This window comes from Archocentrus centrarchus, chromosome 5 (genome assembly GCF_007364275.1).
Source record: "Archocentrus centrarchus isolate MPI-CPG fArcCen1 chromosome 5, fArcCen1, whole genome shotgun sequence".
Lineage (NCBI taxonomy): Eukaryota > Metazoa > Chordata > Actinopteri > Cichliformes > Cichlidae > Archocentrus > Archocentrus centrarchus.
In genome coordinates this window covers 33,775,181-33,919,359 of record NC_044350.1, presented here as the reverse complement: position 1 = coordinate 33,919,359, position 144,179 = coordinate 33,775,181, and the positions used below count along the sequence as shown (strand labels likewise).

The 144,179-nt window shown below is 41.4% G+C and overlaps 6 protein-coding genes and 1 long non-coding RNA gene across 8 annotated transcripts; 6 read left to right on the top strand and 1 right to left on the bottom strand.

The window, feature by feature from the left end:
• The first annotated feature begins 11,864 nt into the window (after nucleotides 1-11,864).
• On the top strand, nucleotides 11,865-31,370 carry LOC115780846 (uncharacterized). Its single transcript, XR_004019996.1, has 3 exons — nucleotides 11,865-11,911; nucleotides 29,524-29,721; nucleotides 31,235-31,370. It is a non-coding gene; the product is annotated as an uncharacterized LOC115780846 (long non-coding RNA).
• A 7,187-nt stretch (nucleotides 31,371-38,557) lies between these two features.
• LOC115780844 (H-2 class II histocompatibility antigen, A-Q alpha chain-like) lies at nucleotides 38,558-43,640 on the top strand. Its single transcript, XM_030730262.1, has 4 exons — nucleotides 38,558-38,708; nucleotides 40,269-40,526; nucleotides 42,238-42,519; nucleotides 43,253-43,640. The coding sequence occupies exons 1-4, from the start codon at nucleotides 38,648-38,650 to the stop codon at nucleotides 43,372-43,374; spliced, it is 723 nt and encodes a 240-aa protein (XP_030586122.1). The 5' UTR covers nucleotides 38,558-38,647; the 3' UTR covers nucleotides 43,375-43,640.
• Nucleotides 43,641-44,209: 569 nt separating this feature from the next.
• Nucleotides 44,210-53,996, top strand: ccndbp1 (cyclin D-type binding-protein 1). Its single transcript, XM_030728987.1, has 11 exons — nucleotides 44,210-44,367; nucleotides 46,126-46,185; nucleotides 46,999-47,078; nucleotides 47,542-47,623; nucleotides 48,746-48,842; nucleotides 49,344-49,417; nucleotides 49,762-49,838; nucleotides 51,205-51,464; nucleotides 51,776-51,836; nucleotides 53,268-53,314; nucleotides 53,550-53,996. The coding sequence occupies exons 1-11, from the start codon at nucleotides 44,286-44,288 to the stop codon at nucleotides 53,656-53,658; spliced, it is 1,029 nt and encodes a 342-aa protein (XP_030584847.1). The 5' UTR covers nucleotides 44,210-44,285; the 3' UTR covers nucleotides 53,659-53,996.
• Nucleotides 53,997-59,378: 5,382 nt separating this feature from the next.
• On the top strand, nucleotides 59,379-85,203 carry tgm8 (transglutaminase 8). Of its 2 annotated transcripts, none has more exons than XM_030728986.1 (15): nucleotides 59,379-59,517; nucleotides 62,994-63,164; nucleotides 64,335-64,589; nucleotides 64,700-64,818; nucleotides 65,386-65,514; nucleotides 65,791-65,968; nucleotides 66,877-67,012; nucleotides 77,944-77,999; nucleotides 78,330-78,445; nucleotides 78,611-78,737; nucleotides 79,357-79,541; nucleotides 79,941-80,115; nucleotides 80,203-80,366; nucleotides 82,756-82,889; nucleotides 84,209-85,203. In XM_030728986.1, exons 1-15 carry the CDS (start codon nucleotides 59,493-59,495, stop codon nucleotides 84,354-84,356), a joined length of 2,118 nt encoding a protein of 705 aa, XP_030584846.1. In that variant the 5' UTR covers nucleotides 59,379-59,492; the 3' UTR covers nucleotides 84,357-85,203. The 2 variants fall into 2 exon arrangements, with proteins under 2 accessions (XP_030584846.1, XP_030584845.1); XM_030728985.1 differs by having other exon boundaries at nucleotides 77,944-78,053.
• Nucleotides 70,897-74,268, top strand: LOC115780043 (uncharacterized). Its single transcript, XM_030728983.1, has 2 exons — nucleotides 70,897-72,941; nucleotides 73,068-74,268. Exons 1-2 carry the CDS (start codon nucleotides 71,044-71,046, stop codon nucleotides 73,948-73,950), a joined length of 2,781 nt encoding a protein of 926 aa, XP_030584843.1. The 5' UTR covers nucleotides 70,897-71,043; the 3' UTR covers nucleotides 73,951-74,268.
• Nucleotides 85,204-86,624: 1,421 nt separating the features above from the next.
• tomm34 (translocase of outer mitochondrial membrane 34) lies at nucleotides 86,625-97,353 on the top strand. The gene is made up of 8 exons (XM_030730251.1): nucleotides 86,625-86,837; nucleotides 88,183-88,332; nucleotides 89,892-89,991; nucleotides 90,289-90,441; nucleotides 90,883-91,055; nucleotides 91,377-91,524; nucleotides 92,753-92,879; nucleotides 94,815-97,353. Exons 2-8 carry the CDS (start codon nucleotides 88,203-88,205, stop codon nucleotides 94,914-94,916), a joined length of 933 nt encoding a protein of 310 aa, XP_030586111.1. The 5' UTR covers nucleotides 86,625-86,837; nucleotides 88,183-88,202; the 3' UTR covers nucleotides 94,917-97,353.
• Nucleotides 97,354-103,041: 5,688 nt separating this feature from the next.
• On the bottom strand, nucleotides 103,042-126,735 carry ywhaba (tyrosine 3-monooxygenase/tryptophan 5-monooxygenase activation protein, beta polypeptide a). The gene is made up of 7 exons (XM_030730247.1): nucleotides 126,581-126,735; nucleotides 118,102-118,262; nucleotides 115,516-115,656; nucleotides 109,672-109,795; nucleotides 109,433-109,596; nucleotides 108,044-108,139; nucleotides 103,042-105,746 (listed from the first exon to the last, which is right to left on the bottom strand). The coding sequence occupies exons 2-7, from the start codon at nucleotides 118,252-118,254 to the stop codon at nucleotides 105,690-105,692; spliced, it is 735 nt and encodes a 244-aa protein (XP_030586107.1). The 5' UTR covers nucleotides 118,255-118,262; nucleotides 126,581-126,735; the 3' UTR covers nucleotides 103,042-105,689.
• Between the last annotated feature and the right edge of the window lie 17,444 nt (nucleotides 126,736-144,179).

Below are 144,179 nucleotides of genomic sequence, written 5' to 3'. Positions count from 1 at the left end.
GTGCAGACAAAATCCCATCAGGAATATAATTGATTTTACTGCATGTGTGTCCAGATATAAATATAAATTTATAAAATTTTCATCATCCCAAAAGTCCAGTAAGAACTGACTCAAAATGTTGAACATTAGTGTTGCAGTGGATCGACAGAGCCAGACAGCATTACGTCACCCCCATGACTGACAGGCCCCGGGGACCAATGGGGCTAGACTGTAACAGCATGTCTCATCTGAGTCAACTGAGTCTAATTACGCCTGCTGAAGTTTATAGCCGCATGTTAAAGTGGTTTTATTGCCCAGCTGGACTCCCCAAAGCCCTAATCGTGTAGACAGAAAAAACTTAATCACCCAAAATACATTGCTCAGTATGTACAGAGGGGGGAAAATGGAAGAAAAGCTGCAAGGAAAATATAGATTAAAGCCTGTTACAGTCTGCTGTGAGTGAGATGACTGAACAGGAGACAGTTTGTTTCAAAGGCTCTAAAACAGCTGCTACAAATGTTGGAAATATGGAACTATTTAAGTTTTCTACCTCTTAAGCTGTGACACTGAACATTTATTTTCTAGATGACATCATAACCAAAGGGTCAGATAAAGGGTCATTTGAGCCAAATGAGAGAAAGTAGCTTAATTTTTCAGTATTTTGTAATTAGAGAAGAACTATTGTAATAATAATTTAAAGCTTTAAAAAAAAAGGAAATATACCTCACCAGATATATAAAATTTCAATATCTCAAACACCACAAAGGAATTTTGACAAAATAAAACTAAGAGTGCATTTTTTTATTATTTTTTAATGTGTGTACACTTTGATTTTAATGTGCTGACTTTGATTTGGGACTGTATTAAATTAGTCAGTCTCACTGTGCTTTGTGCCATCCTGACACTGAAAAACAACTTTTAGCTAAACTTGAGATGAGATAATAAACTAAAACCAGGTCAGCCTATCCATCTAATTAAATCAAATGTGATAGGATTACAGAGCGTCACCGTCCAGCCAATAAACAAGACGTGCTGTGGTAACAAGTGTGTAGGGCCTCTGCTGCCCCCTGCTGAAGACCAGCGGCAGGGCCGCGCAGAGGCTGGGCTAAATCATCACGGATGAGGTGAAAGAGTAAAGCACTTTCACTCATTCCCCCATTGAACATTACTCATAAAATATTACAGATTCATAGATTTATACTGTTATTCTGCTATAACAATATTCTACACAAAGACAATAAGATTTAAAGAAGGCTAATTGAATTTAAACCATAACATAGGACATCTTGCTACTGTTTTCAAGGTATTATTCCTATTCTAAAATCACACAGATATCTGTGTATCTTATAGGCTGTAACCTGAATATGTTTTTCATTGTGTGACCTGTAGTGGACTCAGAATTAAGTGCCTCTAAGTGTTCTGTGCATTAATTAATTACTTTTTTTTTTTTTTTTTGGCGTCTCTTTTACCACATAAATCACAGGTTCTTTTTTGCAGGATGTTTTTCCAAGAGTTTCAAACAAGACAACACAACATCCAGTACACAACACCAACAAGCCAGGTGGTAATGTGTGAAAGCACAAATAGAGTCACAAATCATTTGTCAGCATCAAGAAAGACAAAAAGGCATAAAGACATGGAAGCTTATTAAATTTAGCTGAGTCGAGAAGAGCTTCGAGCTCCTAACTTCCCTCTGCAAACTATAGCAGCAGGAAGTAACATAAATAATAAAGCTTTATTTCCCCTCTCTGTTATCATAATGGGAATTGTAAGTAAATTTGTGTCTTGGTGTCTAAAACTGGGACTGGAAAATGAACTTGAAATGAAAGATGTGAAAGAAATCTGTTGCAGTGGCTTATAAATAAAAATTTACCAGTGACATGCTGGTTGTTTACTGGAAGTCTCCAAGTCCAATAGGAAGCTCCAGAGTTTGTGTGCTTTCTGCGTGACACAGGCAGCAGTCTGAGACACTGATAATCGAGCTGGTGGTGAGTCAATTTACCGTCTGAGGGGGCTGAGTCACCAAAACGGACAACAGGTGTGGTCATTTTCATGTCTCTGTTTCTCTCTTTATTGTAGCCCTTCTTTGAAGACTGAAGTCAGTGAATCGTTTGGTTGAGGATCTGCTCTTTTCCTGCTCGCCTGACTCTCTCTAACGAGTGAGTGTATTTTTTTATCAGTGGTGCTCAGACAGAAAATTGCACTGTATTAAAGGCAGGGGCTGCACTGGTGGGGGCATGTTGTTCCACTAACTGGTGAGACGATGAAACACAATCCAGGAAGGTTAGCTCGAGTAATAGATCCTTAGGGTTGGCTTATCTGTTGAAAAAACACTGCACACTGCAACACTGTTTTTTTTCTTGTTATGTAAGTTTACAAGTTTTTACAGCAGCATGTATTTAATCTACCTTACTTACTATGAGATACGCAGTAGAACTGAGATTTTCTTGATTAAAGGAGAGTTGCCATTAGCGCATTGTTGACTGGTATGAACATCTTAGGTTGGGCTGTCAGGATGGACAAAAGGAATGAAAATTATAAGGCTTTGGGATTATCATAAACAAGTTCACATGTAAGTATGTGCTGCAATTTCAGCCCATTCTCATTCCTGGGGTGTCAATTAATTCTGCTTTGTCAAAGCTCATGGTCTTAGGTGAACATGTACTTCAAGAAGGGGCAGGAACATAAGGTGACGTATAAGAGTTTAGAAAGGTGCACCCAGGTGGACTACATCTTAAGCAGAAGGTGCAATCTGACAGAGACAGGAGACTGCAAGGTGGGAGCAGGGGAGAATGTAGCTAGGCAGCATTGGCTGGTAGTCTGTAGGATGACTTGGAAATCAAGAGGAGGGAGTAAGCGAAGATAGAGAGAAGAATTAAATAGTGGAAGTTGAAGAAAGAAGAATGTTGCACAGAGTTCAGGGAGGAGTTGAGACAGGCTCCGGATGGTATGGAAGAGTTACCAGATGTAGTGCTGAGGGAAACTGCCAAGAAGGTACAGTATTTGGTGTATCCTCTGGACAGAGGAAAGAAGATGAGGAGACTTGGTGGTGGAATGAGGAAGTACAGGAAAGTATTCAAAGGAAGAGGCTAGCAAAGAAAAAGTGGTATAGTCAGGGAGATGAAGAACATAGTAGCATAGCAGCTGATCAGCGAGCAGCAGTATGGGTTCATAGAGCTCTACAGATGTGGCATTTGCTTTGACAGTGTTGATGGAGAAGTACAGAGAAGGTCAGAAAGAGTTTCTTTGTGGATCTAGAGAAAGCGTACGAGTGCTCAGGGAGGAACTGTGGTACTGCATGAGGAAGTCAGGAGTCACAGAGAAGTAAGTGAAGGTGGTGCAGAACATGTATGAGGACAGCGAGACAGTGATGAGGCGCGCAGCTGAAGTGACAGATGGGTTCGTGTTGGGGGTGGGATTACATCACAGATCTGCTCTGAGCCCCTTCCTGTTTGCACTGGTAATGGACAGGCTAACAGATAAGGTTAGACGGGAGTCTCGGTGGACTATGAGGTTCGCAAACAAAATTGTGATCTGCAGGGGAGAGTATGGAGCAGGTGGAAGGAACCTGGAGAGGTGAATGTATACCCGGGAGAGAAGAGGAATGAAAGCCAGTTGAAGCAAGACAGAATACAAGTGTGTGAATGAGAGGAAGACATGTGTAACAGTGATATGCAAAGAGGAGAAGTAGTGAAAGTAGACAAGTTTAAAAACCTGGGGTCAACCATCCAACAAAAGGGAAACTGAAAGGGAAGGTTTACAAGATGGTAGTGAGACCTTCTATGATGTATGGTTTGGAGACTGTGCCACTAATGAAAAAGCAGTAGGCAGAACTGGAGATGACAGAGTTGAAGATCTTAAGATTTTCTCTGAACCTTTTTAATCATCCATCCATCCATCCATTCATCCATCCATCCATTTATCCTCTTCAGGGTCGCGGGGGGCTGGAGGCTCTCCCAGCTGTCATTGGGTGAGAGGCGGATACACCCTGTACAGATCACCAGCCTGTCGCAGGGCTAACACAGAGAATTTTCAATAGAGTTGAGGTTGGGGCTTTGGGAAGGTGATTCCAGAAGTTTAATGTTTAGCCTGATTTAGCCCTTCCCAAACTAGTTTTGATATGTGTTTGGGATCATTGTCCCACTGGAACACCCACTTGTGTCCAAGCTTCAACTGTCTAGCTGTTTATTTGAGATGAAGTTGAAGAGTTTGGCAGTAGTTCTTCTTCATTATTCCACCTGCTTTGTGCAATGTATCAGTACCACTAACAGCAAAACAGCCCCAGAGCATGATGCTACCAACACTGTGCTTGACAGTTGGTACAGTGTTCTTAGGTTTACAACCTCACCTTTGCTCCTTCCAAACATACCTTCCAAAAAGCTCAGTCTTTGTCTCGTACGACCATAAACCTTTTCTCTAGAAGGCATTTGGTTTGTCCATGTGGGGAGCTACACATTTCATTTGAGCTTGAAGATGTCAATTTTGAAGCAGAGACTAATTGGTCTATTGGTCAGCACCAGGGTTATTATAGTTAACGAAAACGAACGAAATAACGAAAACTGAAATTGAAAAAACATTGTCGTTAACTGAAATAAATAAAAACTAAAATTAAAAGGAAGAAACGACAACTAACTAAAACTGAATTGTGAGTTTACAAAACTAACTAAAACTAACTGAAATTATAGATATTGTTATTTTTTTTTAAAAAGTCTTGTGGATTGATATGAAATCATTTTTTTCCTCTCTCCGAGTTTAAGCTCGGAACGCCGTCGGGCAAATGGGTGCGCATGTGCGTGCGTGCGCACACCGCGCTGCTCCTCAGAGAGTCCCATGTGGTGTTTTTTTTTTTTTTACTATGATAGCACAGATAGCAGCGAGTGTCTTGTTGTGGATGATGTTGTGGATGATGTACGGAACACTTCTTAGTCAGGAAAAAAACACCAACATCAAAGTAGACCTGAGAAGCGCACACAAGGCAGCTACGGAAACCGCTCTCATCCTACAAGGCAACCCGGCCTGCACCTCCAGAGAAACGTGACTACTCGTCGGGTCAACGCAGCCACAACTTTGTGTTTAGTCCTTGTGCGTTTCCGGCTACTTTATCAGTCAGATAATAACAATCAGGACTAATAATCAAAGCATCAATATAAGGACTCACAAATGTCAGCAAATTCCTGGAGGGAGCTGCTGAAACTATGGGAATGGACGTGAAGGAATGAAGAAAGTGAAAAAACAGGGACAAATATGTTTGCACCCTAAAAACTGAGCACAAAGAGCGAGGACCAAAAAAACCCCAGCACACAACCACAAGGTAATTAACACACGCAATCCAGCTATACATGCATAAATGCGGACATGAGGTCGGACACTTCCGTAGGCTACAGAGGCCGCAAAGACCCTGCAAGTCTAATCAGTGAGCATCTAACCAAGCTAGCTCCAAAACAGAAGCAGCATCAGGTGGAGAGAACATCAGGATGCAGCTGGATTTGAGCTTTGACTCCTTCAAGGAGTTTGTTTTTGTCAAACACCACATGTAGCTGTTGTTAATCTGCTGCACTGAGGCTGAACTTTATTGGGAGTTTATTGTAGAATTTATCGAGTTTTGGAGTTCATATTGTTCTTTGTTTCTCCCTGTTGATGTTCATGTGTGTCCTTAATATTACACACATTTAGCATGTAGTTCTGCTGTCTGTGAACAGTTGGTTGCTGAATTTATTTCTTTAAAGGGTACCTGATTAAGTATGAAAATACTAAAACTAATACTGAAACTAACTAAAACTAAGCATAAAACCAAAAATAAAAACTAATAAAAACGAGCAAAACCACTCTGAAAACTAATTAAAACTAACTGAATTAGAGAAAAAAAAGTAAAAACTAACTAAAACTAAACTATAATGTAAAATCCAAAACTATTATAACCCTGGTCAGCACCTTCTCAGTCCTTTGCAATGTAAAATTCTCTTTATTGTAGACAGTGACGCTTATGTACCAGCAACTTCCAGTTTCAGTTTGGGTCTTCTTCCAGACCTCGGCAAAGTGGTGACACAGCTGAATAACTTTTACTTGAGTACAGTTATTTGAACTGATGACCTTGGAATTTGCAATTGTTTAGAAATGTCTCCAAGACACCTTCCCAATGTAAATCTACAATTCTCCTTCTTAGGTCTTCACTGAGTTCCTTGGACTTTCCCATTGTTCTGAGTATTGGTCTTCTTTATGCTGGCAAAGAGAAACTCCCACTTGTACTTAATCATGAGAAGTTAGTGATTGGCCTTAGCCTTGTCAAGTTAAGAGACACTGTAGTGCTTTCAACACCACTTATTAAAATATTTAAGTGAGTGCATGTATGTATTTCACCCTGTAAGTATAATTTTGACCATGTGTGGATTAGAGAAAATCCAAAATAAATTCAAACTTGTGTATCCAATTCTTCTTTTTAAGGTGATTAAAGGTGGATTCTGTACAATCATTCCACCCTGGAAAACGAACAGTTCAAACAAAGCTTCAAAAGCCCCAAATTACCTCGACATTCATTCCCATTATGAGTGTATGTAAACTTCTGACCACAATTGTATCCTCTCATTGCTTCCATTTCATCACTGAATCCCTTTTGGCAAACCCGTCTACATTTCTTTCATCCTGACTGTTATGAAGGCATGTCCAGGCAGCTATCATCACCCAGTTGAAATTATCATGTGCAGAAGGGTGGCTGCTCCGAACCATTCCCAAAGTACTGGGAATGGTTCGGAGAGGTTTTTGCATGACCAGTGTTGTTCAGTGCCATACCTCCACCTGGACTCCAGTTTCTAAAGGGAAGGGGTCTAACTGAGAGACATTGAATAGGAAACCAAAGCTAGCATTACTTTAATGGGTTATTTTATTTATTGTTTATGTATGACATATTAACAATACTTACACTGTATATATTATATTTATACTGTCAATATAAGCTCCAGAGACTGTCAATTACTTTTTTAAACAGATATATGCACCTACTTTGTCTAAATAACTTTAGTTTAGTAGACTGTATTTCTCCCTGGGTAGTTCTGCTGCACTTCTCCTTTTTTTCAGTTGGCGTAATTTATACTTTCCCTAACTGTATATTCACTGTAATTAATCCACCAAGAGTCATTTGATATACAGCTATGAAAAAAAAAAAAACTGATAACTACTTCAATTTTAAAGCACTGAATCAACTATAGACAAAAATTAACCTCCAGGTTCTATTTGAACACTTTCCTAATTGATATAAGTTCATTAACTCATTTGTATTACATTTCTTTCAAAACATTCTTCTTGCAAATTAGTCTAGAAAATGAAAATGTAAATGTGGCACAGTTGTTGAATAGCTGGTTGCTTGAAAAACCTGGAGTTTCTTGGCGTTTCTGAAAGTGTGAAGACCACCTTTTATTCACAGCAAAAAGTTTGGCACATAAACAGGGATATAGCTGATAACATTACAAAGAACTGCATTCCATGTAAGTGAGCCATTTTCAGGGTCCTGGTATTGTGTAGTCAAGGCTCACTGTCTGGGTTTTTTGGGGAAATATGATCCAGCTCAGCCATTGTTAATGATATTTTTCACCTGTGCTCTTTCTCCAGTGACAAGTCAAAAATTCTGCTGTTAAATGCCTTTTTAAATACACTAATGGGAATTATTGTGAAATATAAATTTGTTTAGTCACCTGGAATTTCTTTACATCCAGAACTGCTATGCTGTTGCCTGCTGCAGACGCAGTTGTGAGGGCTCTATAATGTACAAGTATCCCATTAAGTCATGACAAAGTGAACCTCAGGAATAAAACCTGGATTCAGCCTTTTTGTGCTTCTGGTGCCTGTTTGCAGTACTTGTTGTGTTTCTAGTGTTTTCTGCATGTTCCTTGTTTCCTGACTCTGTCTTCATGTCTTAGTGTAATTTATCTTTTGGTTACATACTGTTGCACTATGAAGATTACTTTCCTCATGTGTCTTAGTTTTACTTCCTTTCTGTCCTGCCCGACTCTCATTTTGTTTCAGCTGCGTTGTGTTCACCTGTTACTTCCTGTGTCTTGTTGTATAATAAACCCTCTGTCTATATGTAGTCCTTTCTTTGTCGTGTTGTCTGTCATACTTTGGATGTTCCTTCATTTGCTTTGTGCCTTCATTCTCTGTTTTGTTTTAGCTTTTGGCCAAAGAAGGTTCATTTTTGTTAGTCTGTGTCATGCACTTGAGTGTATTATTTCAAAACTTGTTCTTTTTTTGCTTGTCTGATATTACACTTCCAAAAATACTGGAACAGTGAGGCCGTGTCATGGTTGTGGGCCGGTGGCCCAGTGTGTTTATTTCCTTTTGTATAGTTTTGTTTTGTTTTACTGTTCGGGTTGTTTCCTGGTTCTTCTTACAGTTTAGTTTCTCAGTTTGTTGTTTGGGTGTTCTGTCTGTTTTATGTTATTCAGGTTTCCCTTCGTTTATTTTCCTGTGTCTATTTTGTTCCCGTGTCTTGTCCCTTCTGTGTTTAGTTTCCCTTCTCATTGTTTCCTTGTGTGATGCTTAGATTCCCTATGTCAGGTTTTCTTGTGTTAGGTCTGCGTGTGTGTTATGATTGGTCACTTCCTGTTTTATTTTGATAGTCTCGTGTTCCTTGTGTTTTGTGTTTAGTTTTGCTTCCCCTCGTCTCATCTGTGTAATTGTGGTCAGCTGTCATCCCACCTGTTGCCACTCTCCTCATTAGCCCTTGTGTATTTATTGTCTGCTTTTGTCTTTGTCGGGTCCAAGTCATTGTTAACGTTTAGGTTGACGTTCCTGCTGTGTGTTTCGAGTTTTTGAGTTTCAAGTATTTCGTTTTCTTGTAGCTGGCCCCAGACCAGCCTTGTCTAAGTTTGAACAATAAAAGTTAAGTACCAATACAGCTCTCGCCTTGCGTCCTGCATTGAGGTCCTCCCTGCCTTGCCTACCGCAGCAACCGTTACAAGGCCAACCCCTTTAATTTTGCTGTAGACTGAAAACATTTGGGTTTGACATAAAAAAAAATCTATATGAGACAAAAAGGTTATAATCTCAGCTTTTATTTCCAGGTATTTACATCTGTATCTGATGCACAGTTCAGAAGGTAGCACCTTTTGTCTGAGGCCAATCCAAAGGGGCTGGCCTCGTTTTCAATACTTCTGGAGTACAGCGAGTACAGAAGTTATGAAGGTTGCACAACATCATCAAGCTGAACACAGAAGTAACATGAGCTTTTTGCGATTGCATTTATACTTTGAAAGTCATAAAGGCTGAATTGTCAAAGGTACAGACATCCTTCATTTAACTAGTAGCACGGATGCTAATCAGTATTTAAACTTTTACTGTTGAAATACTGATTCTACTTCTTTAATCAAGCAAAAGTGAAAAAGGACAGACTCTGAAATATACAAAAAGTAGCTCTTCTATGAGCTAAGATTGTTCAAGGTTGAACCTCCACCTGCCATATTAATATAATAAATAAAATTATTAATACAAAGGAAAAGATATTTTATTTCAACTTAAATACTAATTCTAATGAATTCACACGGCTGGGGAATCTGATATACAGAACTCAAGCAGAGAAAAACAAAAGGATTTCAAAAATAGCTCTATTTGCTATTTCTTACATTGTAGATGGGTGACTTTGCCCCCATACCAAAATAGGAAAATGAGTGTAGTGTAGTGTATTTTGCAGTGGTGCAGTGTGGAGACTTAGGAAAAAGCTCTACTTGATTTTGTGTACAGGCTGTGATCAGCTGAGCTGTGTTGCTCTTTGTGGGTTTGCACAGCTGAATTCAGATGTTATATAAGCAGATGTTACATGAGCCATTGTGCCTGATTTCTGACCCCTAAACAGAATAAAGCTGGTATATAGGTAGAATGCACAGAGTGAATCTATCAGCATCATTAATTTAAATGTCTGTTTCCCTTGATGTAAACTCACACTGACCATGAACACCACAGCTGCTCTGCATCAGTGCAGCATAGTGCTTTTATCATAGACCAAACCACAGTTAGCACACTTAGCTTTAAATTTCCAGTCTATCGAATGTCACTGAGCACTCCTTACCTTTAAAAAAATAATCTCTCATCTTTCTCTCTTGTCCTGACTTTCTTACATCTTTCTCTATCTCTGAGTAACATTGTCTCACAGTCTTTTCTCTCCCTGGGGAATGCAGCAGGTGTACCTTTAGCTAACAGACACACTGTGTGACAAATTGCAAGGAAACAATTTGTTTTCTGATATTTGTTGAACTGAAAGAAATATTGCATTTGAAATGACCTGCCACTTAAAAAACGTTACTGCCCTTACGCCCCCTCCTCTGAACCGTAAGTAACCATAAGTGGATGGATACTGTTTCTTTAGGTCTGTGGTTCTACTATCTAATCAAATTTTTATTTGTAAAATGGCTTACCTGTCTGTCCTTAACTCTTTATTTCTCCCTCCCCACACACAGACCTACAAACGTACATACCCTGTGGAGGAAAAAAAAGTTGCGTAGCGATAAACCTGGACCTCAGCAAATGCACAGTTACATTGATTCAATGCATTATTGAAGAAAAAAAAAAAACAAGCTAAAAAAGTAGTGTGTAATTTGTGGACCGCTGTTGTGTCATGACAGCGTATACAGAGGGTTTTTCACCCACTGCAAATGTGCTCCGTGCAGTCAGTCCTCCAAAATTCTGATGCTGTTTGTTGTTGAGTGCTGATTGGTTGACAAGTGGGTCAGAACAGGGAAGGGAGTGACAGCAGTGTGTACCGGGAAAGGGAGAACCTTGATAAAAAAAAAAAATACAGCATGAAAAGCACAGACTGTGACTGCAGTGAGCAGTTTTCATTGTTTTTAACACTTGGTTTCACTTCACCTCTTTGCATGTTATAACTTCACTTTTCTCCACGACTGGCTAAACAGCCAACAACAGCACGAAAGTAAGAATAGCCCCCAAACTGGTCGTGCCACATACTTTGTACACTGTCTCCATCAGCAAGTCCTTTCTGCAGGTAAACGGGCTGCCAGTCCTGAGAGTCCATTTCTCCCTCTATGAGTAAAATCCACATGAATGTACACATGTAGGTTTAATTAATGGAAATCGACATCCAGCATAATTGTTGGAAACATATCAGTATTATACAGCCCCTTAAAAAGGTACATAAAGTGTGCTTGGCCAAATAGTTATTTTATTCTTAGATTTTAAGGTTTCAGTGTGTCCTTCCTATAACACATTCTGAGCAGCAGCACAATGTTGCAGCGGTCTCACAGTAAGAAGGTTCTACGCTGCCTTTGTTCTCAGCAGACATTAGATCGAGGTTTGAGTGGTCAGCAGGCCAAGAAACGTGCTATATAAATGCCATTTCCAAAGGTATGAATAAATAATTAGAAATTAATGGATCCCTTCTGTACCAGTTTTAAGAGATGAGTTAAGACTTGCCTCCATTAGGTACCAACCACAAGGGTACAAATAAATACCCCCTCTCAAAAGTACAAGCTGTTGTACCTCTACAGATATAATAGATACTCATCTTTCTCCCGTTGTTGCTTTCTTTTTTTAGGCTCCCTACATCTTTTCTTCACCTCAATCACCTCAAATCCCTCACTTTGTCATTTTCTGTCCACTTATCCTCCTGCCTCTTTGCTTCTTTGTAAATTCAATGTATCACTGGCAAACATGACAAACACAGAACATCCGAGACAAAGATAAACATTTTTACATCCCTCTTTCCCTGCATCTGCTTACGTCTCTCAGCCCAGGTGTACAGAAGTCTCAGTCTTATGCCTGTGTTTGAGGTAATAGCCGTCAGAGTCTTAGGCAGTGGCCAATCCCGTTGCAGGTGGGATTAAACAGGGATTAACTGTGTTTCTCTGTGAAAGCAGACAGACAGACTAGTACTAATCTGACTTTAGCCCTGTACTGAAAAGCAGCAGCTTGAGCAGTCCCACTCTTCCATGTAAGTGTGTGTGTGTGGTTATGGGTGTGTGTGTTCTTGGGCTTCTACCTTTATGGGAATCAAATATCCTCTGAAGAACAGAAACGCAAGGGAATAAAACTGTTGACGTCTACAAGGGGTTAGTTTCGGATTAGGGTTTAAGGTTAAAACCACAGTAGGAACTGGAACTCAGGTCAGCCTCGACAGTCACGGCTAAGGCGTGTTGCGGTGATATCGTTTACTCAAATAAAACTACCAAATACTTTGTTTCAAGTACAATGAAAAATTGCACTTATGTTCAGATTACATATTGCCAGGAGAAAGACTATTAAAGTGGAAATAGCAAAATCATAGCTGGCTGAGGTGGCGTAAACTTTATTGTCACCATGCTTTTAATAATGCTTGGTTGTTATTAACTTTACTTATTATACATTTGAGATCTTTAAAGCAGCTGTCAGATAAAAGTAAAAAAATACAGTAATTCCCTCTTACGTATACCTGTATAAGGCATCATGAACTTAATGAACTTCAAAAATGTATACTAAGTAAAATACTTCAGTAAATATACTTGCTATGTAAGCGCATGATATAAAATGAATGTTGAATTGATTGGCACATCTACTTCCTGATTATCTTGTTATATACAGCAGGATAATAAGAAACTGTAGAAATCAACATTCAAATGTCTGAAATAAACTCTCCTAGTGTATCACTGATAAGACCTCCCACTGTAATGATTGCTGCCTCTCAAATGCTAGGAGGGAATAGGCGGTAAACTGCATTTATGTAGTTCTTTTTCATGTTAACAGACAAAGTGCTGCACATGCCGACATAGTCCATGGGTCTTGGACCCGGAGGTTTGAGTTTTGGGGTTTGAGAGGTAATTTATGTGCATGGTTTTCTGTAGTGTTTCTATTTTCTAGCGCTTCAGAGTTTCTTTTCCTCTAACCTTTGGTTCTTTGTTTGACTATAGTTCCCTTTGGTGTTCAGTCTGTCCTGGTCTCATTTCTGTTTTCATCCTTAGCGTCTTCGGTGTGACATCTTGTCTCCGTGTTGGGTTACTGTTATATCTTTGTGTCGAGTTTGGATCTTTGTCTGTGCTTCAGTGTTCTTACTTCCTGTCTTATTTTGATAGTGTCTCGTCTCTTGTGCACAGTGTCTAGTTTTGCTTCCCTTGTCTTGTTTTCCCCAGTTAGTTTCAGCTGTGTTCCCTGCTGTTTCCCATCTCCCTGATTACGTGGTGCGTGGATATATTGTCTGATTCTCCCTCTGTTTGTTGTCTTGTCCTCCCTCTTGCTGTACGCCTCCCTGTTCCGTGGATTTCCCGGTAGTCTTAGTTCTCAGTTTGTTTTGCTCCTGTCCTGCATTGTGGAAGTTTTGCCTTACGTGTGAGTTGCCAGCAGTAAAGTTTTAAGTTCATTCCTTGTTTTCCAAGTCCTGCATTTGGGTTCTACTCTGCCCACTGCACAGCTGAACTATGACAATCCACAAACCAACAATATCAGTTTGGGGTTTAATTTTTTTTTTTTTTTACTTAAGCACAGTTTGACATGTAGTACAGGAGTTGATGCCTAAGTCACAAACACTCAATCCTACTGTAATACTGCACAATTACAAAGATGATCAACCAAGCGTGGCACACAGGTACCCCTGAAGGTTCTCATCTATATCAGATTTTATGATGTCATCATATTGCCTAGCAACTGCCTAGCAACATGTACCGCCTACGCATCTAAATATTAGCAACACTTGCCAGTGGCTGCAGCCTCCCTCTGCGGGGCAAGGTGCCGCTACACTGCAAAAACTGCTGAGGAATAGCTTGAGAACAAAAGCCAAAGGCATAAACCAGCCTATAGACTTTTAGGCTGATCAAGCATCCACAGGAAGGGTAGGAATGAGACCTATTTTTGGAAGATCTAACCTGCAACCCACAAGACCCAAATGTTCCTGTGGATTGCACTTTCTCCTGTCAGACACCGGAGGACATCCTCAATTTGGAAACAAGGGGGGAAACTTTAAAGGAGCTTCATTGCTGAGCTTTTACTAGGGTTTAATATTTTTCCCAAAAATGACATGAATCAAATCCTGGGAAAAGACGAGCCATTTCCCGGGAAAAACTTTTTTTTTTTTTTTTTTTTATTTTAATTAGGCCTTCTGTAGCCTGTGTTGGGCTTAACCTATTTTGATATTGTAGAGGTAGCTTTCCAGCTATGTCCTGTTATGCCCAGTAGGGGGCAACTTTGGCTTCGGCATTCGAGTGCTCGAGCTATGCGGTGTTGGTCCTCAACACTCCCTTAACAAATATAATTTGAATATTCCTGCATTGTACATGGAATTATACCAAACTATTTTACAATTGCTGGTGCAAAACAATACGGTCGTGGCGACATCTGTTGCACTATATCTCCACAATGCACACGTTCCACCAGTGGAACGCTGTAATAGTCATTGAAAAGTTAATTACCGTACTACACTATAATATGACATAACACAGGGCCTTGAGTAATGCACTACGACTTGGTCATTGCCATTCTGGCAACAGCAAATTTATAATGCCGTGTCTAAGAGTTAAAGTAGGTATGTTGTGAATCATCTTTTGAAAAGCTGGCCAATCCTTATAGCCTAAAAAATATACATTTTACTCAACTCCATTTTAAAAGCGAAGTATGTTAAAGTAATCTATTTCATGATACTTTCTTCACACATTGGGCCCGTATCCTAATTCATGATTGTTAGTAAGCGGCTGCAAACGAGGAAAAGAAACACTCGAAGTTAAACAGATATTTCTTTATTTTTCAGGGCAGGCATATTTTATAGGCTATATAATGCAATATAACAATATATAATAATATAAAATTATATAATACAAATACCTTAGGCTAAACACATTGCCTACGATTTCAACAAATTAAAGAGGAAAAAAGTACAACTGTGTAATACCTCTATTAAAACGCTTGAGATGAAGGCTGAAGCCTTAAAGACGTATATGCATGTATACTCACCGGCCAGGTTAAACTGCTCATTAATGCAAATATCTAATCAGGAAGGCATATGGCAGTAACTCAGTGTATTTAAGCATGTAAACATGGTCAGGACGTCCTGACCATGAAAATATCCAGTGAACAGCAGTTATTTTTGGGTATGCAAGATATTTCAGAAAAGCACCTTTGTACCCACAACACATTGGACATTAAAGTGCATGAGCTACAGCAGCATTTGATCACAGCAGATGCTGCTCCTGCAATTTGCACACACTCACCAAAATGCTGGAATGCTGGGAAAACATGGGACACTTTGGGCTCCTTAGTACCCACTGAGCATTGTTTAAATACTACAGCCTAACAGAGTATTGTTGTTGACCACGTCCGTCCTTTTATGACCACAGTGTACCCATCTTCTGATGGCTCCTTCCAGCAGGATAGCACACCCATGTCACAGAGCTCAAATAATCTCAAACTGGTTTCTTAAACATGACAGTAAGTTCACTATATTCAAATGGTCTCCACACTCACCAGATCTCAAACTATTAGAGCACCTTTTGATGTGGTGGAACAGCTTATTCACATCATGGAATCTCCATCATGCAGCAACTGTGTGATATTATCATGTCAATATGGACAGAAATCTCTGAGGAATGTTTCCAGTACCTTTTATAAACTATGCCATGAAGAATTAAGGCATTTCTGAAGGCAAATGGGGGCTCCAACCTGGTACTAGCAAGGTGTACTTAATAATGTGAGTATAAGTGCTGCTTTATAAGGCTGTGTTACTGTCACAGTTTGTGTGAGCAGTGACCAGAGATGGCAAAAGTGCAGACATTGTGTACTTAAGAAGAAGTCCAGATACGCTGGTAAAAGTTAAAGTATTGATTCTTTACTCGAGTAAAAGTGTAAAAGTACAGGCTCTCAAATGTACTCAAAATAAGAAAGTAAAAGTAGCTCTTTGGAGGATATTTCCACCAGCTATTTTTGTTAACTGAAAGCTAACTGAACCTCATGCTATGCAAATGTAATGATAAAACAATATTATCACATGAGAATGCATATTTTATTTCAATCCAAACTCTAATTCTAATGACTGCACTCAGCTTGAAGACTGTTATGTAGAACATGAGCAGCAAAAAAAGAATTTTAAAAAAGCTATTTTTGCTGTTGTCTGCAATGTAGGGGTTGACACTGCCTCAGATTAGTATAATCAGGGGTTACAGTGGGAAACAGCAGGTGGGGGGACCCAAAGATCGGCTGCAGTTCCTTGGCATGGGGAAATGAATCACAGCACACAATAATTTCTGCTGTGAGCTCCAGTAGATTTTTTTTGTGTGCAGCTGTGATCAGCTGCTCCTGCTCTGAGGTTTACTGCTCTTTGTGGATTTACACAACTGAATTCAATAAGATGTAACCCAGTATTTCACAAGCTTTTTGTGGCTGATTTCCATCCCCTACACTGACAGAATACTGTTTATACTGTCTTTATACTGACAGTATACAGTTGGTATAAAGGTGGAGTTCAGTGAATGAATCTCAGCATCATCAGCTTAGGTTCAAACTCATCTCTGCTACACTTGATGTAACCATGAACACCACAGCTGCTGTGCACCAGTCCAACACAGCACTTACTGCAAACTAACCTGTTTATCCTGCACTAAACTGCAGTATTTTCATGCAATCCTTGAATAACACAAAGTTAGGATACCTCAGTTTGTTTTGACAGCATGTTTCACAATATGAATAAAAACACTACATCATATACAGATCCAAGATCTGATTTTAAAATGTAAGCTTTAAATTTCCGGTTTATCAGATGTCACTGAGCAGTCCTTACCTTTAACTGTAACCTCTCTTCTTCCTCTCCTGTCCTAGTTCTCCATCTCTGAGTGAACTTCTCTCTCTTTTCTCTCCCTGGAAATACAGCAGCTGTGCTTTTAGCTAAGAGAAACACTGTGTGACAAACTGCTGACCCTTTGTGTGTTTGCTGATATTTGTTGCGCATTTAGAAAAGTTGCATTTGAAATTACCTGCAACACGTTACTGCCTTTACTTTTGCTCCTCTTCTGTAGCGCTAGCTAAGATGCTGAAGATGCTGATGCTGATGTCTGTAAGTTGCGAGCACAACTTACAGACATCAGCACTTGATCCGGCCCACTGTAACCCCTGAGTACAGCACTGTGAATGATACATAAATTATATGGTTTTGCCTCTTTAATCTCTTCACATGCGATAAACCTCGGGGATGGATACACCAGTATGATTGTCCCTTATGTGTCATTCTTCCTCCATTTAAACTCAGATCGGTTTGATGTTTGAAGGCGCAGTGACCGGAAATAAAAACTTTGTTTTCGTTACTTTAGTTAAACCTAAAGTAACGAGTCTGTTTTGAAAATGTAAGGAGTAGAAAGTACAGATATTTGTGTAAAAATGTAGGGAGTAAAAGTAAAAAGTAGTCAGAAAAATAAATACTTAAGTAGAGTAGAGGAGCATCAACCATAACCTTGACTTTAGGTTGCTCAGTGAATTAACAAGAAGAATAATTTACTCTTAATGGTGCTGCACTCCCAAATTTCTCCCAAAGCCTTTGCTGAGCTGTGTTCTGTATGGAAATATGCCAAAAGAAGCCATTGATGTATGGCATAAATATTCAAAGAAACAGATTGAAGATCATTTTCTACACAGATACTTTTTAACAATAATCATTTTTTTGTATATCCAATCTGCTCTTCCTGAAGCTCAGCGCTTAGAAGTTGATGCAAACTTCAGACAATGAATGTTTTATTGTTTCTATCTTACTTGATTTAAACAGCATTGTTGTACTATTCCTAAAAATCAGTAAATTAAAGTAATTTTTTCTGTTATGGAGCACTGGTGTAACAAATTAGACCACCACTTTAGCGCTTACCTCCAACCTCCTGCCAGAAATCCGAATCCATGAGAGCAACTCTGACTCTGCAGTAGTGCACCGCCCCCTGCTCCCCCACTCCTGTTTGATGCTGAAACTGTGACTGGCCAACCACAGCTGAACCACAGTGAGTAAGATGGCAGGCAAAGCCCAGATTTTAGCCAAAATGGAGTTTTATTAATTACTTGTTCTTTTTGTACAGTTAAGATCACAGCCTCCATCTCCACATCCCTACACTCATATTTTGACTTGTTCATCTGCTAAATTAGGGACAAGGTTAAAGATTAATTTGATCGGTAGTATCATTGCATCATTTACTTTTTTATTAATGCATTTAATTGCCATTATATTTTGATTTTTCTTTGACCACAATAATCATGTGTTCAAAATCTATTACTTTGACAGCTGTATTATACATAACAGCAAACCATGTGCGCACAGTTTTCCTGTGAGCACAGTGAGGATTTATCAGCCTTGTAGGTAAATACTCCCTTCTGTTTTTTAAAGGGTGCAGAATGGTAAAATTTCAATCATAACTGATAGATATGAAAAGGACAGAGCCATATAAATAAAACCAATATTGAAATAAACTGGAATAATCTCTTTCTTATGCTGTGTGAAAAAGAAAAAAACATTTGATAAAAGCTTGACATTTGACTAAAATCTGTGCTCCAGGATATTATAAACAGATTCCCGTCTGGCTGCACGCACACACACACACACACACACACACACACACACACACACACACACACTCACACTCACACACACACTGTCACCTCTCTTCTCACTGCTGCAGCTGTGTGAGGTAATGTCTGTCTGTGTCTCTGTGCAACACCCTGCAAGAATAACAAATCCACCTCTCTCCCTCTCTCATCCTTTTTCTATCTCATTATCTCACCCTCTGTCTGTCTTTCTCTCTGCCCCCCACCTTTACTTCCCTCTCTCTCTTCCCTCTGTCTACACTCGTCTTTTCCTTGCTCGTTCGCCCACCCCCTGCTCCCCCACTTCTGTTTGAGGCTAGATGCAGTAGACTATTAAAAATGTCCTCTGTCGAGAAAAGATTGTGTTGTAAACAAAGAGAGAAAGGGAGGATGAGGGAACCGGGCGTGAGGTGGGAAGGGTGGAGAGAAATCCCATGGAAAAGAAGCGAGATGATAAAATAAACAAATGCAACATAAAATCACACATAAACTTAACAATTTTATATCACCATATTCTGTATTTTTTTCAGCCTCTGAAGCCTCAAATATGTCTCTCTATGCTGTATTCAAGGAAACATATGTATGCATTGTTCAGAGACATTTTGCATGACTGTGTTTTGAAGACCAGACAGAGACAACCTCGAGATTACGGATCCGAGTGCACATCGGGGTAAATGTGGGTCACGTCAGACTAAAGAGCCCAACTCGAGTAACAAAAAGTGGTTTTCTATTATTATTCTCAGCGGGACACATCAACAGAAATATAATCAGTCAGCAAACCCTTTTTAAATGCAGTGCAAATTTTGAAACAAGGCTGAAGAAAATCTCAAACTGCAGACAAATTAAACTGAGTCATAAGGCTTTATTTTCCACATATATGAAGAGCCACGATTGTAACAGGACCAGGACACGTGACCTTAACTTGTTATTTTTGCAAATCAGAAAATGGCACATGATCTTAAAGTGGCTCTAATCAATATTTTTATACTAATAATGTTTAAAATGTGTTTTTACACTGTCCACAGTATAAAAACAAGGTGACAAAGAATACTGTCTCTAGTAACGTTGTATCTACTTGTATACAGAGAATTATTACCAGGTTCTTCAGCTTAAGTTGGCTTTATATTTGAGCTCTCCAGTTAGTAACCAACTAATGAATGCAGTGGAGAATTTAGTGGATAACTTTTCACAGGGATCAGTAGAAACAAAAACTAAAAGGGAGCCAATATTGTCCACTTGCATGCATCAAGTGGACAATAGCTAGACTTCAAAATGCTCTGCAATTGCTGGACTTGAACTTTGAAGATTTAATATTTGTGCATTTGTACCTTCTCCAATTAAGAATGCCGAGGGCCAATTTGACCAGCAAAACTTTAAATCAAACACTGTTTGAACTGAGATTGACTAAGAGACCACACCAAACTAAATATTTCCCTCTTTGTGTTTTCATTTTGTGAGTGGTTGCTGGGGGTAGCTCCCTGTCACCAAGTAAAATCTGTAGCAAAGAGGATGCTGCACCCTGGACAGGTCACCAGCCTGTTGCAGAGCTAACACTGAGAGACAGACAACCCTTCACACTCACATTCATACCTGTGGGCAAATTAGAATCTCCAATTAACCTAACCCCACTAACTGCATGTCTTTGGACTGTGGGAGGAAACCCACTCAAACTCCAAACAGAAAGTCTCCAGCCAAGGTGGAATCAAACCCAGGACCTTCTTGTTGACATTTTGCTTGCTGTGAGGCAACAGTGCTAACCACTGCACCACTGTGCTGCCCTCGAATGAAAAACTTGTACACTATAGTACCCACTATTCACTCACTCATCCAAATTGAATCCAGGTGTTCCAGTCACTTCCACAGGTGTATAAACCAGCACCTGGGCATGCAGACTGCTTCTACAAAAATCAGTGAAAGAATGGGTCGCTCTCAGGAGCTCAGTGAATCCCAGCGTGGTACCGTGATAGGATGATACCTGTGCAACAAGTCCAGTCACTGCTAAATATTCCACAGTCAGCTGTTAGTGGGATTATAACAAAGTGGAAGTGACTGGGAACGACAGCAGCTCAGCCATGAAGTGGTAGGTCCCATAAAATCACAGAGTGGGGTCAACTTTCTGCAGAGTCAGTCACTACAGACCTCCAACCTTCATGTGACCTTCAGATCAGCTCAGGAACAGTGTGTAGAGAGCTTCATGGATGGGTTTCCATGGCAGCTGCATCCAAGCCTTCCATCACCAAGAACAATGCAAAGTGTTGATGCAGTGGTGTAAAGCACGCCGCCACTGGACTCTAGAGCAGTGGAGACGTGTTCTCTGGAGGGATGAATCACACTTCTCCATCTGCCAATCTGAGGGAAGAGTCTGGGTTTGGTGGTTGCCAGGGGAACGGTACCCGTCTGACTGCATTGTGCCAAGTGTAAAGTTTGGTGGAGGGGGGGTTATGGTGTGGGGGTGTTTTTCAGGAGTTGGGCTCGGCCCCTTAGTTCCAGTCAAAGGAACTCTGAATGCTTCAGCATACCAAGACATTTGGATCAATTTGATGTTCCCAACTCTGTGGGAACAGTTTGGGGATGGCCCCTTCCTGTTCCAACATGACTGCACACCAGAGCACAAAGCAGCTCCATAAAGACATGGATGAGCCAGTTTGGTGTGGAACAACTTGACTGGCCTGCACAGAGTCCTGACCTCAGCCTGATAGAACACCTTTGGGATGGATTAGAGCAGAGACTGTGAGCCAGGCCTTCTCTCCAACATCAGCGTCTGACCTCACAGATCTGCTTCTGGAAGAATGGTCAGAACTGCCACTCACATCTGACCTGACAGCTTCCCCACTTGTTTCCCCACCTTCTGCATCAAATGAGGGCAGATAATGAAGAAAAACATGCAATTTAAATCTCGTGGTTTTGCTTTTCGACGTAGCATTTTATTGTAAATGACATTTTACCTGCATTACCTTCGAGGCCCACCAGGTGACCATTCCTGACACTGACTTAAAGAACCTGAGAACTCCCTGCCAGTGTTTCTTGTGCTCAGTCAACTATTAAAGTGAATCAGACAGATTATAAGACATCTTGTCTTTATTAATTTAATACGATAGCTTAAATAACTTAATGCATAGCTTAATCAACTTTGTTTTTCCTCTTAAAAGCTTAACATAGGAACCAGATGATGTAAAACTCTCCTCCAACTGTCAGCAGTAAACTGCTTAATGTTCAATGTGGATGCAAACTAATATTAAAAAACACCCTGTGATTAAATGAGGACAAACTTCAGACATGTTGTGTATTATTATTTTTATTATGAATCTGGAAAACACTTCTTGGTCTTTATTGACAAAAATATTAAAGCTGTTTTAAACAGCTTTGTAGGGTGTTGGTTAGCCCTGTGAGCCGGGAAAGGCTCCAGCTCCACCGCGACACTAGCTGGATAAGCATTCAGAAAATTAACAGATGCATGTTTATTGTAGGACGACACACAAAAGGATATGTGTGTGTGTCTGTATTTGGATTTTAAAATTAAACATTTTAATCTGTGAAGTCACCATTTTGTGGTGGTGTCTCCGGTGAATGGCAGAAATACAAAGGCAGCAGGAGGAAGGCCAGCACACACACATGCACACACATCATGAATGCCTTATTTTAATCCTAAAATTTTAAACCAGGGCAGACTGAGACACTGAAACACACAATTACAGACACACTGCATAAGAAGATTTCACATGAACAATCTTTGGACATATCACACAAGCACAAACAACACACAAAGAGCATGGTGGGTTTGGTTTCTAATTCAGTGCGTGTGTGTTGAGATGTGTGTGGCAGATTTAATGATGTTATTGTATAATCAGACTAATCTGGTTACTGTGTGACAGATTTGATGCCTCTCAATTTCCTGTCTGTCTATCTTCCTACTTGTCCCTATAAGGAAAAAAAAACTTCCTCTTCAATTGCCTGTCTGTCATACTGCCTGACATATATACAACTTACATTATAATGCAATTGCTGCCTGATTGCTGTTAATTATACCAAAAAGAAAGCCTAATATGTTAAACCTAAACCAATTATAAATCACACAGTTGTACTACATGCATATATGACTATTTTATGTGTGAATATATACAGTGTTAAGTGTATAGACTGTGTCTATAAAAAGCAAAAGTCATACCTGATACCCTTTAAGATCCCAGACCTGTTCTCAACCTTGTGCATAGAGCAGATATCATCTTTGGTAATGAACTATGGTAACATTGGTGATAAGAGTTGGGTTCTAGCTATGACCAAACAGCAGTGCTCATAGTCTGCAAGCTTGGAGACGGTGCATCAGGCCATGAATGTGATCAAAGCATTGGTGGGGTTTTTTTTTTTGCCATTTCCCTCAGTGTCAGTTTAAGTTTAATATCCTGAGGTAAACTCTTGAGTGTGCCATTCATAAATTGTTTTTAAAAGATGGCTGTAACCACCCTAATGTCCTCCTTTGGTTTTGGACTCAATCTTACTGTTTTTGCTGACAGGGTAGGCAGCTGGGATAGGCTTCGGCTCACCTGTGACCCTGAATTGGATAAGCGGAAGAAAACGGATGGATGGATGGATGGATGGATCAGGGCTTTCAAATTGTTGTGGAGTAGCAGGGGGGGTATGCCAAAGTAGCAGGTGAGACCGAAGCCATGACGGCAGCAGACGATATGAATAGTCACATGCCAGTCGTGAACCAATCAAATGGCTCAGATTGAAAGAACGTAAATATTGCCACGTGCGTCCACATGGCGCTGGAAATGGAGATGCAGACGGCACAAAGAATTTTTTTTTAGGAAAATTAAAAAGTAGATGGCACAGAGTGGTGGAGTAGGCGGAAAATGCGCCTGCCGCCGGCATAATTTGATAGCCCTGATGGATGGATGGATGGATGGATGGATGGATGGAGGAGTAGACAGCTGTTGTCAGCTAAGGCTAGCTTCAGTAAACTACTTCCATAAACTGTACCGGTGCTTCAAAAAGATACCTGCTAATTACTACTAAGAATTAGTGCTTGATTTTCAGTCACCAAACTGAAGCTCAGAGTTATTGGACAGGCTGTAGGACACAGCAAGCCATAATTCAATTAAAAATGGCCCAAAGGCACTACCACCACAGGCATAGATAAGAAGTCCAGTTTAGCTCCCAGTCTTGGCACACCTGCCACTCAAAGCAGCCACACCCCTACCTCTAAGCCTTACCAGTATCTAAAAGCTAGTTATTAAAAAAGAAATGCACCATACAGTTGTTATGTTTATTTTTATGTTTGATATCATTATGCGCCTCCATTTTTTTTGGCACACAAAAAAATTTCACTCACCATCAGCTCGACTTACTGATTTGTCTGCTTGCAATTTCTTCCTCTTCTACCAAATTGAACTTCAAGTTGAAAGGTCGTCCCTTTTGACACAAGATCCAGCATATGAATTTAAAGAGTAGGACATTTTTAGGGGCTTATCCAACCATAGCAGGAGCGCTGTGGACATTCCACAAAGAGATTACCATGGCCACTGTTAAACTGGGTATGGTGTTTGCATTTTAATAGGTGCAGTCTCTGAATGTTCTGATTGCCTTCATGTACGCCTGTCTGGGAGGATCCAGCTCCATAAAATTTTAAGTCCTTTAACCTTTGCCAGGCAGGTACCTGAGACTGCTCTTTCTTTGTTTGCTTCAGATTTTCTGTGGGATGCAGCTGTTTCTCTGGACAGTCGTGCTTGTCCATTCTTGTCCGTCCCCATCTATTAATATCTGTATACATTGATCAAGCATAACATTATGACCACTGACTGGTGAGGTGAATAACACTAATTATCTCTTCATCATGGCACTGGTTAGTGGGCGGGATATATTAGGGAGCAAGTGAACATTTTGTCCTCAACGTTAGAAGCAGGAAAAATGGGAAATCGTGAGGATTTGAGTGAGTTTGACAAGGGCCAAAGTGTCATGGCTAGATGACGGGTCAGAGCATCTTCAGAACATCACAACACAATATTAGGCAGGTGGTCATAATGTTATGCTTGATCTGTGTATATTTAAAGGTTTCACAACTCAGCTTTGCTTGATTTTTTTTTTTCAAGTGGTCACTCACAATACTGCAACCAAATGTCTCTATTTCCTCAGTTCTCCCACACACATTTTCCTATGGAGCAGTAAGTCCTCCAGCTACAAACAACCCATCCATCCATGCGTCCATCCATGCGTCCATCCATCCGTCCATCCATCCATCCGTCCATCCATCCATCTGGGGCCAGGTCGCGGGGTCAGCAGCCTAAGCAGAGAAACCCAAACCTCCCTCTCCTGAGCCACCTACTCTAGCTTATCTAGGGGAACACTGAGTCATATAATCTTTCCTTGGTCTGCTCCAGGGCCTCCTCCTGGTTGGACATGCCCAGAACACTTCACCCAAGGGGCATCCAGGTGGCATCCTAATCAGATGCCTGAACCACCTCAACTGGCTCCTTTCAATGTGGCTCCCCTCTGAGCCCTTCCTGAATGGCTGTATTTCTAACCCTGACCAAGCTCTCACTGCAGTTGTACAGGGACTGAATGGCCCATAATAACGGGCCAGACACCCCATCCTCCCACCCCAGCAATGTGGTCGAATGCCTTCTCCAGGTCCACAAAGCACATGTAGACTAGATGGCCAAATTCCCAGGTACACTTGAATATCCTTAAGAGGATAAAGAGCTGGTCCAGGATTCCGTGAACAGGACGAAAACCTCATTGTTCCTCTTGAATCCGAGGTTCGACTAACAGACGAACTCACCTTTCCAGCACACTGTCATGGACCTTCCCAGGGAGGCTAAGGAGCGTGATCCCTTGATAATTGGAGCATACCCTTCGGTCTCCCTTGTTAAAGATAGGGACCGCCACCCCAGTCTGACAATCCAGTGGCACCGCCTCAGATCGCCACACGATGTTGCAGAGACATGTCAACCAAGACAGCCCTACAACATCCAGAGACTTCAGGAACTCAGGGCAAACCTCATCCACCCCAGGGGCCACCAAGGAGTTGTTTAACTACCTCAGTGACCTCACCCTCAGACTCTACTTCCACTACAGAAGGAGTCTCAGTGAGATTAAGGAGGTCCTTGAAGTATTCTTTCCACCGCCTGACTATATCCTCATTTGAAGTCTGCAGCACCCCACCCGCACTATACACCATGTGGGTAGAGCACCGCTTTATCCTACTGAGTCAGCCTCAGCAATGGTGATGCAGAACATGGTCCATTCAGACTCGATGACCTCAGCCTCCCTCAGGATGTTGTTGAACTTCTCTAAGATGGCCAGGTACTCTGAACTGTCATTTGGTCAGGACCAACATACAGGCAGCAAGCTGAAGGCATACAAGGATATCCACCCCAGCCTGCTGTCTCTCACCAAGGGCAACTCCAGACAGAAACAGAGTCCAGCCCCTCTCCAGGAGACTGATTCCAGAGCCCAGGCCATGTGTTGAGGTTAGCCTAACTATATCAGTGTCTCTCAACCTCGCGCACTAGCTCAGGCTCCTTCCCCACTAGAGAGGTGATGTTCCATGTCCCAATAGCCAGTCTCAATAACAGGGGATCTGTCCGCCAGGGCCTCTGCCCTCGGCTGCCGCCCGACATACACTGCACCAAACCACCATGGTGCCTACTGTGGGTGGTGGGCCTACAGGAGGGCAGGCCCATGTGTCCTCTTCGGGCTGGGCCCCACAAGCTAAGGCACGCCAACCAGGGACTCTCCCTTGAGTTCCCTCCCCAGGCCTGGCTCCAGGGCGGGGGCCTGGTAACCCTATCCGGGGCAGAGTAAACTGTTCTCTTTGTGTCCCTCAGCACTGCAGATGACCCCCCCTCCCTGAGCCTGGGTCTGCTGGAGGTTTCTTCCTGTTAAAAGGGAGTTTTTCCTTCCCACTGTCACCAAGTGCTGCTCATAGGGGATCGTTTTGACTGTTGGGTTTTCTCTGTATTATTGTAGGGTCTTTACCCACAATACAAAGCACCTTGAGGCGACTGTTTGTTGTGATTTGGCGCTATATAAATACAATTGAATTGAACTGAACTGTGTGTCTGCCATAAGGGTCATTGGAATCACTCTTCGTCTGGCCGTCACCTGGGACCAATTTGCCTTGGCAATCCTACCAGGGGGCAAAAGCCCCCAGACAACATAGCCCTTGGGATTACTGAGACACAAACACCATCCATCACAATTAGGTGATGATTCATGAAGGGGGCTACAAACAACATTGTTTTTAATTCTTTCTGTAATAAGTTTTTACTTCATGCCAGTTTCATATTTGTAAAACCTCCCCAGTTCCCCAGTTTTATATTTGTAACGTCACCCCAATGTAAAGTCTGTCAGCAGGGGATTATTTTAACCGCACTGCGACAAAAGTTAAGCTTGGTTCAACTTTTCAGCTTTTTTTAACAGCTTTTTTTTTTTTTTTTCCTTCTGTATTGGGGTCCCCACTGCAACAGAGAGGCCTAATTGAAATGATGGCTATATTTTTTTCACACAAGGCCATAAACCCCCAAAGAAATGTTTGCTTCATCCTGTCCATCCAAGGCTGATAGACTGTGATGCAGACTGTCTCACTGCCCGGCTGCCTGTCTCACTCATATTTATCTTTTCCTCATTGCAGTTATGTGTATAGTCAAAATTAAAATGGACTCTCATACGCACACATAAGCGTAGGAAGATTTCTTTAGAAGTCAATATTGTTTTAGCAGATATAGAATATTCTTTCATCCTAAACAGCAAAGAAAAAAGTCCAATTTTAAGGGCTGAAACTGCAGCGCTGGATAAGCCTATTACAGTGTGTGTGTGTGTGTGTGTGTGTGTGTGTGTGTGTGTGTGTGTGTCTGGGAGGTTTTTGGACTCGTTGATTACTCATCGCAAAGCTAAGACACGCACACACACACACACATACGCACAGAATGAGTAAAGCCTGTGTGACTGATAGGGTTTTCTAACACAGCAGATCAGACTGTGTCTCTGTTCTGGCTCAGTGGTGTTTAGTCTGTATGTGTGTGTGTGTGTGTGTGTTATATGTTCCCTTTAGTCTTTATTTGGCTCATTCATTTAATCTTTCTTTCTTTCTTTCTTTGGTTTCCACCCTCTCCTCCTCTCTCCTCTAAACCATCCTTTTGGTTTATTCTTTAAACCTTTCTCCTATTGCATTTGTTCTTTACTGTTTCTCTTCCCTTCTTATTTCCTCTCCTGTTCATACTTCCTTCCAGCTTTTTCTTACCTCCAGTCCCTTGTCTATTGCCTTTCCTCCTACTTTTCCTCTCCTTTACACTTCTCTCTTTCTGTCTGGCACTCTGCCTCTCTTCCTTCTCATCTTCCTCCCTCTCTCTCTCCCATTTAATGCTCCATCTATCCCCTCCTCCCTCCCTCTCCCTCATTATTCGGTATAATCGGTTGTCTAGACAGTGACTCCCCACACAGATCACACCTGAGAGAGGGAAATGGAGAGAGAGCAATGGGGGGAGCGGCAGAAAAAAGAGAGAGATGAAAAAAGGAAATGAGACAGAAGAGAAGAAAAAAACTGGTGATAAAACGATTTGCCTTTTTTCGTCTGCTGAACTCGAAGGAAAGCTGTCTGACACATGCGGCGGACTGACTGAAGGAGAGAGAAGGAACAGAGACAGATGAAATAAAGTGGGAGGGAGGATAGAAAAGCGGCAATAAAAAGACTGAAGTGTATAACACGCACACACAGACAGACACTTGGAGAAACTGCAGATTGATAGTACGGAATACATTCATTAGCTTTGTTCCCTGCGGTCTAGACTGGTTGATTTTCTGGTGCATGTGTGTGAGCGTGTGGTCTATTTTTATGATGATCACTTTGCTAGCAATTTGGAGAGAGGTTTAAGAGGCTTCTTTTGGAGAGTCAGGACATCTGGACAACTTTTATAGCTAGATTAAAATGCATGCTGTTTATAAATATCAAACATGCTCTTAAGGGAAGCAGGGCTGCTGCTAGTTAGGCTGAAGTTATTTAATCAAGATGGCTGACAGCTGCAGATTGGACAGAAGCCAGCAGTTTTTGACGAATGCTTGAATGTGTTTGTTTGTGCTCGACTGTATTGCTATTTTTTTAAATAGATATTTTTGTCAAATGAAATGAGATGAACTTGTAACGAGTAATTGGAAAGTGTTTACTGTAGATAGGCCTGGGCAGAGGGCTGTTCTGCCATGACCAAAAGTCTTTATGTCCAACTTCACCGGCGACGTTGCTGTCATTTCCAGGTCCAAATGCTCCTAAATAAACAGCAATGGCAGAACCGGTGACTTTGTTCACTATTACATCTTTCTTTAGCGAGACACAAAAAGGGCCTTGATTCTTTTAACTCTGATAAAGTGGTCAGTGTATCCGTTCTCAGGCATCCATGAAAGCTAGCTGACATTTAAAGATGAAAAACCTGCACTGGCTGATGTATTTCTTACACTATTATTACAGCACAGTTATAATAGTGTATGTAAACGGAAATGGAAATCTAAATAACAGGGAGGTTTTGGAGAGCTAGTTATATTGGCCTAGCTGACATTATCTGCCTTCCCTGTGGCTAGCTACAGGGGTACCAGTACACACAGCAGCACTGCCAGTATGAACTGGCTTTCAATATAGGCGCATGTTGAAGGTCAGTCAGTGATTGATTGATTGATTGATTGATTGATTGATTGATATAGCGCTTAACAACAACCAACTAAGGTGACCAAAGCACTTTACAGTAAAAGTTACATCAAAAAAGTACAATAAAAGTTACATCACAGAAAAAATACACAAGAACAACAATAAAAAGGAAAATAGGAAAATGCCATTCCACTACATGGTATTAAAAGCCTGTCTAAAAAGATAAGTCTTTAGCTTAGACTTAAAGATTCTCTGGTCGGAAGTTAATCGAAGATCTAAAGGGAGGTTGTTCCAGAGTCGGGGTGCTGCCACTGAAAAGGCCCGGTCACCCCAGTGCTTTAACCTAGTTTTTGGGACATCTAATAAAAGGTAACTGGATGACCTCAGAGATCTCCCATGTACAGGAAGACTTAAAAGGTTCAGCTCCTGTGAGTGCCCGATTGGCAAAGACAAGTGCCATCATATGGCAGCGTTATTGATTTGAGTGGAGAAGAATGTGTCTCCCAGCGATGAGGAATGTGTGTGGAAGAGGGCGAAGGCATCCAAAGCAGACGAGATTGTTGCCAAGAGGGTGTCTGAGATGACACCATCAACAACACCAGGTGAGTCAATCATTTAAAGTTCTCTGTTTGTTTTAATTATTCTCAGCTTTAAGGTCAGCCTTGTGTTTTATAAAGACAAAAATATTCAGTGCACATCAAAACTTTAAAACGTGCTTTAAGTGAATGGTCTTAATAAAACAGTTAATTTTGATATAGCATTCTCCCTTGGAATGATTACTCAAAGTAGTTTTTTTTTTCAGCTGGAATCAAAACAATCAAGGATAATCAAGTGTTCATGGGAGTTTGCCCATCCAGTCTATATGTGCTTTGTGGACTTGGAGAAGGCATTCAACCCTCAGGGTATCCTGTGGGAGGTCCTGCGGGAGTATGGGGCGTCTGGCCCGTTGTTGTGGGCCATTCAGTCCGTGTACAACCACAGTGAGAGCTTGGTCCTTATTGCCGGCAATAAGTCGGACTTGTTTCCTTTGGGTGTTGGTCTTCACCAGGGCTGCCCTTTGTCACCGATTCTATTCATAATTTTGAAGGACAGAATTTCTAGGCGTAGCCAAGTGGTGGAAGGCTTCCACGTTGGTGGCCTCAGAGTCTCATCTCTGCTCTTTGTGGATGATGCGGTCCTGTTGGCTTCATCAGGGGGTGGCCTCCAGCTCACAGTGGAATGGTTCACAGCCGAGTGCGAAGCAGCTGGCATGAGAATCAGCCAGGATTTGGGATGCGTCTGCAGTGATGCGGTCGTGGTGAAGAGGGAGCTGAGTGTAAAAGCGAAGCTGTCAATTTACTAGTCAGTCTACGTTCATACCCTCACCTATGGTCAGGAGCTTTGGGTAGTGACCGAAGGAATAAGATCATGAATACAAGCGGCAGGAATGAGCTTCCTCTGAAGGGTGGCTGGCCTCTCCCTTAGGGATAGGGTGAGGAGTGCGGCCAGCTGGGAGGGGCTCAAAGTAGAGCAGCTGCTCCTCCACATCAAAAGGAGCCAGTTGAGATGTCTCGGGCATCTGACTACGATGCCTCCTGGGCACCTCTTGGGTGAGGTGTTCTGGGCATGTCCTACCAGGAGGAGGCCCTGAGGCAGACCCAGGACATGCTGGAGAGATTATATCTCTTGGATGGCCTGGGAATGCCTTGGGGTCCCTCCGGATGTGCTGGTGGAGGTGGCTGGGGAGAGGGAAGTCTGGGCTTCTCTGCTTATGCTGCTGCCCCCACGACCCGGCCCCGGATAAGCACAAGAAGATGGATGGATGGAATCAAAAGACCTGTCACTGGAATCACTGTCAAAACTTGGGCGTTTTACAGGGATCGGGTGGATTTTGAGTCAAGGAAATACTTCAGTTTTGACATTTACTTTGACTCCTTTTATAAATTATATATACATATATATATGTATGTAAACTCTTGTAAATTACAGACATCAGACTGGCTTGTCCATGATCTCCACTTAAATTTAGATGTATTTTAGATGTACTTTGTCAGCTCTATGTGGCCAAAACTGCTTGGTTCCACTAAAAGCTTCACTGACTCATTTGTATTTTTTCTCCTTTTGCTTTAAATCTAGACTCTGCCAATCAAGACATTTGATGGACTTGTAAAAAGAGTATAGGTTTGGTTCAAGCAGAGGACAGGGCTTCAGTGGCTGTCGCTGAGGAGGAGAGGAAACAGATTGAGGAAGCCACAGTTGCATTGTGCATTGTGGTAAGAAAGTGTGTTGATAAAAAACTTTTGTGCCCCATCAAACACTTCAGTGCAGCTTAAGAAAACATATGGAAATAGGCTTTATTTAAATATACTTTGTTTGACAAACCTTGCTTGTGTTTTGTCTTTTTCATGTGTTTTCTAAAGCTGCTACAAATTAAACTTTCAGGGCCACTAACAAAACAAGATAAGGTTAATCAGCTCAAAAAAAGCTGATTTTAAAAAGCTAAAAAAAAAAAAAATACTCAAGTTTTTGGTATAAGAAAAAAACCCGACAAATTGCAGCAACTGCTCTGCTAACGCAGAGGGTTTGATTTAATATGCATATCTGTTAGTTACCCAAGAAATAGTAAGTGCATGTCTGTGGGAGGAAACCCACGCAAGCACGGGGAGAACATGCAAACTCCACACAGAGAGAGGGAGAGGCCTGGGCCAAGGTGGAATCGAACCCAGGCCTTCCAGATGGTATTCTAACTGTGAGGCAGCAGTGCTAACCACTGCGCCACCGTGCTGCCCTTTTACTTTTACTTTGTGTTTCTCTATAAAAGGTCGGCATATCGCAAGAAGAAACTCACAGCCAGCAACTTTGGTTTGGTCCTGGGTGCAGTCCAGCGGTGCTCATACCCTCCTTCCTTATTCAAAACCCTGCTTGGCCACTACAACCTCACAGAAGGATCTAAAGTAAGTTGTGAGTAACAAGGGGTCTGTGCTTCTAAGAATGCATTTCAGGCTAAGTGGTATTTTCACCCCCAAAGGCCAAGCAGCTCTACACGGACGGCACTGGTACGGCTATCAAGGAGAGGGGACTGTTTTTATCTGACAGTGGTGGTTCCATCTCTGATCACTGCATCATCGAGGTGAAATGTCCACGGTCAGCCAGAGCCAAAACTCTCTTGTAGGCAGCAGAAAATAAGGACTTTTTCCTGGAAGTGGATGAAGCAAGTGGTTCTCTGGCACTAAAAAAGAATCGTAACTACTGGCATCAGATCCAAGGCAACCTACATCTCACAGTAGCTAACAGCTGTCACCTTATTATTTGGACTACACATGACTTTGTGATCTTGCCTGTCCACAGGGAGCAAACTTGGGATGTTAACATCCAAACTTAGGAAACATTTTACATTTTGCCATTTTATCAGAACTATATTTTAATATCTGCATTTGGGATGCACCAATCCAACTGTTTCCACTTCATTTTTAATATTTATACCTTTGCTTTGGATATTTGTGTCATGGAACGGCTGTGTGGCAGGCAGGATTGAGGACCCCAATGCAGGATACACCAGACAGAGGTAAAATTTAAACTCAGCTTTATTAAGCTTGAGTACAACAAAAGGCAGGACTGGACAGGACCAGTGGCATACCTCAGAAGAAAAACAAACTTGACTTGACTTGACTTGACTTGACTTGATTTGATTTGATTTGATTTGATTTGATTTCCAGAAACAGGACACACAAAGCAGGAGAACAAATGATGAGGACACAACAACAGGCAGCGAACACACAGGACTTAAATACACCAGGGGATAATGAGGGAAGTGGAAACAGCTGGGAACACAGGTGAACCAAATTACCTTGACCAGACAAGGGGAAGCAAAACTGAACACAACACACAGGGATCAGATGACTATCAAAATAAAACAGGAAGTGAGACGAGGGAACAAAGACACAGACCTGACACAGAACATCCGGAAACACAAGGAACTAGAAAATCAAAACATAACCAAAAGAAACCCAGAACAGACCAAATAAAGCAAAACAAAACACACAGGGTCAAAAGGACCCCGGACCATGACAATCTGCTGATACCAGTGTTATTTGTAAAATATAGAAAAAAACATTCAAGAATAAAAAAAAAACAACAAAAAAAACATTCAATCAGTTTTTATTGCTGATGGTGTGAAATACCTCAAAACTGTTGGCCATTTCTTCTTGCTATGTTCATCAGAACAGAACAGCTTGAATTCAGCTATTTGAGGATTGGACCTATGTCTGACCAAATGTTGCTTCAGTGCATCCAGCTAGATTCTCGCTACTCGCCATCTTCGCCTTAGCTGGCAATCTTAGCTGTCAATGACACCGGAAACAGAGGGATGACTTTGTAGTAAGAAAACACATTAAAGTCCATACTAGCCTATGTGGGACTTTACCACTAAAAAGCCAGATTGGCTTTTACTAATGAGTGCTAATTGCTCAATGCTAGCAGCATTAGCTAACTAACGTAAGAACCCACTTGCTAATCTTAAATGTTTCTTCATTAAGAAGATTTTAACATACCTCATCAACTGCAGCCATTTCCTCTTCTCTTTCTCATCACAAGGAAATCAGTAAAATGACAGCTGAGTGTGTTTTTTTAATTTAGATTGGTTAAAATGAGGGACACAGGATTGGTATATTGAAGAGCATTTGGACCCAGAAACAACCGAATTTGCAGTCACAGGGATCGCCTCCTGGTGGCCAGTAAAAACAATGCAGGTTTTAGGAACTCCTGTGTTTTCTTCACTTTTTCAGATCTGGAAGCTAGGTCCATCTTTTATAGCCTACTGTGTATGAAGAAAGCACATACCTTATGTTTTTGGTCTCAGCCATGTCTAAACAAGTGTCCTGCAGTATTGGCCTTTTTTTAGATGCAAATTGGTCAGTAGCCTAGATACATAACAAATATAGTTTCTTCTGTGATGTCTGTGTCACTGCACATCATGTTTGCACTTTTCCAAATGTTTACAGATGCATGTAAAAATGATGCTGTGCTAAGTCTGTGTACATTCTGAGTGTTCCAGGTCATAGTAGTCTCAAGAGCTCGAAAAAAAAGGCGACTGGATGTTTCTGCTCTTATCCGAGAGGCTTCTTCAGTTCTAAAACCGTCGCTGTCCACTGTGAACGACCATCATTGAACAGAGGTGGTGGCTTACGACACCAGCTGTCGGCCACCTATAATGCAGTCTTGTGATCCCTTCCCAGGCGTCTCAACCCCCACTCACACCTTACTTCAGATGACCTCAATAGGTCACGATAGAATGGGGCAAGGTCTCACAGTGGTTTCATCCGAAACCCCTGATGGTAATGACTCACACCTTTTTTCACACCTTGGCTCATGTGATGATGCACATGATTAATAGTGGGTCAACGACAGCTCTCCACCTTTTGGTTTTAGAGCTGAAGAAGCTTCTTGGAAAAGAGGCGAAACATCTTCAAAAACTTAGAATAGTCCAGTTGCCTTTTTTTCGAGGATGATGATGTGCTAATGATACGTATTAAGATGTGATTACATTTAATTTTTTCGTATCCAGCAGTCCACACCAACCTCCTACGTATAAATGTGATTTCTTGCCTAACTGAACAAGAACATAGATACTACTTCCTTAGTTGTGCTGCAGCTAGCAGTTGATTAGCTTAATATAAAAACTGGAAAAAAAAGGTTGAAGCAGTTAGTAGCAGTGACTCTGCAAAATTCAAATGATCTACTATCATTTTCAAAGTGCATTAATTAATTCGTTCCATCTTGATTCTTTAATACTTGCATAAATCCATCCATCCATCCATTCTGTTCCGCTGCATAAAATGAAATGTAAAACAATAACCGGAATTTTGCAAGATTTGTAAGTAAAATAGATCGCTAAACTGTGAAATAAAAACATGTAAAACATTTCTAAACTCAACCGTCTGCTGACAGGCTAAATGCATAAAGTTACCACTGCTTTTCTCTGGGTGCATTATGTACAAGTACTAGTTAAGAAACAGTTTAAGATTCAAGATTCAAAGAGCTTTATTGTCATTCTTCTCATGTGAAACATGACGGGAACGAAACTTTTCTGAGATCTCTCCAGTGCAAGTTGCCTTTTTTTTCTTCTCTTTTTTGTATTAAAAGATATTTACAAATAAATAGAATAATTTGAGAAATAGAATATATAGATAACTAACAACAGAGAAAAGTGATCAGGTACCTGAGCAGTTCCCACTGATATTGCACATCATATTGTCATGTATTGCACAGTCAGTGGTTTATTTTACAGAATATTATCAGTGGCTTTGAAGAAGCAGAGTTCTACTGCATGAATGTTATTGTCAGTGAGAGTTTGTTAGTCTGACAGCTTCAGGATAGAAGCTGTTTCACAGCCTGGATGACCTCACTCTGATGCTGCATGATCTACGACCTGAGGGGGGTGGGGAGGGTGGGAGGGATCCCCGATTATGCTGCTGCATCTGCTGACATAGATGTCCTCTACAGTTGTGAAGGTGCTGCCGGTGATCTTCTGTGCAGACTTGTCCATCCTCTGTAGAGCCTTCCTGTCAGAAGCAGAGCAGTTTCCATACCACACAGTGATGCGTGTTGTCATGATGCTCTCAACCATGCACCAGTAGGAAGTGAGGATTTAGTGAGGATTTAGGTCCCCAGGCCAGTCTTCTTTAGCTTCCTCAGGAAGTAGAGTCTTTGGTGAGCTTTCTTGATAAGACAGCCAGAGTTCATGTTCCAGGTGAGGGTGTAGCTGGAGACACCCTCGACTGCTGCTCCTCCGATGCACAGCGGGGCAGGATGGCAGATGATGTTCCTCCTGAAATCCACGATCATCTCCTTGGTCTTGGCCACGTTGATGCAAAGGTTGTTGTGCTTGCACCAGGTCTCCAAGTGTTCCACCTCCAATCTGTACGCTGTCCCGTTGTTATCTGACCACTGCTGTGTCATCTGCAAACTTAATGATGCGGGTGCTTGGGAATGTGGATGACCAGTTATAAGTAAGCAGCGTGTACAGCAGAGGGCTGAGGACACATCCTGAGGACATTTCAAAAATTAATAAAAATATATGTAATCAAATAAGTCAAATATACAGTCTGTAATTAATAAACAGTCATGATGCTGTGTCAGAGATACCATCTACTGAAGTTTTCATGTTAACAGCTAGTGCTAACCCACGCTTTTGTGTAATACCACTTTATTCCTCAAGATGGCCTCAGGAGTCAGTGCAGCGTTAAGTCTTTCCTGATTCCAACAAGACAAGAAGAAGATGAATCAGAATCGGACTCAAGTTTATTACCAAGCTTGTACACAAGGTGAAAAAAAAACAGTGGTGCAGAAATAGAATATATGGTATTTATAGCATATATATGCATCTCCATATAAATATTAATAGAAATACACACAATAAGAATATGCTGAGGGATCATATTTTTTCATTTTTTATAGTGAAGGATCTGATTTTTTGTTATTGACAGCCAGTACACGAATGGAGCAATAAGCACATTTGAAGCTCTGTTCCTGGTTCTGTAGAAATTACAAATTTCTGGCTAAGAATCAAAAACAGCATCGGAGCCACCACGAGAGAGACGTGCACTCAAACAGTCCTGACTAGAAATCTGTGGGAGAGTTTCATGATGTTGCTGCTTGGTTTTGTAAAACAATAGCAACTCTGTGTAGGGTAAAGATTGCTATATATTACACCTTATAAGATGATCATTAATCATGTAATCACTCCGAGTGTTTTAGAAATGCCTTTTTTGACACCAAAAACAATCCAGTTATTGCAGGCTTTTGTTTTAAAGAAGTGTATCTGTGTTCTCTTTGATAATAATGTTCTTTTTCTGTTAATGGCTATCAAACAAACTGCAATAAATCCCCCCCCGCTTCAAGTTTGCAACACAATATAGCTTTTAGACACTCCTATGACAAAAATTCCCACAGCTGAACAAAACAAGCAGTGTCCATGGCTCTGCTTCCTTCCTGCAGTCACACAATAGACTCTATTGTGACACCCCTGCTGTAAAGTGATCAGATAAAGATGATTCATAAACATGTAACCTTATGTCAGCTCAGTCTGAGAGTCTATTACATGTGGGCAGGAGCTCATTTCTGATCCTGAGCACGAAGCTGCGTTCTGCCTTCATGATATCTGATATGGATGGAACTAAAAGTAAAACTGGAAACTACAACCATGGACTTTTTTTTCTGTTAACTCAACACACTCATTTAACTGATACATACCTCAGGTCAGCATCTGCATAAGTCTCTATTTTAAAAAATTCAATCCAATAGTCCAAAAAACAAACAGCACCTCCTGCTCTGAGTGATCTGCTGATGTGCTGCATAAGCATTTCTCCCAGAACCATCAATCATTTTATGCAGCCAATCACCAAAGCTAAAAAATAAAAATAAATATTTTGTGTCTTCTGTTGCAATCATTTATCCTGCAAATGTTAGAACTACTGGAAGAACTCCTGACACTTTAATCACTGAAATAAGTTTGCGTATGGAGGTTGTGTTTTTGTGACTTCACAAAACTGAGATCTGATCAGACCCACACCGCTGAGGTTTCAGTCCAGCTGGGCTGAGATTGTAAACCTGACAGTTGATGTGACTCACGTGATGAGACGTGACAGGCGACCGCACAACGACACCCTATCTGAACATTTTCATTTTGACGCTGAAAACATGAATACGTTTAAGATTTAAAGAATACGTTTATTTTAGATTAACTTGGATTTTTTTTTATTATTATTGTCACTCACTGATGTGCTAAAGGGAATGGTAACTTTTTTTGACATGTGGCGGGGGGGGGGGGCAAGAAAAGGTTTGAGAACTACTCATTTAAACAATGACTGTGCAGGGAGGAAGAGGAAGTCAGATGATATCAAAATCAGGAAACATCTGCAGTCCTCGTGATTAGCATCCAGATAAGGATGCTTTGAGTTCAGCTAGAGCACATCTGGAATACAGTAATAACATCCAGCATTGCAGTGGCTACAATAAATACGATAAACAACATCCAGCACAGCAGACTTGACTTAAATGTCCAATATTTCTTTTTATGATGGGCCTAAATTAGACAAAGTAGCACATTATTAAATTTGCACCTGATGAGACAATACACTGAAATGCCTGCTGCATTATATGTATTATTGTGTAAATATAATCATGTTTGACAACTGTCAAAGTGTTTCACAGACTAAATATTTTAACGACATAATTCATAATTTCACCATATTTTCTGTGACATAAAACAGTAATGGCTACATGGTAACAGCAACGTGTTCTTCTAACCAAACAAAGAGACCCATACTTAGAGAGAAAGGAGTTTTATAACAGTTCAAACACAATGTTGTTAAACTTTAACAGCTTTATTTTTTTAGTTTCACTTCTCATTTTACTTTTTATTCCTCTGGAGAGCTTACCCCCAGCTTCCCACTCTGCCCGGCAACAGAGATGTAATCAGATCTGGCCCGTCGCTGACACTGTGCAGTTTCTGCTTGGAGCTGCTGCTCAAATGCAAGCCTTCTAACAGGGATGGCTCTTTCTGTGATCGCACTGATACTAAGCACTGGAGCTGTTTGTGGACTCACATCAAGTAAGGCTGTAACTGTCACTTGACTTCACGTGGCTTTTTGTGAGTAACTCAGCTAGCAGAAAGTGGAAATATCCTGTAGATTAAAAAAGTCTTCATGTAGATGTTTGTAGTTTAAGTTCCAGTTATTGTTGCATAGGTGGTCTCCATTAGAAATATGTATCAGTAGGCACAGTTAGTGAACAATAATTAAAGGTAAAGTTTAAGTATAGAGCTGTGCTTCAGCAGGTGAAAATATGAGAGGAAGAAAAAAACAAGAAGTTGAATTTAAATATGTCTTTGTCAGGAAATGTCTGCTGAACACCAACAGTTTCAAGTCTCGCTGTAGTCTGTGTTCAGCCACTGCTCGTTAAATTTGATGTTTTAAAAATCAGTGAAAGCCTGGTGCTCCTGACCAGGTTACATGCTCAGCCTAAGTTACCGCAGTGTCTCTGACTCTGACTTTAACCTTGACATTAACCATTAATCTTGCCTCATAGTGCACCTCTTTGGAGCCTGTTAGCTTAAGTTAAGATATGATGAGCTGCAAACAAGGGAAAACAGCTAACCAAGGTCTGCCTGAAGGTTACAAATTAAACCTATTGGCAATACTGGAGCTCACTATTTACATAAAAATTGATAACCAGCCCATCCTCATTCCCTGGGTGTCAAATACTGAAATGTTATCAAAGCAGGTGCCATCCCATAGATACAAACACGCTGTCCATTGTTTGTATCTATGGGACGGCAGGTCTATCACTCCTAGCTACTCACATATGGACACTCAGTAAATGTGTTATTTGATTTATTGTTTTGTTAAACTCAGCAGTACCTCAGTCAGTCCCTGAGCCTAGTTCTGCTGGAAACTTCTTCCTGTTTAAAGGGAGTTTTTCCTTCCCACTGTGGCCAGGAGCTTACTCACAGGGGGTCGTTTTGACTGTTGGCTTTTATCTGTAATAATATAAAGAGCCTTGAGGTGGCTGGTTGTTGGGATTTATGCCCTATATAAATAAAACTGAAAGTAAAAAATAAGTCTAAGGGAGAGGAAACAGTGAGCAAAAATAAAGAGAGTCAAAGCACAGACCTGACTGGAGTCTCATGGCTTCCAGTATCTATGACCGGTGTGTAAAGCTCTGGCACCAAAGGACAGCGTTTGCACACTGTATGTCTGTGATGATAGCACACAGCATTAATATAATGTATAATGGCAATATTTGATTCCCAGGGATGTGAACATGTTGAAACATGTCATTTTGAGGGTTATGTGTCAGATTCCTTCTTGGGCTGGAACTCCAGCTTCCTCTCGGGTCTTCTCGAGTACCTGCAGAGCCAGATCATAGTGTGGCCGTAGTGCTGTCAGATATTTTAAAGCTAAGTCATAATTACACACGAGTGTTGGGGACTTCCCAGAATGTCAGACTATTCTTTTATAACAAATTAGGACATACAGAGGGACAGAGCCTCTGAAGCAACTGCAAAAATACCCCCCCAGGCTGTGAGGTGTAGTTAAGGTTGGAAAAATCAGCATGTTGAATGTTTGAACTGCTTCCATCATTCAAAAATTTGGCACCTTCTTCTTTTCAGCACAGTCCCACGACTTCCACTACATTTATGGATGCTATGAATCCGATGATGTGCGGGTAGACATTGTTATTGATGACGATGTGGTTGCGTATGCCGATTTCAACAAGAAAGAAGTAGTGTGGGCGATACCTCACTTGCCGCAACCTGTGAAAGACATCCAGAAAAGGGCTTATGAAATCGCCAAAGCCAGCACGGCGCACTGTCACAGCGTTCTGGGTAAAGCGAAAAAAGCAGATCCTGGTGCTCCCCCACGGCAAGGTACTGATCCTGGCACACTTCACTGCAAACAAACATTCATTTGTCTCACCCTGATCTTTGAGAGAGGGGAAGAAAGAACACTGATAATCCAACTGAAAGCAGATGTAAGCAGAAAGAATTAAGACAGCACATACTGGGTTAAAAATATATCTCTTTCCTGTGACTTACTTACACATAGCTGCTTTGAAACTAAGTGCTCCAGGCAGGTGCTAGACTGGTGCAGCCTTAATTAGACAGCTAATCATTGACCTTCTCTCTGGCTTGAAAAATATATTGAGACAGAATCACCTTTGAAATGTAATTATATGCTATTAAATTAGCTTGAAACTTGTGTTACAGTGGTGGCTTTTTTTTAAACAACTCTGAGGCTGTCTCCTTCCATAAACAGACCTCTGTAACTAGTGCTGCTGTAGCCGGTGTTTTCTTAACAATTATAGAAAGACGATTAGATGCAATATGAAAGGCGACAAACTCGCAGAGAACAGCTGCCTCATTCTGCAGGTTTGGGTTTTCTCTCAGAGTCCAGCTGGAGAATAGAGATGATGATGATGATTATGATGATGTTGAATAACAAAACTTAAAGAGGGTCAAATGGGAATAAAAAAAATTCTGCAGGTTAGCACAGGTTTAAATCATTTCTGTTAAATCCAGCCAATTATCCCTGTGAATTATAATAACGTCCTGCTGGATATTCGATTCTGCTTCTTAGCACAGATTAAATTAAACTGTCGATTGAGCATTTTAGCATTATTACTCTGTTGATTGCACAGTGTAATATCTACAGAATAATAACACCATCAGTGTCCCGATTGTTTCCATGTAAGCTTTACTTTTGCTGTGATTCTGTCTGCCGACACGCACCTTTTTATTTATATTTCATTTTTCTCTATTTTTATTCAACATAATTATAAAAAATTCTGCTCAAAACTCAACTAACCAATCAACTGTAGTCTCAAATTGTTTACAAGGTCTTTTTAGCTTAGTTTTTATTGTTACATTTATTTATATTTATGGTATTTATAGTCTCTATTAGTTTCAGCCTTTTTATTCAGTGGCAGTTTTAAGGGGTTCACAATGATACAATGACACATGTGGTTAGCACCGCTGCCTCACAGTTAGAATACCATCTGGAAGGCCTGGGTTCGACTCCACCTTGGCCCGGGCCTCTCTGTGTGGAGCTTGCATGCTCTCCCCGTGTCTGCGTGGGTTTCCTCCGGGTACTCCGGCTTCCTCCCACAGTCCAAACACATGCACTTAGTGGGGTTAGGTTAATTGGCTACTCTAAATTGTCCATAGGTGTGAATGAATGTGTTCATGTTTGTCTGTCTTTTTGTGTTGGCCCTGCGACAGGCTGGCGACCTGTACAGGTGCACCCTGCCTCTTGCCCTACGTCAGCTGGGATAGGCTCCAGCGACCCTGAACAGATTAAGTGGATGGATGGTTTGGTTTTAGTTAATTGTGATAACATTGGTGTAAACCTGTAAACTGCAGAGTGATGATAACAGAGAAGCTGCAGCACCCTTAGCAGTGCCTCTGGCTGCCACTGGCATTATTGATGGTAATAGTCTCTGTAAAATATTAAAATACCCTCAGGCACCAGCATATTTGGCAAATGTCTGTTAATTTGCTATTTACTCTCACTGTGGTTAAGTTCATGTTTTGGGGGCATGTTCTTGCTCTGAAGGTGTGAAATGTATTTCTTATTGACCAGGTGCTCCTGACATCTACTTCTATACCCGGTATGAGGCGGAGGTCAGTGTGGTCAACACTCTCTTTTGTGTGGCCAATCACTTCTACCCGCCCACCGTCAACTTCACATGGACCAAGAATGGCGTGGAGGTCACAGAGGGGATATCAAACCTACGTTATCGCCACAACAGAGACGGGACCTTCCACAGGATTTCTACACTAATTTTCTCGCCACAGCCTGGAGACTATTATTCCTGCAAGGTGGAGCATCAAGCTGCACAAGTGCCTGTCAGCAAGAGCTGGGGTAGGATACTGTTGTAGTGTCAAAGATATAAATAAGGAGGATTGAAGTAGAAGCGCAGGCAGGTGAGACAAACAGAAAGAAGCCTTTCACACTCAGCTGCACTGAGTCCAGTGTGCCTCAGTGACCAGTGTAAACAGCTTTGGTTGTTGGCGTGCACAACAACCTAAAACCAAAGCCACCATCCCAATATTTTGGGCTTTTGATTCAGCCAGAGGAGATCCAGGACAGGATTTCCTGTTCTCTGCGCTGGTCACTGTTACTGAATGTAGATCAATTTTAAAAGGCTAATGAAAAGCGAAGTCATCTCCAGGTAAAAACCAGCATTTTCTGGGCTGAGTTTCAGCAGATGGATTGTCTGTTGTTGTTTTTCATACTTTTACCTGCGTGCAAACAAAGCCTGTTCAGATGTGATTTTGGAGCTTGAACCATTAATGGAAAGCATGAAGCTTCCAATATCAAAATCTTTGCCAGCAGATTCTTTGTATTCATACAGAGATATCTGTTTATTGTGATAAATGTTTTGCTCACATCAGCCACCATAATCCTCCCTTTGCAGATTCTATAAAAAAAAAAATCACCTGGCTTCCCCTGATTACCTTAAATAGCAGCAGTCGTAGAATTAGCACAGACACAAGGAGGCCTTTTCTCTTGGATGTAAACAGGTTCCATTTTCATATTCTGGCTGAAACAACATACATTTGTATTTATTTATTTATTCTTGTTTAATCTGCAGAGCTGAAGGTAAAGGAGAGGAGCGGTGTGAGTCCTGCTGCCGTGTTCTTCGGTGTGAGTATGGTTTTGTGCCTGATGGGATTCGGGACCGGAGTCTTCTTTTTCACCAAGCAGTCAAATTAATGTCTTCAAATTTACTAAGTGAAGCTCAATCATCTTCTTTTTAATTTTTATTTTATTATTCTTATTGTTTCTTTTATTTATTTTCTTATGTGGCAGTCTTTTAAATCTACCTGCAAAATCCCTTATTTTATACTTAAATATAACTTCTCCATCTATCCACCCACCTGTCCATCCATCCATCCATCCATCCATCCATCTTCTTCCACTTATCTGGGGTCGGGTCGAGGGCAGCAGCCTAAGCCCAGACCTCCCTCTCCCCAGCCCCCTTCTCCAGCTCCTCCGGGGGGACCCCAAGGGGTTCCCAGGCCAGCCAAGAGATATAGTCTCTCCAACGTATCCTGGGTCTGCCCCGGGGCCTCCTCCTGGTAGGACATGCCCGGAACACCTCACCCAAGAGGCACCCAGGAGGCATCGTAGTCAGACGCCCTATCCACCTCAACTGGCTCCTTTTGATGTAGCTCATGATCTCCATGAATGTATTAATAATGAATGTATTTACAGTTTGTTTTTCACACGACTGATGTGGTATTAATTAATATTTTTTAATTTTTAATAAATCATTGGGCCTGGGGTTGTTATGTGATGTGCCTTTATAACACACAGGCCTACACACAGATGTGGACGTGTTTGCATTTCCTGCTGAGGATTTACACCAAAATAAAGCAAAATCTTACGAACTAAAGTTTTGCTGTTTGTTTGTTTGTTTGTTTGTTTTAAAGCAGGTGTTAGTACTTATTCAATAATTATTGAATTCTAGCTCGCTTGCGCCCTCTGCTGCGCTTTCGACTTAATTGCAGCCTAGTTAACAGGAAGCAGCGCCGTTGTTTCATTTATATTTGCCCCCATGTCAACATCCTTTCCTTCTGTAGTTCCACAACACGCAAGTGACGCTGTCAACAAACTTTAGCGACATGAGTGCCGATAGCTGTGGTGGAAATGTGGCTTTACGAAATCTGGTCAACTCAATCCAGTGTATCAGAGACCGAGTCAGAGGTAAATATGACACGTTATCAGTCTGATTTTAACCGCGTAACCAACCACTTTATGTTAAGCTAGCTAAATGCGCTAACGTATGTGCTAGCATTAATTAGCATGAACTTTTTCTTTATATTGAGTTTTTCGGTGAACAAGTTTAACATTTTTAAGGACTGCTGTTTGTTAGCAGACAAACGCGGGAGTTAAGTCCGTTTAGTTTACAGAAATAAACACTATTTTGGAGTTTATTGCGTGATCATGCTTGTTATTTCTGCTCTAGCGCCTTTATCGAGGTATTCACGAACAGTTTTTTGTAGAAAACGGACTCTGTGACTTTAGTTTGTGGGGCTTTTCTGTTTGTTATCCCTCAACTGAAGGGATAACAAACACTGAGGGGGTCTGATGTCCGGCTGAGGGGGACATCAGACCCCCTCAGTGTTACTCAGTTACTCGGCAATTTGTTTCATGAGTCAGTTTTCTGAACAAAAACTACTGACAGCGTGTTTGGGCAGGAAATAAAATATAAAAGTTTGCTTTTACAAAAGGGTGTACAGCTGGAAGATGAAGAAGATTAAAATAGACAATATCAACCACTTTTAATACTAAAAATGAAGGTTTGCTAAGATTACTGCAGTCTATAAAATACAAACATAAATGAAGAACAACCATAGTCTGTATTTACTGCCAAAAATCCCAAATACGTACTTTATTTTCATCATCCAAACATTCAGACATTCAGGAGACAGACACCCTCTCTATTTTTAAGATTAGGCTTAAAACTTTCCTTTATGATAAAGCTTATAGTTAGGGCTGGATCAGGTGACCCTGAACCCTCCCTTATATATGCTCCAATAGGCCAAGGCTGCTGGGGGTTCCCATGATGCACTGGTTCTTTTCATTCACCTCTTTTTACTCTGTTTATACACCACTCTGCATTTAATCATTAGTTATTATTAATCTCTGGCTCTCTTCCACAGTGTAACTCAGACTCATTTCCTTTAATAGATGAGGTAAAGGAAATGAGTCTGATCAAGCTACGGAGATGTTTTCAAATGCTGTTTTTTGACCATAGATCCATTTGACAATGATTTAAAACAACTAAAAGAAGCAAATTCTCATATTTCAGTAGTTAGAATGAAACAAGTTAAACAATTTATATTATTTAAGTAACTTTAGTCATTAGTCTTTGTTTTTACTGAAAATAATTGTCTACACTTTGGCAACAATGAAGGTAATTTAATTACCTGGGGTCAGTCATCCAAAGAGAGGTGAAGGAGAGAGTGCAGGCAGGGTGGAGCGGGTGGAGATGAGTGTCAGGGGTGATTTAGAGTGAAAGAAAAGGTAGTGAGGCCTGCCGTGGGGTACGGTTTGGAGACAGGAGGCCGAGCTGGAGGTGGCAGAGTTGAAGATGTTAAGATTTTCACTGGGAGTGAGCAGGATTGACAGGATTAGAAATGAGTCCATCAGAGGGACGGCTCAGGCTGAGCAGTTTAGAGACAAAGTCAGAGGAGAGACAGCGGATATATTGGAGAAAGGATGTTGAAGATGGAGCTGCTGGGCAGGAGGAGAAGAGGAAGACCACAGAAGGTTCATGGATGTAGTGAAGGAGGGCGTGCAGAGGGTTGGTGTGACAGAGGAGGGTGCTGGCTGTAGGGTGAGATGGAGGACGATGATCTGCTGTGTCGACAGCAGCTGAAAGAAGAATAATTCTCTGCACTGTGCCTTAAGAACTAGAACTATGCCATATTTCTATAAATTGATTTTTGCTCCTCACAGATGGAGAATCAAATGAGTCCGATGGAGCATTCAACCTCTCCAACTTCTGGGACACTTTGAGTTGAGTGTCATTTTTCTCCTCTTGCTACAGATTCAGCTCCTGAATGATTTAGGATATCATATCACATTTGACCTCTGACCTCTCCTTCAAGATGAATAGATTGATCTGAAGGTCAAAGTGATAATAATGTTTCTTATGGCCATTGTTTGTTTTGACAACATATAGGTATATTGGGAGTGATATAAGGGGATTCTAAGTATCATTTTACACCGGACCTCTGACCTCTTCTTCAAGGTCAAGTAAGGTCAAACTTTCATAAAATGTCCTTTATCTTTAAAACTCTTTAAAATTCTGCTGCCTTTGTTTGTACTGGCAACATTTAGGAAATGATACTGGTATGTGGGAATTCTAAGTATCACATTATAGCTTGCATCCAAATATCATGCCACATTTGACCTCTGACCTCACTTTTACATTTCACATCTGCCTTTCCTTCAAGTTGACCCCAAAATGTGTTTTATCTTCAATGAAAGTGTCAAGAGAAAGAGGCTGAGCTGCCTGCTTAGTTTAGTATAATATTATATAATAAGCTCAAGATGTTCATGTCATTATTTACAAATCAGGATCCATGACCTGCTCCGACACTATGTTTGTGTCATCACTCTACAAACTTAAAGTCTGTTTAAAAAGATCAAAGAAAACAAAACATTAATATACAAAATGCAACACTGTTCCCTTAAGAGGAAATGCTGAGCTGCCTCATGGAGATTCACAGTGTTGGAGTGCTTCTTGTTTCACATATTTGATAATAGTTTATATTCTTTAAAAAAGTGTCTTGTTGTTATATAATGCAACTGTCCCCTTGTCCTCAGACCAGGCAGTGAAGGCCGTGTCCCAGGAAGCCACTAAACTCAGCCTGGCCTTCTCCAAAGCTCCTCTGCCATCACAGCAGGTCAGACTGAGCTCAGCTTCCTCACTGAGTTTGATTATAGTGCAGACATAATAAATAATGATGGTGATGATGATGTGAGCTGAGCTCTTACCACTGCACTTAACAAATATTTTGTGTTTTATTTTATTTAGTTTTCTATAATTCAACCTTTTGAAGCTATTTTATTATTTTTGTGTTGAGCTTAATTTTTGCTCGCTGTAACAAAGACAGTTACAAACTGGATAAATAAAGTTTATGTTTATATAATAAAGTTTAATGAGCATATTTCAAACGGTAAAATCAAGGGGCAATTAAAGGTGCTATTTGTTTCCAGATAGCAGCATAATAAGATGGTGACTCTAGCATATCTGGATGTCCTGTTCACACTAGAGTCAGAAATTATTGTCATTTTTCTCAAGCTCTTGAATTTCTGCACAAAGCTTCTGTTAAAGACCAACACATGTTTTTCCTCCACACTCTGCAGGATGGAGAGAAGCTGGCAGAGTCCATCATGAAGAGCATCCTCACTCTGTCTACAGTGTATTACTGGCTGCCTAAGAGCCAAGGTAACAACCTGTGAGCAGCAGTGTGTTCAGACCAGCGGGGCAAACACACTACACTGCATTCTGTGTTTTGGGCCATTACACAGTCCCCAAATATAGGCACGCACCATTCGGATATCGGTCGGGGGCGGGTATCGGTGACAGTCTGTGGGCCAGTCTGTTCAGTTCAGTCCTGTATTGTTCTGTGTTTACTGCAGTACTGTAGCACCGACACAAGCCTTGACTCACCCCTCAGTTTTTTGGGAAATGGGTGCGGCGATTTATTGAAAGATGTGTGGAAATACAGCATTTAAGGCCAAAACAGAGTTTGTGTACTTCCAACAAAACTGAAAGTCAGTATTTGGTGTGACCACCTTTATTCTTCAGCACAGCCTGAACGCTTTCTTATAATGTGTCTAAGCAGTCTGCAGGAACAGTTCAGGAGAACATCCAGAGCTCTTCTTTGGATGTTTCTGCCTTTTATGCTGTTCTCTGTCAGGATGATCCTGCACTGCTTCACTAATGTTGAGGTCCGGCTCTGGAGAGGCCGATCCATGACTCCACTGGATCGCAACAGCAGTGTGGAGCAGCCTAATGACTCTCATACCAAGCTAAAATAAACGCAGATATATTTAATAACATGAATATGTATTTTGTTTTTCTTTTTAAACTTGGTCCTGTTTTCAGTGCTTATTTTATTACTGCTGCTATCAGTAGATACCTGAAACTGAGGGATCTGAATCATAGTGGAAAACACTGGATCAGTGCATCCTGCTTACAGCTGCTCCATCATCTGAAGTACAACCAAAAACTGGAATTAAGTAATGCTAACACAGTTTCTGAACTTATAAGAGACCTACCTTTTTGCATACTGTTCTTCAAGCCCTCTTCATTGTGTGTAATCACATTTGGTCTGAACACCATAAAATCCTTTTCTGTATCTGGGAGTCGTCCGGTCTAATTCCACACAGTCAAGTGATTTAATAGTTAAGAACCAATAAATAAAAACTACGTACACCAACAATCACAACTCTCTCTCAGTGCTGCCAACATTTATGGTGTCTGCTGTTGTGAACTGATTCGAAGTAAACAGGCCAGCTTCAGGTTGTCACAGTGTTTCGAGCTTCTGTCCTCTCCGTGTCTCAGGGCTGACTCTGCGCCGGCAGGTCAGAGACGCCACCGTCGAGGTTCTGGAGGGAGTCGTACAATTGGTGGAGGTCATAATGAGCTCACCTGCGGAGAGGTACACGCACCACAGTCTCACAAACCCAGGGTTTTACATGACATCAGAGCTGGGCAGATTTTAATTTGGGCTTTAATTGATTATGAGGTAAAAACAAGGTGAATGAATGGATCAGTTTTCCCTTTGACATGAAACAGGATCTCTCCTGGCTGCGATTACATGCATAAACACGAGTGGGTTACATTTAGTAGTGTCACTATGGCGTCTGTATAACCTTATTTTTCAGAAATCGATCATGTTTCTGTCATTTCTGACCATTTGATGAACAACAAAGTCTGGTATACTGAATCCTTTATAACTTCTACAGGTGGCACCAAAACTACACTTTGCAGGGAAAACCCACAAACCAAAAATAGATTATATATGTACACTTTGTTGCTCAAGCAGCTCCAGCAGTAAACATTTATGAAAGCTTCAGATTTAGGAGATGCTGTTTGTGGTTTCAGCGAAACAAAGACAGTAAGTTGTGTTTCTTTATGTTCCTCTTTCTGTTTCCTCCAGTCTGAGCCAGGAACAGCTAATGTCAACAGGAGGGGTGTGGTCTGCCTGCGACCATTTCTCTCAGTTGTCAAAAGGTCAGTTGACCTGACGAGGTCAAAACCAAAAGAAGGCACTTTAGGGTAGTGAAATTCATACTGGTATGAGAAGCAGCTGGAGGAGTGTTGCTGTCAGCCTGCAGGTGGGGATGCTGCTCCAGTCTAACCACAGGCAGGTGTGTCACTATCATAACCTGCTTCATCAAAACCAGTCGAATTGTCCACATTGAGGATGTAGCTTTATCCACAGATTTTGATATCTCAGTGTCAGAGGAGTGTTTTACCTGGAACAGGAAATAAAAAATAAGGGTACGGGTCTGTTGGTGTTAATTTCCCTCAAAGTTTAACGAGGCTTTAATAACAAGTGTATTGATGCTCTACAGATAATAAGGCAGCAGTGGTCAGGGTTCTGACCTCCCAGACTGGAGTTGTGAAAGACGCCAAAGAGGAAATTGAACAGGTATATACACACATACACGCACAGGTGTACACACACACATACACGCACAGGTGTACACACACACATACACGCACAGGTGTACACACACACATACACACCAGTGTTAATTTTGACAGCAAATTTTGATTTAGTTTTAGTCATAATTTAGTCATCTGAATAGTTTTAGTCAAGAATTATGGTAAGAATATAGTCGACTAAATCTACAGTGGATTTAGTCGACTAAAATATAAAGAGTGAAAAATGTAAATGCTTTTTCTTCAGTTCCCTTGAATTAGTCATTATACACACTTACACAAAATTAAACATTTATTAAAAGTTATGGAATATTATTAATAATATTAACATTAGTGTTTCACCTGCTTCCCACACACCTGATCATTAACACCACCTCACTGAGATAATCCGAGCGTTTTACAGCAGGACGCTCTGACAGGTACAGGGCAGTGTTCAGGACTAAGATTATAAAGGCTAATCCACCGCGGTGTGGAGATTTTCTCTAAACACAAACTGGGAAAAACACTTTACCCTGCATGACATTAAAATGCTGACCTTTGCATGGAGATCTGGGTGACTGGTTTGCAGATGTCTTTAAGATTTGTGGTGTTTTTACCCGAGATAGTCGCCCCACATGGTTTACACATCATTTTGTTTGTCACAGTATTAAAGGACAAATGTGTCCATACATCGACTCTTCTCTTTCTCCCTGCTGACGTTGTTTACATAAGTTAATTCTACCGGAAGTAACGACCAATCACAGGCTAGTTTGTCCTTCCCGGGTTTAGAGCAAATTTGTGCATCTGTGCGTTTGATTGGATGTTTTCCTAACTTGTCCCGCCCTGTCACAAAATTAAATCAGTTCTGATTGGATGTCGTCCCTGCCAAGCATTTTCATCTTGTTTTCATTCGTTGACGAAAGTGTCAATTAATTTTGTTATCGTTTTTATCCTTTTAGGTAGTTTTAATTTTAGTTAACATCACGAAAAAAAGGCTCGTCGACGAAAACTATGACGAAAATATTTCGTCAACGAAATTAACACTGATACACACACATACACACACAGGTGTACACACATGTACACTGTGAATTTCATATTGGCTGCAGTCTTTATAACCAGGGTGTTATTTCAAAAAGGCAGACGGATCAATAGTTCTGTTTTAGAAGCTTAATTTTATTATTTTTTAGAAAAATGAAGCCAATGCAGAAATGCTGAAAAGTGCACTCGAAGCCGGCTGATGAAAGGGAGTCAGTCCCCACGGGCTCCAACGTTACAGCTGAAATAATAAACATGCTTTCAGCCCGGCACGGTTTTGGTCTACTTTTACTTTTCATAACAATAATAATGGCAAAAATATCAAATCCTATCAGGCGTTATCTGAGGCTCAGGACCCCTTTGACGACATCCTCGATGATGATCAGGAGGGAGACGAACCCCGAGGCAACCAGGACACATACTGGTCAGAGAAGGATAGGCGGGTGATCGGTGCGTGCCAGGGCCTGATGAAAGCGTCGCTGGCTTGTTTGAGAAAGCTTTCATCGGCTGTCAGAGCCAACGGTGACTTCAGCACACCTCAGAACGTGTCCCAGCTCGACGACTTGGCTGACATCAGCAAGGAAATCAGCCCCGGGTAGACACACACACACACACACACACACACACACACACACACACACACACACACACACACACACACACACACACACACACACACACACGGGGGTCAAGACTTCTGCACTAGTAGAAGTAAAAGCTACTAATTTTGCAGCAGTTAGAACCTGAATGTTTGCACTTCTTAATCTAATGCAGATGTTCTAAAATGGTTTTCAGTCATTATGCTACAAGAATAAAAATATGATTGGGATCATAAATAGTTAAAATATTTTTCTGTAGCAAGGTTTAAATGAGTCCCACAGACTAATCTGTGTCTTTTCTCCTCAGCGTTGATGATCTGGCCCTCTGCCTCTACCCACCCATGGACTACAGTGGGGTTGAAACCCATGTAAGACACACACTTTCACACAATGGGATTATGAACAGCTCTGATCAAAACTTCACAAAGACAATCATCTGAAAAAATTTTGACCTTTTTTAAAAGCTGCAAATGTTTGTATGTTAGCGATAAGAGAGTTTAAGACGAGAGGCGGCTTACTCAAAGCCTGATTACTATCGGGCCTGTGTTGTTGTCACATGTGCATAGAAAGGCTTTTAAATTTAGTTGATCATTGTTCACAGGAGGCTGCAGCTATTTGATCAGGGCAGCTTATCAATAATGTAAAGAACTACAGAGTGCCAGTGATCTGCATGCACATTAGAATACAATAAAAAAGTCCAAGTCCAGCCAAGAGCAGTGTATCATTTAGTTAAACATGGCAGTTTGGTGCACGTGAAAACTAAAATATTCAATTCAGTTTTATTTATAATGCAGAAAATTATGGGGTCAAAAAAATGACTCACTCCTGTAGAGTAAGAAATAAAGCCAGTCACATGCAACTGACACCAACCTGATGGAGTGTGATGACATCAGGGGGCGTTTATTGCAGCGTAATATCAGCAAATTTGGGGTAGGCGAGGTATGTCGTCGCTGGCTTGCCTCTCCCTCCTGCTGACATCATTCATTTTGTGAAAGAAAGTTTGATAAGTTCAACACATGAAGTCTGTCGTGTCACTTAGTCATGGAAAGTTGCCCAATCTGACACAGTGATTCTCAGACCAGATGAAAAATTGTAATCTGAACTCCAGGTGCCCTAAAAAAAAAGCATTTGTGCTTCAGTTCCCACTCTTTTTCCAATACACACAACACAGCTCAGGCTGGGCCTTTACTAAACAATTCAAATGCATTGAAATTACACTTTTAAAGAGACCTGTTGTCCTCATTTCATTTTTTTTTTTGACTCTGCTAGTGTAAACTTGATGATTCACAGTTTAAAACAATCCTTATTTATTATATTATGGACGTTGGTGCAACTTCGTCTGTCAAAAGCAAGGCAGTTTATTTAATTTCTCCTTTTATCCCAACTTTCTTCTGATTGGCCACACTTTGCAAACAGAAGGTTTAGACAGTGGGACTTCTGTGCTTTGGGACATAACTGTGTGCCTGAGGTGAGCTTAGTAAGAATATCCAATCTCTGACATCATACAGATCCAATATTAGCAAAAAAAGATGTATGAAAGAGAGTTTTTAGAGGAGTTTGAAACGTGAGCGATAAATGCTCCTGAGGGGAAAACACCTTCCAGTTTAACAGTTTTTATGCCCACTACAGAGAACATACGGTCTCAGGGGGATAAAAGTGTGTGTGTCTGTGTGTGTCTGTGTCTGTGTCTGTGTGTCCATCCAACACTGTAGCGTTGTATATGCTGTATATGACTAAAAGTAAGGATGTAAAGACTCTGAGACCGGACTCTAACCTGATGAACCTGTTTTTCTTCACAGGTGTGTAAATTAGCAGCACTTTTAAAGAAAGTTCTGGAAATCATCAGGTAAGATTTTGTCGCTGCAGTGAAGTTATTGGGTTATCATCAGAAGGTTTAAAAAGAAAGGAAAGTAAGAAACATATTTTCTTTCTGCTGGAACCACTTGTGGAGGATGGGAAGCCAGTTTCCCTCAGCTGTTGGGTGTGTGTTTGAGAAACAGGTGGCTCGAGTATCTGAAATTCTGATCTTATCTGGTCTTATTGTGTATTGACTCTGTTTATCTTTGTCGCGACCCCTCCAGGTCCTGTCACGTGTGTGGAGAGTCAGAGCTGACCTGGGTTCAGTTCTTAGATGGAGCTGTCGATCACAACCTGCAGAAAACCAAAGACATCATTGAGCAGGACAGCTAGTGTGTGTGTGCAGTTATAGTGTTTCTGTTGTGTTTTGTGGTGCCTTTATGAGGAATGTGTGTTTATGCATTTTGGATGGATGGTGAAACAAGTACCGACACGTGTCGATCAGTGATTAAGAGGATTATTTTGCATGAGAAGGACACAAGCTGCATAACATAACATTCGTAAATTGAATCTGTACAGATGAGCAACACTTGACACACACAACCAACCTGCCTCAGAAATGGTTGTGCTAGTGTTTCAGGTTCTCAACACCAAGAAACCAGAAGGAAACATTTGTTTTTTATTTCATGTTCATTAAACAACAGCTCAGCTCAAACTTGTAAAGCAAAATACAACAAAATCAGTGGTGTGAAGAATGTAGAAGACGACCTTTGGGAAATTAGCTTGATTTACATTCACACTTCAGGTTTTTTTCCCCTCATCTTAAAGTCGCTCCTCAGCACCTCTGGTCTTATTTTGACCCCCCCCCCCCCACCCCCACCCCACCCCCCCACCCCACCCCACCCCACCCCACCCCACCACCACCACCTAACAGAATGGAGCAGGAAAGATGACTTTCATGTTAATGATGACAGAGACATAAAAAAGTTTGTACAGTCACCAACCAAGATCAAATTAAACAACTCTTCAAACCTTTGGCGACTTTTGCTGAATAATGAATTAAATGTTATTGTCATTTGCTTCTTGTGGGTTTTTTTTTTTTTTTTTTTTGCACATCATATATATTGTTGCTGAAATGATGGGATGTAATAAAGTCTGTGCAGATTCTCACTGCTCCTCGGTCACGAGGGGTCACCGCAGCGGATAGCTCCGCGTTTGGCTTTTGCAGCGTCCTCCTGATGCAACCGTCAAAGGATCAAACCTGGGATGTTTCATCTGTTAGGTGAATGTATAAACCACTACACCACAGAACCACCAGCATAAATATGAACCATAAAAATGCTTTTCCCTCTCATCCCAGGAAAAACAGGTATGATTCACTGTCCAAAGTTAATTCTTAGTAAACAGCAAATGAAATGTGCTGATATTAAAGTTTTAAAAGGGACAGATTTGGGGCATTTCAGACTCTAATTATTGGACAGAACTGGCATAGCTTTAAAATTAATTCTTTTAAATCTTATGCTGGACTTTTGTGTAGCTCCTCAGGTCTCCCTCAGTCTTCATCTGAATGCAGAGTTTTTGGATCACGGATTATTTACATATGTTGACTTCATAATTTAGAAGAAGAAGAAGAAGAATGCCTTTTATTGTCATTATACAGGATGTACAATGAGATAGGAGGGCCACTCCTGTTCAGTGCCATGCAATAGAAAATCAAATTCTCTAAAATAAAAAATAAAAATATTATAGTCTAGTATAATCAAGAAATATACAGAAAATAAACAATGTATAAAATATACAAAAAATAGAATTTATAAAAATATATACATACATTGGTGCATCTGTACATTGTAAGAAAATTAAATAAGTGCATACATATAAAAATGAAGATGAATATTGCACTTGGTGAATGAATATTGCGCTAGTGAATGAATACTGGATATTACACAATATAGGAATGTTAGATATTGTTCAGTATGAGTAATCTAATATTGCACAGAGATGTGGGTGTTGCACAGTTACGGTGGGTGAGTGTGAGAGTTCAGGGTGGTGATTGCTCTGGCGAAGAAACTGTTCTTGAGTCTGTTTTTTCTGGCTTTGATGCACCTGTAGCGCCTGCCAGAGGGCAGCAGGTCAAACAGGTAAAAGCCAGGGTGTGAGCTGTCCTTGATGATGTTCCTGGCTCTGCTGATGCAGCGGGAGGTGTAGATGTCCATCAGGGAGGGGAGAGGGCAGCCAACGATTCTTTGTGCTGTCTTGACTACCCTCTGAAGCCTGACCCTGTCTGCCTCAGTGCAGCTGCCGTACCATACTGTGATACAGTACGTCAGCAGGCTCTCAATGGATGAGTGGTAGAAGGTCAGCAGCAGGTTTGAGTCCAAGTTGTTCTTCCTGAGGACCCTCAGGAAGTGAAGTCGCTGCTGAGCCTTCTTGATAACAGCTGTGATGTTATCTGACCAAGAGAGATCAGCAGAGATGAGGACACCAAGAAACCTGAAGGTGTGGACCCTCTCCACACGCTCGCCGTTGATGTAGAGGGGAGCTGGGTCAGTCCTGTGCTTCCTGAAGTCGATGATGATCTCTTTGGTTTTCATGGTGTTCAGTACCAGGTTGTTCTCTGAACACCAGGCTGTCAACTTCAGGACCTCCTCTCTGTAAGCTGCCTCATCTCCCTTCGAGATGAGTCCGACCACTGTGGTGTCGTCAGCAAATTTGACGATGAGGTTGTTATTGTGGGCCGGACTGCAGTCATGGGTGTAGAGGCAGTACAGGAGGGGGCTCAGCACACAGCCCTGTGGGGAGCCAGTGCTCAGTGTGCGGGTGGAGGAGAGATGGGGGCCAAGTCTCACAGTCTGGGGCCGGTTGGTTAAGAAGTCCTTGATCCAGGAACATGTGAGAGGGGGGAGGCCCAGGGTGTGCAGTTTGGTGGTGAGAATGTCCGGGATGGTTGTGTTGAACGCTGAGCTGTAATCCACAAAGAGCATGCGACCGTAGCTCTGCTGCTGCTCCAAGTGGCTCAACACAGAGTAGAGAGCTACAGCGATGGCATCCTCTGTGGATCTGATTGCATGATATGCAAACTGATGGGTGTCGAAAGTGGGGGGCAGATGGTCTTTGATGTGCTGGAGAACCAGCCTCTCAAAGCACTTCATGATTACCGGTGTGAGGGCCACAGGGCGGTAATCATTTAGGCTGGTGACAGATGACCTTTTGGGCACGGGGATGATTGTGGCTGTTTTTAGGCAGGGGGGGATGACTGCTTGGGCCAGGGAGAGGTTGAAAATCCTGGTGAGAATCAGGGTGAGCTGGTGGGCACACGCTCTGATCACCTTGCCAGGTACTCCGTCTGGTCCGGTAGCCTTCCTGGGGTTCACTGCCAGGAGCACGCGCCGTACCTCATGCTCCTGGACAGTGAGTGGGGTGCAGCCTGGTGGGGGGGGGGGGGGGGGGCAGGACTGGAGCAGATGGGTGGTCCTGAGGCATCTCAAAGCGAGCAAAGAAACAGTTAAGTTCCTCTGCTAGTGACACACTCAGGTCTCCTGCAGTCACATCACAGCCTCTGAAGTTTGTGATGTTCTGAATGCCCTGCCACACCTCCCGTGTGTTATTGCTGGACAGATGTGTGGCCAACTTTATTATGAGCATCCATCATTATAAAACAATCTGCAACCCACAGCAGGACTTAAATATTCACTAAATTTTCTAGGCTCAAAGAAAAAGTCTGATGAAGTTAACTAGCATCTTTTAAGATGTTTAAAGCACTTTATATGATAATGTAATAATTGCAGTGACAGAAAGACAAAGATAAATGTTTTACAGTGAGACGGGTAACTTAACAGATTAAAGGAGAAAGTGATGGATTAAATGGCTGAGCTGTCTCAGGGTTGGTCTGATTCTCTGGGCAGTGGCACATGAACCCATCCCAACTGTCAGCCCATACACAGTTTCAGCAAAGATGCCTTTTTGATGACACAAACATGACAAAACATAGTGAAGAAATGACAGGACGGCCTGACATCATGCAGTATTAGGCAGTTTTAGTGTGTAGTCAGCGTTACATGATTCCAGCTAATTGCATCCTAATTGTGTAAGACTGCATTTACAGGCGAGGACGGTCTGCTGCGTGTCGAGACAGAAAACGAGGATGGTTGCCAAGATGATTTTTTTTTAATTAACTCACGCACCGATAGGTGGAGGCCATGTTTTAACCCATGTTTGTTTGTTCATGTGGGTCTCATTTTAAAATAAAAATATAAAATCGTATTTTACAGTTTTTAAAAGCCAATAAATTTCTTGTCTTTGTGATCTAGTAATTTTTAATGGCCTGTTATAACACTGGATGGTACTGGATCTATTGCAGCGTAGTATCTGAGTGTCCTTCTGGTTTCTTTAGTTTTATCTCTACTCAGTTCTGAGAAACAAAACAACTTTCAAACATTTCAAAACTCTCATTTTTGCTGTTAAAAGGAAACAGCAAGGTGTGAGCATCAGTTGGAAATCAGGCGCTCCCTTCTAGGAATTAACCATTAGTCACTTTAAAAGTGCCACAGTCTGGCTCAAGGGCCGTGACAAATAACAGGAGAGACACCAGTTAAGCCACATTTTACCAGCTTATTTATCCAAGAACAATAAGGTGAAAACGACAACGCTCCATGAGGTGTGACAGTCGGTACATTCAGTGTGTCAGCTGTTGGAAGCATGGAGGGATGTTGAGTATGATGTTAACAACAAAGATAAAACCAACCAAACAAATAACCATGGTGCTGATGAATGGAGGTAAAGACCCTCTCAGAGCTGAGACAGCCAGCTCTTAAAGACTGGCCACCAGGAACCTGCAAGACAACAGCAGGTCCTGGCCAAGGCAGGGGGGGAAAGTGTAAATGTCATGCCACCAACTGGTTTGTGATGTCCCAATTTTGAAGCCTCGCACTCAATATCATGGCCATCATCATCATCTTAATTTTCTGAAACCAGGCTTAATGAGCAATCTGCCAATTACACACCGCTAAAGCCCTAAAGCACACCCTGATTTTTTCCCCTTTTACTCTAATGAGGACCATCATTTAGAAAATGTACATCATGTTGTATTTAACAAGAGGTTGAAGGTATATCAATGGAGCCAATGGCTAATTTTTCTCTTCCTTCTACCTCTGAGTGTCAGGTATCAACTTTAATGCATTGCTTTACTTTCACTTCTCTCATAACATCTTTTTGGGTCTGTCTGCTCAGCGCCAAAATAGCAGCTGGTTAACACCATGGAGAATTTAGCAGCTCAGGACTCTGAAATTTCTATTGAGTTGTTTAAAAAAAGAAGAAGTACCTGAAAGGTAGAAGATCCTCTGTGTTATCTGCTTCATCTGTACGGGAGCTACAATGATTCTGTTTCTGTAGATTTGAAGTGACCTGGAACTGCTAAACATCTTAAAATTAATTAACACTGTAACTAGATTTTAATTAAATATTGTGCAATCATCTGAAAGACTCATAAACAGGTAGTTTTTATGGGGTTTTTTTTGGTTTGCTTTTTTTTTTTTTAGCTTAAGTCTAAGAAAATGGAGGGACAAAAAACATTTTTGACCTTTTCACTTCAAATCCACTGTGGTGTTGTATACAGGTGAAAGTACAAGAGCAGTCATGGGCCGCAAACATTACTGACCCTTAGATCTGTAAGAATATCTGGATCTGAATTAGTTTGTAATATCTTCTTCAGACCTTTATGATGATGACCCCAATTCTAAATGTGGTTCAGTTTGTGTTTATGAAGATAATAAATGAAATTTCCAGTTCTTACAATGGAAAGAATCATGGATACAAATCTAAATTGACTCCAGAAGTTAATTACTTTTAAGCCTCTGGCAAAACTTTTACTCTAAATCCACTCATACTTTTGATTAATCCTGCAGACACACTGAACCCGTTGCGTGACCTCACTCTCAGAGGTGTGATTCTGGAGCTGGCTCTAACTTGTGGATTACAGGTTGTGATTTTTAGCGCACGTGTGTGTGTGTGTGTGTGTGTGTGTGTGTGTGTGTGTGTGTGTGTGTGTGTGTGTGTGTGTGTGTGTGTGTGTGTGCAGCTTTTGAACACATTAATCTGGTTTGTGAAGCAGGGCTGGGTCTGACAGCTGCTTTAAAATCCACGCGGGCTGGAGGACCTGTCAGAGTGCTGCTGAGTGCCTGTCAGAGAGCGTCTCACTGTAGCCAAACTGCTGTGGAAGGTCTGGAAAGATGACATCAGAGCCAAAACAGTCGAGTAAGTACTCCAACTTTTAGATGTATTAACCGAAGTTCATCATATCTCGTTTGAGTCCCTTTTACCTGCCTGCATACAATGTGTGGACATGAATGAATATTTTCTTATTTACATGAGATGGTTTGTCAAAAAATAATCCTAAAATATCAGGTTTTGAAAAGAGTTGCATCCACATCAAACTAAAAATAAGATCATGTTGTGCTCTTAGCTCACATGACCGCAGTCACCTTTCCAGTTTCTAGAACTCTTAGTGGGAGCTGCTGGGAGCAGGAATGTATGCCTTACAACAACAAGAGAACAATTATTCAAATCATAGAAGATTTTTATGTGAGTTTCCATGATTTTTTTGGTGTGTGTGTGTGTGTGTGTGTGTGTGTGTGTGTGTGTGTGTGTGTGTGTGTTAATTCAGACGTGTCCTGTAACTTCAAAATTAAACTGAATTCAGGCCAGTTTTAGTTCAGAAATCCTTCTAAATTCATACCATCATAATCAGTTTGAGTCTCCTGCATAAGTCTGCATTGCATCTGAATAAGATCAGTGTTTTTGTTTATTACACTTTATTAGATTATTGTGGTTACTTTTGCCCTTTTATTGAGAAGGCATCTATAAATAACCAGTTAATGCTTCAGGATGAGTTGGCCTAAAAAGACTGATGCTAAAGAGAGGAAATAAAGGCGGAAAAGTAAAAAGGCCAGTTTGAAAAGATAAATACATCCTCATTGTGGGGTTCAGTCCTGTAGTGAAGAACAGCTCATCTGACCTTTCAGGCAAGCATAAGTAAACATAAATAAATAAAACTCATGTAGCATTTCTAGCAGTAAACATTGTCTTTTTCAGTCTTTGAGGAGAAAATCTCTTTACGGGCTGCATCTGCAAATCATCAGTGAATTTCTTACAGCAGCTCCTCTCTGACAAACTGAAATCAGTGTTTCCAAATTTGAGCCCAGCACTTTTGTGGTGACAGCTATTTGGGAACAGCGCTGGTCGTTATGGCTTTTTTAAAATTTATATTTTATCTTTAACACACGTACCCAATACCAGACAAAAAGGGTACCTGTTCTCCCTGACGCTGAAGATCGTTCTTCATCGTTTTATGTTTGGAGCTTATCTGGGGTATTTGATTCTGTTCTTATTACAAATGTAATAAACTGTTCAGTGTTAAAACAATGATGACAAATTATCTTCTTTAGATTTCATATTGGGGCGTTTGTGAGCAAATAGTTGCTTACTGGCACATCCAGCACACGCTGAGCAACAATTCTCATCTTGAATTGTGCTTTCGGTCCATCTGAAGTCATGAGTTTTCCTTATGTATGATTTTCTGATGGGTCTGTGTGTCACTGCTTCCAGCTTCAGAGGTTACAGATAACCAAAACAGTTATTAATGCAGAGTCAGAGCTGCCCCACAAGTGCATTCCCTCATTAAAACCTCTCAGATGGTTCAATGTGTATTTTAGGCAACCCTTTGCATGTGTTTAGCCAAAGAAAAAAAGGCTCATAATTTCTCTGCCTAAGTCCTGCAGATTTATATGTTAGGAAATTTTTTTTTTTTTAATTCTCACTCTACACCACAGTATGAGTATTATGAGTAATAATGACGATTAAAATGTAAACAGTTAACTACAACATGAAAGCAGGTGAGTGCATTTTTCCTTCCCTCACACCACACCCCCCAAAACCAAACTCACCCACTAAGCTCAGGTGACTTCACCTGTTCTAACAAAAGGCAGCAGATTCATTTTCCCCTCACAGGTTGAGAAACGACATCATCAGTTTTTCACGTTAAATTTTCTGTCTGCTCGTGTCCAACCTGGCCCTGTTACAAAGTTTCACACTAGTTTTACACTAGAAATTTCTATACAGAGGAAGCTGAATGGTTTAGATAGTGTCTCCAAACTTGCCTTTTTAAGAAGCCCTCTCACTGTTGTACACTGAGGTTTCCATGTGATTAATCAGCACAGTGCTTTCATGTGCATTAATCTGGAGGCATTAAACGAGAAGTTGGTGGATCTTTAATCATCTTTGTCTCTTACAGCTCTAACCAGGTTTGGCAGCATGGTGATCATATTTGTGCCGCTGAGGATTAGCAGAGCTCTCCACAGAGCTCAAGTGACACACGAGCATTGTGTAAATTTCTCATCCTGTCCTGTTGCGGCATGTCCAGTCCGCGCATATCTTTCCTCACGTTTACTTCAGATCAGTGACATTTTACACTCTTATGACTGTTTAAACTTTTGTATCCACCCTGCCCTACCCAAAGTTTCTGTTGCTCAATTTTCTAGAGAGCACAGTGACTTTTAAGAAAGCCCTTCATCTGAACTGTTTTAGCACCAAGAAGGTTTCTATGTGACAAGATTCAGGCTTGCCTTCCATAACCTGCAGGTCAAAGTCTGTCAAGGAAACCAAGTTAAAATACAACAGGTAAACAGGTTTTTTATGAAGGAAGACACCTGAAACACTTTAATTAAAAAAGTAAGACATTTATTGTATCAAAGAATCAGAAAATATACACACATGGCCATGTGGGGACTCAGAGGATGAGTGTGCTCTCTTTCTCCCTGAGCCCGTGTTCCTGTCTATCCATAACATCTTTATACTCCTGTTATCTAAACATAATCTCTGGGCGCTCCGAGTTGTCCTTCATCATTCAGTCTCGTTCCAGCTGGTTTTTCCTGACCCATATTCCTCTCAATCATGAGCACATCTTCTTCCTGATGTTCTAATTTAATCAATACAGAGAAATCTTGTCCAGATTAATGACAGATCATGGTGACATTGGTGATGTTTTAATTGTATGTTCTGTGGCCGGTCCTCAAGATAGGATGCACTGAAAGAGAGAAGTTAGTCTAGAACTTTCTGATCTGTTGCTCTCTGTCTAATGTATTATTTAATTGTTTATTATTTGGTTGATTCACTGTTTATTAATTATTTTACTGGAGTTTACCTTTAAACACTTGTGCTTTATTCATTAAAAAAATAATCCCTAACAAATATATCAGGAGATTATTGATATATCGAGGGCTTGGAGCCATAGGGGTGTAAGTGACATTTCGCCAACTTCACAGGAGAGCCAAAACAAAACAAAAAATAACCATGGTTTGCTCTTACTCTGTATACTGATTTTAGTGTTTTTAAGCATGTTTCTTTTTACAAATTGATGACACAGTGCTTAATGAACAATATTGTCTTTGTCATAAATGCACATATGCCCTTGTGACACCAACTTCTTGTGTGCATTCTGATTTAAGTCTTTTTTGTGGAATAAATCTAGTTCTATTAATATTTTACTACTGTAATTTTGACAGTAGATATAGCACATCAAGAGCTTTCATTTGATATATATATCTTTTTTAAGCTCCTATGGATACAAGAACTCAATATATGAAAAAAAACTGTAATAAACTAAAAAGCTGACTTCATTTTGAAACCCAACTTTCAGAGATTCTCGTTTCCAATTTGTTTCTTTTTTCTTGCAGTTTTTAAGAGCGTGAATCTCAACTGTGAGACCAACAACGCTGAACACCGCACCAAAAAACTCTCACAGGATCAGCTGATCGTGAGGCGAGGACAGCCGTTCACCGTGACAGCTGAACTGACGCAGCCTTTCTACCCTGACCGTGACCCGCTCACCTTCACTGCAGTAACAGGTTGGTCTGTCATTAAATAATGCTGTTATCAAAAGTAACCAATCTCAGCAAAGGACTGGAAATTAGCTTGAATACATGGTGCACTGTAAATGGTTAATGGAAACATATATAAACCCAATAAAAATATGACATAATGCCGGGTCGTGATTTTAGGGGTCCTGCATGTTCCATTTTTAGCCGAAATGAAGTGGAATCAATCCTGTATGAAACCCAATTAAAACCAAAGTGTCCAAAAAAAAATCAGTGGGATGAGCAGGTTCCAATGCAGGCTGTTTATTAGACACATCGGTTACACAAAACACAAAGAACTAGAACTAGAACTAGACCACACACACACACACACACAGATGGGCACAAGAAAGCAGAAGAGCAAAGGAAAGAGAGAAACAAAGAGACAGAGAAAGAGAAAGACAGAGCAAAAGCAGGCGCAGCATTTTAGAACCTGAAGATCCTAACTCTGCCCTCTTGCCTTTGACCCCTCTACATTTGCATAAAGTGTCACCTCCTGAAACCCGATCGCTGACCAATCACCTTTGGGCTCTACTAACCAGCTCCTCTTTTCACGTTGTTTAAAAAAGAACCCAACATCTCTGGCAGAGTGATGGATGTTCTTCCAATTAAACCTCTGCTATAAAAACAGTTTTGGACAGTTTTTTAATTAGACAGAATTTATACCCACACTAATTCATATTACACAGACACAGGTGGATCTACAGAACCAAACTTCAAGGGACACAGAGTCACAAAGCAACTTGAATTATATCATAAAGGTGATGCAATGTTAGATTCAACTCATTGTACGCACAAGGCACACAACAAAATGATCGTGCCAGATCACTCATCCAGAGACGAGCATGTGCGGTCATGCAGCCAGAGACCAGCACTACTGTTGGGCAATGTGGTTTAAGTGTCTTGCCCAAGGACACAACGCAGCGTAGGGACAGGGGCTTGAACTGGCAAGGCAAGGCAAGCACCTACCCTCTGCGCCACTGCACCAGCATTTAGTTATTTATCTTGCTATATTGTATTTTTAATCACCCACTCCTCTCTGTCATGTAGTGCAGTTCTGTTGAACATTCTCAGCCTTCGAAATCCAGCATTGTGATGTGTTTCCACTGAGTCCAATTATATTTTTTTTTTATCTGTGACCACTGTGCTTCCACTCTACAGGAGAACAACCATCCGAGGATCTGGGGACAAAGTCGTGCTTTGGTATCCCAAACAAAATCCAGCGTTCATCATCAGCAAAGGCAGTGTGGAAGGTGGATCTTGGGAAGATATCCAACCCAGCAACCGGCTCCTTGAGTTTGACCATTACCCCCCCAGCTGACACTCCAGTTGGACAGTACGACCTATTTGCAAGACTTAAGGACACGGAAACATTGCTGACAACTCTGGTCGTGCTTTTCAATCCCTGGTGTCCGGGTAGGTTTATTAGCTTTCTGTCTATCATTACTGTTCATGGGTTGTTGTTTTTCCTTAAAATCATTCCCTATGCATCTGTTGATCTGTCTGTCTCATGTATTTCTCTGTAGATGACTCAGTGTCTCTGTCTGATGAGGCAGAGAGACAGGAGTATGTGATGAATGAACAAGGTATAATCTACAATGGAAGTGGGAACTACCTCTCATCTATTCCCTGGGACTTTGGACAGGTATACACACACACACACACACACACACACACACACACACACACACACACACACACACAATGTAGTGGATCAACGATGTTCAACTTATTAAACAGAAACTAAAAATCACTGCATTAATAACAGGGTCAACAATTAGTCTTTTTATTCTAATGATTTAATTCAGCCACTGAATATGAATAATAAATAATGCTGATTGCTGCTCCGATGCACCAATAAAGCAAAATAAAAATGGTTACCACGACAGATCGTGCACAGCATGTCAAAATCCATTGTGGTAAAACAAAATACGGACAAGACAAAACAAATAAACACCTTCTTGATTGCATGCTGCTATGCTTTCAACAGAAAGCGCAACCAGCATCAGACTCTGCAGGAGCAAATAAGATGCTCATGCCTGCTAATAGCTTGCAAGAATTAAGGATGTACTCGCCCACAAACGACTCAGTGAGACTTAACGCAATTGCTTTGATTATTTTTGACTATAAGCATGAACAGAGTCGATATTCCATGAAGTATGAATAACTTACAACACTGCAGTTTAAAATCAGCTGCTTTCTTCTTGTCCAGTTTGAGCAGGATATGGTGAAGATTTGTCTGATGATGTTGGACGTCAACCCCAAACACCTGGCAAACGCAGCTAACGACGTTTCTGCTCGCTGTAACCCCATCTATGTCAGCCGTGTGGTCAGCGCCATGGTAGGATATATGCTCCATGTGTCCTGCATAGAACATGCATAGCACAACAAGCTGGTAATTTAGTGTTTTACATAAAATATTGAAAGGCAAGCCAGTAGAACAGCTCAGTATTATTCATTCCACAAATTGAGAGCTGGTTGAAGAAGGCAGCAAACGTATATGGTCCTGTTTTTAATATATATGTAACAAAACATATTGTCATTTTAAGGGGAGCCTAATCTCACTTATGTAAATCGCATTATGAGAAGGACAACTTTGCTTCCCTTTTTATTCCAGATCAACAGTGCAGATGACTGTGGTGTCCTGCAGGGACGGTGGGCAGGTCCCTTTTGGGGTGGAGTTGCACCCTCTCACTGGTCTGGCAGCTATCCCATCCTCAAGCAGTGGTACAACATTGGCTGCAACCCAGTCAAGTATGGACAGTGCTGGGTATTTGCTGGTGTGATGTGTTCAGGTACTAACTCTGCGCATCCTTAACTCAAGTGCAACTGCCTCTTTAATTCAAATAGTAAATATCTAAGTACTTAATATACCAATATATCTATTAAAAAGTGTCTAGACCAGGGCTCTTCCACTCCAAGCCTCGAGGTCCGGTGTCCTGCAGGTTTTAGATGTGTCTCTGCTTCAACACACCTGAGTCAAATATAGAAGTCATTAGCAGGACTCTGGAGAACTTGACTGCATACTGAGGAGGTAATTCAGCCATTTGATTCAGGTGTGTTGGATCAGGGACACATCTAAAACCTGCAGGACAGGTGCTCTCGAGGCCTGGAGTTGAAGAGCCCTGGTCTAGACAAACAAAATGAGTACAAGCACAGATACCACAAATAGCCTTAAATCTGAACAGGGCCCTACTCCTACATTCATTTACAGCCTACTTTGCTGGTTACGACAATTCAACTGCTTGTTAATCCAAATGTCTAATCAGCCAATCACATGGCAGCATCTCAAGGCCTCTCAAGTGCAACCCCAGCTAGTCTCAAGAGCTTAAAAAAAATGGAGAGTCCCAGGTTTTTAAAAACAAATGCAGGTTGTCCCCTTTGGAGCTGGTTGTTGACCCACTATTAATCATGTGCATTATCACATGAGTTAAGGTGTGAAAAAAGGCGTGGGTCATAACCACCAGGGCTTTTAAGGGAAACCACTGTAAGACCTTGCCCCACCTTATCACATGACCTATTGAGGTCACCTGAAGTGGGGGTTGAGGCACCTGGGAAGGGATCTCAAGGATGTATTGTAGGTGGCTGACAAGTGGTGTCATACACATAACGATGAATAAAATGTTTAACAATTAATAGGAAAACTAATGTTCCATTTGTCAAATGTCTTATCAACTTGTTCTCTCTGTGTTTGGGGTTCCAGTAATGCGTCTGCTGGGCATCCCGTGCCGCGTGGTCACCAACTACCAGTCAGCTCATGACACCAACAAGAATCTGATCATTGATGTTTATCACGCTGACTATGGAGTCAGAGAGAAAGAGTCCAAGGACAGTATCTGGTAAGACAAAAAGCTCATATGAGTCATTTTGAGAATAGACTAGAAAGCACAAACAACACACGCACTTACAGGGGAATAAATATGTGACAAATATACAAAATCTAACATTATTGCACAAATGCCAGATATTGCACAGAGGAGAGTTATGATATATTGAAGTGAAGTGTGCAGAAGTGACCAGTGAGTCAGTGAAGCTATTGTTGGGTATTACGAAGGCAAATAGAGTGAGGTACCGATCAGTGAGCTTCATCACTCTTCCCCAGTACCCTAAACTTTATTCAGCAAACAAAACTGAGTACAGTCAAATCGAGCCAAGCCGAGGGTTACTAGTGGAAATTTGACTTCCTTGCCTTCATCAGACCAAGGGAATTTGTTTGTTGCTTGTGGGGTCTCGTTTCAAGACCTCCTAAGACCTACAAGAAAAAAGTCATCTGCTACCTACAACAACTTGAAAAGGAAAAAGTCATTGACCCCCCCACTTACTACCATCTGTACCCTGGAGAAACTACTCCATGCATTCATGGACTCCCAAAGATCCACAAAGGAGTCCCACTCCGACCCATTATCAGCAGTATAAACTCGGTCACCTACAACATCTCCAAACACCTCGCCACCATCTTATCACCGCTTGTTGGCAACACACCCCACCACACTGAAAACTCCAGATTTTACCAAAAAGGTCCACAATCTTGTACTGAATCCAGATGAAACCATGGTGTCCTCTGATGTGGTTTCACTTTTCACTTGCATACCCACAACTGAGGCAGTGGAGACCGTCAGAAGACGACTACAGGATGACGACTCCTTACAGAACAGAACCAGCTTCACCCCAGATCAGATTTGTGCACTTTTAGACCTCTGCCTCACCACAACATATTTCAAATACAATGATGGATTCTTCAGACAGAAGCATGAATGTGCCATGGGCTCCCCAATGTCACCCATTGTAGCCAACCTTTACATGGAGGAAGTGGAAAGTAAAGCTCTTGGTTCTTTCAAAGGTGTGGCGCCTAGCCACTGGTACAGATATGTGAATGACACCTGGGTCAAAATCAAAACCCAAGAAGTAGAAGCCTTCACTCGTCACATTAACTCAGTGGATAAATACATATGTTTTACCAGGGAGGACACCAGAGATAACAAGTTACCATTCCTGGACTGGAAAGCGGTCCCTCTGTGGCAGAAGGTAAACAAAAGGAACACACACATATTAAGAAAGCCCTAAAAACATGTGGTTACCCCAACTGGGCTTTCATCAAATCAGCAACAATGCACAGGAATGAAGGTCAAACACAAACTACAGAGAATAAGAATGACAAGAGTCAAGTCAAGTTTATTTACAAAGCACATTTAAAACAACGACGTTGACCAAAGTGCTGTACAAGATCTTTAACCCCAAGGACTATACTAAATTAAAAAAATAAATAAAATAAAATAAATAAAAACATTAAAAAAAACAATAAATAACATAAAACAACTAAAAAAACATTTAAAACAAATACCATAAAATACCATAAAGCAATCGTCTAAAAGGAGGTAGCACTGCAGCCAAATGCAAGAGGAACAACTTTGTCCTCCCTTATGTGGCAGCTTGTCAGAGAAACTCAGAAGAATTTTCTCCAAGAATGACATCCCAGAATACTTCAAACCAAGTCACACCCTAAGGCAAAGACTGGTCCATCCCAAGGACAAACCTCCAAACACACAAGATCAGCAACGTAGTGTCTGCTGTCCAGGGCAGTGAAGAGTGCTCGGACCTCTACACCGGAGAAACCAAACAGCCTCTTCACAAACGATGGCACAACATAGAAGAGCCACCTCGACAGGACAAGACTCAGCTGTATGTCTGCATCTGAGGGTCAAAGGTCACTCTTTTGAGGATGCCAATGTTCACATTTTGGACAGGGAAGACAGATGGTTTGAAAGAGGAGTAAAAGAAGCATCTGTGTCTACTGTAAACAACCATCACTGAACAAAGGAGGTGGATTACGTCACCAGCTTTCCCCCACTTACAGTGCTGTCCTGAGCTCCCTCCCCAGACGTCTCAGCCCCCATTCACACCTTTGTTCCAGTGACCTCAATAGGCCACATGAAACAATGGAGCAAAGTCCTAAATTGGTTTGATCTGAAACCACTGATTGAAATGACCCACGCCTCCTTTCACACCTTGGCACATGTGTTTACGCACATGAACAATAGAGGGTCATAACCACCTCCAGGAGACCACGCCCACAGGGGTTTAAATACCGGGGTCTCTCCACCTTTGGTTGAGAACTGAAGAAGCCTTTTGGATGAGAGGAGGAACGTCTTCAAGAAATAAAAAAAAGTCCAGTCGCCTTTTTTTCAAGCTCCAGAGACTATTCCTGACTTCGCGCCATTACCCATAATTCATAGCGGAAACCGGTAGTTTACTTCCGTTTGCACTGCTGTTTACGGTTGCGGGCTTACACAAAATGTTCATTGAAACATTTTGACACTGCAGTTTCTTTTACCTGGCCTAAATGGTACCACATCGGAGGTGGATACATTGCAAGGATGTTTTAAAAAGCAGCGAGGTAACAGTGCCTCACCCGTCACTTGTGTAAATGACATGAAATTATGGCCTGAAGTCAGCTACATCCACATTATCAGTTACCATGTTTTTTTCCGAAGGTGTTGATGGCGGGGAATCACGTAATTATAAGAGCACCAGATTACCTTCAAAGCAATAAAATCAATAAAGTAATGCTTAACAAACAAGGCGAGGTTGTTTTCCTTAAAGCAGCTGTAGAGCCGAGCAAGAGCATCGGCCAAGCTAAGCGCTTAGCATGGGTGGAGCGGTGGAGACAGTCAGCTGTTCCTGAATCGCTGATTAGGGAAATCATGTAGTGATACTGCAGCTATTCTGTGGAAGGTAAATCACTGATCTGGATATCAGAGTGTTCAGATCACTGAAACAGAAACACTGGACTGGCCGAAGGCTGTGATCGAGGAGACACGCAGCTGTCATCTTGCTAACTGCTACGTGTTTACATGAAGGCAGGCATTGTTTAAGCTTTGTGTAGGCTGTATGCTGTAGTGTCACACTATAAATAAAATAACGTAAACAAATAAGAGGCTGTACATTAAAGGAAAACTTAAAACATAAGGAAAAATACAGTAATAGGATGTGCAACTGGGTAGTATAATTAGGGGAAAAAGGAACAAATTTACAGAATAAAATATTGTGGAAAAAAATGTACAGACTGATGTAGTGACAACCGACAACAGCACAAGTTGAACCCGAGCTCATGTTCCAACTAATAAAGCACAAAGTAACCGAATTTTGTCATTAACTCTGGCTGACTTTGGGTAACCGGAAGTGTAAAACCGTACAGCGGAAGTAGCACTCTGTCAAAAAAACCTGTGGATACTTAGCTTGGCTTGTAGCTGGTAACTAGCTTGCTCGTCTACTGTAGGTCAGCTCAGCGAAGAGGAGAGATGCAGTGGAACTTTATTCCCTTACAGGAAGCGAGGACAGCGAACAGTGCTATACCAACATTTCAGTCATAACTGAGCCAAAACTCTTGTTGGGGCTGCAGCATCTGGCAATCAGGCATAACTTACTTTCCATCGCCACCTAACACACTTTTTCCCTCGCACTCCACTCCCGCGCTAACCCGCAGACACACAAACAGGGGGCGGAGAAAGTGGGTGGTCTCTCTTAGCCTACAACACACAACCTGTGGCTTGAAATACATTACCCATAAGGCTACAGTCTTAAAGGGGAAGGCTCTGCCTGTAACACTGAAAACTATGACGCGCTGCTTCACGTCTACGCGCGCTCCTGATTTTCATTCATGCGCGTTCACGTGTGGATTCCTTCGAGTCGCGCTTCTGCGCGCGCGTTCTTGTTTAATTTCAGATAAAAAAGCGGCCGAAAATCCTTTGAAGGTTCTAATGTCTGTGATCGTGATCGCTGATGACGTCACAAAACAGAAGGCATACATTGGATGTCTGACACTCAGCACTTCAGAAAAACAAGATAGAAACGCAGGAGCTCAAACTTGAGAATGTCAACAATGAAAAAACACGAAGCTAAAATTACAACCGTGGTCACAGCAGAGGACTTCTTACCAGCTTTTAATGGCTATTTTGAGAAGTTCTCTGAATTACAGTGGAGCATGATAAAAGATGGTGTTTGGGACTCAGATGCTAAAGCACTTCTGGCTGATCTGATTTCTGAAATCATTCAGATCGCCGCTGCCAAAAACATGAGAATTGTTCTGCCTCTGATTCAAAGCCAGACGATCAGGGGAGAAAGCCCAGAAGATGTAATGGAGAACATAAATACATCTCTTGGAGACTCTGTCTCAGACAGCATTGCCAGCTCTCTCAATGTCCTGAAACAGACATGTAAGAGCGCTCAAAAGCTGACGCAGATGATTGAGGAGGAGGTCACGGAGAAGGTCAACGCGGCCATCTCTCTGCTCACACAGAGCCCCAATTTGCCATCAGACCCTTCTATCTACGTCAATGGAAGAGTAAGCAACATAAAGAAACTGCGTCGCATGGTTTCGTCTGCTGCCTCGTGCCTGAGAAGGTATATACGTCGGCTTGAGCGCTGCTGCATGGGAAGGGAAGATCATTCAAGCTCCAGTGATGAAAGCACAACATCCATCACCACAGTGAAATCAGCCACCGGTAAGGTTTCTTCAATTCTCACAAAATGGATTAAACACACAGATATCACAGGGGATGATACTCCTGATGGTGTGGAAGAAGGCATGGACATGGGGCTCACAGACAAAGCAGCAGCAGTGGAGAAACATGAAGAAAGCGAGGAGTTCACACACACCGAGGGACGAGCGGAAAACATCCACGATCCAATCTCGGCAGAAAAGGCTGCATCAGAATTAGTGGAAATAGCATTTGAAAAACAGGAGTCCAGTGATGCATCTTGCTCACCCAAACACGCCTCTGACAGGAGTTTAATGATCAGTAAAGTGAGAGACTTCTTCACCTCAAATTTACCATCTACAGGCTTAGCCAAACAAAATGTCCGCGAAAAACTGTTTTTCATGTTTGCGGAAAAACAGTTTGAAAAAATGAGAAAAGGGTTGAAAAGAAAACTTAGGTTAAACAGGAAATATTTGATTTCTCTGTTAAACATGGCCAAACCCCCCCAGGATGACAGACAGACCCCCCCTGAGAGTAGTGATTTAAGCCTCCCAGGATCAGTGCCTCAAACTCCTCGTCCTGAGTCTTCTACGTCCTCCCGTACTTCTATACAGACGCCAGCCCCGGAGAGCACAGGTAAACGTTGTTCTCCTTTCAACTTTGACACCATCAAGTCATATGTTATCAATTTGTATAACAAACTGACAAAGAAAGAAGAACATTGCATTGGTCCCGATGATCTGGAAAACACTGGAAATAGCGTGGAACTCAGGAATATTACGAGGGAACTGACGGACAAAATATTTGATCTTCTAACGATCAACGACAAATATGAAAAACCGGTGCCTGTGATGGGAAGATCTCTCTCAGAATCTGTGATCTCCAGGACTCCAGTAGACGGCTCACGGCGCCGGTTTTCACATGAAGTCCTCTATGTTCTCATAGAAGACTTAGTAGAAAAGTACGTGCAGAAGATTGTCCTCTGGCTGGAGAATAAAGAGTTAGATCAAACTATTCAAGCTGATCTAGTCTCTGGGGCACTAGGAGACATCCAGGACCTTATTGGAACAGCCCCGACCCCAACAGAGGCTTTGTCAGATGCTTTGGAACAAAGTGGCAGAGAATCTGCAGCATCCTGCCCTTCAAGGCCAGCATCTGCTTTGAGTACAGCAGAGCAGAGCATCTGTCTGGATGAAAGCTCTGCTACATCCACAGCCCAGTCACAGCCCAGGATCAGCTTATTGCCGGAAAAAAGCTCTGCTAGGTCCAGACGCTCTGCATCACCATTGAGGTCCGAGAGCATGTCTGTGGAAGAAAGCTCTGCTAGGTCCAGACGCTCTGCATCACCATTAAGGTCTGAGGGCACGTCTCTGGAAGAAAGCTCTGCTAGGTCCAGACGCTCTGCATCACCATTAAGGTCCAAGAGCCCGTCTCTGGAAGAAAGCTCTGCTAGGTCCAGACGCTCTGCATCACCATTGAGGTCCGAGAGCCCGTCTTGTGAAGAAAGCTCTTCTACATCCAGTGACTCTGCATCAACATTAAGGTCTGAGTGCTCAAGTCTGGAAGAAATCTCTGCTACATCCAGTCACCCAGTTCCTGCATTCAGGCGTAGGGTCAGATTATTGCCACAAAAAAGTTCTACTAGATACAGACACTCTGCGCCAACATTAAGGCCCAGGAGCACATCTCCAGAAGAACGATATATTAGATCCTGTCACTCCGCGCCAGTATCAAGGCCCAAGTGCAAACATCTGAAAATAATATCTGAGCGTAAACTGGCCTCTCTTCCTGGGGCTTCAAAAGGTCACATCACTCAGCCGTCACCCTCTGAAAAGTCTGAGCAGGGTCTGTCACAAGTGTCTGTGTCATCATTTGATGCTGAGAAAATATCCAAAAACCTCACTTCCTTTCTGTTAATCCGGATCATCACAAAATCCAGGAAGCAACATCTTCTGTCTAGCAAGGAAACAAAAATCGTCTTGGACCGTCTCGAAGATTTGGTGAACCAACATATCAGCAACATAGAGTCTGCCGGAAGTCTGGAGGACTCCATGTACCAATTCACCAAATCCTTATCTAAAAGACTCATCAAGGAGTTTGGATCCCCAGACAAGGTGTTGGAGGCTGCTATGGCCTATGATTCATCTTTTGATGAAGCTGTCCTGAGGAACCTAAAAATGGATCTCGGTGTCTTCCCTAGTCCTCCCCCAAAGAAGTCCAAAATTTCCAGATTCTGTTCAGCAGTGGGAAAAGCTTTTCTTAAGCCCTTTAGGTGCTTCTGTAAGGGCAGCAATGATTAAATGATGGTTTAAACATCACCCCGTCTCCTTTTTGAGTCCCAACATTCCCAACCGGTCGCGGCAGATGGCCGCCCCTCCCTGAGCCTGGTTCTGCCGGAGGTTTCTTCCTGTTCAAAGGGAGTTGTTCCTCCCCACCGTCGCCGAGTGCTTGCTCATAGGGGATCATTTGATTGTTGGGATTTCTCTCTGGTACTGTAGAGAGTACCAGAGAGAAAGATGTTTCGTACTGTAGAGTCTTTACCCTACAGTACGAAACATCTTAAGGAGACGGATTCTTTTAATTTGGCCCTTTCTAATCTTGAGTTGTACTGTTTTAAAATTGGCATCAATAAAAAAAAAAAAAAAAAAAAAAAAATCTTTTCATTTTTTTTCTTGTGTTGTCAAATATAAAAAAAGTGTTGCATATGTACATTAGTCATTGGTTCCTGTATTTTACGGTATTAGAGTATTAAAATAGACTGTTGTGATTTTGCACTCTAATCATAAAATATTTAATTCAACATGTGGTCGCCAGATTGTCATCAACTTTGTGGGGTAACGTGGCTTCCTTAGTTTTTCTGTATAATGAAAAACACTGTCACTTTATGTTCTTTGCTCCAGTCAGTATTGCTATGGCAACTAAAAGATGCTATCACAATAAAATATAACTGAAGGTCATTTATGCAGTCAGCTCATTAAAACCGTGGTTGTAATAGTAGTGAACGACCCTGTTGAGGATCATGTCTGCAGTGATGTTTGCATGATTCTCTCTACACTTGTTCTGTTTGGTCCTGAATCATCGCTGATCTCTCCTTCTCATTAATACCAGAGCTCAGTGGTTCTCATGAAATGTGTCAACATCGACCCACTCCTCACACTAACTTCAGCTTAAACATACTTTGAACCTTAACATTTACTGTATGTCAAGTATTTCAAGTAAACACTTGGGGAAAAAAAATAAGAAATAAGTCTTTTCATAAAGAAAACCCTTGAAAAATTTACACATTTTCCAGCATGTCAAAGTTTGGAATATAACAATATGAAAATGCATTAGAAAATAACATTTCTGTATTATCCAACAAGGTATGAAACTCCCTCTTCACAAACCTTTAAATAAAACAGCGCATGTATGAAATTACCCATATTAAAAACACACACTCCCTCTCACATGCCGTTAGTACACACACACACACACACACACACACACACACACACAATGCTACACAGCACCACACTTCTCCCTGCTTGGTAAGATTATTGATGACAAGTTGAGTAATTTGTCTTTTTAAACAAGACGCGAAAATATCTTTTGACTCTGAGGACGTTCACACTGCAATTAAGGCCAGCTTATTAACGATGCACAGATGTGGATACAGAATTTCTGCTCTCCTTTATTCATCACACATGACTTTTCCTTCCACAGAGGAATCACTGCTGGCACAAATGGACCAGTCACAGTTTAGCACATCCATTCACAGTGCACATGCTTACTTCACTTTAAATGCCCAAGTCAGTGAAAGAGGGAGGGGTGGTTAAAAGGTTCCCATAATAAAGGAACCTATTTGCTTCAAATTTCCATAAATTACTTCTAACCTCAGCTGTTATTTTACTTCAAGATGCACTAATAGGATCGAGTTTTTTTTCCTTCCCTAAACCAGATGCAATTTAAAAAGTAAAAGTCTGATTATAGATTGAATCAATTAGTTTGCATCTTAATTTATGTCAGATTTATGAGTTTTAGTCACTGATGTTTTTGGATAAACCATTGGCCAGTCTCAATTATGGTTTTATACTGTAAAAGTATACTGCAGTAACTTTATTCACAGGACCCAAAATGTTTGTTAGAACACAAACTTATCGACATACTTGGGAAAACAAATTAGTATTGCATAAGCACGATTTCTATGAGGGGGGGTATCCCCTTGTGGCCTCCAAACCGCGGCAAACGAAGGCTACATTTAGATGAGCTTTAGAAGTGGGACTGGCCCCGCTGGCCTGTAATGATGCATTCATCCTTGAAATGCAGACTTCTTCCACGGCAGCCTCTGAATTGTGATGAAGCGTGTGTTTGCATGTACACCTGGAGAGTTTGATGCTCTTACCTGAAAACGAGCAAAAGCAGTGAGATAATCTGGATATTCTGCACACACACACACACACACACACACACACAGAACATCGTCAGCGACTGCTGGAGCAGCTGAACTGTGATTGATTGGCTGACAGCAGCTGGCCTTTGCAGCATCCTTGTCTGAGTAATATGCATTGCTGCTGATATGAACTTTATATGTCCAACAGCTTAAACTGTCACTTGGTACAGTATGCCACTGCACATTTTCATAAATTTTTATCAATAAATTTTACTTCAATCATTTTAAACAATAGTAAACAGGTCCAGTGCATTCTGCAGAAATGCAGTTGAAACTATCAGATCAAATTTAGCTACTGATATTGATAAAGCTGCACACACATTTTGCTGCCTCTCTTTCCCGGCTGTTTCCACCTCCCCATCACCCCTCAGTGCACAACTACAAGAAAAAAAGTCATCTGCTACCTACAACAACTGGAAAAGGAAAAAGTTATTGACCCCCCCACTTACTACCGTCTGTACCCTGGAGAAGCCACTCCATGCATTCATGGACTCCCGAAGATCCACAAAGAAGGAGTCCCACTCCGACCCATTATCAGCAGTATAAACTCGGTCACCTACAACATTTCCAAACACCTCGCCACCATCTTATCACCGCTTGTTGGCAACACACCCCACCACACTGAAAACTCCACAGATTTTACCAACAAGGTCCATAATCTTGTACTGAATCCAGATGAAACCATGGTGTCCTCTGATGTGGTTTCACTTTTCACTTGCATACCCACAACTGAGGCAGTGGAGACCGTCAGAAGACGACTACAGGAAGACGATTCCTTACAGAACAGAACCAGCTTCACCCCAGATCAGATTTGTGCAATTTTAGACCTCTGCCTTACCACAACATATTTCAAATACAATGATGGATTCTTCAGACAGAAGCATGGATGTGCCATGGGCTCCCCAGTGTCACCCATTGTAGCCAACCTTTACATGGAGGAAGTGGATAAATAGATACAATACACTGGTTACCATCCCTGGACTGTGCGGTGCTTATTGAGGAAGATGGAAGCTTCAAGATTGAAGTCTACCAGAAGCCCACACACACAGACCAGTATCTCCTCTTTGACTCCCACCACCCTCTGGAACACAAACTTGGGGTGATCAGGACCCTCTGAGGCAGAAGGGAAACAAAAGTAACACACACATATTAAGAAAGCCCTAAAAACATGTGGTTACCCCAACTGGGCTTTCATCAAATCAGCCAAGATGCACAGGAAAGAAGGTCAAACACAAACTAGAGAGAATAAGAATGACAAGAGGAACAACAAGAATTTTCTCCAAATATGACATCCCAGAATACTTTAAATCAAGTCACACTCAGACAAGGACGAAACTCCCAAACACAAGATCAGCAACGTAGTGTCTGCTGTCCAGTGCAGTGAAGTGTTCGGACCTCTACACTGGAGAAACCAAACAGCCTCTTCACAAACGATGGCACAACATAGAAGAGCCACCTTGACAGGACAAGACTCAGCTGTACGCCTGCATCTGAAGGTCGAAGGTCACTCTTTTGAGGATGCCAGTGTTCACATTTTTGGACAGGGAAGACAGATGGTTTGGAAGAGGAGTAAAAGAAGCATCTGTGTCCACTGTAAACAACCAACAGTTTTCTCCCCCTTACAGTGCTGTCCTGAGCTCCCTCCCCAGGCATCGCAACCCCCATTAATACCTTTGTTCAGGTAACCTTAATAGGTCACTTGATACAATTGGGCCACTGCACCAGCATTTAGTTATTTATCTTGCTATATTGTATTTTTAATCACCCACTCCTCTCTGTCATGTAGTGCAGTTTGTTGATCCAGCATTGTGATGTGTTTCCACTGAGTCCAATGCCTGAATGTTGTGTTGTGTATGTGTTTAAGGAACTTCCATGTCTGGGTGGAATGTTGGATGAAGCGACCTGACCTGGCAAAAGATGGTAAATATGACGGCTGGCAAGTAGTGGATCCAACACCACAGGAGAAGAGTGATGGTAGGAAATCTCTCCTCTCCACAGATTTTCTTCCATTATTATCTAATGACTTTTATTTCCTTGCCTTAACTTTTTTCTACTATAATTTGTTGCAAGTAAATATGAGATTAAGTTCTGTGAAAGTACTGGTTTTAAACAATGACTTTTGTTTGAATGAGTTGTTTTCACCTCCAAGATTGTAGTCCGATATAAAGTGTCATTAAATTAGGATGAAAATTATTCTGTTAACAGAGTGTGTTCTTTATTTCATGGCTTTTCTTGATTCTGCTCTTACAGGTGCATACTGCTGCGGTCCAGCCTCAGTCAAAGCCATCCTGGATGGAGAAACTGATCTCAAATATGATGTCCCATTTGTCTTTGCTGAGGTCAATGCTGACTGCATGGACTGGCTGGTTAGTGAACAGAGCTCCACTCTATAAATCCATGAATATCTCATTTAGCAGGTATCTCATTTAGCAGGACCATTAGTGAAAAAGAGGAGCAGTCTTTAGTATAATATGAATACTTTTGCTTCTAGTTTTGTCTTCTAAATTGTTTCTTTCTTTGTGTTCTGGCAGTGTAAAGCTAATGGTACAATGTTGAAGATCTTCTCTGACACCAAGAGGGTCGGACAGAACATCTCCACCAAAGCTGTTGGGTCCAACACAAGGGTGGACATCACAGACAACTACAAGTTCAAAGAAGGTGAGTTCACCTGGCACACCTGTAGCCATCCTGTTATAATGTCAGATGTCAAAGGGAGAAGGCATTAGTGACTTGTCAATCAGAGGTTACCAGTATCCTAAAGGATATCCCATGTCGTGGTCCATTTTTCCAAAAATGGGACCGTTATTCACAAAATGAACAGCTTGATGTTTCACATAAAGCCCGAAACTAGCAGTTGATACCAAATAACTCGTCAGGTTATTTGCCTATAAAACCAAATTCTGTTTGCACTGAAGAAGTTTAGAAAGAATGGAGGTTTAAGGCTCTTTCCACACTGACTTTGCTTTTCAGACCACGATGCTGCATCCATCTTTTTATACACACTCTAAGGTGCTAATGTTAGACTGTCTTCAGTTGTTTGAGTCATTTATTATATTCAGTACAAAAATGGATTGATGAGAATTTGCAAACGAAATTACAGATTTTTTTTTTGTGTATGTGTGACTTGGTTGTCTGATAGTAATAAGAAGGTTTAAAGGAATGTTTTATATAGGTTTAAAAAAGACAAAGACAATGATTTTTTTTTTAATGGTCAAATCACGTTAGAAATGAATTTTTTCACTCTTGAAATTAACCAAGAGAAATTTCCACCTTACAGGGACTAAGAAGGAGAGAGATGTCTTTAAATATGCCCTCACCAGAAATGACTACAAAAATGAGAAGGATAAGGTTAATGGAAATATAACCAATCCAGCCCTGAATGGAGGAAATATGGGTGGAGCTGGAAGCGAAGGGACTCAGAGCACCGTTCAACTGCCACCCATATCCATGCGATTTGAAGAGGTACGGTACAGTTCTTGTTGTATCTCTTTACGTTTAGAGCTATTAAAGCAGCTCTTATTTATACTTTACTGTGGATTTTCTAACTACTACAAGTGAACGACAAGCAACCTTTGTTGCCTTGATCACATTACTTTAAATAAGCTCTTAAAAAATAAAAACTCATCCAATTCTTCAGTCCCAAAGAACAATGAAAGGACAAATAGAAACACAGCAAAGTCAATTTGCTCTTAATAAATAATAAATCTTAATAAATAATTTACTCAAATGTCTACAGTATAACTAAAACCTCTATAGTGCTTTTCTAAAAGAAAAAAAAACTCACAGACTGTTTTAAGTAAATATCATACATCCTACTGGAGTAGGGAATCATATCTTATTCCTCTCTTTGTGGTGCTGCAGGTATCCAAACCTATTAAGGGTAAGGATGTGAGCCTGAACCTGGTGCTGCGCAGTGTGAGCAGCACTGCCAGGTCAGTGTCCATCAGTATCAGCGTCCAGGCCATGAGGTACAATGGCTCACTGGCTGAAAACATCCAGGCTGAGATGAAGGACCAGACACTGCTGCCTGGGAAAGGTGACTCCTCTGCTGAGATTTTCTCTGAACACAAATGTTCCTGTAAAGTCTACTGTAAATCTCTCCCACTCCCTCTGTTTCCTCCAGATCTGTCCATCCCTATCTTGGTCCCATACTCGGTGTATCATAAACCAATGGTGGACAGTCAGAGCATGAAGATTTCAGCTGTGGTCACAGACAAGCAGAAGCCAAATAATGCATATCTCGCTGAAAATGATGTTGTGCTGTTGAATCCTCCAATCTCCATCACAGTGAGTAAATAACTACCATCTCCTTGTCTGTGTAATCATTATGTACCTGCCATATTATCTGACTGCTATTGATATCTCCTATTGAAGTGGGTTGAATGGTAAATACTAATATTTAAAATGCAATATAAAACAGTCTGCAGCTATGCCAACATCTGCGAATACGAATACGAATACCTTTATTAGTCCCACAATGGGGAAATTACAGTTAACAGAACACCCATCCAAGAAATACAAACACAAACAGGGGAGACAGGTGTCTGAGGTCATGCAGCCGTTTTACCGGCGCTACCTTTAGCAGGAAAACAGAAAGAGATACACTGGGATAGGTGGGTTCAAAAAAAACACCTCAGCAAAGCAGTAGCGCATTTAAAGCCTGGACAGCACTAGGGTGGGTAGGGGAGGGTCTGCCAGAGCAGGATACTGTGATGGCCACGCAGCTTCCACGACTGGCAGTTCATGATAATGTTCATGAAGCCATTCTTGGCCATGGCGGTCCTTTGAGCAAATGACACTATCCTTTACATGTTAATTTGCTCAGAATGACAATGATGATGTTGTAATAAGCAGGAATTATATTTAATTAAGAACTGGTTCTTACATTTGGAAGAGGATGGATGGATAGATGGATGGACATTTGCTGAATTAGCACAAAACGAAAAAAGCACCATTTTTAGTGATGAACATATCATTTATTTGGAGGTGAACAATCATTTGCACCATCTACCTTATAGAAACCTGGTTACTGCAGGTTGATTATGTTATGATATCAACACCCCGAGTCACACTAACTCTTAGAATCCTTGAAGCACAGGCCGAGGAGGAGGAGTAGCAGCAATCGTCCACTCCAGCTTATTAATTAACCACAGGCGCACTGAAACGCTGACTCTTAGTCTTGTCCACCCTAATTGTAAAATTCAAAAATCAGTTATATTTGTTATTATCTATCATCCACCTGGTCCTTACTCAGACTTTTAATCTGATTTAGTGCTCAGTTCAGATAAAATAATTATAGTGGGTGATTTTAACCTCCATGAAAATGATGCTGAAAATGAGAGCCTCAACACTGCATTTAATCTACTGTTAGAATTAACTGGCTTCTCTCAAAATGCCTCCAATCAGAAGTGCCTGACTCTGCGTATCATGGTCCAGGGCCATTTGCCAGTTCTCTTTTCATTTGAGATTCTTCTGTTGTTTCAGTGTTCACTTGGTTTTGATTCTTAGTTCATTATGGGTTATAGGTCCTGTTATTAGTTATAGGTATTTACATTGAATCCCTGTTCCCTGTGTTGTCTTTGTGCTCCGGTGTCTGTCCTGTCCCTCTGTGTCTAAGTCCTTGGCCTCATGCGTTTTTGTATTCAGCTGTGTCAAGTCTGTGTTTGTGTCTTGTTTGGTCACTTCCTGTTCTATTTTGGCAGTCCCTTGTTCCCTGTGCTTTGTGTTGAGTTTTGATTCCTTTTTGTTTTTACTCTCATTTGGCTCACCTGTTGTTCCCTGCTGTGTCCACTCTCCCCAATTACCTTGTGTGTATTTATACCCTCAGTTCTTCTCTGTTCTTTGTTGCATCAACGTCTGTGCCCCCATGTTTCTCTATCCAGTAAGCTTGTCTAGTTACCAAGGTTCTGTTTAGTAGATCCCATCCTGCCTTGGATTATTGTATTTTGTTTTGTACTGAATAAGAGCCCCCAGTAATAAAGCTATTTTGAGTTCAGCTCTGCTTCATGTGTCTGTATTTGGGTCCAACCCAGCCTGCCACGCAGCCACATATGGCAACATGGTGTAACTCACAAACACGCTGGAGAGGAAATCACCTTGCTAATTTAGAAGACGCTCATTTAGCCTGGAAAAAGCTAGGATGTCTTACATTCATCTTTAATTGAAGCAAAGAAGAACCCCAGCTCTGTAGAGCTGAGCAGTCCTTTAACCGTTACTAGTAATGAGTTTTTATTTTAACCTCTCTATTTTTAAGATTAGGCTTAAAACTTTCCTTTTTGATCAAACTTATAGTTCGGGCTGGATCAGGTGACCCTGAACCCTCCCTTAGTTATGCTGCTATAGGCCTAGGCTGCTGGGGGGTTCCTAATGATGCATTGAGTGTTTCTTTTTCACTCACCTCTTTTCACTCTTCCTGTGTTTGTACGGCACTCTGCATTTGATGATTAGTTATTATTTATCTCTAGCTCTCTTCCACCTTAAGCCGGTCGATGACTGCCCCTCCCTGAGCCTGGTTCTGCAGGTTTATTCCTGTTAAAAGCGAGTTTTTTCTTCCCACTGTCACCAAATGCTTGCCTGTAGGGGGTCATTTTTATTGCTGGGGCCTGTATGGGTTTTTGCAGGTTGGGAGCAATGCTATACATGCAAAAAAAATTAACTTTAAGTTTTTGTGTTTCAGCTTCTTAGTCCAGCGAGACTGAATCGAAGGACAGCTGTTGAAGTGGTTTTCATGAACCCGGTCAATGAGACACTGAGGGAGTGTTCTCTGACTATCTCTGGAAGTGGTCTAGTAGATGGGGAGGATGAGTACAAGTAAGTGTGTGTATATAATGTACCCTTATTGGGATTTTTGATGCTATTCAACATTTTTTGTATAGTTATTCACAGCAAATTCTCTTTGGCTTCATATCCAAAAACCCACAGCAGGCCCTTGGTCCAGTGGGTATGTTTTGCTCTTTGTTCTGCCTTAAGTACTGCTCCTTGCAGCAGACTCCAATCAGAAGTTATAGTAGAAGTACTTAATGTCAGGTAGAGAAGTGCTCCAGTTAGCCATCTTTTTTTAGTTTGAATATTAATAAAAACCTTTACTTAGTTGCCAGCATCACCTTTTTGCCTCCTCTGTGCAAACGTCCAACATACCTGAGAGATCATTCTGTTAAATGCCTTTGCTTACGCTAACATTGGCAGTCAGGCTTAGTAGTCACATGTAGGTGGTTATCAGTTAACACAGGGTTCATCACTCAATCTGTCTATAAGTTTGTTCCCATGACAGGGGTGGGGTTGGCAGTATCTGACCAATCACAAACATGGACAGGTGTGTTAGCAGCAGCTGATTTCACTGAGGAAAATAACACTAGAATATTAGAAACACATGAAGAGCTTAAACACACAATATAGTCTTAAAGCAACACAGCAGCTGCAGTCTAATCACCACAGTGTGAGTGTGTAAGAGAGGAAAACCACTACACAGTCGTTTAATTTTAAAAATTGTATGGCTGTGTCGGTGCATTTCTCAGATAAACTGGAAAAGATCTACTACATTAATAAAGTCTGTTAGGAGCCAAGAAGGAAATTCAGCAAAATGCTGACAGGGAAAGTTAACAGCCCAATGCTCTGTACACAGAAGACTCTGCAGCCTCGCTGGTGTTTAAGTCTTTAGGCTCATAGATGAATGGAACAATAAAGTTCTTGTAAAAAAAAAAAAGGTCAGAGGGAATATTATGATAGGATGTAGGTGAAAATATTTCTGAAGAACTGATTGATCAGTAAGCGGTGTTTCTTGGTGATGTACTCCTGTAAGAGGTATACCACCTTTTTAACACAGAGAAACCAGGGCTGACTCTGAAGCTACCTCGATAAGCCAAATCCTGCTTGAAAGCACAGGCCTCTGGACTTCCTGGGGAATGTTAACATTGTTAACATGAAACGAGGGGGCGTCTGCTTATAAATGTCTTTACAACAATCTGAAAAGATGACTTTTCAGTCTTTAACCAAATCTCAACATTGTTTAGATGCCTGACAAAGTTTCAGCAGGTTTCCGGTGAGATCTTACTTTGTGGAAAATGTAAAGTTGAACCCACAAACTAAACATTAATATTACCTGTTCTACATTCGTCTTTTGTTTCCTGTAGACTTCCAGATCTGAAGCCAAGCAACAGGGTACGCATCACTTCTTTCTTTGTTCCCCTGAAGACCGGCGAGAAGACTCTCGTGGCTAACTTCGACTGCTCCTCCTTCAGACACATCAAGTGCGTCTGCACTGTCAATGTCACACCATAAATCATCCTTTTACTCAGACATTTAAAAAATAAAGCAGTTGGAGCTGGACATTTTATTTACTTGTGTTTACACAGCTGTTCATATTATCATAGTTATTGTCTTATAACTACTATTATACCTCCAGGTGTTTCTTGTGTGTATTTTTGCCTTGCTTGATTTTCAGAAACTTGAGTCAGACCCTATAGACTCCTGTGTTAAAATGCCCGACTAATCTGATTGCTGCTAAGGTGTGCCGAGGCAGGCAGTAACTGTGTGCCAGGCCGCACCTCAGCTAATTAAAGTCACTGTCACCATTATCTTTGTTTTTTATACCATTGTTAGTCATCTGTTCAGCTGTGACCTTCCACCACACGCTTGTGCTACTGGACAGAAAGTGCAGCACTGATGTTTCATATAAATGTCACATTTTGTATACGTCGTCAGCGGCACCATGTGCACTGTTATAGAAGCTGACACTACTGTATATTGTCAGCCAGTTCAGGTGCAGACTCTCGGCAGGTTCTCATGCCAACACGAAAGATTACAAAACACAAGAATGCAGCTAAACCTGATGTACAAACAGCAAATTGAAAAGGGGACGCACACCCGCATTCTCACTGTGTAACAATTTTTTCAGACATTGAGCTTTAACTATTCTTAAAATATATATCAATCAGTACCCTCCTTGCAACCTTGCAACTGGACCTCTTCACAGTTTATGAGCACAGTGACAGTAAGCTTTCCCTGCTCTTGTAGTAATTCCTCTGTACTGTACATCAACTGCTGTTAAAGTGCCTCCCAGTGGCTGAGAAGTGAACTGCACTATGCCAAACTGTTACATTTGCACTGTTTTATAGATTTTTTTTTCTGCATATACAAATAAAACAGTTATTGGAAGCTGGTTGCCATTTTTGTCTTTCTGTGATATTTGAAGAAAATGTGGTCACTGGATTGAAAATCAGTTTTTTGAGAGCGACCTGACTGAGATGGAAGCACACATTATGACACAGCCACAGGGTCTCATCAGTCCACAGAATATTCTCCCAAAATAATCAAAAAGATCTCTTTTTTTTTTTGCCAGATGTGAGATGAGCATTTGTGTTCTTTTTAGTCAGCAGTGGTTTTGACCTTGGAGCTCTCCCATGGGTGTCCCTTTTGCCCAGTCTCTTTCTTATTGTTGAATCATGAACTCTGATCTTAACTGAGGCAAGCGAGGCTTGCAGTTCTTCAGATGGTGTTTTTGGTTCTGTGACCTTCTGGAGTAATTTTGGTAGGCTGACCACACCTGGGAAGGTTCTGCACTGATCCAGGTTTTCTGAATTTGTGGATAATGGCTCTCACCGTGGTTCTCTGGAGTCCCAAAGCCTTAGAAATGGCCTTGTAACCCTTTCCAGATTGGCAGATGTCAGTGACTTTGTTTCTCATCTGTTCTTGAGTTTCTTTAGATTATGCCATGATGTGCTGAAATCTTTTAGCCTTCTTCACTTTGTCATTTTAAGGGATTTCTTGATTGAATAGGTCTGGCAGTAATCAGGCCTGGTAGGTTTGAATAGCTTTTTCCCTTAATAAATGAAATAATCATTTATCGTTGTCTAATATTAAAATTTGCTTCAAGTAAGCGTGACAAATATGTAAAAAAAAAAGCAAACAAATAAAAAAACAAGAAGGGGTAAATACCTTTTCACAGCGCTGTATTCACACAAGGAAAAGAAAATGCATTGTAAATGTATTACTATTATTGTGCATCTTTCAAATGCAGGAAAGGTCAGAAAGGGGTACTGAAATATGACAGTACAACAAAAAAAATATAATCAATAAAATACAGTAAGAGCATTAAAAGAAATGCATCTTAAGAGCAGTAATCAATAAATTAACAGATCTACTTTCGATTCGAAAACAGACCTTTAGACATTGGAGTTCTTCATGGTACCATCGCGAGATTTGTCTCTTGCTCTCTAAATAGAAACTGAACAACTGCTTCTCCCTATCTCATGATGCGTTCAAATTCTGGGAGGGTTGGTCCAAAGGAATTTCACTTCGAAAGTAAAGCGTGCTTACGCCGTATTGTTCAGTGGTCACACACTGAACTGTTTGTGGAAAATCTGAATTTTTTTTTGTGCTGTAAAACGAAAACTGTCAAGTACTGCTGGAAACTCCATCGGTGAGTCATTTGTGGTCTCTGGTCTCTCACCACACGTGTGATGCAACGGTCGCTAGAGGACGCGCCACGCTAATGAAAGTCCTACACTTTCCACAGTACCTGAACGCAACGTTAAAACGAAGCGAAACCGATATAGCAAACCGAGAAGTTACTAGAGCTACCCGGCAAGTTCCACATACCTCCCCCTCTAATAAACCCCCTACGCAGGCAGAGCGTGGGTCTGAGACACCGGACAACATCCATGCACAGAGTAATGCGATTATTAGCAGTGTTCACAAGAGTTACGGATAGTTTGTGAGGAGGGGAACTTCCTTGTTGTGATCTCTCAGACTGAGCAGCCGGTAAGACCTGCTAACATTAGCACAGCTAGGCTATTCCGCTAAGTTAGCTGTCACAAAAACACCATTCACCCACACGAGTTAGCTTTACTTAGATAGCGAGCTAACCGGCAGAAGGAGTGGGAATAACACGAATTTAAGCGAAGTACATCTCGAGGAAACAAAGTCCAGATGTGGCTCGTTTTCAGACTAAGCTCTAAGTGTTAGTTTGGAGAAAATGTCATGAACAGAATCTGCCTGAGCAACTGTATGTGGCTAGGTACCAGATTAGCACACAGCTAAATAAACAAGCGTAAAAAATTTAGAAACCTGTGTGTAGTTTGTAAATCGAGATTTAACTGGTTTGTCATGCCTGTGAATAATGCGAGCTACCTTCCACATCAGTAATTTTTTATGGTTGTTGCAGTGCTTTAAGGAGTCATCTGTCTGTTTTACAGTACAGCTACAGTTTATATATTAATCAGGGTATATGTTAGAGTTATGTCTGACAGTGTATTTTAGAGTGGATCCAAAGTGTGTGATGATGACTTCATTTATATAAGGGATCCATGTTATCCACATCCAGCATTTTCTTCATCCAGCTCCAAAGTTGGATTCAGGCAATTTATCATTTTGTGGTCCAAACATTGTTGCTTTTGAGTTATAAGAGAGGCAATATAACTTTATTCGGCTTAAAACCAGTTGGTAAGGCTCAAATTTCACAGCAGTTTGTTTAATAGGGACTGAGACCGGTCTTGACATGAGTGGCTGATAGTTGGCTTAAACACTTGAATAAAAAAAAACAACTCTTAAAACAGTGACTGTATATGATTATCTTGTCATCACCTGTAGAGATGAGAATTTATGTTAGGTTACACCCCATATTAACCTATTATTAACAGTAATAATTATGGCTATGTCAGTGACACCCTCAGAAGTTCTTCCTGGCACGGTTTGGACCTGTAAATGTAAAATCATGACGTTAATGGCAAACTCAGAATTTTGTATCATGGTGACAGTTCCCCCCACCAACACACACACACACACACACACACACACACACACACACACACACACACACACACACACACACACACAAAAGAGAATCTTTGACAAAGACTGAAAATAGATCCTCTTCGACTGAAACCTAAACACAGCTGTTTTTAACAATTAATATATCACTTTCTTGCTTTACAAAATTGTAGAAACATGTGCCACATTCAGCTACTACGTTGAGGCAGGAAGGTCCACATTGTACCTTCAGTTTATAGCAAGAGAAATACAACATTTCATCAGTGAGAATTCTTAATTTTGAGCTGTCAAATGTTGTTTTAATACACACAGAGCAAATATTGTTTAATCATTTCAGGTAAAAGTTAACAAGAAGACATGCCTCCAAAACAGAAGTCCAAGTCCTGGTCGGAGCTGAAACAAGCCGGCAATGAATGTTTCAAGGCAGGCCAGTATGGAGACGCCACCAATCTCTACAGCCAGGCAATCAAAGAGCTGGAGAAGTCCAGTAAGTGTTATAACCTGAGCACACACACACACGAGCACACACACACACACACAGAAAAGAGTATAAAGTATATTCGATTAGAACTGCATTTGTTCCTGACTTAAAAAGGGCCGTTGGAGGGTTACTATGCATGTAAGCTTAAAAGGTCAACATACAGTAAAATAGGCAATTATTTAATAGTAAAGGTTATTAGTCCGTTACCCTATTTTACATAAATACAGATTTCTAGCCAGCGGTTGATCGCTCAGTGCTGCGCTGGGCTGAGAATTTAACTGGTTTGCTAGCATCACAATTAGCAAGCGGGCGCGGTTCTTAGCATTAGTCCGACAGCCCAGTCGCATTCGGGTGTCAGCTTTTTGGCGGAAACACAGGTCTGCTCACCCTAGAAATTAATAGCTGAAAATATTATAAAGTAAGATTTGAAATACATGTTGTAGTATATTAAAAATACATATACTACAAACAATATTACATAAAAAAATCCTGGCATATGGCATACACTTTATTTTTTTGTAAATTAAGATCTTTTGTTTTTCTGTTTTAAGCCCAGAGTCCTTGCATTTCTGTTGTTGCACACCAAGAAAAACATTTCTTAGTGTTATTGCCTTAGAAATAAAAAATTATTATTATTACAACAAGCAGGCAATATGTACATATGTGGTGTTTTTCACAGACGGGGGTCACAAAATACAACATTTAAAACATTTTCAAACTAGAAGCACTCAGAGAGCGCAAACCTCCGCCAAGGCCATCGGGTCACTGACGCTGTAATACGTGTATCTAAATACTGTGAAATAATCTTTCATTTTTCCCAGACAACAATATCCCCCTATCCCGCAATAGTGAGGAATCCTTAAAAAAAATTCCTGGATCCAGATCGTGATCCGGATCACCACCAAAATCACTTCTTCCTCTTGTCATTTCCAACCACTCTACAAAATTTCATCGAAATCCGTTCATAACTTTTGGAGTAATCCTGCTGACAAACAAACAGACAAACCAACGCGACCGAAAACATAACCTCCTTGGTGGAGGTAATAAAAAGAAAAAAGGGATCAATTCTTCTAAACCCTCTTCCCCAAGAAGAAACATTTTCTCTGTTGTATAACAGGGAACAGCAAAGAGAGGTTTGATTTTCATTATTCCCTGGAGTGTCCTTTTAACTTTTCGTAGCTCTTCTTTTGTACTAAGGTGAGAGAAAAACAGTGTTTCCTGTACGTCCTGTGGATACAGCAAATTGACAATAAATTTGAATCTTTGAATTGAAGCATTTTTTTGGGAAGTTGCTGATTATTTAGATTATAAACAGTTTTTGTAGTCTGTGTAAATTGATTAGGAAAAACTTTAGTCCTTAAAATATTTTCCAAACTACTTGACAACACTACGATACTGTGGGGTTTTTTGTTTCCTGACCATTTAATGAATGTTTTCTCCGCTGATCCAGGTCCCTCTCCGTTTGTCATGCTGACAGTCGGTCTTCCCTGCGTGTCTTCGGATTGACAGAATCATTTGTCGCTTGTTGAAGAATTCCTCTTAAACAAACTGTTTTTCCTGTCAAGGTAAAAAGAATCCAGAGGATTTGGCCATTTTGTATTCAAACCGTGCAGCCAGCTACCTGAAGGATGGCAACTGTGGGGAATGTGTGAAAGACTGCAATATGTGAGTGTGCAGTTATGATGTATATTTCATGCATTGTTTTTAAAGATTTACACCCTGTTTTTTTTATTTGGATGTGTTTGGTTCTGTGAGAAACTCTTTTGGTAATTTAATCTAAGGAATATTTTCCAGTGCATGAAATAAAAGGGATGTTTTGAAAGAAACATTTCAGATGTTGATAGACTTCTGTAGCTTTGTTTATTAAGCTTATTGTTACATTGTTAATATAACAATGAGCCCATTCTGCTGTCTTGACTGGACAGATTGTCCAAGTGGTGATTGGTACACGTTTTGTTTCAGGTCTCTGGAGTTGTCCGCTTTCAATGTGAAGTCTCTGCTTCGTCGCGCTGCTGCCTACGAAGCTCTGGAGCGTTACAGGCAGGCTTACGTAGACTACAAAACTGCTCTTCAGATCGACTGCAACATAGCAGCTGCTCACGATGGCACCAACAGGTTAGCTGGCTGAGTAATCACTGTATGCTTCTGTCAGATATTTGAAGCAGATAAAATGTATTTCAGAATATAGAGTGGATAAAACTTCTAATTAAACTGATGCTGGTGTTACTGCATTGCTCTGATTTCTTTATTTACAGTAAGGTTTGCTGTTATAGATTGACAGACAGTATATTATTGAATATGGGACAGTCAGCCAAGGGCCCCCTAAAAAAACCTTGACAGTATTTTAATTTGAAAAATGTACAAATCTGCACATTTCCACCTGTTTTTACTTGTTAACTTATTACCTTTCTGTTCTGAGATTAAGGGTTAGAAAAATCAAGTTTTTTACAAGTTTGCAGTTGTTGTTGTTGTTGGTGATTAAAAAGCACTCGGGCTTTTTTTCCTTTCAGTTTCTTCTCTGTTCACATTCTTGTAACTGCTTTCACTGTTTCTCAGGATGACAAAGGCGCTCACAGAGACAGACGGTCCATCGTGGAGAGAAAAGCTTCCTCCCATTCCCACAGTTCCCCTCTCTGTGAAGGAGAAACTTGCCCAACAGTCTGCAGCCAACGCCAGCCAACCAAAGCCAACACCGCAGCAGAATGGCACCAGGCAAACAAACAAACGCGGTACGAAGGTTTATGAAAAATGATCTTCTCACAGAATTTATGTTTCTTTTTATTTATATAAGAAAGCCTTGTTAGTGTCAGCAAATTGAAATAACAGTTGACATGTTGATGCATTAGATTTTAATTTTTTATGTGGTATTGGCATTCGCTGAAAAAAATTCTTCACATTATGAAGAAATTATAAACAATGTAAAAAAAAAAAAAATCAGCTTCATAGTCTCTGATTTGCACTTTCAGTGGATTTTTTTTAAAGCTACTTGGAGCTGGAGCGACGTCATCATATTCAAAATCTTCTCGTTTCTCTCCTTTTGTTCTTCTCAGCTCCCAGTGATAAGGAAATCAAGAAAGCTCAGGCGCTGAAAGACGAAGGCAACAACCTGGTGAAGAAAGGAGAGCACAAGAAGGCCATAGAGAAGTACAGCCAGAGCCTCAAACACAACCCCACAGAAGTCACCACCTATACAAACCGGTGAGCACTGAGCATCTGTGTCATATTAATATTGCTCCAACTTGTATCATCCATCATAATCTATTTGGTCCTGTTTAAAAAAAAAAGACTCCTACAGATTTAGCTAAATATATACTGTATGTATAATAATACACTGCCCCCCAAAAATTACACTTTTAATCTGACATCAAGTCAGTTACATATCTGTGATATTGATCTGATCAGGTAAGTATCAGAGGGGGCTGTTAATCTGCTTTGGTGTTAATTAAATTAACAACAGTTGCACTAGAGGGGCAACAATGAGACAACCCCCCAAGAGGACACTCATTGTTTTCCCTCCTCATCTTTTCTGACTGTTTTTTTCACCAGTTTTGCAGTTGGCTAGGGTCAGAGTCACTGCTGGTAGCATGAGAGGTGATACCTGGACCCTGCACAGGTCGTCCAACATTGTAGATGTTAGATTCAACTCATTGTCATTAAGCGCACAACGAAATGATCGCACTCATCCAGAGACGAGCAGAGACCGGCGCTGCTGTTAGGTTTAAGTGTCTTGCCTAAGGACACAGCGCAGCGCAGGGACAGGGGCTCGAACCGGCAACCCTCCGGCTGCAAGGCGAATGCCTACCCACTGTGGAGTCACGCCCTTCTGCCGCTTTCATCACGTGTTCTTGGTTCGAGACCAGCTAGTTTGCGGGGCCGGAGTTGAACCCGTTTTTCGGCCGAGCACCGAGTGCTTCCGCGATGGAAAAACCGCTGAACGGTTCAAATACTGTGGAAAAGCGGCTCCAGGGGCCAAGAAGGCTGACCAAGGACCAATTTGCCTTGGGAGACCCTACCAAGGGGCGAAAGCCCCCAGACAACATAGCCCCTGGGATTGCTGGGACACACGTACCCCCCCATCACAATAAGGTGGTGATTCACGGAGGGGAAAGCTTTTATAGTAGAGCTTTGGTTTTGTGAAGAAAGCTCATGAAATGAACTGGGAGGTGTAGGTATAAATTTAAATACAGCCATTTTTGAGTGATCTGATCGGATCAGTGCTTTGATACATGTAACAAAACGTCAGATTTTTTTTGGGTCATATCTAATGCATCATGATAACATTAGCGACAGAGTGTGAGGTAATAAATGAAAAAAAATGTATTCAGATTGGAGGTACGGACAGGCCACCTTGTGTTTGGCTGGACCTTCTGTTAAAGAAGCTTTCAGATGTTGAATTGTGTTTTACTGTGTGTGTGTGCGTGATCAGGGCGCTGTGCTACCTGTCGGTGAAGCAGTACAGAGACGCCGTCAGAGACTGTGACGAGGCGCTGATGATTGACAGCAGCAATGTCAAGGCTCTCTATAGGAGGGCTCAGGCTCACAAGGAACTCAAGGTAAGAGCATAAGGCTTCATCGCTCCACTTCAGGTTCTGATTCCCACACAAAGTAATCAGGCGTTGGTTTCAAAGGTGTCTTCAGGTTTTCAGTGTAAGCGGCAGAAGAAAAAAGATTTCCCTGCCTTGATGATTACTGATGTTTCCCCTGGCAGCCTCTCCTCATTAGTATTCCACACGCACAGAGGAGACAGTGAGCTCGGCACTCACAGCTCCATGAAGTGCAAATTTCAACTCTGCGTTTGGAGGTTTGAGTTGTCAAAAAGACAAGAAGAGAGACGATTTTCCTTCATTTCAACCTGCTATGGTTTAATGTGATTTCTGTCTAGATATCCAATTATCAGGGTCTCATTTTCTATTGCCCTGGGCAGCAGATAAGCTCCCAGCCCAAGTAAAGGAAATATTTTATTAGCTTTATTTATGGTCGTCTTTTCTTTTGATAAGTGCAACATGAGTCTTTTATTTTGCAGTCAACCTCAGGAAAATGCTGAATCTCAATAACACATCATTCAGCACAGCAGAAGGCAGTGTTTCCCACACACAGACTGGGGCAGTCAGTGCTATCTGCAATCACTTTGTTCACTCTTATTTCAAACGTTCAGCAGCTAACCAGTTAGCCCCAGCTCTCCCCACTTCCTGTCTTACTTACGGACTTGATATAATTCAGCTGCTTCTCCAGAGAGGAACTTGTTCTCCGTCGTCTTGGACTGCAGCTGGCATTGGTAGACCTCCTTCTGCTCTGCAGAGTTGGATGACCACGTCGACCAGAGCTGGTTCGTGTGCCGCTACACTGAGCGCACCACAGCTGCAGAGCTGCTGGTTCTCTTGCTGCTTTTTTGCTGTGCGACCTTCTGCATCCAAACCTCGATCCACTTTGAGATGGATTTTTTTTTAAAGATCCTGCAGTGTTACAGAGAAAACCTCAACAATCCTCTTATGAAGATGCAGTTGGGAAGGAGAAACAGAGGAGGGTCCAGCTGCCTCCTCTTCCACTTTCACAGTATTTAAACACACGAGATCCTTCTGTGTGTCGTTAGTGTCACTTGTTTACCTGCGTTTAGTGTTTCCCACAGAATTGGATTGAATTTGTGAGTGAACAAAAGGAGTTAAGCTTATGTTTTATTTAAATAAGTAACAAAACAATTATCAGCTTCCTCTTCAGTCAGTTCCTCAGCCTGTGGAGGAAGTCAAACTCTACTGTCTGTGAAGCTGGTGACAGTAGTTCCTGTTCTGCTCTGCATCTGGTCCGAGTGACCCTCCAGCTCCCAGCAGGTCTCCAGAACAGAACAGGAGCCGCCATTGGCAGATGCAGTCCACGATGGTGGAGTTGGACTGTGACCGGTCACAGGATGAGAGTTAAAATGTTTGAAGGACATCGAGGACTGCCACAACAACAACAACCTGGTCAGACTGTGGCTAGGACCAGAGCATCACCTGAACCGTCAAAATAAGAGAGGAGATTCCTCCAAAGTGAATTTTTTCAGGTGGATAAAAACTGAAAACTAAATCGCAAAATAGGCTTGGGTAACCCCCCCCAGTACAGTCTGTGCAGGAACACTAAGCTGCGCATTGGCTGCTGTAACAAAGGGCTGCTGTTTGTTTTTATATTCTCACAAACATCAAATACAGTAACATGTTTTTCTACATAAACATAGTTCAGAACTAGAAGTTATCGTCAGCTAGGAGAGAAATTTGAACCTATTTTGTTTCTTGTTGATTTGTTTTCAGGTTTCACAGTGAAATTTTAAAGTTGGCCTTCTGAGAAACTGTAATATATCAACCATGGATTAAATTACACTGTAATATGAACTCTGTTGCTTGTAGTTAACGATGGCACAGCTCAGAATGTTTCATCTCACTGTCTCCGGTTTTTCCGCCCTCGTCAGCATCGTTTCGGCTTTAATCTCTGAGACGTTTTTTGCTTCACCTCTGCAGGACGTCAAAGCCTGCGTGGACGACCTGAACAGTCTGCTGAAAGTGGAACCAAAGAACACGGCCGCCCTGAAGCTGCTGCAGGAGGTGCAGAAGAAGAAATGAGGACAAGTCAGGGACTGGAGGCAGTGGTAAGGATCTGTCACTGCTCTGACAGCAAAGAGCCAAACAAAATCCTTTTTACTTTTGTTTGTTTGTGTTTGTTTAAAAAATAAATAAGAAGAATCAGTGGAGCAGAGCAGTGATGTGATTCTACCCTCTTTGAGTCCGAGACCAGGCCGGTGTTTCCCAAAAGTCCCTTCACACTCAATTCCTGTTTGAGCCGTTTACTCTCACTTGAACAGACATGAAGTTGGTGTCAGGATGCTTCTGGAAAACGAAACTCCGGTTAATCAGAACTGATGTTGGAATAGAAATCAAGCAGCCTTCGAAATATTTGTCTTTTACCAGTTTTAGCTTGTCAGCTTCCAATAATCCAGCATGTATGGTTATTTATTTTACTGACACACATCATCCAGGTTCTGAGAATAAACCTTTACTTTCACATTTGTAAAACGTCATCAGGCAGTCGGCTGACGCGTGGAGCTCCTGCTGGGTGCCAGAACTTACGTTTGAACTTATTGTAGATTTCGACAAATAAATTCAGCTCACAGGACAATCACAAGGAAAAGCAAAGACCATCCCTGGACTGTGGCTCATATCCAACCCCTGTGAAACACTTGGACCACATAACAGGTCTGTCAAGTCTGTTTACAGCTGAATGCTCCAAAACGTAAGCAAAATGTAATCAGACATGACACAGAAATCTGAGAAATGCTGTTCTGCGCTGAAATAGTTTTTCTAAGAAATCGGTTCCTGCTGGGAAGCCCGCTTTAGAGTTAAATCACCAAGCCTGTGGAAACACTGGTGATCATAGAGGTTTGTTCTGTGTTTGATTTCCTAGTTAACATCATTTCACATGTTTTACTCTCAGGTAGTGTACTTATTTATCCCATGTTTGTTATGTTTCTGTTTCTTGGTGCTTTGATATTTATAATGTCCATGCCATATAGGATAGTTTACAGAGACTTCCTCAGAAGAATCAGATGGTTGTTTGACTGCAGCCTTTGCAGCTTAGCGCTACATCGTGTATGCATTAGGTTTAATTACCTGGAATACGGGGCTCTGCGTTTCTTTGCCAGTTCTTGCGCCTTTTAATTATTCTGTTGTTGGAAGGTGGAGCGATGCAGCAGATCTCGACGTGTTGAAGGAATGACCTTTTGGTTTGGTAGGTCAACCCGGAAATTTGCATTGCCGTGGTTTCCACAACAAAAAGCGAATGGGATTCGGATTATCACGGGAAGGAAGCTCAGCGGGGAATAACGTTTTGTAATGCTTGCATGTTTTGTTCAGCATGATAATCATTAAAAATTGATGCATTTAGGATTTAGTTTTTAGAAAATGCAGTTGTAAGAAGTAACGTGCTAATGTTAGGATATAAACCAGGAGTGTTAAAGTTCGAGGTCCACGTGTGGCCCAGTTTGATCTCAGGTGGGCCGAGCTGCTCACAGATTGTATGTTGAATGAAAAGTTGTGCAGTCTGAAAATAGTCACGTCTTTTGTGTCCATGTGTGCAGATGACAGTGAACCTAGTAAATCACATGTTGTGATTAAACTGTAACAGTTTATTGCACAGCGTTGTTACAGTGTAGCTTATTGACTGGGCTCTCACTCAACAGTGAGCCAGTTCTGGGCCCATCTTTGACTCGCCTGCTAGAAACAGACTACATCAAGGTTGCTGAGAACGTTACCATCACAGCACTAAGCTGTTGTGTGTTTGGGGTGATGTCGTCCCCGATAATTTCTGTAGTCACTTGTTAGGAAGACCAGGTGAACAGGCGACTCAGTGTGAAAACGTGTAACCACAGACCTCCTTTCTGCATCTATAAGTAAATTAAAAAAAAAGCCCACACCTACGTAAAGACGAGCGAACCAGAAGTGAAACCTGCAGTGCTCTACGCTTCAAATTACAACAAAGCAGAATCCTCCTCTGGTCTTTTTACCGCCATTATCGTGAAACCGGCTCATATCGTATCGATCAGACGACACAGGAAACATTCTTACCTCCTCGTTTCGGCAAACCGACGCCCCCTAGTGCACGCCGAGAGGCTGGTTTGTAAGTGAGGGTCAGCATCAGCTCCCCTTCTGCCTGACATGCAGCATGTAAACCAAGTAGTACTGGCCTCACACAGGTCCTTAAATACAAAGTACTGTCTCATTCTGTGATCCTTATACTTCATTGTATTGTGGAACAAGTGAAATTTCTAATGAATCTGCTGTAGCTCTGCATCTCCATCCTGCCTAAAGTGCCTGTCTCCATCCATCATCTGCTGAAACTACAATCATGTTTGTAATGAGCTCCTCCACACGTATGTCAAGTTATTCATTCAGGGAAACTTTGTGAAGCACGTCTACGCCTGATCCTGTTATTCTGCTCTCTGCTCTTTTTGCAGCTTATGTTGGTTTTGTCACCTGTTTCTGTTTTAACTGAAAATAAAAATTGAGGGGAAAAAAAAAAACAAGAATGACTACATCTGTCTTCTTCTTCTTCTTCTAAATAAAACACTGGAAATTAGGACAGCATGTGGCAGAGCACTAGATAAAACCACTGCCACTCACAGCTGTACAGTAAACTAACTACACCTCTACTAGCACTCGTAAAGCTGACTGGCAAGAGTCTGCACTCCTACTAACAAGAGTTCACTGTTTACATGTGGTGGTGTACCAGACTGTTGAAGCCACCAGGAAATATCCTTCTGTTAACACAGGAAGTAGTTTATATTTTCTGTGTAAACAGGTGGAACATATCCTCCTGTTAACACAGACTACTATAAACGTGTACATATATTTACAAACAGTATATAGATATTCAGCATTTGTTTTTTATACATTTGTAGAAGAAAAAAAATTATATTCGACCGTGGCTGTTCTGATCAACATAAATTTAATCATCTTGTGCGGCTCAGTGCAGACTTGCATGCACGGTTCACTGTGTTGTCCTGAATTGTCAATGCAGACAACACAACCACACAAACATCCTCCCACTGGATTAGAAAATCCACTGCTGCTCATGTGTGGTGTTTGCATGCACATTTAGACAGCTGCAAAAGGAAAGAAGCCATCCTGAGATGATCTGGACTTTGTGTCTAAACACTGGTGGTCATAAATGGACGGACATGATCAGCAACAACACTCAGGCAGGCTGTGGTGTTCAAACAATGCTCAGGTGGTACAAAGAGGCCAAAAAGTGTGCCAAGAAAACATCCCCCACACCATTAAATCACAATTAGTCTGCACTGTTGATGCAAAGCCAGATGGATCCATGAGTTCATGCTTTTTATCACAAATTCTGACCCAACCATCTGGACGTCACAGCAGAAGTGGAGACCCGTGAGGCCCGGGAACATTTTTTCCAGTCTTCTGTTGTGCAGTTTTGGTGAGCGAGTGAATTGTAGCCTGAGTTTCCTGTTCTTAGCTGACAGAAATAGGATGTAGTGCAGAGTTCTGCTGCTGCAGCCCATCAGCATCGAGGTTTGTCGTGCGTTCAGAGATGCTCTTCTGCGTACCTCAGATGTAACGAGAGGTTTAGTTTCCGTTGTCTTCCTATCTGCTCGAAGCAGTCTGCCCATTCTCCTCTGACCTCAACGAGGCATTTTCTCCCAGAGAGCTGCTGCTCATGGTATTTTTTCCTTTTCTGGACCGTCCTCTAGAGGAGTGTGCGAAAATCCCACATGATACTCAGACCCATCTGGCAGCAACAGCCATTCAGAGTGACTTCATTTACCTTTCTTCCCAGTTCTGAAGCATTTGATTGTAAAAATTCACACTTGACACATTTAACTTGAAATAAATGAACCTGTAGAGAGTCATTTCTCACACTCTTGGCCTACTTGTTGCAATTTTTTTTGGAAAGCAACTTTTCTTGATGGAGAGGAAGTTCAAGTGTGTCTGAATCTTTCTGCTCTCCCCAAGGATTCAAATTTTGGCAATCTAGCTTTTTTTGTATAGAGTCATGTTTTGTTTCATTTTTATTTCAGAAACTTTAATTCATGCTTAACATTTGTTGTATTTGGAGTTCTTCTTCCTCAGCTGCACACGCATCGGCCTCAAATCAAAAGTGCAACTAAGAAATTGAGATAAGTGCTGTTTTTGTTGGCAGCGCCCTCAGACATGACTCCTTCCTCAGATCCGGTCCAGTTCAGACAGGCGGCAGAGAAGCCAACAACTTCACTTTAAAAAAAAAGAAAAAGGAGAAAGAACCACAGCAGCTCGACTTTCCTCTGGACTGCAGTAAAAAACAAAACCAAAAAAAAAAAAAAAACTGGGATTTTGCAGCAAATTTAAAAATGAAACAGGATCCAAAGAAAAACACGTTTCTCTCCTAATATGTCTCATTATGCTTTTTGACTTCACTTCAACAATTCCTGCATGTGTGTAAAATTTTGCACACACCCTAAAATATGTAACTAAGCTCAAAACCTTTGGTTTAACCTCTCCTGTACACAATGCACAAATCCTGCACAGCCCTTAATACAAGTGCAATGCTCAAGTAGCAGTTAACCATCATCCACACGCACACTGCTTAGCCTCTCCTCACTGAGCATGCACACCATAAAATATTCAAAAAGACAGCACATCAAAGTTGACTCAACAGTCCGTATTAACGAGAAGAACCCAGAGACTGAAAACAAGATCGAGCAAATGAAAATCCAAAAGTGCAGCGCAGCCGGAGCCCCGATATACTCAGAGTGTTTAGAGATAACGCAAATGATTCAACTGTGATGGAAAAAAAAAGATCAGTCCGGTTAGTAATAGACATTTTTAGCCAAATCTGCATTTCAAAGCCCTGAGAAAATATATATGTAAAAACACGTTAAAATAATAAGACGCAGGCAGCTGACCTTCCCCAGACTCGACCTTCAAATGTAATATGAAGGCTTCAAGGCTTCTGCGAGGCGACAGTTTGAACCAGTCCACTGCAGAGCTGCTCATCCTTCATAGGAGGTTTTTGGAAACTCTCATTGTTGGCGCATTGTTTTGTACTTTGATGCTGCACAAGCACCAGAGGACTGAGTTATTTCCCCTCAGACCCTCGCATGGCTCGGCAGTGGTTGCAGATTGCATCATCTGTGCGAGCTCTGGCTTTGGGCATTACTGAGGCCGAAGCAAATGTGTCAAACTGATACAGCTCGGGACCAGCGTGGTCCTCCATCACAGTAATATTCACTTTGAGGTATGCTAGAGGGGAAAAATCCTCCAGCTTTAAAGAGCCGTTTGCAGCAGTGGTGCCTTCAGATTCTCAGATTCTCCATTTTTCTTGGAAATGTGGAAGGAATTGCCTGAAGTAACCCTCTTCCCTCTGTTTCCAAACATTTTTTAAAATCTTGCCACAGGTGATGGATCTTCTAGATTAACTTCTTAGTGATCCTCTGGACAACACGGTGATTAAGGCAGCACCTATGCGCACAGCAGATAGAAGGTATTCAAAACCTTCAGAACAATTAAAAAACAAAACCCTTACCTGATTTGGTTTGCCTGATTGAGGTCAGCCAAACTGGATACTTTTAGGGTCTTTTCACACCTGTAGTTCGTTTGGTCCAAATCAGTTGATGAATTTGCAGACTTGTAGCTTTTTCCTGTGGTTTGGTTTCTTTTGATGGCGAAAACAAGCAAACCCAAATGTGGCCCAACAAACCACACGAGAGCAATCAGTCCTATTATTGGCCAGATGTGTATGAGGGAGCAAAAAGGTAAGTACAGGACAAAGCTGCTGTGTTCTGGTCTAGTGGATAACATGAAAACTGCACTCCTACTATTCATGTTTGTCTGGGCATTACAGGCAGAACTAAATGCAGCAGGCTAGTTACTACAGTCTGTGCACTCTGCTGCATCCCAGAATACAAAGCACACCAGGAAGATGTTTAGCTCAGACTTGCAGCGTACACCTGGTGGTTGGGTCAGGTCAGGTTCTCACCATAAAATAAGTTCTCTGGAGTTTGGAATCAGACCACATCCTTCAAAAGGGTCTCTGAACGAACCAGAGTTCGATTTAAACCTCTGATCAACATCCTCAGATGTTCTCATTCTCGTTCTGAGCAGTTCGACCGTACGCGCTGCCGGGTCACCAACTAGTTTTTTTTTTCAAGCTGATCCAAATTCTGGGTAAAATGTTATCGCTGGTGATGAGGAAGAGTCCATTTCAATGAGTCTGCAGTCCACGCTTGAAGGGAGCGCCGGGTGAGGTGACAGGGATCCATCCATCCATCCATCCACTTCTCCTGTTCAGGGTCTATCTCAGCTGACATAGGGCGCGAGGCAGGGTACACCCTGCACAGGTCACCAGCCTGTTGCAGGGCCAGCACAAAGAGACAGACAACCATTCACACCTAATTTAGAGTGGCCAATTAACCTAACCCCAGTAAGTGCATGTCTTTGGACTGTGGGAGGAAATCCATGCAGACACGAGGAGAACATGCAAACTCCACACACGGGGGGGGGGGGGGGGGGGGGGGGGGGGGGACTGCTGTGCGTGACTTCGTCTGACTGTGCCAGCTCAGAGCACTTTGAAAATGGAGGGTTTTGGCCACACCTACACACTCTACTACCAGTGCAGAGTGCAGATATTCAAGTGGTCATAATAGGACTCCATGAATGAAAGCAGCAGCCACACTCAAGATGATGATCCTAAGCATGAGACTGGCCGAATTGGTGTAAATCAGGTGCAGTTTTTCAGTTTAATGGGCCCGCTCACAGAACCCTGATCCAAGCTCAGTGTTCAGAGTTCGCAGATGTAACAGATGCAGGTCAGTCAGACCCAAACACCGTACTCTCATAAATACTTCAGTGTAAGAGGGTCAGCGTCAGGCTTCACGTCTGTCACTTATTCAGGACGTTTTTAGCGGCAGACTCTGGTCATCAAGCAGGAGACTCCAGGCTGGGTGTGTCAAAAACTGCAGTTCCTCTGAGGGTCGCCCGAGGCACCCCCAAACGCACCTCAACAAACCGCCTCTATGGCGGTCTCTATGGATAGTTTCCCCCATCATAATCCTCAGTGGGGTGAGTGATTTATTTTTTAACAGCTCATCAACCTGGATTCCTGGGGTTAGGGGTGTGGCCACTTTTACTCACAGGTGTGTGGCCATCAAAACGACCCCGGTCCAAAGCAGCATTCAGCCGAGGAGAAATGTGGAGCTTTATCACACACAGTATTATTATTATTCAGTACATACACACAGCAACACAACTGAATGATGGATGAAAAACAAAAGCTACTTTCAGCTGCTTCCTTATTCACAAGGGATCAACTCAGCGGGAGCTCTGCATGTTTGATTTTTTTTTTTTTTTACACAATCGTCCCAGAGTAAACCACAACAGCGGAGAGGGGAGGGGTCGAAGCTGCACACCTCCACCACATCAGTCTGATATTTCCTTGAGAATATCACGATCATAACTCAGATTTATTTAGTTTGTGTGTCTTTTCTAAGAGTTTGTGAAGGTGTGATGTGAAAATGAAATATCTGCTTTCTCACAGTGGTTTGGTCCAACTCCAAAAGTTAATCACAGCCACGCTGGGCTGACGTTCCCTTCGGTTAAAATGCAAATCTGTGGATATGTAAACACGCCAAAACAGCTGTGGCTGGAGGTAAACAAACAAACAGAGCAACAAAACACTAAAAACAGAGCGAGGAGGTTCGAGCTAGAATTACTGAGACCCTCCAAAAATACCTGATGCTTCCTTATTTCACAGAAACAGCAGCCTTCTGTTTGCATTTTCTGCCTTGACTGGATTTTAAAACTCCCTGAACTCTCTGGCTCCCGTTCCTTCCCAGATAAGACACCTCAGAAGCCATCATGCAATCAGAGACCTCCACGGTCATGTGACCCGTGGTGGGAATAAACAGAAGAGGGCCGATTCGAACTGATAAAACCTTTATTTCACTTTAAATTGTCTTTTACATTTTGTCCTGTTTATAACATGTAAGGTGAAACTAGAGTTGGAATTTTTTTTAAAAGACATACACAAATCTATTATTACGTCAATAACCAGGGTGGGGGTGGGGGGGGTGGGGTGGGGGTATCGAACGGTGTTTTTTTTTTTGTCATTTTCTCATTTTTATAGGTGTCCTGAAGCTAACTCTAAATTTTCACAACCACGTGCGCGCTAAGCAATAAAACCGTCACAGAAGCAAACTTTTTTTTTTTTTGTTGTTGTTATTTTTGGGTTATTTTTTTTTTTCTTTTTTTAAATTTTAAGCAGAATACTGGTCAGTAAAAACAAAATGATTTCAGATACCAGATATACAGACAGGCTCGGTGCCACATTCACTACTGCATGGGATCATTTTTTCCTTATAAAGCGTAGAATAACTGCCTTTTTGTTCAGCTAACGAGAAAAAGAGCGGCAGGAGGGAGGAATCGGGTTTTTTTCTGCTTTTCAACCTTTGAAACATCAGTGCATGAAAACATGTGTCCCCAGCAAAATAAAATCAAACAAAACATTGAGACATATGACTTTTCTACACCTACAGAGTGGAATGTTGAGATGGTTGATGACAAGGTTATTGTGACACTGAGCGGGGAAGAAAAACGGGATTTCTGGTCTGCTGATCGATAATTCATCAAATTTTGGCCCTAGAGATGGGCGAACTTTTAGCTTCGGAGCACGTACAGTATATTGGGATTAGACGGCAAGAAAAGTGGGAGGAAACCATTCATTTCAGTTGGGGGAAAAAAAAAAAAAAAACGAAGATCAGGAAATGAGCTGGAAAATGTACCGTTAGTTGCTGACTCAGTGTTTCTCTTTCTGATGTAGTGGAAAGATGATCTGAAGATTGCTTTGACACGTACGCACGCACAAACTCTGCGTTCTTGTATAAGCGCTTTGAGTGCTCCATTAGAGTAGAAAAGCACTATATAAGAACCGGTCCATTTACCATCTCACTTCCACACAGGTACCTGCTGTGGACTCTTACCTGTGCAACAGGTGACACTTAAAATAATGTTTCCTTTGTTAACATTTGGATTAATTGTTGAATTCATTTTAAGCTTTTAAGTTGGAAAAAGGCCAAACTTTTCCCACATTATTAGCAGAATACCATGACCAAATCTGACTCCTTTTAATTTTTAAGTCAATTTTAGTAGTAATTTTTTTGCTCGACCTGAACGATCAGGTAACAGGAGCGAAGCCAGGCAGCGAGGAAGCAGTCAGTTTAAGTGTGGGCCCACAGAGGGTACGATTTCTGCTGCAGGAGATTTAAATGGCGACAAATGAAAGCATGCTTTCTTGCTGGTCGATCACGCTGTTCAGCAGCGAGTGGAAACTTGGGACGTGTCTGAACTTGCCCGTGCAAGCAGTGAGGAGGGCGAAGAGGGCGGGGGGAGATGAGGGGTAGGGTGGGGTGGGGGGGTAAGTACCAAAAACTGATCGGGTGAAAAATGCATTAAAGAGCAGCTGACGGCAACGGCTTCAAAAGTTTTCTCTGCAAGCAGGTGTTCAACACACAACATCCTCAAAACCGCTTTGTTTTCCAAAAGACAGATTTACAGGTAAGCTCTAAAAATGTTTTACAATTTTACAGTTTCCAAAAAGCACAAAGATTAGTTTGATCTGTTATACAAACACACAAAAATAATTTAAAATAAGCAACTGCAAAGGTAAATGAACATGTGGTTAAAAACTGAAGGGACAGTAGTACTTGATGTTCAACAGCACCTGACAGGAGGTGGATGTAAGGGAGCGGGCGGGTCCCCGTGGTGGTGGGAAACGCCTACAATGGACTCACACATGAAGGTGGGATGTATGCGCTTTAGCTCTGAATCATTTTCCAAATCATTTTTCTTTTAAACCCAGCACAGGAATTAGAGATTGGTGTTAAAGGAAGCTGCAGGTCCGTGTTAGAGAAACAAAAGCGGTGAGTGTTTGATTACACAGCAGGTGGAGCGCTTTTGGGTTTTCATGTGTGTTTTTGTTTTTAAAGATTTGTCAGTGTCACAATACAGCCTTGTGAGGAGGGCCCTTCTGTATAAACCTCAGCAGAATCGCACTGCTGCCCGAACACACACACACACCCCCCACCCCCAATCCCAGCTCGATATCGATTTTGCCATCAAACGAGGATCTTGGTGGCAAGGTGGAGGAAAAACTAAGCAATCACAGTGTTTGTTGAAAATAAATGGACAGTTTAATAACCTTTTTGTTTGTTTTGTTTAAAGTGGAATAAAACCAGCCATTTTGCCAGTACACTAAGAAAAGCCAAAACAGAAGGAATGGACAACTATATAAATGCATTAACTCGCTAGAGAGAGGAGTGGGGGTGAGGAGGGGAAGGGACTGAGATGCTAGGGAGGAGGAGGAGGGAGGAGGAGGAGGAGTGAGGGAAAAATGGAATGAAGGAAGAGAAAGATTCAACCAGGAGGGTGAAAACGGGCGAATGTGGGCTCTAACAGACGTTCGTTCATTTGGTGGTTGTGGATAAAAACCCTCTCTGCGTGCTCTAAGACTAGACTGGCCAGCGCCTTTAGTCTGCCGGCCTGCATTGGAGTGCTGTGATCGAGGGAGGGTGGTGGGGATGGATTAATGGTGGGGTGAAGGAGTAGTTTTTTTTTCCCTCCCCTCATATCTGTTTTTAATATTTGTCTGAAGGTCAGGTACTATTCATGCTGCTGGTTATACAGAAGGGAAGTCGGGAGGCTGGGACTGAAAAAGTGGGACGAGGGAATGAACGGGCTGTTTATGTGTACGAAGAGGAGGAAGTAGAGAAGAAAGAGGAAGAGAGATAAAAGGAGGAGGAGGAAGAGGAGGAAGAAGAGTGTGGGGATGGGTTAACAGTGAAGTGCGCTCTAGTTTTCTCCATCGCCGGCCTCACCCTCATCTCCCTGGTTTTCCGATGTCCACAGCTGCAGAGAGAGAGAGAGAGAGAGAGAAACGTTTCAGTGTCGTCTTCCAGACCACGAGGCAAAAAGGAAGGTTCGAGCATCCTCAAACGCTCAGCGTGAGCGTCTCTAACGAGTGTTTCATGATGCTGTGGAGATATTTTTGGTACTTTCTCCTCATCTGCCTTTATTTTCAGCATCCAACTCCACTTCCCAGAAAGCTTTTCAACAACCGGGAGTGAATATGCTGCAGCAAAATAGCTTGGATATAAATATGCAAGAGGGAATGCAAGGGTCCTGACTCAAAGCAACTTAGGGGCAGAAATTAATTCTTAGCAGTCTCGTTATTATGGTCATAGAAATGTGTGTCACGTTCCCCACGTGAGTAATAACAGTTCAAGGACAAAAAAAATACATATATATCAGAAAAAGCAGCAGCATTAATGACTGAAGGCAAAAACATTTACCTCTGAATGTTTTGGCTGCCACACGTTGCTCTAAAGTTACACTTAAAGCTTCTGGGAAGGACTACAGCATCAGTGCTCATTCAGGTATTCATTAATTAATCAAAATAAAGGAGGGGTTAACACACACCAACACCGGCTACAGCTGATGACCAATCGATAACAGAAGAGCCATTCCCAAATGTAAAGACCAACCTGCTGCGGTTTTCATTATTTGTTATAAATATGCTGCTACAGTGGTGGATCATCTAATTAAACATGGCCAAAGTTTCAAATAATGAGGTCAGCATGGGTACGAGCTCAGGCTTCAGACTGCTCTGAACAGCGTTTCACACAGTTTCTCCCTGTATGATGTCAAAGAGCCTGAGAGCACAGAAGCCCCACCCACCTTCTGTTCAAACCTTCTGTTTGCACGGGGCAGCCAATAGTAAAAAATGTGGCTTTTTTTTTTTTTTTTCCCCAAGAGAATGACCTGAAGAGCCCGGCATACAGCAAATAAAGATTATTTTGAATGGTGAAACGTGCAAAGTTAATTTAGTAAAGCCCGGGTATTGCTAATTGTGATATTAGTGAACCAGTGAAATTCTTAGCCTGGTGCAACAGTACCTCAGCGCGGCACAGTGCCGGGTGATCAACCACTGGCTAGAACCCTGAATAGGTAGCAAGCCGTTTTAATGTTGTGGCTGATATGTGTATTAATTAATACACATAAGAATAGGCAGGGATGTAGGATCAGGGATGCGCTGACCCAAAAGCTCAGCAGGATATCTGTGACAATGAGCTGATCCACTTGCATCACTTCTGTTTACTTCTCAATGTGAAAGCAGCAGCTAGCAGCCGTGCTAACAGCCCAGTGACTCATTTTGAACCAAAATGTAGTGAGGGCTAATCAATGAGATCAATATCCATACCTAAAAAAAAAATTAAAATCCCCCGCCGTATTTATCCTAAGCCTGGTCTCATTTATGAATTCACTAATAACAAGAACTCAGTAAATGTATTTAGTAAAGATTAACTTGGGAAAGCTGTTCGGGGGAGTCTGATATTGTCTTAAAATAAAAGTTACCCCCCGGCTCCTCCTCACAGCGAGGAAAACCGCGGATTAATGCTGGTACTGAAACACATCGGCAGATCGAATAATGATCCGAACTAGAAAAGCTGGATCGGTGCATCCCTAACAGGGACGTCTCTTTTTTGTTTTTTTCCACATCAACTGAAGTTTAAAAGAGAACACAAACATTGTTGTATGTGTAGTAATAAACACACAAGCATTTCTATATCTACAAGCTTACAGACCGATCTGTAACAAACAGTAATGTTTAAAGGTTGCTGCACGTGAGTGACAAACAATTCGAGTCGACATATTTTTCTAATCATCAGTATCGTGCTGGCAGGTAGCACTGAATTAATGCAGCCTGAGAGTCTGTGATCATGGTAATATGATTAATCAGTCATCTACACTGTTGTTCTTCGCCATCAGATCCTGGCACAAGAAAAGAGAATAGAGTAAAACCTTGGCAAGTGGCTGCAAGCTGCGTACAGCTGCTGTGTTCTCGGCTGTTGGCTGACACAAATAAAAAAACTGAACTTAATGGCAGCTGGAGCTGAGAGACCGACGTGAACTCGGATTCTTGAACTGCTCCGACCATATCCAGTGTCAATCCTGGTATAACCATGGCTTTGTATCTATGAGTGACTTCACATTTAGATTTTACACTCTAAAGCCAGACGTTGTGCCACTCACTTATATGTATCCCCTCTACAGCATCTGTAATGTTTTAGAGGGGATCCAAGGCTGAAACTCAATCAGATTTAGGATACAAAACAGTAACAACAGGTGTTCCCAGGTATGCTTACAGTGAGGTTGTCCCTTAGTAGCTGCATGATCAGCGTGCTGTCTTTGTACGAGTCCTCGTTCAAGGTGTCGAGCTCGGCGATTGCCTCGTCAAATGCCTGCAGGAAGAAGTTCACTCGTTAGTTTTCTTCTAAAAGCGTGCTCTCACTCAGACAAGGTGTTTCTACTTTTACCCCCATACCTGTTTTTAACAAACAAAACCATATTTAAGTTAGTTATACAGCAAATACAGGTTTAAAGTGCAGACTCTGAGTTGCAGTTTCATTCATATCCAAAATAGGGGACAGCTCTTTGACATGAAACCCAGTCTCTGTCAGCGTAAGTGGACAGCTGACTCAAAGGTGCTGTATGGACGAGTGTGAGCCATTTCTCGGTTATTTCTTGGATCAATTAGTAAAAGGTCTGCAGTCGCCAAGTGTGACATTTCAAAACTGTTGCTATGAACATGTGATCAAAGCAGCTCTCAAATGAAGCAGAAATCCATTGAAAGAGCTGAAACATGAACCAAGAGCTCGATATGTTCTGAAAAAACAAATAATCATCATCGAGCGGGAAAAAGGTCTACATGTCCACAGCAGATGATAGTGGTGGACGGTCACAGTCAATGGCAAAGAAACAAAAACTTTCACATCATCAAGCCAAGTACAGAAAACTCTCCAGAAGGCAGACATTTCATTATCCCAGTCTGCAATAAGGAAACGACTGCAAAGGAGAAAACAGACGGTTTGCAACAAGGTGCAAACGAATCCTCTGCAGTACGCAGCAGATACACGACCAGCTGCAGAGATCATGGACGAGGAGTCGTTTGAGCCTCATGCTCACTGTCTAATGATGAAATATGTCACTCTGAGGCCAGTTCAGGAGCGGTATAACCGTCCCACAGGCAGAGAGAGAAAAGCATAAAGAATGCTTGGAACAGCTTTCTGCTCAGATTCAGCCAAATGCAGCAAAGTTCGAAAAGGTATACTTAACGACACACAATGAGCGGACAATGACCCAAAGCACACGGCAAAAGCAACTCAGGAGAAAGAAAGGAAAGGCCTGGCAAAGCATCATAAAGGAGGAGTCCATCAGTTCCAGCTTCATTTTATGTATTATTAATTTTATGTAATGTGTTAATGAGTGTAAAATGACTGTAATTCATCAAACATTAATTCAATCAGCTGAAAGGCTGCGCTTTAACTGCATCCTGATGATTTCATTTCAAAATAAATGTGGAGTACAGAGCCAGAAGTCTGTGCAGCAAACGGCTGTTAATGCCGGGGAGGAAGAGCTCGGCAGCTGGCGACACACTGCTCCGTGTGTCTTATGACCGCCCGTCTAATCTGTGTTACAACAAAACGTGCAAATTCAGTGTTCTTACACGAGTACATAAAGTGTTAAGGACCCACCTGCTTGGCCAAAGAGCAGGCCTGCTCGGGCGAGTTGAGGATTTCGTAGAAGAAGACGGAGAAGTTGAGGGCTAGACCCAGCCGGATGGGGTGTGTTGGCTGCATTTCCTTCTTGCTGATGTCGAAGGCATCCTGGTAGGCCAACTGAGAGTTCTCCACCGTATCTTTACCAAACATATATAACCAGTTATCACCTGCTGCATGAAAAGATATAACGAAGACTTGCCATGATTACTTACTCTTCTTTGAGTCTCCAGAGGCCACCTCTGACAGGTATCTAAAGTAGTCTCCTTTCATTTTGAGGTAGAACACCTTGCTCTCCGCTTGAGATGCGTTGGGAATGAGGAATTTGTCGAGCAGACTCTGAAACAGACAGATGACAAAGAGGGTGAAAAAAATGAATCATCATACAGGACGGCAATATTTTGTATTTATACAGCAGAGGCAGAGTAAACAGACACCTTGATTACAGAGGATTTTAATAATATTTGTCTCTCTATTTGGACCACTGCCTTTGCTAGAGCCAAACATTTAATGACTACAAACACCATTACCAGCAGCTGAAGAGTAAACACCCAAACCCCAATTATTCTCATTTAAATGACTCTCCCATCCTACACATTTAAATAACGGATGGAGGCACTCCTTTGGCAGTCACTAACAGCATCAAGCTGCCAGATGCTTCTTTACAAGTGCTTGTTGAATAGCTTTAGAAATCCACTACCCCCCACACCTTTCCAAAGTGGGATTACTGGTAATGGTATCTGACCATTTCCTTATGGATACCTGTGCTGCTGCTAAGCTAGCGTCCCACTTTTCCAGGTGTGTGTGTGTGTGTCTGTGTGTGTGTGAAGGCCAGTCAAGAACCACTAAAAAGTTGGATCCTTCTGATTATACCAAATGTCTACTTCTGTCAAAACCAGCACTTTGGCAAATTTGGATCCATTTCATTTTTTAAGACGCCCCCTACGCCCCTCACATATGCTGTCATGTACTGTACTGGGTGGATGCTCAAAGTTTGAATAATGAGGTTAGTGTTCGGACAGGTAATCCATGTAAACCAAAAGCTCAGGCTTCTCATAATGCTCAGCTTCACTTTTTTTCTACTCTCAGCTCTGTGTGATCTCAATAAGAGTGGTTATCCCCAGCACACCACGGCCTGAGAGCACAGAAGCCCTGCCCACCCCATGTTCAGACCTTCTATTTATGAGAAGCAGCCAATCAGCAGGAGGAGGGGAAGCGGGCTAGAACAGCTTGAGTCAGAAAGAGGATGACCTGAGGGGCTGCACCGAGGCCCAGTGTAAAATAAATAAGGATTATTTTCAGCTGGAAATCCTGCAAAGCTTATCTTGTAAAGAACGAGGAAAAAATGTGGAACTGGAAATGGGAGCGGTGGTTCTATTTGATTATCTTTCCTGTATCATCACATATATAAGATTCAGCTTCATCCCGCTTAGCGCCTCGGCACACCTGATTAATGCGTTTCAAAAGGAGGGAGTCACCAACTTCCAGCATGTGTGTCATTCTGGTTCATAGCGCTGATGCTGTCCTCATCTGATCGTTTAAAGAAGGGTTTTACCCTGACCATGTGATCAGCTCTCACTTTACCCCAGAGCCTCTCCTCACTGAGACCAGCTTTGTTTCAGTGATTACATTGAGTCTGTTTTAATCTGCTGACTCCAGTAACCTGTCCTGGGAGCGTCATGTAGAGATGATACCGGGGCAGTGGCCATTTTAACTTCAGTCACTTAAACTGAGTGCTTTGACTTCTGAGTGACTGAAGAAATGTCGGCGTTTGAGCCTGAGTGCAAATGAAGACTGATCTGACTCGTATCTAGTTCCTGTAAAAGGAAAATTAGTCACAAAACTGGGGGTGGGGGTGCTTGTTGAGGTGGTTTTCCTTCTGGCGCCCAACAAAAATAAAATGAAGCAGTGAATGAATAAGTTCAGCATCAAAAGTAGCTCTGAAAACAAAGAATCGCGTCATTTTTAAACCCCCGTGGTTTTGGTTCATTACTTCAAAGTTTAAACATTTATTCAGCATTTACACTAAATTAAAGACAGATAACGGCCACTGTTTACTCTGCTCTTTCCCGTCCTTTGTCACATCTGTGTGAACACCTCAGCACCATAAATTTACAGATCGATCAGCTTTCATTGTTATAAATCTGAGCCACGCATATATTCAGAGCTACCGTTCCTGTACTGTGTTTCTTTAACCAGTGTGCTTCTCACTGGTTGATGTAGATTAAAAGTTTAGCATGTGGCCATGCCTTCCAGTATACACCTTTCTGTGTGTGCTAGCAATGACTGAATCTGAAACGAACAGCAGAGGGAGCTCGTAGTTTCGCAGCAGCAGAAAGACTGTGCTGGTTGTTTTCCCAAATCGGACACCAGGAATTTCCCACCCTATCAGGGCTAGGATTTTTGGGAATCCAAGTATGCACGATACCTCAGGCCCTGGTATTTACACACTTCTGACCAAGTATCACAATTAATAGCTTGTGTTTTTCGTCCTGATGTGGCTGTGTCATGTCCAAATGAAATATTCTTGCTATGCTTCTTTGTCTATCAATGACTTTGCACCAGGTGAGTGAGCGTTCTGTCCATTCCTCATTTCAAGTTTGCAGTACACCTGTCCACCTCCCACAGCAGCTGCTAATGCATAATATCCACGTATCATTTTAGCGACAAATATATTTATTTTTAAGTGTACAACAAAACGCTGCTCTTGGAGAGCAAGTATAATTTATATTGGGGAAAACGGAGTGTAATTTTTTGCTTCCTGGTCTGATCCATTGGTGAGCTGTTCTAGATCAGGGTTACTGACATATTTTTCTGATGCATCAAAGCGTTCTCCTTCCAAGCTTCCTGCTGCTTTAAGGACAGCATGTCTCCACCCATCCCTTTCTCCCTTCATTCCTACAGCACCACATCACTGCGGAGGCTTGAAGATGGTTTGACCTTGAAGATATTATTAGCAGTCTGCTCATGCACTAAAAAATTTGAGCTGGTTTGACCTTGAGCAATTTGTGTTCTAGCCTAGTCAGGACCTGACAGTGAGATGGTTGTTCATGAGGTCTAAGTCATATTTATGGCTGTTTCCCAAAACACTTTTTAACAGCTTCTTTACAGTCGACACTTGAGCTGCTGAGTGAGCTTTTTATTTATACAGTACATTTGACCCAAAGTACTTTCCAGTTACATATTACCTATTATTTTAATAACAAATACACTTATGCACAAATATGTTAATACACTTGAGGTATATTAACATTCCAAGTCTCTGGGAAAAAAGAAAAAAAAAAAAGTCTAATTTGAGCCTTTCAGGTCACTTCAGGTTGAGTCACAATTACTGTGATTTCCTTCAGCCATCCTTTCTCTGAAGCCCACGCTGACGATAAACTCTGAGGTGGAGCGTGTTGCAAAACGACTCACTTTGGGAAACTGAACCTTTTTTCTTACATCTTAAGTCACCACAGTTCTGACTGTGTAACAGTTTCTTCCTGCATCTTTAGCAGCACCGTGTCTAAAACACTTGATTAGATGAATATACAGGCCAGTGAAACGTTTGGACACACACACACACACACACACACACACACACACACTCTGAATGGGTGAGTGTGTCCAAACCTTTGACTGGTACTGAATCAACTACTGCCTTACAGCCAATAGACTGGTCGACTCTTTCTGGTTCAGGGCATCCAGAGTAAAACCTGCGGTGAATAAGGGAGCAGCTGAAAGCAGCTTCCATCTGTTTGTTCTTTCAGAGGTGGCAAACGGACTGCTGTTCATCTGATTCGTTCATAATATCCAGCCTGCTGGTTTTGTGTGGTTTCAAACCGAAATGACCCTGAACATGCACTCTTCTGTGACTGCATCCACTGATATCCTCATGTGGGGAATTTGCCTGCAAATATACTATAAGAATATGGGCCAGTTATTTGTGTCTAATAAGAGTGGGCAATGTGGCTTTAAAATTATGATATTTAAAGAAAATTTGTGATAATATTTCTGACGATGTAGAAGAAAAAAAAACATACTGAATGTTTATCGATGCTTGCAGGCAGCAGCATTTATAAATATAATGAAAGCTACAGGCACTTCCTACTTTGAATCTACCAAAACAAGGTGCCAGCAGCAGCATTATAGTGTAATAATTATTTTATATCCAGTGACGATGCATAAATCAAATGTAAGCACAAATGCAGATAAAGTAAAAGTATAACGTAACCCTTTAATTTAACAATATCTAAAGTAACTTAACCTTGTAACTGTTCTCAACAATATCATCACAAAATAAAAAGTATTTTCTACGTGGGACGCTGAATCTTGGGTCGAGCTTTTGAACCAGCTCCTTAAAGCCGGGTTTTTCCACCGTGTAACCGCGTCGGTCATTTCCATCCACCGTTTGCTCTTCCTGTGGAGCGCAACTCGGGAGAGGCTCCAGCAAAGCTCGATTGAGCTATTCGTTTACATTTGGGTTGAACGTCACCTCATCGCAGCCGTCCTAGCCTAGATGTACTCGACCGTATGGTTTTACCTCAAGTGGCAAAACACGTTCGTTGTTTCTACTTTCAGTTTTCTTGCACATTTTGCAAAGTGCTGCACGTTGCTGGAACTTGTTAAAGCAGCTCCCTATTTAGGTACCCAATCATCTTGCTCTTAGAGACGCCTGGGTTTGCCTCCTTGCTGCACTTCAGGGAACGGCATTGCTACAGCAATGATATCCTGATATGACATTATTATATCACAAAAACATTTATAGCGCTATTGTCATAGATGATATGATATGGCACAACCCTAGTGCCTACAGCATTAAATCAGCACATTAAGGGCCATCACTCTTGTTATGAACATTCCTAAGACACTTCACTGCAATGACAACTCAAACTGAAATCCTTCACATCAGCAACACACCCGCACTAACACAAAAATCCACAGGACTGGAAATTATAAAGAGGCCATTACTGAGGCTGAAAGAAGAACTGTTGTAAGAAGTGCAAATTTTTCTACTTTTGACAACAGTGTCTAGGAAATCATGGAGAACCTTTGCAGTTCTCAGATGTTCTAACAGTATTAGCAATCTTGACTTTGTGAGTGCCTTTCTCTGAGAAACACTACATGGTTCTCTGGGCTTACGCAGGAACACAGTGTCTTCCAGTCGTGGATCAAGAGCATTAAAAGAGGGAAACTCACAGTGAGAGATATACAGCTGCCTGGTTTAACTTTCAAAACTTTCTACACAAGGTCATAAAAATAAAGCCAAATTTACAGTGAAGCTGGTAAAGTCATTTAAGTTAATGCTGTCTATCCAAATATTACAAGAGCACCAAGATACTCCTCAGGTGCTGCAGTGACTGCACAGAACAGCTCACTACGGCATTACTGTGAAATATGTATTACTTTAACTTGGGCAACATAACATCAACAAAGGAAAAGGTCACGACTTTGAGACTCCATTGCAGCGTTACTTAGACCTCTCACAATGATTATGTCTTTCATTTTGTTTTAATGGATTAAACAAGAAGACCGTCCAGGTGAGATCCAAAAAGGGACTCAGTGCTGAGATGATTGCTGAGCGTAGACACCGTCACTACAACTTGGCACCGCAGTATTAACAGACCTGCTGATGGGCAAACTGTTAGATTCATCTAACGACAGAGGGGAAAGAAAAGTTAACACATGCTTTAACCTGCACACACACTCAGTCCACCTTCCCCCTTAGAGCGCACACATGGCTCGCTGTTTCTTTTACAGAAAGTGAGCACAAATAAAATTAATCAAACGTGCCAAAGTGGGGCAGCAAAGCAAAAAAAAAACTGAGAAGAAAATTAAAGCTTTGTTTGGCAGCTCTCTCAACAGCTGCCAGCTACATTATTACCATCTCCACAAGTAACACCATGTGACTGCCAGAAGGGATCAACTACAGTGTGCCTTCCTTCACCATCTTGTGCTTTCTCCACTGCATAAGTATTCCCATTCCCTCCATCCAGCATCGCACCCATCCACTTTCAATCCTCTCTCACTGTTCCTTCACAGCTTCCCCCCCGCCTGATCTTTCCCACTCCTGTTCATACCAGCACGTCATTGCAGATTTCTTGAAGTTCACCCTCGATCTTCACGCGGTAATCACGGGCCATCTGCTGTTTCTTCTCATTCCCCTCCGTCTTCTGCTCGATGCTGGAGATGACGCGCCAGGATGAACGGCGGGCCCCCACCTAATAGCAAAAACAATATGATCCAGAAGTGGCGTTAATAGACAGTTAATAGACAGCATAAATACAACTGAGATACACAATGAGTGTGACTGACTAAAGAGCCAATCGAAACTTGTTTGCCTTACTCTGAACTGCAGGTTCCGATTTTATTAAGAGCTGTAACTGACAGCAGGCAGATAATTATTTATGGAAATTTTTTAATTTATACTTTTAATAACTTAGAATAATGATAAGACTAACATTTTCTCCAAAATTGCACCTGATTAGCAGCATTTTATCTACAATCAAACGAGAGTTAATTTTAGGATGTCTAAGGTTTACTTTGGGTCACGGTGGATCTCAGGTAAAGGCACAGAGTGTGTATTACCTTGATATGTCAGATTTGAGGCTAATAAATGCAGAACTTAAATTGCTTTAAAGCACGGCAGCAGAAAAAGGAGAATATTTCTGAACTGACTGGATTTATATGCAGATGAGCAGAGCTACAAAAACAAGCAAAAGCACACGGCTGAACTGGCGAGTGTGTGAAGACGACGATACAAGCACAGCTCACTGATTACATACTGCATGTTGATTCACATAAGAAATCGTTGTACAAATCATCACAATTTGTTTATAGTGATTTACATGTTACACTGCAGACTGCAACAAAGCAGAGCAGCCACACACATCGTGGTGTGTATTTGCTCTTCTGAAGAGGTGAACATCAGGCTGCAGCACAGGCTGAGATCTGCACACTGGAAGCTGAATGTGAAGCAGATGCCGATTACCCGTCAATTAATGTGTGCATGTGAGTAACCACGATTAGAAATACAAGTATTCAGTGTTGATTTTGGGTAGTTTTAGTTACATACTTGGACATAAGCACATGCAACAAATCGGCAATACACAGGGCCATTTCTGTAAGGTTGTTCTAAAGTTGTTGTTGTGAAATTACAACACATTTCCTGTTCATTACAACATTAACAGCTGAATGAGTCCCACTTTAAGCTCAAATGGGAATAGTGAAAATAAATCACATGAATACTGCCAATACATTTTCAATTAAACTTTTCATTTTATTTATCCCAGTCTCACTGCCATGTATTATTTTACTGATGAATACCTTTTCTGGGCTTGTAACTCAGGAATATTTTGAACTAAATTAACCGTGAAACCAGACACAAAATGTACCTGGACTGGATTGTTATATGAGGTAATGTGTTATTTCCTTTGAACTAAACACATGAAGACCATCCACTTTGTTTCAGCTACTGTTGGTACAAGAAAAATCAACTGAGTGCTCCTCGGTGCAGATAAGCTTTAAGAAAAACAGAGCAGCAGAGCTGGAAAACCTCAGGCTGCTCTTACATAATTTGTGCTTCAAACTTCAAAATCTTTACAGAAAAAAAATAAAAAACACTAAATCCAAAAAGCACAGCTAGGAACAGTCTAGCACTGAGCGAGGTGGCATTTTAAGAAGCGGTGCTTCCTAAGATAGGATAAACTATACTGAACTATCAAAAAATATTCTGCTACTTTTACAGTAAATGTTTCCACAGAAATATGTGGCAGTGATTTGAGGAAAAACAGAGGGAAATAGCTGCCACTAGCTGCAATAAATGCATTTTTATCAGCGGGATATGAAAGCACTCTTTCTGCTTTTAAGATGGTATGGGGTCAAAGGACACTTTCCTTATTGTGGTGACAAACTAAAGCCTGGATGTGGTTACATTTTGTAAAACTTTTTTTCTTTTTTACTTAATTTGTGCTGCTCCTACATGCTGTGTGCTGGAAAACACCCCAACATCAGCTACACTTTCCCTCAGTTTTAATTAAAAGGGGTTTGTGGTGAACAAAGGTCTTTTTCCTTTTAATTAGGGCTATCATCACGGATTTTCACTTCAAAAGAATTCATAATGCTAGTAGTGTGATATCTCCAGGAAATTTGGAGAAAAAAAAAGCAATTTGTCAAACTCATGCATTGATTTCTGTTACTGTGTAATTATTGTGTTATTGTGTATGGATTTATATCGCAGTTATCGCGAAGCTACTTATCTGGATCATAAATCATCCACCCATTTTCTTCCACTGATTCAATTCAGGATCGCGATGAGGGGGCTGAGAGGCAGGGGACACCCTGTACAGGGCGCCAGTCAGAGAGACAACCAGTCACACCTATGGGTAATTTAGAATCACCAATTAACCTAACCCCAGTAACTGCATGTCTTTGGACTGTGGGAGGAAGGCGGAGTACCCGGAGGAAACCCACACAGACATGGGGGGAAGGAGGGGGGGGGGGGGGGGGGGGGGGGGGGGGTGTCTGAAGATGAGCAAAGAGCTGCAGGTTCAGGACCCCTGTAATATTAACTTCTTGTAAAAAGTAAAAGTTCCACCTTTTAAAATGACATATTCCTACTAATTTCAATTTCAGTACAAATTTCAGTAATAAGATGGATAGCGTACCACGTTCTTGTAGGCGACAGAGAGCAGGTTGCGTTCCTCGTTGCTGAGCTCTGCGCCCTGCTCCGTCACAGCCTTCATGGCAGCCGCCATGTCGTCGTAGCGCTCGGCCTGCTCTGCCAGCTTGGCTTTCTGCACCAGGTCGCTCTTATCCATCTTTTAGACTGCAAGAAGAGCAGAGTTAGGACTTCAGCATCTAAGCTCTCCATCTGCGACCAGAAATGGGCAGCAAAACAATACAGAGACAGGAAGCTTGTGAGAAAAAGGTGTGGAAATCTCACAGGGCTTTTAATAAGAGTGGGACATATTGAAGAAGCTGAAACAAACAGCAGTGATAGAATATTAGTCGCGAGTGCCACTTTGTTAAAAAAACAAAACAAAAATGGAACATGTAAAAAAGATGATCAACCCACTACCAAAGATAATCCATATCATCTCTCTCAGTGCAGCTAACATCACATAGAAGAGTGCCAGCTGGCAAACACTTAATAACACTTCAGAAAATGTCAAAACCTCAATTGCAGCGAAATGGCTGTTATTTCATCCCTGAGGGCTTTTCTGCTCTCCAGATGAATCTGTAGGTCTAAGTAGGCCACATTGGCGCCTTTTATATCTACACCATCACACTTTAAACTTGCCACAATGAGCTTTAAGCATTTAAGCTTTACACATTTAAACTGCTACTGAAAACGTGACCATACATCACAGCAACAGTAAAATCTTTTCATACAAACACATTTATACACAGAGCTGATTTAGCTGCTAGATTTTTAGCTCTGTCACCAGCTTTCCACCACAGGGAAATTCAAAACTACCCCTCTGTTCAGTTTTAGCATCCTTGGAGCTTACCTGACCTCTGACCTCGCTGTGGAAGAGTGTTTCCCTATGGAGGGCAGAAAAGGTATAAGCTATGATAAGTACCACAAGCAGAGGACTTTTATTTACTGTAGCTCTTTCTACATTTTCTGCCATAAATTAAACCACATTATAAATCTTATGATTTATGCAGGATGTTTTAGTGGCAGATCTGATTATATTCAATTAAAATTATTTCAAATTTATTCTCACCCAAGTTATGGTCTAATAAAAAGAGTATTACTGTCAATAATAATAATAATACACATATTTGAATGACTCAGTTATTCTGAGCTGAACACTAGCTTTTATGTCACTTGCTTCGTCTTTAAATAAAGGAGCAGGTTGTAAAGCATTTTTAGATCTGGTGCCTATAAAACATCTTTAGCACGCTGTTGGACCTTTTCATGTGTTTTTCCAACAATGACTCACTGCAGATATAATTAGGCTTTGCTGTCAACAAATCCAATATCTGCATTTCACCCCATCAAGTCAGCTTATAGTTGACACAATTTTGGCAACAATTTCAGTCTGGAATTATCTGTATCAACATTTCAAATCAGCACACACCTATTTCTCCCTTACTGTTCTTTTTTCCCCAACATTCTCAAACTGTGGCATGTTTCTGTGGTTAGTAATTTTCTGGTAACTGCCACAGTTTCATCAGAGAGAGATTACCATTAGAGGAAATTTGTTTTAAGGCTGTCTGGAAATATTTTTGAATTCTCCTGTTTGCTACAAAGTGACTTTAGAATCACCAATTAACCTAACCCCAGTACCTGTATGTCTTTGGATTACATATGAGGGGAAAAGCAGCTTTCAGTATTTGGTGTTTTGACATGAGATTGGATAAAACAATTAGGATCTGCACCTAAAAAGAACAGGTTCATTAATTTCATTAGTAACACCGATGTTTAGCTACCATTTCAGGTCAAAATGGCTGTAGTGAAAAAAGGTGTATTTCGCCGTTTAATTAAGAAAAAAAAAAAAAAAAGCTGCTTCAACTCTGGGTTGCTGGTGGGTTTCCTTTGCATTCACTTTCTTAAGTTCATGGACAGATTTCCTAAGAATCCCCTGGTCCAATTCAAAAGTCATTATTTCATTGCAGAACCAAACCACGATACCACCACCAAGGTTGTTGTGCTAGAACACAACACAGTTCAAGTCAACTATGAGACAGTTTTCTTTTCTCCTCCTTTATTGGTCTGAAAAAACAGACTTTCTGGTTTTTCCACGTGGTCTTTAGGAAACTCCAGACAGCAGCAGCGCCCTTTTAGGAGAGCAGCAGCTTCCTCCTTGCAGCCCAATGAGGAACAACGTAAACCACTGTTGGTCAGTATTCTCCTGATGGTGGACTCTTGACCATTAACATTAAGCAAAGAAAAAGACGACTCTGGTAGCCTACAAGTTACCCTGGGTTCCTTTCTGACTTGCCAGACGGTTAAACTCATTGTTTTATATTGAGCTTTGTTGATTGACAAGCTACAAAGCTCAATCATACTCCTAACAATGACCTTCAAGACTGTTGATCAGTGAAGTCTAAACTTGATATCTGTGACCTGTTCCAGCCGGATAAGCAAGAACTCCTGATTTGTTTTTGCAACGATCCCATACTGAACATAAAACGATGGATCGAGCTCCTGGGTCTGAAAGGTGCAGCCAAGGCTGAAGTCCCTTAAACCTGCATTCCTTCTAATGAACACGAGATCGCGACTGCTCCAGCTGCAAAAGGGACAGCTGTGTGAATTGCCTTTCAGCTACGCTAATCTGTGATTTCAGTTTAGGTTATCCATCACTAGTTACAAGACTTATTGAACAAAGCATGATATTAATTTTGCAAATTATTGCCCCCACTGGAGTCAAAAGGGTGTCTTGGCAGGATTCTAGCCAGCGGCTGATCGCCCGGCGCTGTGTCGGACTGAGAATTTCACCAACTCAAAGATCCTCATTCTTAATATAAAACTGGACACCCACACCGTGCTGACATCCCACTGAAATCACCCGACTCCAATTTAACCTTCAAATGAACTGCTAATCCAACAGGTTCACATACTGACATACAAAAACATGTAGACTAGTTTGAATCTTTCCCTTAATAAATGACCCGGTGTATTATTTCTCTTTTTTAAAACTAGCTTCTATGTGCAAAAAAGTGATGATTCGTATGGATCCTGATGATTTATGAAAAATTTTATAAAACTCCAACTCTTTTTTTTTTTTCTTCGTGCAACTGCATGTCCATTAGATTTTGAATAAAGCCATAAAAAATACACTTTTCATACAGCAAGTTTAGCAATCCTCCTTTCAGTTATACAAGGCATTATGTCATTTTGTTTTTCCCCAGCAGCGGCTCTCACTTCTTCAGGCCAGCCGTGCTGCTAAACTGCAACTGGTGCAGCACATGACAGCAGCTGCTGTGTTCACTGTGTCTTCTATCTAAACCAATAACTCCTTCAAAGGTCCAGGTAACCTGGACTGTTTAAGGAGCATTTTTAATCCACTTTCACATTGGGAATGGCACTATTTTAAGCACAATTATAAAGGATAATTGAGGTTGTAAAGATGTGTCCTTTACTGCTCACCTGATTGATGCTCACCTGAACTATGTGTATTAAAAGCATAACCTTGGTTGGTCAACATTTTGTGACCTTTTTTCCCCCTAAATCAATTATTTTAAACACGTAACAGTTTGCCTCACTGCCACCAGAGGGCACTGAGGGATTCATGGTAACTAACACACCTTCATTTAATGGATGGATACTTTTACTCGCCATATTTAAACGTGATTGTTCAGTTAAGACTTTAATAATATCCTTAAATTAATCCAGTCAGATCAGCATGCAGATTTGTTTGCATGCTCAGTCATTTCATTTTAATTGTTTATGCTTGTGAGCTGCTGATAATTATTGAAAAATCAATCACGTGTCGCAAGAAGGTTGGGCAAGAGGACAATATTTGTTGTAAGGTCATTATGGTCAATGTTGTAAATGTGTAAGAGATGGTTTTATGAAGCTCCCCTGTATTCTAGATTGGCAAAATAAATAAATAACTGTAATTTTTTCCATGTGAAGAAAATGTAAACTGTAAACCTCACACCAGACAAATGGATTAGGGCTGCAACTATCGATTATTTTAAGCATTCTATCAATTACTCTATTGATTACTCGAGTAATCGAATAAATACTTTTTTTCATATTAACAGTTCATCTGCATATTTTAACTTCTGTACTGCAGTTTTTCCCTGTGTGAAACAAACAGGGTGGATGGAGCAGCTACAAAGTTTTCTTTTCATCACTTGATGATCAGCTGGTTGATGAAGGACCTCCAGCTGTTTCCCAGTACAGGTTTAATGGTGGTTACAGGGAGAAAAGCTTCCTTTGGATGGTAGAAAAACGTTTCCTTTCGCTCCACCTGAGCTCACCGTCTCTACAGAGGCTCCGCCTCTTTGTGCATGTGAAGACAGACTGCACGTAAAACTGCTGCCTTCTGCTGTTGTGTTATCAGTGTTTTTGTTGAAAAACTGGGGGCTACAAGAGCGTAATGTTGTAATGCTTTGTATTCACAAGCATCCTCCTAAATATGTTTCTACTGCAGGTCTATATTTAGTCACTAATCAGGGATTAAAGTATAAAAAATATTTTGATGGGGAAGGGGTCCTTCCGGTACCAAACGATCGCTAGTGCTAACAGCGGTACTCGCTATCAATATGTCTGCGATTATAGAGATCTGTTCTGGGAGCTGAAGTAGAGAAAAAAATAACAGATGAAATTCTCAGCACAGCGAGCACCACACACCAACACAGCAGAGAGCGGTGGAGCTGTGGAATAACATGTCAGCGATGATCCACTCAGTGTTAAAGGGAATCCGTCTCAGCGACGGAGAAGTTTTTAGAATCTGAGGGGTTTTTTTGAATGCCTGATCTACACTCCAGCCCAGTAGGTGGCGGTAAGGCAGCTCAAAGCTGGTTTTCCCACCGCCATTAAACCCACAAGAAGAAGACGACTGTAATGCAGCTAACGTGGGTGAAACTTTTCACTTGCATGGAAATCTGAGCGCCGCAGATTTTAAACGAAGCATCGAAGCAACAAATTTGCTCCGAGGATTTTTTCTTATAATCGAATTATTCGAGTTACTCGAGGAATCGTTGCAGCCCTAAAATGGATTGATCTGACTTCATCTGATCATTCACAATTAAGCTGTGCTCATGCTGCCACTCCTATGCTTCTGCTGGGTAATTAAAGGCCTCTTGGGAGGGAGGGCACCAACAGCAGATATCGAGCGCTAATTCCAAGGCTAAAAAGCTGAAATCAATTATCTGCTGATACTGAGCACAGTTCCATTAGTTAGAAAAAAAAAAAAGAGGGCGAGACCATTAGGCAACAGGATCATTATAAATTCAGAGACCCATTCAATCCATTATCAAGACACTTGTTGAGGGGGAAAAAAAAATTGTGATCCCTTTAGATTCACCATCGCTTTGCTGAGGTTGACACATGGGAAATATAGCCATAATTAATTTATATTGGCAAAACCCCCATCATATTAGCTGCCATATATTCTGATGACTATATGACAGCTGATGTTTTTAAGTGTGAAGTCCAGATCAGTGACTTTTTCCCGTTTTTAATATAAGCATGTGTTCAAACAATGTCAGTGGAGCTGCAACAGTCTGCAGAATGGGATAGGGCTGCTTAATCAAGACAAAACTAATAATCGTGATTGTTTTGGTTAATAACTGATCTTGATTCATAATTATTATTTAACCAACATGCACAACAAGCATTTATAACAGAATTTGCTGAACTTTAAATGTAATTTTTTAAAAAAAAGAAAAGGTTGACTTGGTCGGGGGGACGGGGTCATCTTGTAGGGAGCTGGACTTAAGACTAGTGGATGTTTTTCACTGGGTAAATGCCAGTCTCTGCCAGCCTGTAGTTTCTAGATGGCTAAGACTGTTGAAAGGAAGAGGAAGCCCAGGGAGCACCAGATTTGCACATTTCAGAAGACCTTCATGGTGAGCTGAAGCCGATGACCAACCAATACCTTGGTGGCATGCCAGCAAAAGCTTACCGGGTTAGAGAGACAGACCCTGCATACAACAAAAGGTTCACCTGCACAAGCCTTTCAGCGCTTTTATGGCTTCATGACCCAAAATCTCTCTCAGTCGTCTTGGTTTAAGCTGAACTAAACTGAGTGAGTTTGGGCTTTCAGGCTGAGGCAAAAAGAAAAAAAGGTGTGTTTGATTTATAATACAAGACAAATCGGGAGCTTCATAACAAAAAAAAAAAAAAAAAAAAAAAAAAAAAAAGATTTTTATCCTAATTATGGTGTGTCACAATTGAACACCAAAAGTGAGATAAAAATTTGATTTAATTGCTCTGCCCTTGGTCACATTTTGGTGGCTTTTGTATAGCAGACTTGCAATTTTTGTGGCTCCCCGGGCAACTCTTACTCAGCTTGAGTATTTGTTGAGCAGGGTTTGGCAAGCTGAAGTCCACCATTCAGGTGCTAGATGTTGGTGAACCTACACGTACTACAGGGAAGCAACTTTTTTTGATGATGGGACATCAGAACACAGACTGCATTAGTGGTTACTGGCTGTAATTTTGTTAGTGTGTTTAATACATTTTTTTTACACTAAACACACTCAAAAACATGACTGAACATAATATTAAAAGTAATGTTAACTTCATAATCCATCAAAATTGGATTTAAGGCACCAGTTTAGCTCACTGGGTTGAGCCGGCGACCACATGCCGTGGCCCAGGTTTTGCTGCGTTGTCTTGCCCCATTCACTCGCCCTGCTTTCCTGTCTAATCTTCACTGTGCTCTATAATAAAGACAACAAGGCCCAAAAAGTAAATTAAAAAAAAAAAACAGATATCCTTAAACATCTTCTCATGTTTTATATTGTACACTAAAGAGCTAAACGTTTGCACTGTCTGGACAAAAAAGTAATCTAAAAACAACCTTGGCTCTGGGGGATTGTAATGAGAATTAAACACCATTTCTGATAATTTACAGACAATTTTATTAACGTTTTAATTGAAAATAAAGCAAAACTCATGAATACAGCAGTTTTGTTCTTAAGTTGGGAGATGTGAGGGCCACTTCTGTACCATATTTCAAACATGCTGCATTACTCTGAAATAGCTGGCTTTATAGAGATAGTGTTTGATTCTGTGTAGAAATAATATTCCCTCCAAAAACATCATAACTAATTATTTTTTTATATTAAAAAAAAAAGGGTAGAAATGATGTAATGGTTGCACTACCTACAAACACTAAAACGGGGGCTACGCCTCATTTTAATTGTCAGGTCTGTCGTGCATTGTTGTAATTCACACAGCTGTGTTATGACATATTAGCATCCTGGAGTTAGCATTAGGTAAAATGCCGCTGGTCGCGATTACAAGCGCATTAATGACGCATTAGTTCACCGCAATAGCGAGCCATACATCGGCTTGAAATTGATCCAACTTTGTCCCAGCTACAATCGTCTGGCACACCACCAACATGCTCTGCATTTGCCGAGCTGTTATCGAACCACCTAGCTAACAATTAAGGTTAAAAAATGGGGGACACCATCTTCAGCGGCGGACCGACACACACGCCCAAGCGTGTAAAATCCATCGACAAAACAGGATTTGACATGGACGTTTTTTTTTTTTTCTTTTTTTTCAAAACGGCCACGGGGCACAAATACTGAGGTAACAGCGCTGAGTCGGCCTGCTAACAGCTACGCCCTCCTTGTCGCATTCCCCTGCGGAATTTTAAGATGGAGAGCTAGATTACCGCCAGCTAGCATGGCAGCTAAACGTCACAGCACGGCTGCTCACGGGCTTTAACGGTTAGCCTAGCACGCTAAGGGAACCTGACCCAGTTCAGTCTGAACGGCGAGGAGCTTACACCAAACTGGTAGCCAAATCATCTAGGTGGTTAATTATGGAATCAGTTCTGTTTCTTCACGATCCAAAATGAGCTAAATAAAGTGGAAAGATTTTTCAATTCAAGTCGTATTTGAGGGGAGACTCCCAAGGAATATGGAGGGTGGGTTAGCTTCCATATCATTTCACTACGCCATGACGGAGCTCGGTTAACGACAGTCCACAACCGTTACGTTGTTTCCAGTCTATTCTGCGAAAAATGAGGCCAGACACGACGATCATCCTATTTCAGGCAGCTTCTGCGGACTAGTGTGTCGCTAACCGCGGCGCCATGCAGCTAGCTCTGGCTGCTAAAATGTCTGAGCTCTCGCGACGGCTGGGGCTGCTAAGCTGTCAAAATGGCCAAACTTGGTACCGCTTCTCTCCCCCCCACCCCCCCTTACACGGGACCGCGGATCGCGCATGCATCGATCGCATTCTGGGCCTTCAAAATTAAAGATCAGTGGTATACTAACTGCACGAAGAGCAGAGGCAACCAACTCCCAGGTGTTTTATGGGTTATTTCTCGTTATCCGGCCACATTCTCGGCCTAAATCCTCGCCCCCAGCCCCAGACCACAATAGGCACCTTCCGCCGCAGAGGCAGGCAATGGGGCCACCACTCGGACTGCTGCTCTCCACGAAAGACTGTGTTTACACTGTCTGTAAGACGATAATCGAGTAATATGCAGGTGAACTCACATTTAAGATGTACTAGGAATCCCGATTTTATTCTCTCAACGATGTGAGTTTGTCAAGCCGTCCTCCGCTCGCTGCTCAGGGTATTCAGGGCAGTACCACTTCCGCCTGCTCTGACACTTCCGCTTCCTCTAAACCCCACCCCTCCCCCCGCCAGTATCCACGGCAACCGCGCCAGGGGGTTTCCTAAGCATCTTGCGAGGGGCTTTGACGTCAGGAGGGCCATGGCAACCGCTACAGGATGACGTGCGTCGGTCTCCGTGGCAACTGTCTCCATGAGGCCGCTGCTGTCGTATCTGAGTTCGCCATCGTGTCAGCTGACACAGCTCTGTGTGGGTTACACTGATTTATTTTTTAATTTTTTTATTTTCAAGCATGTATACTTCATAACAAGGAGCCCTGTGCCTCCTACTGCACCACCCACACTACAGCAGATCATCAGGTATACAGTCCATCAACTTTTAATATATAATTCCCACACACAAGATCAAAAAGACACGCGAAAACAGAAATAGCAAGATGAAGGCTATGTTTAAGTTCAGTATTATTGTCATATACAGGTAACAATGGCACATCGCTACAGCAATGAAATTCTTAGACCCAGGCCCCTCAATATTTCACATAGAAACCAAAGCTATATATATATATATATATATATAGACAGATAGATAGATAGGTAGACAGGTAGATAGATAGATAGATTCCATTCATATGAGTGGGTGTGTGTACACATATACTGGTGATGGTGTGTACATGTGCAATGCATACAATGATTGTGCAGAATGTCATGCAAATATAAACCATTAGGTGCAAACTGTCCATTTATAGATTAAAATTTGAATTCCATCTAGGTAGAGTGAACATTGAGGGTCAAAGGTTTCACACTGTTTATCGTATCCTTTCATTAATTCAATTAAACCCAGAGCCGGCCTGAGGCATAGGCGACACATGCGGCTGCATAGGGCCCCCTGACCACCAAGGGGCCCCAAGCTCACCTACATTTGTGATGAAGCTTTGTTCTTTTCTTTAACATGCCAGTTCCCTAAAAGAAAGAAGAAACTATTCCACTTCTTCACATTTGTACAATTGTAACAACACTAATTTAATGAGTTGCTGACTGACTGCGTGTGTCAGCGTGAATTCAGGTAGTTTGGGCACGCATGCGCATCGGCAGTGCTCCAGGTGACCTGATGATCCGCCAGTTTCAGTCATTTTTGGATGAAGCTACGAAACAGAAATGTGTCAGAAAGGAGCTGTCCCTGTGAGGCAGAGAGGAGGGAAAGGAGAAAATTAGAGGGAGAAAAAAGACAAAGGTATGTTTCCGTGAGTAATTACAAGTTTAGTTTGTAACCAGCTCCAACCGGATCTAGCTATGCTAGCTGGCTAATTATGGTATTTATCATGTCGCTGTGTCTGTCAAAAACAACCTGTCAGCCTGTGTCAGCGTCCTCAGCGTGTTTATAATTAATATACATTTTGGTTGGTTCTTATCATCTTGGTCCTGGGTTTATGACCCAGCGTTTTTAGTTTTAGGACTTTCACTTTTGTATTGTTTCAGGTTACTGTTTGATTCCTAGTGTCTTGTGTTTTTCCAGTTTTGAATTTTTGTCTTATTCCGCTAATTCCTGGTTGGTGTCATTGTTTCTATCCTCAGGCTTCTTAGTTCATCTTTCTGAGTTCTGTTCTTGGCTGTTGTTCACCTTCTATTTAATCTTGTTTCAGTTCTCTGGGTTCCCCTGTTCCCGGTTCTGTTTGGTGGTTTGTTGGTTACTCCCCTTGTCTTGTTCGATTGTGCTCTCTGGTGTGTCCTCTCTCCCTGATCACCTTGTGTGTGTGTGTGTGTGTCGTCTGTGTCCTCCTGTTCTTTGCCACATCGTGTCACTCAGGTGTGTTTCCTGTTTCAGTGTCCCTGAGTATTCCTAGTTGCTGACGTATTAGCTCCAGGTGAGCTTTCTGGTTTCCTTGTACCTGATGTGCATCCAGAAACAAAGTTCACGCTTTCCCTCCTGAGTCCTGTGTTTGGGTCCTTATCCTGCCTGCCACACTGCAGAATCATGATGCTTATATCAGTGTTGTTCAATATTTACAAGGTTCAGTGGACAAGACATGCTAGCTTTGCATATCTTGGTTTTATTCTTGCATGTTCAGACATAACTACATTTGTGAGCTGTGGCGGTTTAATCTGACTGGTTTACTCACTGTTCCTGTGGTGACAGTGTTTTGTTGTTTTGACACTGTGGTCATGTTGCATGGATAGACTAGTAGACCTCACGTTTATGCCTCATTTGTGCTCTTGGGGTACTTCCACCATGCCATTTTGTGGTATAGCAGCGTAATAACATTTACAGTACTGGGTCCAGTTGCTTGTGTTTCATTTTATTCTATTGATGCTAAGCAATTATGTATGCTGAATAATTATTATTTATATAATTACAAATGGCTTATTTACTAGCCTGTAATTAGGTGCATTTGCGCAGTTATGCAAAAATATACATCTTTTGGATGAAAAGAGCATGTCCAGCATGTCCAAAAGCAGGTCAAACACCCTAAATCACATATTTCCTAAAAAGCCTATGGCCTGTAGATTGGATATGGCATGACTGATACTTGTCCCACTCTCCTCAATGTCATTCACATAGTTTTACAATGTGTATTATATTGAAATACATTGTTTTTCAATGGGCTGAGACTGAACCAGCGATGCATCCCAAAAAATTAATATTCAACTTCAACCTTGCAGCATTAATAGCGGTTAGGCTCAGGGGACAATGAAGTGGTATGAGGGGGGGCCCACCATATCAAATTTTGCTTAGGGTCCCTTCAAGGCTTGGGCTGGCTCTTGGACCAAAAATAGATAAACCTTTAAGGATTGGGTCATGGAGGAGGTGTAATGAAAGTAATTCAACTACAATCAGAAATAAAAAGGGAGATGGGGGGCGCCCCTGACGAACAGATCTCATAACTGGGAATCTTTGTGTTGTATATGGATATAACATAACACTGCTATCATATTCTTATAAAACATTTCAACTGTTGCAATACATTTTTCACCAAAACCAAAGATCTGGAGTGTATTCAGTAAGATCCTGTGTTCTACAGTATCGAATGCCTTATAGAAATGGGGGAAAATTATGAGGAATTCGGATTCAATAAAGTTAGAGTAATCCAATAAATCAAGAACAAGTCTTATATTAGAGCTAATGTGACGTTTGGCCATGAAACCTGTTTGAGTTTCTCCTATGATTTCATTAAGACCTGATTTTAAACTTTTAGCAAAAATTAGAGAGAATCTTATAGTCGGCGTTTAGGAGTGTGATGGGTCTCCAGTTTTCTATTAATAAGTGGTCTTTGTCAGGTTTGGGAATTAAAGTTATAAGACCCTGTTTCATTGTAGTGGACATTTCTTTCTTACTCAAACATTCTTTAAATAATTTCATTAAGGGGCTTTCAGTGATGCTCCAGAAGTGATGATAAAGTTCAACAGGAATCCCATCAATGCCAGGTGACTTCCCTTTACTCATAGATTTAATTGCCTCCAGAACTTCAGGTTTTGTAATGGATTCATCACATCTTTGCTTGAAATGCTCTGAAATGGAAGGAGTGATTTTTTTAATTGAGCTCATAAACTTTTCGTAATCATCAATTTGAAAGTTAGCATTGTAAATATTACTGTAGTAGGAGCAGACATATTTTGAAATATCCAAAGAGTTGGTGGTTGTGTTGCCATTAATTTTAAGAATAGAGATATTGTTTTTTTTTGTGGTTTCGTTTCTCTAAAGCAAAGAAACAACTCGAGTTTTTCCCCCCTTGCTCTAGCCATTTTGCTCTGGATCTTATAAAAGCACCTTTAGCCATATCAGTGTATAAGTTATTCATATCTATTTTTAGTCTTTTCATTTTAATTTGTTCTTCGGATAGAGAGGCTCTCAGTAATAAGGTATTGAGGTTGTTCATAATAGCCATCTCTTTAGCAACATTATTTATCTTTATTTCTTTACTATGTCGTATTACTAATTCTCTAACTTTAAATTTAAAGTATTCCCATTTTTGAGTGTAACTTGATACATTGTTACTAAATAGATTTTTTTGTAGTGGTGTTACAGAGCTACAAAATAAATCATCTTTCAACAGATTAATGTTCAATTTCCAGTAACCTTGTAAGTTATTTTTTGTTTAGTCCCAATTAGGTGGATAGTGATTGATTTATGATCAGAGAAGGGGGCATATTCGTGTGATGATTCTGTAACAAATTGTGTACAAAAAAAGGAGACATTTTTCTAGCGTCCAAAGCAGCAGCTTCTGTTCCTGTAACCACCTTAAAACCTTTACTGGGAAACAGCTGGAGGTCCTTCATCAACCACCTGATCAGCAACATGAAGAACAGAGAACTTTGTAGCTGCTCCATCCACCGCTGTTTGTTTCACACAGAGAACCTCATAGTATCACCCCAATAGAGCACTTCGCTCTCAGACTCCTGGCTTACTTGTGGTTCCTTAAGAGTAGAATAGGAGGCAGAGCCTTCAGCTTTCAGGCCCCTCTTCTGTGGAACCAGCTCCCAGCTTGGATTCAGGAGACAGACACCCTCTCTATTTTTAAGATTAGGCTGACTGTTGGGTTTTCTCTGTAATTATTGCAGGGTCTTACAATATAAAGTGCCTTTATGCAACTGTTTGTTGTGATTTGGCGCTGTATTAAATAAAATTGAATTGAAAATACATTGTTTTTCAGTGAGCTTATGTACACGAGGCTTAAATAGCAATGCGTCCTAAAAAATTAATCAACTTTAACCCTCCAACATTTATAACGGTTAGGTTCAGGGCACTATGAAGTGGTAAGAAGGGGGCCCAAATCAAATTTTGCTTAGGGCCCCTTCAAGGCTTGGGTCGGCTCTGGAACAGTCCTCCAGAGCCATCATTCACTGACTTCAGCGCCACACACTGATTTACACAAACACATTCATCCTGCTGTAACCAGGTCTCTGTAAGGCAGAATAAATAGATATGTTGATAGATTTCTGTCCTATTTTATTGTAAACAGACAAAAAAAGCCTACCATAAATTCAACTGAATGTTTGCAATAAAATACTGTAACAGATCATACAGTAATTACAGTCCGCAGTGGTAAACGGGCTTGTTCTTATATAGCGCTTTTCGAGCACTCAAAGTGCTTTATACACCCTGCTTTGCATTCACCCATTCCCACCCATTCATACAAGCACTTCCTTCTACAGCTCAGTGCTTCCTGTCTTACATTCACACACATTCACGCTCTGACGGCTGCATCAGAGAGCAACTTGGGGTTTAGTATCTTGCCCAAGGATAATTTGGCATGCAGAGTGAAACATCCAGGAATCAAACCACCAACCTTAAGATTTGTAGATAACCTGGGGCCTATTCCAGGAAGCATGTTCAAAAAACTCTGAGTATAAAAACAAACTCTGAGTTGATCAACTCTGAGTTACCTGTTCCAGAACAGCTGATCAGAGTCAGTTCAATCAGCTCTGAGTATGATCGCCCTGATTTAGCGCGTGTGTGAATAAGGAAAGAAAGCCATCATCAATGGAGCTCTGATACCAGGAGTCACCATGGTAACGGGTAAATAAAGGGCGGAGCCTCCATTTTAATCCGATGGATGGAGGATCGGGCGTGTCAGTGTGGAGCATGACGAGTCACTTTAATCAGCCTGACCCACTCTGACATCATCACAGACAGAATAAAAGTTTGTTATAAAATATATCGTTTCTTTGTAATCTCTGCTGTCATCATTTACACAACCTGAATCTCCATCAGATGAAGCTGAATCCTAATTTTACATTTGATTTATAAAATCCAATTATTCAGCCTGACGGACAAACTGCAGGAGACAGGAAGTGAAGATAAAACTGGAGAAACAGCTCAGACTGAGTTTACTGACCGACCTGTGTGTTAGAGACTGAGACAGCAGCAGACCCCGGGGGGGGGGGGCTGACCTCAGGTCAGTTTGTTACTCAATAAAAACAGTTTTTGCTGCAGTTTATGACAGTTCAGTTTATGGACATTTAATTGTTTAAATAATCATACTGTAAAAATGAAATCTATTGATGGAGTAACACCCTCACTTTATTCATTCTTTTAATGGAGAATTCAGGTGGACTCGGACACGGTTTGGTGATCAGTTATAGAGCCAATGATCACCGATTTAGGTGATTTTCAATGGAAAATATGTCGAGATTCTTACTCTGAATTACAGACATCTTCACTCAAACATTCACATCATCTTCTGATCCGGACATTTTCCATCCACAGTGTGTTCTGTGTCAGCAGCTTCATCCAGATCAGTGTGATGTAACAGTGATGCTGCAGTAACTACAGTAAGTGTTTCAGAGGAACTGACTGACAGTCTGACAGCTGCAGCTGCCTCATTATAAATCCGTGACATCATCGCTGTCTCCGTCCTTACAGCCTGTTGACGAGTGAACGACTGTAAAAGCTTCATGTTACAAAAATAACAAACTAACATCTAACTGGGATTTCAGTGCTTGCAGAAACATAAACGTCTGCAGATGAATTCACTCGTCTGATCGCTTTGCAGCGTCTTTATGAATGAGGAAATGAATGGGAGTGTCAGACAGGTGGTTAAGGTGCAGCAGGAGGGGCAGAGTCAGAGAGACACTCTCAGCCGGTTTCCCAGTCATGGATTAAGCATGGTCCTAGACTAAAAGGAAAAAGTCAATGAAGACCACAATAGGAAAAAGTATTTAGTCCAGCATTAGACACAATCCCTGTACAGGAGACTGGGCCTCAGAGTTTGTTGGATAAAACCTACCAGGTTAGGGTCACAGTCTGTTACTGACTCAGAGTTGCAGTTGGCTCTCTTTCTGGAACAGAAAACCTGAGTTTCTCTCATTTTAGGGTTAAAAAACCCAGAGTTGTAGCAAAACCTGCTTCCTGGAATAGGCCCCAGTATTTCAGCAGCTCCGTAGCCTGATGGCTTGTGGGTAGAAACTGTCCCTGAAACTGCTGGTGCGGGTCTGGATGCTGCTGTACCGTCTGCCTGATGGCAGGAGCATGAAGGCTGAATGGCTGGGATCAGACAGGATCTGCTGGGCCTTCCTCATACAGCGCTGTCTGTAGAGGTCCTGGATGGCTGGCAGTTCAGACCTGATAATACGTTGAGCTGATCTGACCACCCTCCATAGAACTTTGCGATCCCGAGCGCTACAACTGCCGTACCAGGTGGTGATACATGGTGCATCGATAGAAGGCGGTGAGTATTCTGGAGCCCACTCCAAACCTCCTCAGCCGCCACCGAGAGAAGAGTCGCTTTCTCACTGCTTTTGTGATCACACCCATGTGGTGTGACCAGCTCAGATCCTCGCTGATGTTGATCAGGAACCTAAAGCAGCTGACTCTCTCCAGCTCTGTCCCCTCGATATGAATAAGGGTGTTCCCTCCACCCTGCAGTCTCCTGTAGTCCACGATGAGCTCCTGCTGAGCAGCAGGTTGTTGTCCCAACACCATGATGTCAGGGCTCTCACCTCTGCTCTGTACACGGACTCATCTCTGTCTGAAATGCAGCCGATGATGGTGATGTCGTCTGCAAAACTTAACAGTGGTGTTGGAGCTATGTGTGGCCGTGCAGTCATGGGTGAACAGGGTGTCCAACATGTCTGGAATCTCTTTGTCATTCACTCACTGGTAGTTTAACCTGTACTACCAGTCCATCAGCATGAGATCCATCAAACCCAAATCACATGCTGAAGAAAAATGAAACCAATGCACAAGTTCCACAAAAATGCACTTCTGCTAATGGCCACGTGGCTCCAAACTGAGTCATACTTCATTTATGTATGTATGTATGTGCCTACGGAGAGCCAAGGGAGACGGGTTTTCAACCACCACAAACGTGCCTCCGTGCAGACCAAAATCCCAACTGTACTGTACTCGACGTGGATGACGCTTTAAGGCGTTCAGCAGAGTTCACCGGGAATGGGAGAAGAGTGAAAATGCATCCACAGAGGACACTTTTCATAGATTTTAACACTTAGTTTCATTTCTGCTCTTTGTATGTTCTAAGTTTGCTCCTTTCCATGACTGGCTGACAGACCCACAAACAAGAGAAGCCCACAGAGCAGCTGTACCACATATTTGTGACGCTGCCCCCGTCTGACAGCAGGCGCCCTCTGCAGGGAGACGAGCAGTCAGAAGCTGCTCACGCACTGCCAGCGCGCCAGTATATTTCATCCAGTAACTGGATGGTGTGACTTATGAAATTACATGTGTGACATCTGTTGCTAATGAAAAGCCAAGCAAACTAAAGAGGCACTTGAAAATAAGTGACTTGCTTAACTCACCCATCGTCAAAAAGGGCCCTGCAGCTGAATCAGATCCAGACTCTCTGATGAAGTGATGGAGGCAAAGTTTGTGCTGGTCCACAAACCAGTGGTTGGCATTACCATGACTCCTTCTACCTTTGACATACTCAATATATTTCATCTTAGTCCTTAAATTTTGGTAGTAATCATTTCGCTTTTGTGTAAAGTGTTTCTGAAATGCATTTCCAGTGTAAGTATTATCAATAGTAATCAACCTAATTATTATTATTATTATTATTATTAAAAATGTTTATTGGCAGCAGAGTGGTTCCTGAGTGTTTGAGACCCATGCACTGTTAGTCAGCAGGAAACTGATGTTTCATACAGTGTGAATCATCAGTATGTGGCGCTATCACTGACAAGTCCAGCTTTGATGTGCATAACAGTAATTTCTACGTGTTTCAAATCCAGGATTTGAGGCAGCAGTTTAGCTCACTGGGCTGAAATGAGCGCTGTTTTTGGGAAATGGCACACAGGTCATGTCGGGAAGAACAGAATTCAGATGCAAAGATAAAAAAAAGCTGGAAATTAGAACTGAATTAATTGATAGGTTTGGATCAGGATGGATAAATTAATGCTAGGCTGAGGTCTGGATATGGCCTACTTTTAATTCTGCGTGGAAAATGTCATTCATCAATGTCTGCATCATATTTCATGCAAGTCCAAACAACATTTGATACTGATACTTCACTCAGTTCCCAAACGTGGGAGCTGTTACTGCTGCCAGACAAAAAGTCTGAAAAGAACCAAAATTACTGGGATGCATTGTGTGGGAAGGCCAGCCAGCTTCATGCCTGACAGAGACGTTCTGACCTGCTGGAGGCCTCAGAGAAGTCAGGCCATCACTAAAGTCAGACAGAATTATTCTTTGGGAATCTTAAATATATTTGCCAAGGTTTAATACTGCTGTCATTTTTGAGATATTTGAATTTGAACCAAGGAGGCGGCTATCGTCCTGTGTGGGATACACGAGCGGTTGAGCGGGCGACCACACATGCCACGTAGCGGTGCAGACGGCGCAGGTTCGAGTCCCGACCTAGTTGCCATTTGCTGTGTGTCTCTCCTCCTGCTTTCCTGTTTCTCTCCACTGCACTATCAAAATAAAAGGCCAAGAAAGAAGATGTGTGTTTTCTTCAGGAGTTTGAACTGCTGCCTCCTGCAGACCTCTGGAATGACCAGAGGTCTGCCTCCTGCAGACCTCTGGTCATTCCAGCTCTGTTATCCACTGAAGTGATCCCAAAGTTAATGTAAAGATATATGAAATATTCTTTTGATTTGTCATGTCAGTATTATTATGAAAATGCAGATTATTACACTCTTATAAAACAAGATTATTTGCTACTACTACTAATAGTAATATTGGTAGTAATAGTAGGATTTAATATTCATTTATCAATATTATAATTTATAATACAATACAGCATAGAGTACAGTACAAATAAACCAAATTAAACAAGTATTGTAAAATATAGTAACATAAAAGCTTTTGGATACATAGTATCAATACATATGTTATAAATCAAAATACAGCAACTTGCTGAATACTGGAAACAATAATGTACTTCAAATATACAATAGTAACATTTTACAGTACAAAACTGTGTGTGTGTGTGTGTGTGTGTGTGTGTGTGTGTGTGTGTGTGTGTGTGTGTGTGTGTGTGTGTGTGGACACACTGTATATTTATACAGAGGCCTTTTTCTTCAGATTAGCTCACCCTCTGCACTTCAGTATATTCTGTAGAGCTATTAAAGCTTTATTGAAATTTAATGAGTGCACTGATCAATTAACCCATCAGGCTATGAGTAGGTATTATCAGATTTAAAAACCGGAAAAACAGTGTAAATCAATTTATTCTCATATGTTTCTGTAGTGAACGAGTTGATCAAACAAACTGCAGATTACCTCAAAAATGTTTTTTTTACTCCACCTTTAAAAGACAGAAGAAATAAAGATGCAAATCAGAAAATGACAAATAATAAATATGAATAAAGAATCAAATCAAGTTGACAGAAATGATAAACAAGACAACTGAAAGATTATAACCACAAAAAAAAAGAAAAGACTGAAAAAGCCAACATCATATGTGAGGGAAGAAAAAAGTTAAATAAAATCTTATTTCCTCGCACGTTGTTCCAAAACTGAGCAGCATATTTGTGTGTGTTTATATGAACATGAGTTGTAATGTATTAATAGTTTGCTCAAATAGAAAACAGCTACACAATTTAAATCCAGAAAGTGAAATTGAATAAGTGTAACATTTATAAGTGTAGAATTAATAGTTAGGTAGAACGATTAGTGCTTTGATCTACACGATTCAACTCAAAAGAGAGCGAAACAAGACTTCGATTGTTGCTAATTAGACTGAATTGTTGTTTCAGTTTTCAGTCACACCTTTTTATTGTTGAATGAATCGGTAATGTTGGCCATCTGGGAGCAGATTTAATACATAAATCAAACTCATCTCAGCACTCGAACCCTTTCTAATGTCCCTTTTTTGCTGCATGACAGCAGTTTGGACTGGTGCTCATATAACACCTTTCTGCTCAATTTGACACCTCAAAGCATTAAAGTCCATCCGAATATCATCAAAACGAGGCTGCACAGGAGCACCACACCCTTCAGTTGATCAATACTCAGATCAATAACCCACCCAGCTAACTGTATACAAACACGTTGCTTTATAGTTGCATTGTTGAGTTCTGCGTGTCGTACGTCTGTGTTTGTGTTGCAGCTTTTTTTGTGTGTGTCTTTTCAGAGTATTTGCAGTGTGGACGTGTTGATTTTGTGCCTTCCAGTAATGTCTGGATGCAGCGCCTCATTTTTCAGCAGTAGGCAGCTGTTACTGAACTCCATCAGTGCTGAGGAGCAACCTGATATCTTGGACATGTACAGCAGCATTTTCAAAATCAAAATTATAGATAATTTACGAGACTGCGGACCTCCGCTAAGGCAGAAAAAATTACCACCTCACCAGCTGAGTGGATCGGAGAAAATCCAGATTAAATTCAAGCTCCACCCTGGAAAAAGAACATTTAAATCCTCAAATGATCATGATCCTCATGCAGATGATGAGTAAACTTCTGACCACAACTGCATATGCTGAAGGGTCCTTAATGTATGCCACTTCCTGTTCAGTGTGTTGGACTACCCTTCTTAGTTCCCCATCTGAGCCTGAGAGTAACAGAAATAAAGCTGATAGAGCCACACCTATCTTTGAGCACATTACGTGTTAAATATACTTCAGTCATGGGCATACGCTTTGTTTGAACTTTGGGAGGTATGCAAGAAATGAGAGGGCAAGTCCAAAAATGTCTGCATAGCAGGTACTCAGTTTTCTGCTTTTTAATGTTTTTATGCACCCATTTTTGCATTTGCTGCATTGATTTGTGGTGGAATACAAAATCAAGGAAAACATAAAAATCAGGCACCAGGTGACAATTCAACATACACGTGAATACACTGCAGAGGGTGTCTGGCAATATATAGTACCTTAAGGTAAATATTCTCAAATTCTTTTATTTAAAATTAGCCCTGCAGGGTCTACACACACATACACATACACACACACACACACACACACACACCTGTTCATGTCAATCAAAAGCTAATTTATTATAATTTATCAGCTCATATGTAGCTCAGCAAGTTTCTCAAGTGTCTCAAAACTTACTTTGTGAGAAAAAAATGTCCTAATATCAGATTTTCTTCTGTGCTGCTGATGGCTGAGGTCACGACACTGTGTGTGCGCCTTTGTATTAGATTCAACTTTATTGTCATTGCTCTAAGCTGAACAAGTACAGGGCAACGAAATGCAGGATTAGTTCTCATTTAGAGTCGGTGCCACTTTTTCATGAAACATACGAGGCAGACACAGCAGCAGCCAATCAGCAGCTTATAATTAAATGGGATAAAGTGAAACAACAAGAGGTCAGAGTGAAGGTGAACCAGTTCTTCCTGCCTGTCTGTGCTGCAGCTCACTGTAGCAGCCACTAGATGGCAGTAAAGACTCTTGGTGGTTTTATTCTGGGTCAACCTGATCATTGGAAGCTCTTCTTCATGTCGTGAGAATCCTGGTTACCATACATAATTTTTTCTTTAGACATTTACACAGTTTAAAATTTAAAAAGTGCCAAAAAATAAAAAAAATAAGACCAGGCAGTTAAAAGTGTAAAAACTGAGTAAAATGCAGTAAAATCTAAAGATATGCAAATAAGTCTGGATAATAAATAACTGTGGGCTGCCTGCATAAAACTTAAATAATAATTTTCAAGTCATTTTCTCAGTTTATTTAAGAAAACAGCAAAGTTTAGCTCTACTGTGCTTTTTGTTGTTGTTGTTGCTCCTATTCTATTAGCTGCATCTTTACCATGTCAGGGTACTGCTGCTGCTACCATCCATTCATCCTCCAAATATCCATCAATGCAAATACATTTAAAGTTCATCTCTAAGGAGTTAGTTAGCTTTCCGTTGATTATATATTTCCTCACAACGCTGGTTGTTCAGGAGATTAACTTTTAAATAAGCTTTTGTCAAACACCTCCATGCACTAAATATGTGTTCTGGTTGTCATTTCTCTGACAGCTTAACCAGTTTCTGTGACCTAAAACAGTATTAAATTTAGATCATCATCATCCTCCGCAGGAAGGGTTTTAACATGTTCTATATCCATTTTGCAAAGTCAGGTCAGACTGAAATCTGTTCAGAAACCGTCTGTTTCATAACGAAGCACTTCCTGCTTTTCAGATGTTGCTGTTTTGTGGAGGTTTTAGGAAGACTCATAACTTCCATCATTTCATTTTAGGAGACTTAGGTAGAAGTCATTTATATACATTATGTGTGTGTGTGTGAATGCACACCATAGGAAATCCTTTGAAATTGAAAGTAGCATAATTTGGTAAACTTGTCAGAATTAATCTTGTGTACATTAAAGACCACGAGTGAATATATTTTGCATTTGTTTTTAACTTAACTCCCTCCTCTGAGGAGGTTATGTAATTGGTCTGGTTTGTCTTCTTTTTTTTTTTGGTTGTTTCTTAGCAGGATTGCTCAAAAAGTTTTGGATGACTTTAGATAAAAAGTCTGCCAGAGGTGGAGTCTGGACCAACTTAGAAGTCATTAACTTATGGACTCAATCTGGGACACATCATTTTAGTGTTCTCAAGGAAATACTGCAATCCTGAAGGATGTCTGGACCCTAATTACCTCCACAACATGCCTGACTCCTTTCACGCATGGTGTGGAAGGACTGCAGTCTCAGGCTGCTCCTGGTACCCATGTAATCCCAGTATTAGCTGCCAATACAAAGGCTTGAGGTGTGTTTGGGTTTATTATCCTGCTGAGGACAGAGAGTCCTTCTCCACAGCAGCATTCTCCCTCCTGTTTGCATTTTCTCATTTTGTATTTGAATAAAATAAAAATTTAAATCACTGTTTAGTTATGTCTACGCTAAAACACTGCTCATCATAGGAAAAGATCATAATTTGATCATAAACATTGCCTGGAGTGTCTAGATGGAGTCATGCATGTCTACACCTGTAGGCTTACAGCCTCACAGGCTGATGTGCTCCTCCTTAAAGAAGTAATTTAGGCTATGGTGGCTCTTGAGGTTTGAGGACAGACTCGATCTCACTCACTTTAACTCTTCTCCACAGTGCAGAGAGCAAAGCAACTGAACAGAACAGCCCAGACTTTTTTACTGTCACTTTCTGTCTCATCTGAACTGTTTAGTATTTTTTGTACCATCAACAGGTGGAATCACATGCTGACACCAGAAATCAAAACCTACTGTTTAAGGATTTCTAACAGCACTCCCATTAAGGCTGTGCATAAATCTATCTTTGTGAAGAAGAAGCTTTGTTAACCCATGGAGACAAAAAATTATGAGCTGTGATTTGCTTTAATAGTAGATTTCTCTCTGCAGTGACCCTGCTCTGGATTTCTGCACTAACACAAACAGTTTGTGTGTTTGTGTCTGCGTGTTGGTGATCTTCAGGTAACCTTGGAGACCTGAAAAGAGAGAGACAGCTTGACTTTCTTTTTAGGTCACTGAAGTATTTCACTCATAACCATCAGACCCACTCAGAGGGGGGGTTTATAATGCTCATTTCCTGCTACGCTCTTTTGTTGTTGTTGATGTTGTTGGACTCTGCGAGAGTAACTCTACAGGCTTTCCATGCAGCACCTCGGGACATACTGAAGATATGTTATATTTCATGAATTAAATCAGATTAATGTTAACAAACCAATAATTATGAAAAGTGCTAATTGTTATCTAAATCTAAAATAATGCTGTGTGCTTAGTGGGTGCTTTAAATGCGTGTGATTGGATCGTTCAGTCTTCTATGGTCACGTTAAGAAGGCGAATAACACAAAGAATAGCTCGAGGTTTACTCCAGCTGCAGGCTGCCTCTGCTTTGGCCGTCAGCCAGAAGAGTGACGGAGAGCTGCCTCCCATCGATGGAGTCCAGTCTCTCCGGTCTTCAATCAATCTGACAGAGTTTTATAAATATGTTATGAAGTCCTATAACGCTGGCTTGGGGCTCTAAGCTGAAGAAAGATCTACTGAAAATCAATGGCGTCACCACTTACCTTCAAAGCCATTTGGTCTTAAAGGGTGACAGCTTTTGAAAATAACAGGAAAGAGTTGATATGGAAGTGATACAGGAAGAGCCACAGACAGGTGGAACAGAACAGAGACAAGACAGGAAAACATGAGGACAGGCTGACATCTGAGAACAGACATTTTTTTTTACCTGACCTTTATGTGTACAGAGCCACTGTGTGGCTACTTAACCCTAAAGTGGCAGTGGTGCAGTGGGTAGGTGTTCACCTTGCAGCTGGAAGGTTGCCGGTTCAAGCCCCTGTCCCTGCGCTGCGTTGTATCTTTGGGCAAGACACTTAAACCACATTGCCTAACGGTAGCACCTGTCTCTGGCTGCATGACCGCAGATGCTCGTCTCTAAATGAGTGAGCTGGAACCATCATTTCTTTGCACACAATGACAGTGAGTTGAATCTAACATCTAAAGGTCTCCATTCATCAGCACAGTGCTGATTATACTTTCAGGCACGGGCGTAGGTTTCAGCACTGGGGGTAGACACATTAAATGGGTGGTCTGGGGGTCATCCCTCCAGATAAAACTCCGCCCCCTCATTTGAATACAAAAACATGAAATAAAAAGAGCTTCAAATGAAAAACGGGGTTAAAAAATAAAAGTCACTGAAATACGTAAAGTAGCTTTACAAAATAAAAGTGTCACAAAATAAAACTCCATTATGAAATAAATAAATAAATCGATAAATAAATCTTGAAAAAATTAAAATAAGATAAAAATGTATTTTAAAAATATTTTATTTCATGGGGATATTTATTTATTTCATGGAATACGTATTAATAATTTATCAATAGCAGTCTTTATTTATCCATTTATTTATTTATTTCATTTTGAATGAAACGGCTCTCCGTACTCTCCCCTCAGAGATTTGACGTTTTCGTCAGGACAGCCACGTCCTGCTGGATGTAGTGCATTGTACATGACAGGCTAGACCCTCCTATTTTGATTGACACCTCATTTGTGGTTTTTTCAGGTGATTTTGATTCAGCCAGTTAACGGGTTAAAACTTTCACCGCTACGTTTAATGTCGGTCTACAAAATATCCCAATTAAAAGCAAGTAGAGATGAACTAATTGTGTTTCATGTTATTCTGCTCGATTTCAACAACACAGCGCAGCTCAAAAACACTGCTTATGACCAGAGATTTCATTTACGCTACATGAGAGCGCATTCAGCTCCAAAACACAGTGATTGCCAGGGGACTGAGGTTAGAGAAAGTTGGGTCGTTATTTCTTTCCAGAAGTTTTGTATTGTTGGACAGAGCCAGAATGCGTGGAGGTGGTCGTCAGTTGTGTTAAGTGTACAGTGTGTGCAAACATCTCAGTTCCTTAACAACAAAAATATATTCCACACTGTCAAGTGATTCTAATTTCTGCCTTATCCAAGCAACAGCTTGGTTAGCTTTAGCACTGAAAACTTCTTGCTCAGGTTCAGAAAAAGATCACAGTTTGGTTTCTGGTTCTTTTAAAGCTCTTTTTTTCTCGGGTGCCATTGGTGAAGTCTCCCAGGTTTCTCCGGACAACGTGTGTGCTGCAGACACGAAGACGAATATATTTGTTATGCTGTAACAAAAAAACTGTGACAACTGCTGTCAGTGAACATGAAGAAATAGACAGTTTTTCCTCTATGACACAGTTAGTTTGTTGTGATGTGCTCAGGCATGAAATTTACTTCTAACTGAAATACTTTAGCTTTGCTTCACTTTAATTTTGCTGTCTTTAACAAAAAGACTCAACTATTTGTATCCAAATAGTTCTTGTGAGTATTTCATGTTTTGCCTTGAGCCCAGCCTGGTTATTAGTGTAGTGTCGTCATCCAGACTGGCAAGTTTTAAATGTGCCGCATTTTTATTTCTTTTATTTGTACCCAAACAGAAATGTTTTCACACACTAAACTGTAGTTTAAAAGATGTGTGCTGGAATTAGTCCTCAGCTAAAGACAGCTGTGCTCACAGCTCCCAGAGTCTTGTTGTTACAGGAAGGTTTGGCATCATCCTGTGGAAGGAAAGCTGTGATAAATTAAAAAAACAGAAACATGATTAGAGAAAGAAATAGATGTGCACTTTACAGATATGCAAACAGAAATTTTGCCTGTGTGTGTTCATACTGCACATGTTAGTGGAATATTTTACTGTCTGCTGCTGCAGATCGAACCCGAATCAAATGCTGAGGTAATATCCCGGGAAGGACCTGTTCAGCTGGACGATCCTGCCTTCTGTCTGACATCACTCACTCTGACAGAGAGCGAGTTCATCGGGAATGAGTCGTGCGTTTTGGTATAGATTTTGTGCATAGTGAAATAAAACTGCCTCTCCGTTTGTGTTCAAGGTGTGTCAGAGTTCATGGCATAGGCTCGAGCCATTAAACCAACTGATAAATGTTCACAAATTAGTCAGCTATGTTAGGAGAAACAAAATGATTTTACATTCCCTGAATCTACATTTGTGTTGGAATATATTTAGATGTAGGTGTCAGATATTGAGGTGTTTGCACAGCTTCGCTGACAATGGTGTTGGTGTTCTTTTTGAGAGATTGGCGGTACTATTTCAGGCAAAAATTCTCACAATCTCTGTCTCATAAATATCGTTCAGACACTTGCTGATGTGAACAGTTTTTCTAACTGGGCCGCTTCTAAT

Bases quoted from the DNA above. Each gene is read 5' to 3' on its own strand.
- LOC115780844 (XM_030730262.1), top strand. From the start codon at position 38,648: ATGGCTCTTTCTGTGATCGCACTGATACTAAGCACTGGAGCTGTTTGT. The intron at 40,527-42,237 runs GTACTGATCCTG...CTTATTGACCAG, and splicing joins TGGTGCTCCCCCACGGCAAG to GTGCTCCTGACATCTACTTC. The intron at 42,520-43,252 runs GTAGGATACTGT...TTTAATCTGCAG, and splicing joins GCCTGTCAGCAAGAGCTGGG to AGCTGAAGGTAAAGGAGAGG.
- ccndbp1 (XM_030728987.1), top strand. From the start codon at position 44,286: ATGAGTGCCGATAGCTGTGGTGGAAATGTGGCTTTACGAAATCTGGTC. The intron at 44,368-46,125 runs GTAAATATGACA...TGCTCCTCACAG, and splicing joins TATCAGAGACCGAGTCAGAG to ATGGAGAATCAAATGAGTCC. The intron at 49,418-49,761 runs GTCAGTTGACCT...GATGCTCTACAG, and splicing joins TTTCTCTCAGTTGTCAAAAG to ATAATAAGGCAGCAGTGGTC.
- tgm8 (XM_030728985.1), top strand. From the start codon at position 59,493: ATGACATCAGAGCCAAAACAGTCGA. The intron at 65,969-66,876 runs GTACTAACTCTG...TTGGGGTTCCAG, and splicing joins TGCTGGTGTGATGTGTTCAG to TAATGCGTCTGCTGGGCATC. The intron at 79,542-79,940 runs GTACGGTACAGT...GTGGTGCTGCAG, and splicing joins TATCCATGCGATTTGAAGAG to GTATCCAAACCTATTAAGGG.
- LOC115780043 (XM_030728983.1), top strand. From the start codon at position 71,044: ATGTCAACAATGAAAAAACACGAAGCTAAAATTACAACCGTGGTCACA. The intron at 72,942-73,067 runs GTCCGAGAGCAT...ATCACCATTAAG, and splicing joins CGCTCTGCATCACCATTGAG to GTCCAAGAGCCCGTCTCTGG.
- tomm34 (XM_030730251.1), top strand. From the start codon at position 88,203: ATGCCTCCAAAACAGAAGTCCAAGTCCTGGTCGGAGCTGAAACAAGCC. The intron at 90,442-90,882 runs GTTAGCTGGCTG...ACTGTTTCTCAG, and splicing joins GCTCACGATGGCACCAACAG to GATGACAAAGGCGCTCACAG. The intron at 91,525-92,752 runs GTGAGCACTGAG...GTGCGTGATCAG, and splicing joins GTCACCACCTATACAAACCG to GGCGCTGTGCTACCTGTCGG.
- ywhaba (XM_030730247.1), bottom strand. From the start codon at position 118,254: ATGGATAAGAGCGACCTGGTGCAGAAAGCCAAGCTGGCAGAGCAGGCC. The intron at 115,657-118,101 runs GTACGCTATCCA...TTTTGCTATTAG, and splicing joins CTGTCGCCTACAAGAACGTG to GTGGGGGCCCGCCGTTCATC. The intron at 109,796-115,515 runs GTATGAACAGGA...TGTCTGTTTCAG, and splicing joins AAATCTGCAATGACGTGCTG to AGTCTGCTCGACAAATTCCT.